A 118091-nucleotide genomic window follows, 5' to 3' on the forward strand; every position below is an offset into this window, starting at 1 on the left:
ATGGGCAGTTCAACTTTTGACCTTGTTTAAAGCCAATGCTTATTTTTAATGAGTGAAGTCAAGAGAGAGTCTCATGATAGCAATTACCAATCTATCCATCCATCCGATGATGAACCCTATGGTTATTTCCATGTCTTGGGAGGGTAAATGGGGCCACAGTGGACACTGGGGCGCATGTGTAGTTTTGATCTATGGTTTCTCTCTACAGCCAGACTCAGGAGTGAGATGGGTGGATTGTGTGATACTATGCTTTTAGTGTAGTAAGGAACCTCCATACTGGCTGTTACCAGCTTACATTCCCAGAAACAGAAAAGGAGGGTCCCCTTCTCTCCAAACCCTCTCCCATATTTACAGCTTGTAGGGTTTCTGAGGATGCCCCTTATGAATGGCCTAGGGATACCTCATTGTAGTTTTAATTTGAGATTCTTGAATAAATACAAATGAGGAGCATCTTTTCAAATGCCTTCCAAAAAAAAGAGATTGAGAGGGAAACAGAGACTAAGAGCCCACCTGTTGAGACTGTACTCTTGAAGATTCACCCAGGTTAAATTGCTTTTTGATTACCCAACCTAAGAGATTGCTTGAGGGCAGGCGTCTCTAGAAGCCCGGTTCCCTGTGAATTTGAAGTGCCCTTCTGCAGGTTTTCAAGGTGTTGTTACAGAAAATGTCCACAAGGCGGCAGCACTACTTTATGTCCCACTCATGTTCCTCAGGTAACCGGAGCCCCAGAGTAAGTCCTGCTCCTGACTCTAGCATAAAGTGTAATGTGCCAGCGCTGCTATCTAGTTGCTTCTTCCCCCTTACTCTGCACCCCAAAGACAAATCCAAAGCCCTGGTCAAACTGGGGTGCTGACGGTACTGTAGTGCTTAGCTGGGCGACAAGGAGGAAGGAGCCTATGGGTAGGAGCCTTGGCGCTGGGGGAGTGGACCGCCAGGCGACTTTTCAGAGCTTTTATCCCAGAGGCTCCACCTTCTTTTGAATACCCGAGGATCAGTTGTCATCTATGAAGCACCACCTGCGCCTAGAGATCGGGGCCCATCCACAGTGGCCTGGGTCCTCCGGGTCCAGGGACCCGTCCTTTGCTGCACACCCTCACCAGCTCCCAGCTCCACACACTCCAGCCTTGGGACCCACGGCTTCACGTGCCCAGCAATGTGATGGCAGCCCAGGTCACCTGCGCGTTTGGGGAACGCCATTGGAATTTCTTTCCTTTTCCTTTCTTTTTAAATTTAATTTTTATTATATACTGGAATAGCATTGATTTTCACTATCCTCTTTGTTCTGGGTCTATAGCTACCTGATTCAGTTATACATATACATTTATCAGTTCTTTTTTATGATTCTTTTTCCAGATGGCTTATTACAGATTGTTGAGTAGGTTTCTCTGTGCTGTACATTCTGTCCTCTTTGATTACATATTGTGTGTATATACTGTGTATATGTTAATCCGAACCTTCTAAACGATTCCTCCCACCATCCCACATTGTCCTTTCGCTAAGAAGAAGAAAAAAAAAAGCTTTGTTTTCTCAGTCTATGAGTCTGTTTTTCTTTTGTCGGTGAGTTCATTTATACCGATTTGATTTCTAGATTCTACCCATATGGCACCATGAGTCTAATGTCTTGGCCTGTCTGACTCCATGCGCTTACTGTGGTCCCCACCAGGTGCATCCGTCCTGCTGGAAAAGGCATTATTCATCACTTTCGGGGGCTGAGTCATACTGCGTTGTGTATGCAGATAATCACCTCTTCTTTATCCGACAATCTGATGGTGCACACTCGGGTGCTTCTGCGTCTTGGCTAGCATAAGCCATGGTGCAGAGAACATTGGGTGCATGTGTCTTTTCAAATTACGGATTCTCTCTGCAGTGAGGTTTATGAGTGAGATGAGATCACGTGGTAGCTCTAGTTTCCGTGTTTGAAGGGGCCACCCATGCTGTGCTCCATCATGGCTGGGAGCAATTTCATTACCCGGGTCTCCCGCACTGTAAGCAGACGCTTTACCACCTGAGCCGCCAGGGAAGTCCTAAGCAGTGCAGAGGGCTCCCTCTTCCCCATGCCCTCTCCTGCACTTAGGCCATATAGGCTTTTGAGGACTTCCCTGGTGGCTCAGACGGTAAAGCGTCTGTCTGCAGTGCGAGAGACCTGGGTTCGATCCCTGGGTCGGGAAGATTCCCTGGAGAAGGAAATGGCAACCCACTCCAGTACTCTTGCTTAGAAAATCCCATGGACGGAGGAGCCTGGTGCAGGCTACTATTCGTGGGGTCGCAAAGAGTGGGACACGACTGAGGACTTCACTTTCACTATTCTGACTGGTGTAAGGTGAATCCTGGTTGTAGTGTTAGTTTGAATTTGCAATTCTTGAATAATTAGTGACGTGGAGTATCTTTTCATGTTCTTTCCAAAAAAAGAATGAGAATAGGAGAGACACTTAGAAACAGTGTGTTTCGAACTACTTTGAGATTGCTTTTTTTTCCAAGATCCACCCTGGTTTAAACTGCTTTTCCAGTGCCTTACCAGGGCTTTCCTGGTGGCTCAGACGGTAAAGCGTCTGCCTACAATGGGGGAGACCTGGGTTCGATCTCTGGGTCGGAAAGATCCCCTGGAGAAGGAAAGGGCAACCCACTCCAGTATTCTTGCCTGGAAAATCCCATGGACCAATCAGCTCGGTAGGCTACAGGCCATGGGGCCGCAGAGAGTCGGACACGACTAAGCGACTTCACTTTCACTTTTCCATTGCCTACTCCAGGATATCGATGGAGGGCAGATGTCCTTTACAACCCCTCAGGTCTTGGCGATTTGAAGTGCCCCTAGGCCGTGGAGGAGATGTAAAAGATGCGGGTTCAGTCCCTGAGTGTGGAAGATCTCCTGGAGAAGGAAATGGCAGCCCACTCCAGTGTTCTTGCCTGGAGAGTCCCAGGGACGGGGGAGCCTGGTGGGCTGCCGTCTATGGGGTCGCACGGAGTCGGACACAACTGGAGCAGCTTGGCAGCAGCGGCAGTAGGCCGTGGATTTCAACTTGTAGTTACAGGGAATCTCCACAAGGCGGCAGCACTGCTTCATGCCCTGCTCTGGTTCCTTTGGCTACCGGAGCCCGAGCTTAAGTCCTGATCCTGGGTTGTAGACTAGATGGAATATGCCAGAAGAGCCTCATTACTTTATACTCATTACACTAAAGTCGGCAGACAGATTCCAAGTCCTAGCCTAACCGGGGTTTTGACGGTGCTCTTGTACTTGGAGTGACAAGGAGGAAGGAGACAGCAGGTGGGAGCCTCAGCCCTGGGAGAGGAGACCAGGCGACTTCTCGGAGCTTTTATCCCAGAGGCTCCACGTTTGCGGTGCCCAAGGAGTGCTTGTCATCTATGAGGTGCCACTTGGATCTAGAGATCGGGGCCCATCCGCAGTTGCCCGGTCCCTCCAGCTCCAGGGGCCTGTCCTTTACTGGCACACCCTCACCAGCTCCCTAGCTCCACACCACTCCAGCCTGGGGACCCCCGCTTCCCATGCACCAGCAATGTGACCGCAGCCCAGGTTATCTACACATGTGGAATCCTGTTGAAATTTCGTTCCTTCCTTTTTAAAATTAAGTTTTGTTAAATTCTGCGATAGCATTGATTTTCACTGCTCTCTTTGTCTGGGGGGATACAGCCACCTGATTCTGTTATACATTTATCTAGCATTCTTTTGATTATTTTTCTGGATTGCTTTTTACAGTCTATTGAGTACAGAGCTCCAAATGCTATGCTGTTGGTCCTCGTTGACTCTGTATTGTGTATATATACTGTTTGTTAATCCAAATTTCATAAACTGTTCCTCCCACTGTCTCACCTTGTCCTTTTGTAAAAGTGAGTTGTTGTTTTTTTTTTTTCTATTTCTGGGGGTCTGTTTCTGTTTTGTAAAGAAATTCATTTATACAAATTTGATTTATAAATTCTACCCGTAAGTGATATCATAGGTTATATGTCTTTGTCTATCTGACCTTATGCTCTTATCCTTGCCAGGTGCATTCATGTTGCTGCAAAAGGCATTATTTCACTCACTTAATGGCTGAGTCATGATCCATTGTGTGCATAGATAGACCACATCTTCTTTATCCATCTGTCTGATGATGTACATTCTGGATGCTTCCGTGTCTTGGCTCATGTAAACTGTGATGCAGTGAACGCTGGGATCCATATGTCTTTCAGACTATGGTTTCTCTCTGCATCCAGGTTTAAGATGAGATGACTGGATCATGTGGTAGCTCCATTTCTGGTTTTTTAAGGAACCTCCTTGCTTTTGCTTATCGTGCATGCTAAGTGTCTTCAGTGGTGTCCGACTCTTTATGACGCCAGGGACTGTAGCCTGCCAGGCTCCTCTTTCCATGGGATTCTTATTGCTGGAGGGCAGGTGTCCTTTACAACCCCTCAGGTCTCAGGTCTTGTGAATTTGAAGTGCCTTTAGGTGGGGACCGCCCTTGCAGCTCGGCTGGTAAAGACTCCCACCTGCAATGCAGGAGACCTGGGTTCTATCCGCCAGTTGGAAAGCTCCCCTGGAGAAGGAAAAGGCTACCCACCCCAGAATTCTGGCCTGGAGAATTCCACGGACTGTATAGTCCATGGGGTCGCAAAGAGTTGGGCACAACTGAGTGACTTTCACTAGGTGGTTTTAAACTTGTAGTTACAGGGAATGTCCACAAGGTGGCGGCACTGCTTTATGCCCCACTCCAGTTCCTTCAGTATCCTGAGCCCTAGAGTCAACTCCTGTTGCTGGGTTGTAGGATAGATGGAATATGCCAGAGCCAGGCTCATTACTTCTTCCCCCTTGCACTGCATCCGGCAGACAAAACCCAAACCCTGGCCAAAGTGGGTTGCGGATGATCCTCTTGTACTTAGGTGGGGAACAACGAGGGGTCCAGTGTGGACCCCACCTCTGGAAGAAGTTGCGGCCTGGTGACGTTTCAGAACATTTTAGCCCAGTGGCTCCATTGTCTCTTGAGTGTCCTAGGATTGGTTGACGTTTATGAGGCACCACCTGGACATGGAGACTGGGCTCCCATCCATAGTGGACCAGGTACTCCAGTTTCAAGGGGGCAGTCGTTTCCTGGCGCACCCTCACGTTTTGCCTAGCTCTGTAGTCCTCCAGCCTTCAGACCCAGGCCAGACAGGCTCCAGGAAGGTGACAGCAGCCAGGTCACCCAGGCCTGAGGGGAAGCCACTGGCAGTTCTGTTCTTTCTTTTCATTCAATTCTTATTTTATAGTGAAATAGCATTGATTTTCACTGTCCTCATTTTTGGGTGTATGGCCACCCGATTCAGTTATTTTGATACACACACACACACACATACATATCCATGTGTTTATATATACATACACACACGCATACTTCTTCCGATTCTTTGCCCTGATAGGTTATTACAGAGCATCGAGACTCCCTGTGCTATTCTGTAGGTCCTCATTAATTATCTCTTGTGTACGTGCTGTGAATATGCTAAGCCAAACCTCCTGAATTATTCCTCTCACCACCCCAGGCTTCCCTGTTGGTTGAAACAAGCTTGTTTGTTTTTTGTAAGTCTGTGCATCTGCTTCTGTTTCGTAAATGAGCTCATTTATACTTACTTGACTCATACATGCTGCCCATACGTAATAGGGTGATGTGTCTTTGTGTGACTCCATGCACTTAGTATGCTCATTGCTGCGTCCTTCCATGTTGCTGGAAATGGCTTTGTTTCATTCTTTTTCGTGACTGAGTCGTACATATATTTCCTTTATCTATCCAGTAACGGACATTTTGCTGCTTCCGTGTCGGGACTGGAGTAAATACTGCTGCAATGAGTGTTGCTGTGCGTGTTTCTGTTTTAATTAGTGTTTCCCTTTTCTTCAGATAAGTGCCCAGAACTGGGATCTTTAGATTGTACGGTGTTTTTGTTTTTAATTTTTTTTGGAACATCATTACTGTTTTCCATATTGGCTGCACTAATTTGAAGTCCCACCAGCCGTGCAAAAATATTGTTTTTTTTTTTTGTTTGTTTCTTTGCTTCCTGGCTCACCCTAGTTATTGCTTGTCTTTTAATAGCCATGATAGTGAGTCTGTGAGGTGTGAGGCCTATCTTATTGCCATTTTGCTTTGCATTTCCCAGTGAGGTTCTGAACACCTTTTAGGCAGAAACCCTGTCTTTGGCATTTTTGTTACACCCATACCACACACAGTGAAGGCTGTTCAGCTCAGTTCAGTTACTCAGTCGTGTCTGACTCTTTGCGACCCCATGGACTGCAGCACGCCAGGCCTCGCTGTCCATCACCAACACCAGAGTCCACTGAAACCCATGTTACCATTGAGTCGTGATGCCATCCAACCATCTCATCCTCTGCCGTCCCCTTCTCCTCCTGCCCTCAATCTTTACCAGCATCAGGGTCTTTTCAGTGAGTCAGTTCTTCGCATCAGGTGGCCAAAGTATTGGAGTTTCAGCTTCAGCATCAGCTTCCAATGAACACCCAGGACTAATCTCCTTTAGGATGGACTGGTTGGATCTCCTTGCAGTCCAAGGGAATCTCAAGAGTCTTCTCCAACACCACAGTTCAAAAGCATCAATTCTTTGGTGCTCAGCTTTCTTTATAGCTCAACTCTCACATCTATACATGACTACAGGAAAAACCGTAGCTTTGAGTAGATGGACCTTTGTTGGCAAAGTAATGTCTCTGCTTTTTAATATGCTGTCTAGGTTGGTCATAGTTTTTCTCCCAAGGAGCAACTGTCTTTTAATTTCATGGCTGCAGCACCATCTGCAGTGATTTTGGAGCCCAAGAAAATAAAGTCTGTCTCTCTTTCCACTGTTTCCCCATCTGTTTGCCATGAAGTGATGGGACCGGATGCCATGATCTTAGTTTTCTGAATGTTGAGTTTTAAGCCAACTATTTCACTCTCCTTTTTCACTTTCATCAAGAGGCTCTTTAGGTCCTCTTCACTTTCTGCCATAAGGGTGGTGTCATCTGCATATCTGAGGTTCTTGATATTTCTCCCAGCAATCGTGATTCCAGCTTGTGCTTTATCCAGTCCAGCGTTTCTCAGGATGTACTCTGCATAGAAGTTAAATAAGCAGAGTGACAATATACAGCCTTGACGTACTCCTTTCCCAATTTGGAACCAGTCTATTGTTCCATGTCCGATTCTAACTATTGTTTCTTGACCTGCATAAAGATTTCTCAGGAGGCAGGCAAGATGGTCTGGTATTCCCATCTCTTGAAGAATTTTCCACAGTTTGTTGTGATCCACACAGTCAAAGGCTTTGGCACAGTCAATAAAGCAGAAGTAGATGTTTTTCTGGAACTCTCTTGCTTTTTTGATGATCCAACAGATGTTGGCAATTTGATCTCTGGTTCCTCTGCCTTTTCTATATCTAGCTTGAGCATCAGGAAGTTCACGGTTCATGTACTGTTGAAGCCTGGCTTGGAGAATTTTGAGCATTACTTTGCTAGTGTGTGAGATGAGCGCAATTGTGTGGTAGTTTGAACATTCTTTGACATTGCCTTTCTTTGGGATTGCACCCTTGCCTGGAAAATCCCATGGACAGAGGAGTGTGGTAGACTGCAGTCCATGGGGTTGCAAGGAGTCAGATACGACTGAGGGACTTCACTTTCACTTTCTTTCCCTTTTCTTTGGGATTAGAATGAAAACTGACCTTTTCCAGTGGTTATAAACTTAGGTTGAAATTAGCAAGTGTTTTGGGCTTCCCTGGCGGCTCAGTTGGTAAAAAATCTGCCTGTGGTGCAGAAGACCCGGGTTCCATCCCTGGGTCAGGAAGATCCCTGGAGAAGGAAATGGCAGCCCACTCCAGTATCCTTGCCTGTAGAATCCTGTGAACAGAGAGGCCTGGTGGCCTACAGTCCATCGGCTCACAAGAGCTGGACATGACATAGTATAGTGACTAAACCATCACCAGTGGTTACCGGTATTGAGCATCTTTACATATACCTGTTGATCAGATGCTTTTCTTCCTTGGAGAAATGTGTATTCAGATCCTCTGCCCATTTTAAAGTCAGACTCTTTTTTTTTTTTTTTTCATTTTGTTAACTGAGTTGCTAAGTTATTTATATATCAGAGATTATCTTCTTATTGGATTTAAACTTAACAGACATCCTCTCCAGTGCAGTAGGTGGACTTTCCATTTGTTGATGGTTTTCTTTGTTGTGCAAATGCTCTGTAGTTTCATGTGGTTTGGGTGTTTATTTTAGCTTTTGTTGTCATTGCCCTTTTTAGAAAAATTTTCTTTATTTTTGACTGGACGGGGGCTTCCTTGCTGCAGGTGGGCTTTCTGTAGTTGAGACAAGTGTGGGCTTCTCCTTGTTGCAGTGTTAGGGGTTCTCACTGAAGTGGCTTCGCTTGTTGCAGAGCGTGGGCTCTAGGCTTGCAGACTTCAGAAGTCTTGGCGCGCAGGCTTAGCTGCTCCACGGCATGTGATATCTTCTTGGATCGGGGATTGAACTCAGGTCCCCTGCATTGGCTGGCAGATTTTTATCCACTGTGCCACCAGCGAAGTCCTGCCATTGCCTTTGGATTCAGATCTAAGACTGGTCAGAGAGCCTTCTGTCCATTTTTTGTTCCAGAAGTTTCACAGTTGCAGGTTTTACACTCACATGTTTAACCCATTTTGCTTTAGTTGTTAGCACAGTGTAAGATAGGGGCTCACTTTCATTCTTATGCACGTGGCTGTTCCATTTTCTCAGTACCACCTGTTGAATAAACTGTCTTTTCCCCACGTATATTCTTGCCTGTCTGCCTTGCTATGAGTAGGCTGATGCCTCTTTTCTCTTCTTCAGTTCAAACAGTTCAGTTCAGTCGCTCAATTGTGTCTGACTCTTTGGAACCCCATGGACTGCAGCATGCCAGGCTTCCCTGTCCATCACCAACTCCCAGAGCTTGCTCAAACTCATGTCCATTGAGTCGGTGATGCCATCCAATCATCTCATCCTCTGTCGTCCCCTTCTCCTCCTGCCTTCAGTCTTTCCCAGCATCAGGGTTTTTTCCAGTGAGTCAGTTTTTCATATCAGGTGGCCAAAGTATTGGAGTTTCAGCTTCAGCATCAGTCCTTCCAATGAATATTCAGGACTGATTTCTTGAAGAGATCTCTAGTCTTTCCCATTCTATTGTTTTCCTCTATTTCTTTGCATTGATCACTGAGGCCGGCTTACTTATCTCTCCTTGCTATTCTTTGGAACTCTGTTCAAATGGGTATATCTTTCCTTTTCTCCTTTGCCTTTATCTTCTCTTTTTTCTCAGCTGTTATTTTTTCTCTTCTTAAGAAATTTCTAAAACGTGTGAAGCTGTTGATAACAGGTCCCAGTTCCCAAGAGACAGTCTGGACATTTATTTAACATTCTGCTTTGGGAGCTGCTGTGAGGAACTTAGAAGTCAAGACCCTAATCAAAGCTGTCGTGGAATATTTTAAAATGCACTCAGTAACCATCCAGGTAATGGCCGTACAGAGAGGTAAAAGCTCTTTGGCATGTTTATATCTGACCTCATCTGTTAACCTTGAGGAACAGTAATAAAACTTATACTCGAGAGATTATATTATCTACTTCAAGAAAAATCTGCTTAATGAATAAGCAGATTTCTTTAAAATAAAATTGCTGGGGACTTTTCTGAAAAAGTTTGAAATCCCAGTTTGGGAATGTGCTTACCATTTAACTATGTACATGATCATTAGATCACGATTTCTGGGCCAGAAAGTTTTGTTATTACTAAGTAATGCACTAGGAAAAAAGCCACTACCAAAAGGTCTGCTGTGACCAACACTGATTTAATGCATATTTCTAGGGTCCTGTTGCAACTAGCTGTATTAAAATACCATGCAACAATATCAAACAGTATAAAGACACTTGGAAGGAGGGTGAAATGGAGATGAAACAGCTGTGATAAAAACTACCTTTCTCTTGAGTGATCTGTAGAATTAAGGAGGGTACAGGAGATGGTTAGCTGGGATGAGGGAGAAGAATTTGTGTTGTTTGCCTAGTTACGAGGCTGTAAGACAAAGGTTAAATGAGGGAGCTTATTAATGCTTTGTTCAACTGTTTTCAGACCCTTCCCCGCTCCTAACCATTATTGTCCAAGGAAATCTGAAACTCCGTCTGGCATCCCAGGTCCGTCACCATCTGGCTTTTGCGTCTGTGTTTTAAACAGATGTCCTTCTACCCCACTCAGAAGGCGGTAAGGCCCAGGGGTGTGGGTCTGGGTTTAACTTCTAATTCTAGAAATTAGAATGTGTCGCCGTGGGGCTTTGAATGAGATTACTCCTTTTCTCTTAGCCTCAGTCTCTGGTAAAGGGGCTCATTCCTCTTGGGCTTAAATGAAGATTAAATGAAATAGTCTATGTCGTGGACTTAACGTCGTGTTTGACATAAGGTAGGCATACCAGAAACGTTAGCTATTAGACAAAGATAAATCTAAATCCTCCCTGGCTGCTGGCGGTGACCTCCCTTTCCGCTCAAAGGCTCTTCTCACCCCGTCTCTCCTTCGAATCCTTCCTTCATTCAGGCGCCTTTGCAGAAAGCTTCCCGACTCCCCTTTAGCGCTCCTGCTCCCTCCTCTGTTCCCTGGGAGGCGCATACTCAGCAGCGGGCCGCAGGCTCCGGAGCTCAGGGGCGGGTCCTGGCCATCTTCATCACAGTGCCAGTGCCCATGCAGGGCCCAGTAGGTGTCGGAGACACCGCTGATGAGCGAGGCAGGGAGAAAGGGAATGGTGACGGGAAGGGAGAAGGGTGGGAGTCAGAGAGAGGAGGCGACCTGAGGACACAGATACAGACGGAAGACGCCCCGCCCCACCCCGAGGGTGCGCTGGGGAGAGGGAAGAGCGGATCAGAGGCAGGTGACCACGGTTTTCCCTCTGTGGTGGCTGCTGCCAGCCAGTAAATGGCTCCTCCAGCTCTTCCATGGGGTCGCGGCTAGCATAAAGCTGCTCTGTGTTAACAGGATCCCTGTGCGGTCATCAGAGAATGTGCAATAGGCGCTCTGTGTGCGGGGACATATAATAGATTCTCTGATGAAGCTGCCGCTTAGACCCCTTGCTCTTTCTGTGCACAGCTCTGATGGAACCTCAGAATGTGTGCAAACCAGGGCCGCTGGAGTTACACAGTTGTTCTGGATGGAGGATGGGGGAGAGAGTTAGTCTTTCCAACGCCTGTGGGCTCTACAGTGATGACTTCTCCATCACCCCTGGGTGCAGCCAGCCTCAGCATCCCTGGTGGTAATTCTCACCATGATGCCTGCTCACAAATCCGGGTCTACCCTCGCCTAGGTGCTGCAGCTGCTCTGCCTGTTGTTGTCTCAACCAGGTAGACTTGGGGGGTTTCTGTCTATTTTAGGCCATCCAGTTAGAATTTAATAATCCTTTTCCTGATGTGTGTCTGCCTGAGATTTCTCCAGGCTTGTGGCCGGAGAGGTCTTGCTAGGGAAGGTGGAGGCCGGGTGTCACTGGGGACAGGAGGGCTGCACTCCAGGGTTCTCCCTGAAGGCCAGCAATATATTCGGAGCTCAGGGCTTCAGAGACGTGTTCATGTCGTCTGGTGTCAAGGGCTTCGAAAGGGGCCTTGCTCCCAAGTTCTCCCACGTCAGCCTCTGTTATTTCAAGGACCGTGAACATAGCATACGAATACCTCGAGATCATAGCAAAGGTTGGATGTCCTACTGTGTGCTCATCCTCACACTGCACTTTACAGGTATTATGTGCTTTAAATTAATCTCTAGATCAGTTGTGTTCATTTGTATATTCATGACATTCACAAAGCACATACGATGTTTCGAAATGCGGAGATAAAACAGTTAACAAAACAGTCTCTGCTCTCCTAGAGCTTACTGAAATAAGCTAATAAATATATATCAGGTGGTTACCTGTGCTCTGACGAAGATGAACAAAGCCCAGACGGGGAGAGGGGAAGTCCGTTGTTTTACGTAAAGGTATCCGGGAAGGCCTGCAGGATGAGGGCATTCTTGAGCAGAGATTGGAAGGAAGGAAGGAGTAAACATGCCGGAAAGAGTGATACAAGCCCAGGGGCTGGAAGTGCACAGCCCCTGAGGCAGAAGCGTGTTGACCGTTACGGGATCAGCCTTGGGGGAGGTGTGCTGAGAGTGGCGTGAGGCGAGGAAGCAGCAGGGGTGCAGCAGGCAGGGGGGGACAGCCCGGCCACGTGTGATGTGTCCCCGTTAGAGGTTTGCGTTTCCCTGGGTGAGGTGAGGGGCACCGAGTGGGAGTGTGCCATGAGGTGAGCTGTGTTTCACGAGACTCAGTCCTCTTGTTGCACCACAAACACAGGAGAGAAAGTGTAGGAGGCAAGGGTCTGAAGAGGTGATGGCTTGGACTGTGGTGGTCAGAGTGGTGAGAAGAGGTTGAGTTCTCAGTATGCTGTCAATGCACAGTATGTGAAACATGTATAACAAGAAAGAAAGAAAAGCCAATAAACTCTCCAGAGCTTTCAACCCGAGTCACTGGGCTGGTGGAGCTGAAATGGGAAAGGCTGAGAGAGGGATAGGTTAGCCTCCTTTTCTGAGGTGGAGGTTGTTGCCCCATTTTACAGATGGAGAAACTGAGGCGTGAAGTTACCCAAGATCATATAACTAGAAAAGTACGGAGTGGATTTGACCCTAACCTTATTTGATTCTCTCAACTTGAATTCCACAAGGCAGATATACATTACAAAATATGTATCTTGTGGTAACATGTATTATATAATAAGTTACATAACCCGGGATTCTCTTAGTTACAAGTGGCAGGAATTCTAGAGAAGCGGAGGCGAAAATACAAAGTAAAGCAGAGGGTAGTCGACTCTGCCGATTGGTGTGGTGGGATGGCTACTGGGTAGGTGACTCGTAGAACCAAAGAATGCGCTGTGGAGCCCAGGGTCTCAGGACCTCAACTGAGGGGTCTGAGTCAGTAGGGTGACTCAGTGCGCCTGGCCTCCCCTTCCTGCCTCCTCCTTTTGGGGGTTGAACCCAGTGTCTCCCATGACTGCGCAACTGAACTGAACCTTTGACGGGCCTCTTCCACAGGGTGTCAGACATGCATGTTAGCAGTTACAGCTGTAGATTACAGGCAGAAAGCAACTTCTTTCCCCCAACATTTATATAGCAATCCAAGGGGTAACAGTTATATTATTAGTCAAAACAATTATTCCCCCACCCCTCTAAGAGGATCGCGCCTCCCTGGGCACTGCCATGTGGCTTGCCAGCCCTCCCCCGGGACAGGCGTGCACCCCACCCCGTCGGCTTTGCTTCTGGTCGTCTGATGTGCTTTGGTCACTGAGATGGAAGTAAACAGTGTGTGTCAGATACCGACATAAGCTTCGTCACTTCAGGAGGCACCAGGGGTTTCTGCCAGCCCTCTTGCTTTTCTCCTCTGTCATTAGACCAGGCGTACCCCCTCAGGGACTCATCCATTGGCCTGGGTCCAAGAATGAAAAGATACGAAGAGCCCCAAACCCAACATTAATCTTCTGAGGTGTAATGTGAACGAAAAGATGTTTGCTGCTCTGAGGCACCAAGCTATTGAGGATGTTTGTTATCAAAGCACAGCTGCAGGGGGTGCCGCGGAGCCTCTCTGGTCACGTTTATGTCACCGGCCCTCCCTTGAACCAATTCACGTGCTAGGGGAGTGGGGCACCGTGTCACTAAAGGTGCCCAGGCTGCACCATGGTGACTCCCCACAGCTTCGTGAGTCTGCAGATCAGACTTCACTTCTATCATACAAATGCCAGTGTGCATCCATAGGGCAGTCCTCCGTCAGATAACTCGGCGGTCCAGACTCCCTTCTTCTTGTAACCCTTAATCTATATATCTGGCCTCCAAGGTCTTGAGCCATGGGAAGAAAGCTGAACGTTTATAAAGAATGTCTTTAAGGGCCGTCATTGGAAATGTCAACACGATTTTCACGCATATCCCACCAAATAGCAGGAGCCCACCTAATTGCAAGTGAAGAGAAGTCGCTCAGTCGTGTCCGACTCTTTGCGACCCTGTGGACTGTAGCCCACCGGGCTCCTCCCTCCATGGGATTCTCCAGGCAAGGATACTGGAGTGGGTTGCTATTTCCTTCTCCAGGGAATCTTCCTGACCCAGGAATCAAACCCCGGTCTCCCGCATTGGAGGCAGACACCAATTGCAAAGTGGGCTGGAAATTACAGTTTTCCCACGTGCCCACAAAGAAGGAAACAGAATTGAATTGCGTTATCTTGTGGCACCATCTCTGTCATAGAACTGTGTTTGCCCATCCTAAGGCTTGCCCCACCTCTGTGGTCTTTATTACCAAAGGAGAACAGGAAAAGTGAGAACTCCTGAACAGTGGTAACCACTGTCCACTCTGTGAGGTAACATTGTGCAGTGACTCAGGAACCAGGGACCCGCTGTGGTGCTGCACCTTTAACTTACAAAGAGTAACAGTGGACCCTCTATCCATGAGTCTACTCTCGTTTTATATATATATATAAGACATCAAAATTAGCTTTAAATATGATTATTTGGGAGCTTCTTCGAAAGTTTGACAAAAGTCAACGACACTGCAATTGCCCAGATGCAAGAAAGATTTAATGGGTTCAACATCCTTCAAAGCTTATATGCTTTAGGCCACAATCCTCGAAAATGATCTATCAGGCCCCTTCCAACTTTGACAGTTTATGATGCAATTGGACAGATCTGAAGGAAAAGACGAAGGAAGAACAGGCGAGCTGCTGGGCAGTGGAGAGGAGACCTCACCTAGGGCGATGTGCTCAGCAGTCCTGCGCGGCGGCCGTCGCTCTCTTCTTTCCATCTGCAATAAAACTTAACCCACAGACAGTTTTATCATGTCCTGCTGGAACGGATCAAAAAAATATATATATCAGATAGATTTACTTTCACACATTTTCAATGAGTTGACAGTCTCTTATCCTGAACTGAAATATGGTTTTGGCGGTATCATCTCATTTGCAACACAGCCCACTTTGTGCATCTGAATGACGAGTGGCTGATCTACAGGTTGGTAAATAAGGAAGCAGCCATCAGCCATGCCCTCTTCACGACTGTGAGCATGAATCAGCTTTACGTGGTGTGCCATATATCTCAGAGCAAAGAGCCTCTCTGGAAGGCAGAGATGCGAGGCCATCTTGAGTACACCACTGATTCTCTGGGTATCTTGGCACTTGTGAGCCACTTGTCTATAAAAAATATGGGTCTCTGTCCCTTTCATTAAAATTGTATTCTTAAGAAATAGACATACCTTGCTGTACCCCCACAGGATTGGAGTGTTGGGGAAAGGGAGACAGCTAGTCTCCTTCTATTCTGTGGCCATAGCTAAGGTCCTTGCCTTAGAATAACCATTTTGTAAATATCTAAGGTGGAGTTTGTGACAGAGACTGGATGGGGCAATTTGAAGATAAACTCCTAGAATTAAAAAAAGAAAACAGAAAACATTTAAAGGGCCATTCCTAAGTGTGACATCTTCACAATTGAGAGTTTGTTCATCCCCTCATTCAGAACACAGGTCCACTGAGCATTGTTCTGCGATGACAAAGATCCTCTCTCCAAGCTCCAGAGTCCTATTCGAGTTGGGGAGGTAAGACACATACCAGAGTCATCTAGTTAACAAGGAGTTTCTAAAGCCCGCACAAGAGGCCCAGTCAGCATTCTGCATGAGGCCCATGGAATGGTGTGGGCCGTGTTGAGGACCAAGGTGTCTTGCTCAATAAGCCCAACAGAGCCAGTGTTTCTAGTAGGTAGGACAGATCATCAGTTCTTTGAATAAAGTGAGGAGTTTGTTTCCCAGAAAGAGGAAAATTGAATCAAATTCAGTGATCCCCAGTGCTGTCTCTGCCTTGGGAACTACTTCTGGTCTAGCCCAGGCCATGAGCCCGCCTCTGCAGTCAAGGTTTCCGATATGAACCTCTTAGTAAACTGGATGGGACTAGTGTTCAAAAATACATACTAGTCAAACTTACAGTTGCCAGAGGGGAAGGATGAAAGGAAAGGATAGTCAGAGAGTTTGGGGTGGACGTGCACACACAGTTATATTTAAAACGGATAAGCAACAAGGACCTCCTGCATAGCGCATGGAGCTCTGCTCAGTATTATGTGGCAGCCTGGATGAATGGGGAGTTTGAGGGAGAATGGATACATGTGTATGTATGACTGAGTCCCTTTGTTCACCTGAAATTGTCACAACATTGTTAATCAGCTATACCCCAAAGTGAAGTAAAAAGTTAAGGAAATACATGTTTGTATTACTGCACACACTAAAAGCAAATCCACAGGGACTGGGACCCAATGTTTATTCTTATCTCCCATCTTGGGTTCCTTCCAGGGCATATTATCATTAAATGGAATGACATGGAAAATAATCTACTGTATATAAATTTAAAACACATCATTTATCACTCTCTTACCATCATTAGCTTAATACCATTTTTTTAGTTAAAGTAGCTTAAAAAATTTTTTTACTTTTTACATGTAAATATATTTCAAGCTAGTGTGTGGAAACAAAGATAAGGACAATCAAATGGTACTGGTCATTTAAGACAAAGGGGTGGTTACTTCCAGGTGACATTATTGAGATTGATGTCATGGAGGAGGTGGAGTTTGAGTTGATTGCTAAGGATGGTGAGATTTAAATATTTAGAGGTTGGCAGTCTGACATTCCAGCTAGAGAATATGATCAGACAAAGGCCTAGAGGTGGTTGTGCTTATGTGTGTATACAGAGGCAGCCATAGGTGGTGACAGAAAATAATTTGGAGCAGAAAACTGCAAGGCTTGAATGCCAAGCTTAGGGTTTTGAGGAGGATGCAGGGAGTCAGGAGGTTTTCCAAGTGAAAATACCACCATTCGGCTAATGGTGGCAGAGCGTTAAAGCCCTGGAAGTGGAAAGTTCGGAGGTTTGAAGGATGCTTAGGAGACAGGTGTCAGTCCAGAGGTGTGAGTCTAAACTAGTCAGATGTAGGAGGAGCGGGTAAAGAGGAGGAAAACATAACCCCTGAGGGCCAGCTCTATGATTTTAGCAGTTACCTTCATAACGGGATGAGGAGAGAATGAAAAATTAGAGATGGCGCTTCCTCTATGTGTGTGTGTGTCTGTCTGTCTATCTCCCCAGCTAGACTGTGAAGTCCTGGAGGAAAAGGATTCACATCAGAATCTCAAGTATCCAGCATAGTCCTTTGTCCGAAGTAGAAGCTCAATAAATGCTTGCTGAATTTCACCCTGCCCCCCACCCAACATTTTTGCTCTCTATTCCCAGAAACTCTGCTCCCTAGAGGGTGGAGAGCCTCTCTGATAAAGCAGACCTAGGACTTTCTGGGTCAGACTGGCATAGATACTCCTCTCAGGCTTAGACAGAGAATGGAGCCAGCCATTGGGAACGGACTGGAAAACTGACTTGCTGTGTGGCTAACAGCTAGAAGGATATCTACCCTTTCTGTGGCTTTGTTGATTATCACTTTGTAGCAATTTGGAATAATAGGAAACTCAGAAACAGTCCATTAGTGCAGTGCTTCTTACGTTATAAAATTCTTCACCGCTCTTGCTAGACCTTCAGACTCCTTGCTTGAAGATTTCCAGTATTAAGAGATCAGTGGACGGAGGAGCCTGGTAGGCTACAGTCCACGGGGTCGCAAAGAGTCGGACACGACTGAGCGACTTCACCTTCACCTTCACCCTGACATTATTGGCTGATTCTGTATTTGTTTCCAGGTTCTAGAGCTTTTAGCTTTCTGTTCTATGGTTTTTATGGCACACTACGGGCTCTTGTGTCCATGTACACAGCAGCCTGCCCACTGCCATTTTTCTTATGGCTCTGAACCCTTCAGGTCTTAAGATTTCCTAAAAATAATGTAGTGGACTATTTAGAGGGATCCTGGAATTCCAATGTAAGAGGAGTCATGCTGCATTCAAATTCAGGTGCAGCTGAGGAGGAAAAACTTTCACAAATATTTTTAAGCTGAAATGCTGTATTTGCAGTAGTTTTCCTCAATTACCACAGCATCCTAGATAGCAAAAAGGATGTGGGCAGAGATTCTCATTAGGGCCCTCATCTCATTGTTGGATTTTCTTCGATTAATAATATCAGATGAACTCAACTCCTTTTGATTTGACAATCCAAATTTTGTTTATTATTGGAGTTGTCAGGGAGAGAAGGAGAGAAATAGTATAGAAAATAGCAGAGATACTCTAAAGCATTTAGTTGAAGCAACCGGAAGGGAAAACACATCACAGAAGCCATTCTGTGAACGTACATCAATTCATGAAAATCCACTTATGGTCCTTTTGCCTTGAGAAACATCACAGGTCTTTGGCAGACGATCGGCTGGAGGGAACATAATTTTTTCCACTATCACATAGCGATAATCTGCACCCACCAGCCCTGTCTTTTTTTCTTCTAGAGAAAGCCAGCTGCTGCTTCCACATTACAGCTGTCACCTCTGCATTAAAACTTTTCTTCATGTAGGTCAGTTGTTCCAAGCAACCAGCTACCTGGGGACCCAACCTCTGCCTTAGAAAGTTCACGTTCTCCAAATTGTCAGGGTTTCCAAACCCTCCCTCCCTGCCTTTCCAAGAGTCCCTTCTGCACACTCTGTGCCTGCCTGCTATGTCACTTCAGTTGTGTCCGACTCTATGTGATCCTGTGAACTTGTAGCCCCCCAGGCTCCTCTGTCCATGAGATTGTCCAGGCAAGAATACTGGAGTGGCTTGCCATGCCCTTCCCCAGGGGATCTTCCTAACCCAGAGATTGAGCCCACGTCTCTTATGTCTCTTGCCCTGACAGGCAGGTTCTTTACAGCTCTACTCTATGGCTTATCATTATTCTAGGAAATATGGCATTGGGGATCAAAACCAGTTGTGTTTATCTGGACCGAGCAGTTTGGAAGATAGTGGGATACTAACCTTGTATGTGTGTTAAATAGCCTACATTTGTTAATGAAACCTACGAACCTGCCAGCTCATGATGAGCACATTGTTAACTGGAGGTCTCTAGTCCAGAGATCTGTCATGCATTTGTGCACCCTGCTTCTTTGAACTGTAGTAAAAAGCTATTTATATGTGAGAGTTGGACTGTGAAGAAAGCTGAGTGCCAAAGAATTGATGCTTTTGAACTGTGGTGTTGGAGAAGACTCTTGAGAGTCCCTTGGAATGCAAGGAGATCCAACCAGTCCATCCTAAAGGAGACCAGTCCTGGGTGTTCCTTGGAAGGACTGATCCTAAAGCTGAAACTCCAATACTTTGGCCACCTCATGCCAAGAGTTGACTCATTGGAAAAGACTCTGATGCTGGGAGGGCTTGGGGGCAGGAGGAGAAGGGGATGACAGACAATGAGATGGCTGGATGGCATCACTGACTCCTCGATGGATGTGAGTCTGAGTGAACTCCAGGAGTTGGTGATGGACAGGGAGGCCTGGTGTGCTGCGATTCATGGGGTCACAAAGAGTCGGACACGACTGAGCAGCTGAACTGATATATATATGTGCATTCCCATCAGATTTATCCGAACGGTTTGGATTCTTGACCTGTGGTTTCTTTTCTTTCCTTTTTCCTTTCACCGTCGTTTGCTTATTTCCGGCTGTGCCGCTTCTTTGTTGCTGCATGGTTTGGCTCTAGCTCTGGTGAGCAGGGGCCGTTCTCTAGCTGTGGTGCACGGCCTTCTCACTGCAGCGGCTTCTCCTGTTGTGAAGCACAGGCTCTGGGGCATGTGAGCTTCAGCAGTGGTGGCATGGTGGGCTCAGTAGTTGCAGTTCTGGGGTACATGTGGCTCACGGGCTTAGGTGCCCTGTGGCGTGTGGGATCTTCCTGGACCAGGGATCAAACCCACGTCTCCTGCACTGGCAGGCAGATTCTTTACTGCTGAGCCACCAGGGAAGCCCTTGATTTGTGGTTTCTTAGCTTCAAAATTCTCTTTTAGATGCTGGCTCCAGGTTTCTTTCTAAGCAGAGAGTAATTCTCTAGTCTACCAAAGGTGACCTTACACACTATAAGAAGTTAGGCACTGTCATTCCTAAACCCCTCGCCATGGAGTGGTCTAGAAAAGGAAACAAGAGTTAAGGTTCAGCACTGAAAAGAATACCTGCAGCAGTCTCTGCCTTCATGGGAAAAATAAATAGAGCTCTGTATGAAGACTTTGAACATTCCCATTCAGACTGTTTTAAAGACATAAATCTAATCTCATCCATAAAACGCTGAATGGTTGGCTTAATATCTGGCACACCAGCTCTCGGGCTCACTCCCCCATGCCTGCATGTGAGCATCACATCGTCTGGAAGGAAATGGTGTTTCCATGAGCTCTTTCAGGGAATTTAGTGCTCCAGAAGGAGCTGTATTTTTCAGGGGCTCCCAAACTCACCCCTGAGGTACCATAAAAGATTAAGCTTGCCTCATTCATGGGAAGTAGATTTTCTAAAATCCTGACTTATTTCAAATTTAGGTAGTAAAGCATTCTGATCGACCCCATGTGGATAAGAGAAACAAAGAGGATAGTAACCATGACACAGAAAACATTTTCTGAAAATTGTTTCCTTTTCCCATCAAGATGCATTTCAACAATATGCAAATTAGGTGGTGCCATTGTGCGATAATTATGTTTTCTTAATGTTTCCACAACAGCCCTGCTTTTGCCAGACTTCAATATTGTGGCAGCGTAATGGTCACTTTGGAAGGGATGAACACCCATTATATCTGGGTAAGGAAGACCTTGGAAAATCAAATTCAGATAATGCGAAGAATATACTTTCCATTGCTAATTTGTTTTACAGTTATCTTAGCAAGGGTGAAAAATAGTGTTCTCTCCAGAAGGAAAAAATGGATAAAATGCAGATGAATTAGAAACACCCTGAAGTGCACACCCCTCAAATTCTAAACATATTCTTTAAAAGCTTCCTGGGACCATCAGACACACAGGCTGGGTTGATCCCAATACAGCTGATTCATCAACGTGCAAGCCACTGGAGGAAAGTTCTGGGCAGTTAATAACCGCTGTCTTTTGTCAAGTCAGTCTGCAAAATGTGCTAGATTAAACAAAGTTATCCAAGTTTTATTCCTATAGAAGCACTCTGATGTGGTAATATTGAAGAGTTATTGTCCAAACCCAGGTAAAAGCATTTTCAATCTATGTGGAAATGGAACCCTGTTTTCACAGAGACTCAAGAGATCAGAGTGCCAGGAAGTACTCTTTGGGGAACTTTGGCTACCCCAGTACCCGTTGTTAAGTGAGAATTGTAGTCCAGTTGACCGAAGGCCAAACTAGAAATAAAATCTCAGATTCCCAGATTCTCAGAACAGCTCTCCACTCCCTCGTATTCGTTCACTGTCTGCTTGTTTGGCAGAAGGTCATCTGATATCGACACATATAAATGCTTACTTTTTATAAGATTCTAGAATTTTTCTATAGGTAGCAGTAGATCAGTAATGTCCTAGTTTATGCTTACTCCTTGGAAGGAAAGTTATGACCAACCTAGACAGCATATTAAAAAGCAGAGACATTACTTTGCCAACAAAGGTCCATCTAGCCAAAGCTATGATTTTTCCAGTAGTCATGTATGGATGTGAGAATTGGACTATAAAGAAAGCTGAGTGCTGAAGAATTGATGCTTTTGAACTGTGGTGTTGGAGAAGACTCTTGAGAGTCCCTTGGACTGCAAGGAGATCCAACCAGTCCATTCTAAAGGAGATCAGCCCTGGGTGTTCACTGGAAGGACAGATGCTAAGGCTGAAACTCCAGTACTTTGGCCACCTGATGTGAAGAGCTGCCTCATTTGAAAAGACTCTGATGCTGAGAGGGATTGGGGGCAGGAGGAGAAGGGGATGACAGAGGATGAGATAGCTGGATGGCATCACCGACTCAATGGATATGAGTTTGGGTAAACTCCAGAAGTTGGTGATGGACAGGGAGGCCTGGCGTGCTGTGGTTCATGGGGTCACAAAGAGCTGGACATGACTGACTGACTGAAATGAACTGATGCTTTTCATATCCTAAATAATTTTATAGTTTAAAACATGCATTTCTGCCCCTAGGTAATTGTTTAAATAGATGCATCCCTTTATAGCAGGGGTCTCAGACCTCACTGCCTCCGAGGCCAGGGCAGGGATGGATACATGGCCAGAGCTCAGCTTAGGTGACTACTGCTTTGTGAAAATCTGAGCACTCTGTTACTAGTTTTGCTTTTTTTTCCTTTTTTTTAAGGAAAAAGCCAAACATGGACCTTTTTAATGTGAAATTCATTAATGTGAAATTAATATAATTGTAGCAAGTGGCTCGAAAAAACGAAAAGAAAATGTTGGCCAACACAATACATCCTCAGGTAGAATTTGGCCTATTTTTAGGCTGCCAGTTTTCCATCTCTGCTTTACATTTTTTCATTAGTCCAGTTGTCTCCCTTGCGGGGAGAGAATTCTCTCCCTGTGGGAGCAGAAGGGAGGGAGAGAGACTCTGGGGGTTGGTGGGGGACACAGGCAGACACTGACCAGGTTGGAGCTGTTACCAGCTCCTGTCCTCCATAATGAGCAAGTGACGCAAAAGCCCCAGAGAGACGGCCAGACGGCCAGAGGAAGAGAGGAGACAGCAGGTTAAATCCTGGGCCACTCTTTTATCTCTTTGTCTTCTTTTAGCTTTTTAAATGTATTTTTGTCGAGTTTATTTTTTAAAGCAGTTTTCGGTTCACAGTGAAATTGAGCGGAAAGCGCAGAGCTCCCCTGCACCCGGTCCCCACACAGCCTTCCGCACCTTCAACACTGCGAATGAAACAGCGCATTTGTTTCAGTCAGTTCACCTACACTGGCTCATCGTTAGTCCATGGTGTACGTTAGTCAGTCTGGGTGTAGGTGTGTTCATTCGATGGGTTTAGACACTTGCATGACATTCTCACTCGGTGCTTTGCCCTTCATCACTCCCTCCCCCCGCCCCTGCAACCACTGATCTTTTTACCTTCTCCAATGGCTGGAATCAGACAGTGTGCTGCCTTCTCAGGTTGGCTTCTCTAGCTTAGTGATAAGGAGTGAACTCTCCTCCGTGTCTCCTCATGCCTTGACTGCTTATTTTTCAGTGCTGAATAACATTCCATGGCCTGGGTAATCCAGGGTAAACTATTTGCCTACCAAAGGACATCTTGGTTCCTTCCAGGTTTGGCAATTATGAAGAAAGATGTTATTATACACATCTGGTACACGTTTTTGTGTGGACATGGATTTTCAGCTGCTTTGACTAAATAAAAGGAATGAGACTGCTGGATTGTAGTTATGTTCAGTTTTGTAAGAAATCACCAAACTGTACCATTTTGCACTTCCACCATCAGTGAATGGAGTTCCTGTTGCTCCGCCGCTCTTGTCTCTCTTTTATTACCTGATATAATGTATTGTTCTCAGCCTACGGATGGATATGCACTCACCGGGTGACTTGGTACATGACGTTGCTGCTTCAGGAGCCAGGCCTCAGAACAGCTGAAGGAGGAGAGCCCTTCTTCTGGGCCTCGTGGGTTTGGCGCATTGTGAAAGGTGGATGCCACCTGGCAAAGCGGCGTGTCGCCAGGGTCCAGCCAAGGCACCAGGCCCTCACAAGCTCTCCCCGCGTTCTCTTGCTTTTTAAATTTTATTTATTTATTTGTGGCTGTGCTGGGTCTTCGTTGCTGCACCCAGACTTTCTCTGCTTGCGGCGGGTAGTGGCCACTCTCTCACTGCGGTGCATCGGCTTCTCTCTGTGGTGGCTTCTCTTGCTGCGGAGTGTGGACTCCACGGCGCGAAGGTTCCAGTAGTTGTGGCATGTGGGCTAGGTTGCTCCTTGGCGTGTGGGATCTTCTCAGACCAGGAACTGAACCCTTGTGCCCCGCATTGGCAGTGGATTCCTAATCTCTGGACCACCAGTGACATCCTCTCCCTACATTTTCATTGGGAGAAATCCATTTCCTCACTACTATTCCCGGAGGAAGTTGGGCAACATAGATTGTTAAAGACTTTTCCCTCAGGCTTTTAAAATAGCCCAGCCTTTAGTCTGAGAGGTAGTAAATTGAGCTGAGTAGAGAGATGGATAAAATTAGGAAGCCCTGAAGCCTGGATGGCAGCACACTTAGCCTTTTACCTTCTGTAATCATTTTTGTCCAGAGCTGGGCTCAATATCATGCAGGCAGAAGACAACTTCATTGTCTCCCCTTATATGTTCAGATTCACCACTTGGATGAAATCTTGGTGGAATCTTAGAACATTCAAGGGTCATGCTCAGCTAATTATAAAATCTCCCAATGACTTTTAATTCTCAAAAACAATCTCAAATCAAGGAATTAAAATCTTCTTTCCAGTGTAAGAATCTAAAAGTCTAAACTGTTATCTAATAGTACATCTTGCTCAGTACTGCCTTGGCCTTTTAGTTTTGCTGAAGCTGGAGGAGATGGTGGGAGCCCACTGCTTTCCTTCTTGGTCTCCTGGTCCTCATCAGCTGGCTTATACTCCAGGCTGAGACCAGGGGTTGGCAAGCAGGTGAAAAGGGCTCAACCTCATGGGGCTGATGCTGCCATGAGTTGGCATCAGGACCCTCTGCACTTGGAGGATGTTTAAATCTCTTTCTCTTTGGCACATTTTTTTCCCTAGTTGGTTTTTTTTGTATGTTTCTCAGTGTTTCTGCTCTAGGACCCTCCAGCTGCCCTGCAGGGATCTTTCTCTTCATCCAGTAAGATTCCCTTCCTTAGGCTCTGGAATCGCTTCACAGGAGTTGACATCACTAATGAATTACCCAGGCCCCCATGTCTCAGTTAATCCACCCTTGAAACAGAACAATAACAGAATCTGCCTCATAGGGCTCTGAAAGTGATTCAATGAAATTATTAATGTAAAGTGTTTAGAGGTTGTCATATGGTAAAATACAATAATAAACATTGTTATTGTTAATGCAATGTACTAATAATTTGAAGGCAATGTCTAGAAGATTATTACCAAAGACACAAATTCAGTGTCAAAGAGACTGGGAACTAGTTATGGAGAATTCTGGCATCGAGAAATAAGAAATATGTTTTCAAGTTACACATGATGATGTGGTAAAGTAGAGAAACACTGGACTCACTTTCAGGAGACCCAGAGTTCAGTCCTAGACCTGTTATCAACTGCTGTGTGTTCTTGAAAATGTAACAGAACCAGTCTGTTGTGCATCTCATGTCCCTCCCTGCATTTTGATTAAGGAACATGGTTTCCTGTTGATCTTTTCTTTTTGCTGGTTTGGGACCAGCCAAATTGTATAGTCTTTAATGTCTTCATCTTGAAACTGGAATCAGAAGCCTAGTGCATCCCAAAGTTTTGGTAAAGATCAAGCGAGATGCTCGGTAAATGAACACACCATAAACACTAAATCCTTCATTCAGTCCCTCAGCAAACATTTATTGACCAACCTCAGTCCCAGATGCTATAAAACTGTAAACTGTTGCCAACATGACCATTAAGGAACAAGGTCAATCAACTCCAGTGTTTCTTCTCGCCCTAAAGTTCTTGGAATCAGATCATATGAAAGAAGGAATCCTCCCCATTTTCCATGAGTGGTCTCCACCTGGTAGCACAGAGTAACTGTCCAGTTGCAGTTACCGTGGTGATGGAAACAAGCTATGTCCGCACTGCCCAGTTTGGGAGCCACTGGCCACATGTGGCTACTGAGCACTTTCAGTACAGTTAGTGCTACTGAGGAGTTGAATGTTTAATTTTATTTAATTTTAAATAACATATTTAAATAGCTATACTTGACTAGTGGCTACTAGTAAAATACAGTTTCCAATACATATTGGAAAGTGAAAAATTCTAGCTCCGTAAGCACAGGGTTCTGCAGGAAGGAAGAAAGAAATGCAGACTAGAGATGCAGTCTGATTTGGGAGATATACTTGCTGCTTGGTGGGAGTATGTGTTTGATTGTAGATAGTTCATTTTAGTTTGTTTTAATATTGAACCCTGGAACTTTAATAACTGTGATGCATCAGGAAGAGAGTCCAGCTTAAATTGTAAATGCCTGATGATTGCTTTGCCCTGAAAATGGAGTAGGGGAAATCCTTAAGCTTTCTGTTCTGACAGAATATAATTATGTGTGTTTCGTGAACTCTGAAGAATCAGGGATTTATTAGAAATTTCCCACTCATTGGTCCTTAAAACAGGCATGAGATTTAAGAGACACTAAATACAAATGTTTTTCCTCCTAAGTGCAACACTGATAGGGATATAATAGTGAATGATTTAGAAAACATATAGTAAGTGCTTCTGATTCTGTAAATCAGTCACCGCTGGATGGTATTTAAGGCAGGTAGTCTTGCAAATTAACACCCTGAGCAGATGTTTGGCATGTCTTTTTGAAAACAGATATTCGGAGATGCCTGGTATGGCTACAGGCAGGCCAGACCGCAAGTTCATTCTCATGCCAGACCTGGCCTTTTCCCTATTTCTGCAAAGGCGGTGGAATTTCCCAAATTTATTAAAATGAGATAGTCAGATAGAAAAACTCTGTTTCTCCTCTACTATTCCCACAGAACACTTCTGTGACCTCCTGTGTCAGCTTTTTCTCACACCAGCCAGTTCTCTGACACCAGCAGGGTGTCCTGCACTTCAGTGCGGTTGTGACACCGAGAGCCTGGCTTTAGGACAGAGCCCCCAGGTTAAACGTGCGGACCTACAAGGCTGCCCCACTTCCGACGCCAACTGCAAGTCTCAGGTTGCCACCTGTGCTCTGACCAACCAGCTGTAAATCCAGGTTCCTGCAACCCTTGGTTTGATAATTTGCGAGAGAATGGCTCAGATAACTCAGAAAAACAGAAGTCACTGCTTTACTCTAGAGGATGTAACAAAGAGTAGAGGGGAACAGCCAGGTGGAAGAATGTTTCCTCACCTTTTCCTCCTCCTACATTCCCCTCGCTTTCCGTGGCCTGTGGCCTTTTCCTCCATTTTTAAAGCACATCGTTTTAACCTCTGCTTCTGTTGTCGTGTCTCTTTTTTTCCTCCCTTTCACCCTCTTGCCTTCCACTTAGAAATATGCTTGTGATTACATAAAGTCCACCCAGATAATCTCGGATAACCTGTCATCTTGAGATCCTTAAACCAATTACATCTGCAAAGTCTCTTTTCGCCGTTTAAGGTAATATATTGATAGGCTATGTGGATCAGCCTGTAGACATGTTTGGGGGCCATTATTCCATCCCAGAGTCCTACGCAGGTAGCAAGCAACCTGAACAGTGAGTGTGCAGCAGCTGTCTGCTCTGCTTGGACCAGTGGTTCCCTGAGTGCTTCCTGGACTTGGAGCATCAGCAGCACCCAGGAACATCATAGAAAAGTACATTCTTAAGCCCACTGCAAACTTGCAGAATCAGAGACGCTGGGGAGGTGGAGCTCAGCAGTCAGTATTTTAACAGGCCCTTAGGATGATACTGAGCACTGCTGGAGTTGGAGAACCACTACCTAGGGAATCGGAGACGGCAGTGGCAGCCCACTCCAGTACTTGTGCCTGGAAAATCCCATGGATGGAGGAGCCTGGAAGGCTGCAGTCCATGGGGTCGCTGAGGGTCAGACACGACTGAGCGACTTCACTTTCACTTCTCACTTTCATGCATTGGAGAAGGAAATGGCAACCCACTCCAGTGTTCTCGCCTGGAGAATCCCAGGGACAGGGGAGCCTGGTGGGCTGCCGTCTATGGGGTCGCACGGAGTGGGACACGACTGGAGCGACTTAGCAGCAGCAGCAGCCTAGGGAATGATGTAGGGAACGGACTCATACTCTGTTCATGCTCTTGGGAGCAACTGTCTTTCCTTCAGTCTGTTTTTTCTTTAATTTCACTATTTTTATTTTCCATTATGCTGGCTCTTTGTTGCTGCATGGGCTTTTCTCTCGTTGTAATGAGCAAGGGCTGCTCTCTAGGTGCGGTGTGCAGGCTTCTCCTTGTGGTGGCTTCTCTTGTTTCAGAGAACGGGCTGTACGGTGCACAGGCTTCAGTAGCTGCAGTTCCCAGGCGCGACTGCACAGGCTCAGTAGTTTGGGCGCACAGGCTTAGTTGCTCTGTGGCATGTGGGATCTTGCCGGATCAGGTATCGAACCCACATCTCCTGCATAGACAGGCGGATTCTTTACCACTGAGCCACCAGGGAAGCCCGTCTTCACTCTTTGTCAAGGAGAGATGCCTTTAAGTTTTTTAAAGATTAAATTTCTATAAGATTTAATGTCATCATGTATTTGTCATAGTTATTCTCTGCACTGCATGGGTTTTAAGATGGCTTATGAAATCCAGTTAAGTCCCCTTTTAAGTAGGTGAGGTTTTAGTCCAGTTTTGTTATCACTGGGATATTTGTGCAAAGGAAACAGGAATTGGAGGAAAGGGCAGTGGAGGGCATTGCTCCTCTCCCCCTTATTCCCTTTCCCTTTTTACCACCCCATCCCCACTCCAGCAGAGCAGTCTTGCAGGTATTAGTTACAAGTCAGCAAACACCTTGTTGGAGGAGGTTGCTAAAGTATCAAGCCACTGATTTACAGAATTAGAAAATGATAGAATCAGAAGAGGTCTGCAGAGCATGTTTCCAAGGCTCTCATTTTACAGGGGACTCTGAGGCTGAAAGAGGTCACATACAAGGTCACATGATTAATGTGTGGAAGTCAGGACTAGCAGCCCAGATCCCTGATTTTATGCTAGTCAGGTAGCATCTCTGAGACACATTAAAAGTATGAGCTGCTCTCACCCAAAACAAAGAAACTTGACTAAAACAAGGTGAATCTGACCAGCTCTCATTTTCATTAGGGCTCCACACTGTGAGGAGAATCAGTTAGCAAAACATGAGAACTGAGTTATTGGCTCTAATGCCGGAGCAGAATGAAATTGAAATTTATCTGAGGTGTGTCCAGAGCAAGAGTAGATATAAGAAATCATTATAGTCCTGTAGAAATAAAAATACTTTGAAGGCAGAGATAAGAATATTAGAAAATCAATGGGGGACCTGAGGTTTATGAAGCCAGTTGCTGGAGGAGGTGGAGGGGACTGAGGAACTGCCAGAACAAAGGGGAGGGGTTATAATGAGAAAAACGTGAAAATCCAGATGCTAAAATATAGAGCCAACCCAGGAGTTCTTGAAATTTACTTTTAAGAATGAAAATATACAAGAGCTTGCTCAAGAATGAAGGGCAATATTCCCTTTCCTTAAACCCAAAGATGAAAATGATGATGATTTAAACAGGAATGTGTATAGAGATGTAGGTGGGGCAGGACAAGGAACAGAATGGAGATCCAGCGAAGAAGCAGGAAAAAATGTAGAAATATGTCACCATGGTCTAACACATTAAAGTGTAGGACTTTAAAAATAACCAAGAGAATGTTTTCTTGGTTTTTATTTTCTCTTTTCTTTTTTTTCCTCCTGTGAGAGGGAATAAGGTTATTCTAGTGGTAAATACATTTTGGAAACTGATGAGTTCAAATTATTAGCATCAGTAAGTAGAGTCAGACCTCCTTCCAAGAGGGGCTACCGACCCACTTATTAATTTTCACAAAGATAGGGGACATTTTTTTACTTTAAAAAATTAGTTGAGCATTTTTAATGCCTTTATTTTCCCATCTGCTTTGGTTTCTTTATTCATTATTAGAAAGAGAGAGGCTGTGTGTGTGTGTGTGTGTGAGAGAGAGAGAGAGAGAGAGAGAGAGAGAGAGAGAGATCCAATTTCCCTCCATGCACTCTCTGTAAATGTCAACTACACCATCTGGTGGTGATTGGATATATGTGCACTTGGCTTTGAAAATCAAATTCGAAAAATACCTGGACTTCCTTGGTGGCTCAGACGGTAAAGAATCCGCCTGCAGTGCAAGAGACCTGGGTTTGATCCCTGGGTTGGGAGGATCCCCTGGAGGAGGGCATGGCAGCCCACTCCAGTATTCTTGCCTGGAGAATCCCCATGGACAGAGGAGCCTGGTGGGCTACCATCCATGGGGTCTCACAGTCAGACACAACTGAGCGACTAAGCATAGCACAGTATCATGATTTCTCATTATCTTCAGTCATTAAATTAAATACCAGTTCTGATGCAATGAACATCAACTAGGATTCAGAGTAAAAATTAACCAGATGCCTGTTGTGGAATATTTGTTATAAAATGAAGGGCAGTTAAAACTTAATAGATACAAAACTCTTACAGATTCTTATTTATAAACAAAGCTTGAGAAATTTTCAAGTCTGTGATGGCAGTTGTAAAGGGTTTCATTTCATACCCACACTCAAGGGGGTTCCCCGAAATCCTTATCCTTCTCTACTTCAGCCCCTTATTATTTTTTTCAAATTTTTAAAATAACCTTTTGTTATTTTATTTGCTTCTTTGCTCCAGCATTGCTTTTAAAATGACGTAACTTTCACAACAGTAGAGATTGCTTTTGTGTTTTTCCCCGTGGTATCCCCCATGTGTATAGTAGACACTCAATATAAATATTTGTCCAATGAATTTAATTGAATTTAAAATACTTTATAATATGTGAAAAAAATTTAAAAGCAGTTATATGAACAATAAAATTAGAGTAATCTCTCTGAGTGGTGTGGACTAACATTTTTTCAAGATATTCAGTCAAACTGGTTTGGATATATCTCTGGTAGTTTGGGAAACTGCAGTTTTTGAGACCATGCTTCTGACAGTATAACCATTAGCATGCATTCATTTTTCAGTGGGGTGACATTAGTTTTCAAAAGCCACCTTATTTAGGCTGGGGTCTTTGGGACTAAACAAGTGCCTTTCAGAATCACTGATCAACTCAAAGAACAACTTAGAAATTCACATTTTGATGTTTGCCAGACTCCTCTGGGTTATGAATTGATGTTTATATTACTGATTTAAGTAGCCCCCCCACACTGGGAAATAGATGGGGAAACAGTGGAAACAGTGTCAGACTTTATTTTGGGGGGCTCCAAAATCACTGCAGATGGTGACTGCAGCCATGAAATTAAAAGACGCTTACTCCTTGGAAGGAAAGTTATGACCAACCTAGATAGCATATTCAAAAGCAGAGACATTACTTTGCCAACAAAGGTCCGTCTAGTCAAGGCTGTGGTTTTTCCAGTGGTAATGTATGGATGTGAGAGTTGGACTGTGAAGAAAGCTGAGCACCGAAGAGTTGATGCTTTTGAACTGCAGTGTTGGAGAAGACTCTTGAGAGTCCCTTGGACTGCAAGGAGATCCAACCAGTCCATCCTAAAGGAGATCAGTCCTGGGTATTCTTTGGAAGCACTGATGCTGAAGCTGAAACTCCAGTACTTTGGCCACCTGATGTGAAGAGTTGACTCATTGGAAAAGACTCTGATGCTGAGAGGGATTGGGGGCAGGAGGAAAAGGGGACGACAGAGGATGAGATGGCTGAATGGCATCACTTGGACATGAGTTTGAGTGAACTCCGGGAGTTGGTGATGGACTTGGAGGCCTGGCGTGCCGCAATTCATGGGGTCGCAGAGTCGGACACTGGACTGACTGACTGGACTGACACCACTGGGAGCTTCGTAAGTCGCCAAGCTTGTCGATGTCAGTACACTGGAAGCAAAGTGCTCACCTCTGCTTTCTTGGACATGAACTTAGTCACATAACAACAAGGATTCCATTTCAATCACAGTGCCACGTTTGTACTTTGACTTCTGACAAATGCCAAGTGTTCCCTGACGCATATTCTAATCATGCAGGACCTACTCAAACAGCAGAAGAAATGGTGGCCAGATAACTGAACTGCACATGGATTTGAGTTGGACACTCTGCAGATTTTATTTGCAATTGAGTTCATTCAATTTAAAGAGCAATCTTGTGGGTTCCCAGAGATTCTTCTAGGGAGATTATTCACTTTACTGAGAGATCAAGAACCTCGCAAAGGAAAATGGGGTGCAGAGGGATTAACCACCGTAGTAGTGAAGTCTTGGTCGTACTTAGGGGAGGGGATGTGCTCTGGTTGGCCCTTTTTGCTCCCATGGTTGGTATGCAATGGACAGCTTGTAGGTGGGAATGATGGGTGGGTGGGTGGGGGGAATGCTGGATGGAATGCTGAAAGATTACGTAGATTCAGGAATTTAAAGACAGGGTGAACAAGAGTAGAAAAGAGATTGGTAAAATTGTCAAGGTCCCCACAGATCCTCTGAATTTATCCTAAATATTCTGATACATCATGTGTTGTATTCGCCCCCTGATTTTATTTGACCTTTATTTAAATATCATCTCTCTTTAGCAACAGGGTAGTTTTGTCACTTGGGATTAAAAATGATATTTTTGTAAAATGGCAAACCATCTTGACATTTCATTACAAACTTTTTAACAAATTTCTCTTCTCGTTCAAAACACTTCTTTCAAGTAGAACAAAGCTTCCCATCAGTGGTTTTATTTTTATTTTAAAATGCTTCTTTGCAATATGAATCCAGAAGGTCCACGTGGAGGGTGCAGAGAGAGTTGGCTGTGAGCCAGGAGGGCTGGAGCCCACAGCAGCCACTCCTCTATAATCCTGTGACCTTGAGCAAGTCACACCCCTGTCTGGACAATGTTTCTTTGTCAGCAAAGTGAGATATTTAGCCGAATGAGCTCCTGTAGGCTGTGTGTTTTTTAGAATCACTTTGAGGCTTTAGATTTACCGCCTCCCCCCCCCCCCCCCCCCCGCAATGCCTCATCCTTGGCAGCAAAAAAAGAAAGAAAAAGACTTTCCTGAAGGCCTCCCTTGAATATATTGAGGGAGGCAGAACAATGCCCCCCACCAAAGATGTTTGTGTTTGATCCCTAACCTGTGAATGTGCTACCTTATGTGGAAAAAAAAAAAAAAAAAGGATTTTGCAAATGTTATTAGATTAAGGACTTTGACGTGGGGAGGTTAGCAGGGATCATGCAGGTGGGCTTGGCCTACTCATTGGTCCTCAGAATCAGGGAACACTTCCTGACTGTGATCAGAGAGAGATGTGATGATGGAAAGAGGGCCAGAGAGGTCATTGGTGGTTTGAAGATGGAGGAAGGAGACCAGGAGCCAGGGAGCATGTGCTGCCTTCACAAGCTGGGAAAGGTGACTGAAGGTCTTCTCTAAAGCGTCCAGGGAGGGCCAATGTTCCTGTGGCCTTGATTTCAGCCCAGTCAGACCGACCAGGACTTACAGAACTGTAAAGTAATACATTTGTACCATTTAAGCTGCTCTATTTATGTATATAAATACACACATATATTCAGCCAGAATAATTTTTCAGCAACTCTAGGAAAACTATTGGACGGGCTAAAAACACACTGCATAGTTCATAACAAATGCCACTCAGGCTCAGCCAGTTGCACGGGCATGCACCCAGCGTCAATAGTAAAAGAACCGTCAGAGGCAAGTAGCATCTGCCGTGTAACTCTGGAGCATAAAGGTAATTGATCTGGTGTGAGAAACCTGGGATCAAAAGCAGCATCCCGATAGGTGTGAAATCAGAGCAGAAGGGGACTGTCCGTCTCTCAGGCTGCCTCCTTCATTCCGCAGGTAACTAAACTGAGACTCAAAGGAACAGGGACTGTCCCCAAACAAAACCTGAAGTCCTTTCTGCTACAGGGGAAAGTTCTCATCATTGAGAAGAAAAAAGAAGTTTCCATCATTGAGAAGAAAGCAGGGTTGAAAAGTAAACTTCCATCATGGTATCTTAGAATCCGCATTGCCTGGGAGGGCTGCGGCCCGGCCAATGTTCCTCTGGCCTCGATTTCAGCCCACTCAGACCGAGGGGGACTTCTGACTTACAGAACTGTAAAGTAACTTGCAAATCAGCGGTGCACCACCTTCTGAGGTCTGGCTTCCCAAACCGGGAAACTGACCCCAATTTGAGGAGGCACCAAGGGAAGGGGAGGTAGCTGGCATATGTGAACTGACACACAAGCAGTCAGCTCAGGCCGACACATCTCCAGATAAAAAGTAGAATCTCTGCTTTAATTTGGTCTACAGTACACTTTGTCCTAAATTATCTGGAAAATGTGGATATCATCACTAGTTTGTTTGATCCCTTAACATGATGGTCACCATTGAGAATGTTAGAGGTAGTTTACCCCTCAGTCAGTTCAGTCGCTCAGTCGTGTCTGACTCTTTGAAACCCCATGAATCGCAGCACGCCAGGCCTCTCTGTCCATCACCAACTCATGTCTATCAAGTTTGAGCTCACTCAAACTCATGTCCATCAAGTCGGTGATGCCATCCAGCCATCTCATCCTCTGCCTCCCTTCTCCTCCTGCCCCCAATCCCTTCCAGAATCAGAGTCTTTTCCAATGAGTCAACTCTTTGCATGAAGTGGCCAAAGTACTGAAGTTTCAGCTTCAGCATCAGTCCTTCCAAAGAACACCCAGGGCTGATCTCCTTCAGAATGGACTGGTTGGATCTCCCTGCAGTCCAAGGCACTCCAAAGAGTCTTCTCCAACACCACAGTTCAAAAGCAGCAATTCTTTGGCACTCAGCTTTCTTCACAGTCCAACTTTCACATCCATACATGACCACAGGAAGAACCACAGCCTTGACTAGACAGATCTTTGTTGGCAAAGTAATGTCTCTGCTTTTGAATATGCTGTCTAGGTTGGTCATAACTTTCCTTCCAAGGAGTAAGCGTCTTTTAATTTCATGGCTGCAGTTACCATCTGCAGTGACTTTGGAGCCCCAAGAAAATAAAGTCTGACACTGTTTCCACTGTGTCCCCATCTATTTCCCATGAAGTGATGGGATCAGATGCCATGATCTTCATTTTCTGCATGTTGAGCTTTAAGCCAACTTTTTCACTCTCCTCTGTCACTTCCATCAAGAGGCTTTTTAGTTCCTCTTCACTTTTTGCCATAAGGATGGTGTCATCTGCATATCTGACGTTATTGATATTTCTCCTGGCAATTGAATTAATATAAGACATTCCACTTCTAGAATGTCCAAGAAGCTGAGGACACAGCTTCTTGAGGGAGATTGGAACAGAAGGCACTCATTATTGGCCTCTCTTGTTCTAAGCAGCAGTGTTTGGGAAAACCACAGACTCCTCATACTCCTCTCATCAACATAGCACCATGTGGACAGGACTGTTATCCAACAGTTACCCAGACACTCAGCTTAATATACTTAGCAGTAGATAAAGACGTCCATCCAGAGCCATTAGGTAACCTGGGATTTGATGTGAAACCTAATCGGAAGACAATATTCTAATACTTCAGACCTCAGGCCTCTGCTCAGATTGCTGAGATCATTATTCCTGATTTCTCTAAATTCATGCTCTAATAAAGAGGCACACAAATTGCTTACCTGTCAAGTGCTACCATTTTAGGAGAATTCGCTGTACTGTTGATGCTTAAGGGACCAGGGGGTTTCAGATTTGGGGTATCTGTTTTCTATTTTGATACTCGATAGGTGTCCCTGTGCTAGTTTGAGATCTCATCCTAGAAATACAATGCATGCGTGAGAAGAGTAATGTTCAGTGAGCCCTGGACCTGGATTCTTCATTTGCAAAGATTGATAACACAGTAAAATACTCTTAACTTGGAAACTGTGAGTAATAAAATGTAATCTTTCTTTGATAGTTCCGAATGCACTTTAAAATTATGCAGTGCCTTGGAGTCACTGCAGAGAATATAACTTTTTATAGATCATGGAACTATAGAAGTTTGGGAGTCAATGGAACTTTATGTCATTCAGTAGAGGGTTAATAACTAAGTTTTGTATAGTTGCCAACTACAGTCGATGGGTATGCCTCTGGTGTGCCATGCTGAGAAGGAGTTTTCCGTTACTCAGACTCAATAGATGAGTGTAATGTGATCGATTAGCAATGTCTGCCATGGGTGGGAAGAAAGAAAAGTCACTGGCAGAACACATATTTCCTGTCCTTAAGAATTCCAGCCTCTTCATTTTTGGCTCAGATGATAAAGAATCTGCCTGCAATGTAGGAGACCTGGGTTCAATCCCTGGGTCAGGAAGATCCCCTGGAGAAGGGAATGGCTACATATTCCAGTATTCTTGCCTGGAGAATCCCCAAGGACAAAGGAGCCTGGCAGGCTGCAGTCCATGGGGTTGCAAAGAGTCGAATATGGCTGAGCTACTAATACTTTCACTTTCAGCCTAAGGACAAGCGGAATTCGTAGGACTGGCCAGAATCAACCACCTGGCCTGTGGTTGAACTGGACGGGCCACTAGTATTTTTATCATAGCATTACCACCTCTGTAATATCAACTCACAACTTCTAGAAAATAGAAAATCAAGTAATAGTTTCTTGGGTATCTAAAAACTTCAGGAATGAAAAAGCACAGCAAAGCAGAAAAGGTATTTGGATGGTGATGTATTAGGAAATTGATGACAATTCATCAAATAGTTCAAAAGAATTTGAAAATAATTTTCCAGTGAGGCATCATGTGGTTTTAACAAATATAATTGTATTTTAAAATTCAGTTTAGACACTCAGGAAATATGTTTGGATGCCTTCCCAATGCAAGGGACTATACTGGAGTAGCGAGAACAGTAATGAGACACTCTAGGCAAAAATCCCTCAGGATCCATTCAGGAGATATTTCCTGAGCACTTGCTTGAGTCAGACAGTGTATTCAGTCCTGGAGATTCAAAAATCAAGTAAAACTCTGCCTTGAAATAGTTTTTCTCATAGTAGGCAATATCTGGCACCATAACCAATGGTTATAACAGCTATGTTTTGCCTTCTAGGTTTTCAGAGGATTCCAAGAAACCCAATCTAGAGATGAGGCTCTAAAGCAAGGTAGAGTGTAGTAAGGGATAAGCTGGTGAGTTTTCAAAGTAAGTATCCAGTATAAATGGGAAACTTCAGGCTGTAAATATTTTAATCTTTTATTGAAGTGGATTGGATTTACTCATGTTCTATGTATTGTAGCTATGGTTTATCATTTGTTACTGTAAGATATCACCCTATATAAGTAGACCTCAGTGTCTCTATTCATTCTATGGTTGGAGGATATTTCTGTTAATTTCAGATGGGAATTATCACCAAAAATATTTCTATGAACATTCCTTTTTTATTGGAGTGTAATTGCTTTGCCGTATTGTTAGGTTTTGCTGTACAATGAAGTGAATCAGCAATATGTATACACATATTCCCTGCCTGTTGGACCTCCTTCATACCCCCCACCATCCCATCCCTCTGGGTCATCAACGTGCATCAAGTTGAGCTCTGTGCAATATGCTATCTAAAACAACTGTTTTACACATGGCAGTGTATTTATGTCAAACCTAATCCCCCAGTTCATCCCACTCTCCCCTTCCCCTGCTATGCCCATGTGTCCGTTCTCTATGTTTGCATCTCTGTTTCTGCCCTGGAATTAGGCTCATTTGTACCATTTTTCTTGATTCTACATACATGCATTAATATGCGATATTTGGTTTCCTCTTTCTGACTTACTTCACTCTGTATGACAGACTCTAGGTCTACCCACATCTCTACAAATAACCCAGTTTCAGTCCTTTTTAGAGCCGAGTTACAGTCCGTTGATCTATGCATTACATCTTCTTTATCCGCTCATCTGTTGATGGGCCCTTAGGTTGCTTCCATGTCCAGGCTATTATAAGTAGTGCTGCAGGGAACATTGGGGTTCGTGTATCTTTTTGAATTATGGTTTTCTTAAAAACCAGAGACATTACTTTGTCAACAAAGGTCCATCTAGTCAAGGCTATGGTTTTTCCAGTGGTCATGCATGGATGTGAGAGTTGAACTATAAAGAAAGCTGAGTGCCAAAGAATTGATGCTTTTGAACTGTGGTGTTGGAGAAGACTCTTGAGAGTCCCTGGGACTGCAAAGAGATCCAATCAGTCCATGCTAAAGGAGATCAGTCCTTGGTGTTCATTGGAAGGACTGATGCTGAAGCTGAAACTCCAATACTTTGGCCACCTGATGCGAAGAGCTGACTCATCGGAAAAGACCCTGATGCTGGGAAAGATTGAGGGTGGGAGGAGAAGGGAACGACAGAGGATGAGATGGTTGGATGGCATCACTGACTCAATGGACATGGGTTTGGGTAGACTCCGGGAGTTGGTGATGGACAGGGAGGCCTGGCGTGCTGCTGTCAGTGGGGTTGCAAAGAATCGGACACAACTGAGCAACTGAACTGAACGAGGGTATATGTCCAGTAGTGGGATTGCTGGGTCATATGTAGTTCTCTGTTTAGATTTTTAAGTAATCTCCATATTGTTTTTCACAGTGGCTGTACCATTTACATTCCCACCAACAGTGCAAGACTGTTCCCTTTTCTCCATACCCTTTCCTGCATTTATGGTTTGTACATTGTTTGATGATGGCTGTTCTGACTGGTGTGAGGTCATACCTCATTGTACTTTTGATTTGCATTTCTCTAATAATTAGTGATGTTGAGCATCTTTTTCATGTGCCTATTGGCCATTTGTATGGCTTCTTTGGAAAAATATCTGGGTCTTCTCCCCATTTTGTGATTGAGTTGTTTGTGTGTGTGTGTGTGTGTGTTTAACTAAGCTTCGTGAGCTGTCTGTGTATTTTGGAGATTAATCCTTTATCCATTGCTTCATTTGCAAATACTTTCTCCTATTCTGAAGGTTATCTTTTCATCTTGTTTATGATTTCCTTTGCTTTTAAGTTTAATTAGGTCCCATTTGTTTTTGTTTTTATTTTCATTACTGTAGGAGATGGATAAAAAAAGTTCTTGCTGTGATTTATGTCAAAGAGTGTTTTCCCTATGTTTTCCTCTAAGAGTTTTGTAGTGTCCAGTCCTACATTTAGGTCTTTAATCTTATGCATGCATCTCTACTGGGGCTATCCCTCTGATATAACAGCTGGGTCACCTGTGTGAGCATTATGGAAGCCCTTCCAACAGTTTACAAAAGTGACTGGAACCAATTTAAATCCCTACTAGTAGTGTTGGAGAGTCCCCATGTTCCATATTGTCATCAAGATTTGCTATTTTCAGTATGAAAGTTAAGTTGCTCAGTTGTGTCCAACTCTTTGTGACCCCGTGGACTGTAGCCCACCAGGCATCTCTGTCCAACTTAATCAGTCTGGGAAGGTATCTTAGAGTTTTAATTTGCATTTTCCTAAATTACTAAGAAAGTTGACATTCTCAAATTTGGTGGGCTTGCTTTGGTGAAGTATGTGTTCAAATGGTTTGCTTATTTTTCTTTTGAACTTTTTTTTTTTTTAATTTTTGCAACTTCCTTGATAAGTTGGATTATATTCAAAGTAACAGTTTCTTACAAAAGACCCCACCAGAGTGCTTCCCTTGGGGTCTGGTCAGGAAACATAGAAAACCCCCAAGTTACCTGGAAGGAGAGAGTTTAACACAAAGAACTATTAGCTAGATAGACAATTGTCGTCTCTGTAACTAAATATCAGTCCGAAAGAAAAGACTAAGGTCACCTGGAGTAGCAGCTGCAGGAAACAGTTACCCTGCCTCCGGGGACTGGAGGGAAGAAGGGAAATGTTGACGCTATTAAACTCAGAAGCCCAGAGAAGGGGCCTTCGCCCAGCCTGCTGAGCAGGAATTTGGGTCTCTGAGGAGGAGACGCAGCCAGCTGGTGTTTGGTCTCTGAGAAGAGGCGATAAGGCTACTCTCATAAGTGCTGGGAAAACTCCATACTGGATCTGATTGCTGGTATGAGAACAAACTCATCCTGTTGCAATGAAGTGCTTGGTGCCTTAGGGACAGGAAGCCGTCCTGAAGGCTTAAAGTCTCCTCTTCCAGCCTCGCAGGATCCCGCTAGCGCCCCCTATTGGCATCTGTCAAGCAGAGTTGGGTTTTCCTGTCTGGCGCCATCATCCCAAATGGGGGAAGAGTGAGGTCAGAGCTAAGAAGGTGAAGGTTGCTCAGTCGTGTATGACTCTTTGCGACCCCATAAACTGCAATCCCCCAGGCTCTTCTGTCCATGAGGATTCTCCAGGCAAGAATACTGGAGTGGGTAGCCGTGCACTTCTTTGGGGAATCTTCCCAACCCAGGATCGAACCCAGGTCTCCCACATTGCAGGCAGATTCTTCACCGTCTGAGTGACCAGGGAAGTCCTAAAGGAGCTTAGTACTTGTCAAGAGAACCTGAAAGCAAAGTGTGTGGAAGGGACAACCAACGAGGGGCTTGGATCTGGGCTTGAGATGTGTCATAGTTCAGAGCAGCTAACCTTTAGGAGTTCAAGTAGCCAACCTAGGAGTGTACTTACCGCATGCCCGCTTGCATAAGGCATCACCTATGCTACATCACAGCTGCTACTCCATGAGACCTTAGTGTTCTCCTTCAGCCTGATATTTAATTACAGAGAGGACAGTTCTGATCCTCACACCTCATCTCAGCCCCTTAGGATGAGAGCTCTCACTGCTCCCACTGAAAAGGTGAGACCATAAAGCCAAGAAAGTTGACATCATCCGCCCAAGGTCATACAGCCAGGAGATGCAAGTAGAATAAATATGTAATTCAGATTCATCTAACTCATTTTTATCTTCATATTCAAGTCCCAAAATAAAGGGGATTTACTGTAAAACTATACAGAATTATGGTAAATGAGACATGAAAATTAATAGCAGGTGTCCTGACTTCAGAGAACTTTTACAGGCATCAATATTTTCTGGTCATATTAGCTCATAAAAATATGGCAGATGGCATCAATATCTTTCCTTCTTTACTTTTTGAAAAAAGTCTTTATCTTTTTTTAGCTGGTATTTTCAGGCATCCTTGCCACTGTGGTGAAAAACCACACATTCTGTTGATGTGTTTGAAATTACTTTCACTGACTGGTGCTTTGGTTTCTGTACTTTCGCAGATGGTAATTGGGTGAGAACAGTCCTTCTTTGTCTTTCCTAGATTTGAAACCTAGACCCAAGCTGCTCCCGAAGCTATAACCAATAGGAAAACTCCCTGGTTTGTTCCTCGGCTGCATGGGATTGTTTGAATGCAGTTGAAGTACCTGTAGCCCAAGCGAAGGCGCTTTCTCTACCTTGAACTCTGCCTCTCCATGCTGATCAGCTCTAGGTTTGGAAAAACTATGAGAACTTGTTTGTTTATTCTGAGACGAAGAGTAAGGTGTGCTAAAAATCTGACTTCTTTTAAAAGATGAACTGTGCGGCAGTCTTGTGGAACTAGGGGGCGTGGCTAGGACTCCCTGGACAGCCTCTGACTCTCAGGTGCTGTGCGGTCACTCCCAGCCACCTCAGCAGTGTCTCCTGGCCCCGCCCCCCCCCCCAGCTGGCCCTCCCCCTGGCAGCCAGATGCTGGGAGCAAGGGCAGACCTGCTGCCAGGACACCTGGCTCTGGGGAAGGAGGGCCGCTCAGCCAGCTCCTCAAGGTGCGCTCTCTGTGCAGCCTGCCCCCAGGTCTCTGACTCGCCAGCAGTCCGCCCTGCATTGCTCTCCTCTCCCCACTGCAGTGAACCGCCACAAACCCGGCGCCTTCAAGGGTACAGATTTATCGCCTTACTCTTCTGAAGGTCAGACATTCAAAATCAGTCCCAGTGAGCTGAAAGCAAGGTGGTGGAAAGGCTGTGTTCCTCTGGAGGCCCTGGGGAGGCTCTGCTTCCTTTCCTTTTGCAGCTTCTAGAAGCCCTGAGTTCATTGGCTGGTGCATCACATCTCCTCTGACTCTGACCCTCCTGCATCCCTCTTATGAGGACCCTTAGTGATCATATTGAGTCCCCCAAAGAGGCTCAGGTGATTCTCCATCTCAAGATTCTTAGTTTAACACATCTGCAAAGTCTCTGTTGCCACATAATGTAACATACTCATAAGTTCCACAGACTGGGTGTGGACATCTTTGGAGGACCGCTGTGGTACCAGCCTATGCCCCAATCCCCACCCCAGTCTCTCTGCTTTCCTCCTATTTCTCAGGACTAAATGCTCGTTGTGTTTGCCAAGGCTTTCACCACACCGGCCTCCTTTCCACTCTGCCTGCTCTCCCACACGGCATGCCTCAGCTTTGGGCAGATAATGACCCGCCCTGCCTTCAGCTGTAGTGACCGAGTTCTTTTTGGAAACAAACTGGCCTGGGTTTGAATTTCCAGCTCTGCTACTTCCATAATGTGTAGGCTTTGTAACCACACTTGAGTTTACCCCTTTCCTTTGTCCTGACTTGGGGTCTGGAGGCCTATACTACTTTTTAAAATATTGAAATATAGTTTTTGTATTAATTTCAGGTGTATAGGAAAGTAATTCAGATGTATATAATGGTGGTTTAGTTGCTGAGTCATATCTGACTCTCTGAAGCCCCATGTACTGTAGCTTGCCAGGCTCCTATGTCCATGGAGTTTTCCAGGCAGGAATACTGGAGTGGGTTGCCATTTCATCCTGTAGGGAATATATATATATATATATATATATATATATACACACACACACACACACACACACATATACACACACACACACATATATACATGCATACACACACACACACACACACACACACACATTTTCCCTGCTGGCTCAGACAGTAAAGAATTTGCCTACACTGCAGGAGACCCAGGTTTGATCCCTGGGTCGGGAAGATCCCCTGGAGAAGGGAATGGCAACCCACTCCAGTATTCTTGCCTGGAAAATTCCATGGACAGAGGAGCCTGGCGGGCTACAGTCTATGGGGTTGCAGAGAGTTGGATACAACTAAACCAGGAACACTTTCATATATATGTGTATATGTGTGTGTGTATATCTATCTATCTATCTATATATAATCTACATCTATATATCTCCAGCTTTTTCAGATTCCTTGCCCTTCTATGTCATTCAGAGTATTGAGTGGAGTCCCTTGTGCTGTACAATAGGTTCTTATTGGTTTTCGGTTTTTATATACTAGTGTATTTATGTTAATCCCGAACTCCTCTGGTTTATCCCTCTCCCCCTTCCTCTTTGATGTAACTATAAGTTTGAGTCTTTTTGTTTTGTAAATAAACTCATTTGATTCTTACCTTTTTAGATTCTACCTATAAGCGATAATCACATGGTATTTCTCTGTCTGGCTTACTGGACTTAGTATAGTAACCTCTGGATCCATCCTTGTTGCTGCAAACGGCATTGGGTTCTCTCTGGAGCCATGCCTCTCGCAGGGTAGACTATGACTAGATAGGCAGGGGCTGGACTTTTCTGTCCGTCACGTTCTTTTTCAAGTTGAATCCAGCCCAGCAGTTGTTGATCAGCCCCATCCCAGCATGGGGCACACAGAGGTGAGTGAGGCTTGGTCCCTGTCCTCAGCAGACATGCCACAGACCAAGGGACACACAAACGCAACATTTCAAAGTAAAGTGGCAAACTCCATGGTTGCTTGGTGAGATCAGGACAGATTTTTGGATTTGGGGACACTTGAGCTGAGTGAGGTAGGAAATACTGTTGCAGGAAAAGGGTTTTGCCTTTTTGTATTCATCGATTACATCACCACCCAAGGCATTGGGCCAAACCATCATCAGCAGAATTTATGCTTGAGTGTTTCAGAATAATAAGAGCTTCACCACTCTGTTCTTCTAAGCCCAAGCCTGGCACAGCGAGAGCTTTTGCTGGGGGCCTGGCTAATCCCAACATGCTCTGCTTTTCCAGAGACAGACCTGACATAAATTTGAAGGAGCTCCGTCACTTTGCTGCCCAAGCATCTTAGCCAACCCAAGGAGACTCCTGCCAGCAGGACAACAGCCCTGTCATAAAGCTCAAACGATGTCAGGCTGGATTGTAGATCAGTGCCTTTCTGACTTTTTAGATCTTGACTCCTTACAGCAGTGTAAAAGTCCTGCCTCTGTCAATCCTGTGTGTTCAGCCTTTCTAGAACAAAAGAACCTCAAGATGGCTAAACCTTAGGGTGAACACAGTAACAATAAGATCTCTGAAAGTGCTTCAGCCAGCCAACATAATGATCAGTAAAAGCAAATCCCAGCATAGTTCCTCAGCTATATTAATTCATGCATCAGTAGGAACAACAGTCTAGGACCAAGACCAGCAAAGACAGCGCAGATGCAGTCATGTAACATGGACTCATCCCAGGAAAGCTCTGGGGACCCTGCATCTCCTGCGCGCACATTCTCAGCAGAGGCTTTGCAATGCTGCCAAGGCACTGGGTGGTTGCCAGACTTCTTGATGGAATATAAAGTTAAAGCCTTGAACAAAGTCTAATAATGGCCTGGTATTTTAGCTTATGTAAATCAAGTTTTAGTTTCCCTTATTTTTAAACTGTGTTTATAAATAGTCCTAGTTGTGTAGCAAAATGAAAATCTATGGGTTTGTGTCTGCTGTCTCCAAAGAAAAGACTTTGACCCTGTGATACATGTATAATCCATCCAGGAAAACCCCTGCCACGTATAGTGGACTCAAGGCCACACCCTAAGAAACACTGCTCCCGAGAAACCAGTATCCATGCCTCGCCTCGCCTCCCCACCCCATAGATGTGCTTCTCCAGGTCCTCTGTCCTGGGCTTCTCTGGTGGCTCAGACAGTAAAGAATCTGCCTGCATGGAAGCTGGGCAGTGTCTAAAGAATCAAGAATAGTGCTCTAAACTGTATGAAAAGGAGGAACCTGGAGGTATATGTAGGCAGTGGAGGGACAGGGTCCCAGAGGATAGGACGAAGGTTAAGGTACATCCTGTGAGCTAAGATCTGAATTCACAGAGTGATAGAAAATGAAAGCTCATTAAGACCCAGGAAATCACTCAGTCTTGACCCTCCGTCTTCACAGAAAGTGACTTGTGATCATAAAAAATAGAGATGATAGTACCTACATCTCAAGATTGCTGTAAATTCCGTGAGAGGATATGTGCAAAGCATGTGTATCAACTGGGCTCAGAGAAAGCATTTAATATGTGCTTTCTGGTCAGTGACAGAATGAGAACTAGGTCCTCTGACTTAGAGGAAGTGCTCTGTCTGGCTGCCGGGAAGCCCAGGCACACAGGAAACTCGTAACAAAGCATCAGCCGTCTCAAGAGTATAGTCCTGGACCCAAGCTCTGGTCCACTCAGAGGGGCTGTATGTGTCTCTGTTTGGGTAGCAGTGATTCTCAAGCCCAGTGTATGACTCCGTCCTCTTCTTGGGTCCTTAGTTTTGATTAAGCTTTCGGATGGCTAATGTTAAGTCCGTAAGTAATTTTCAAAAATGTATCTATTTATTAGTTTTGGCTGTGCTGGGTCTTCATCGCTGTGCTCGGGCTGGCTCAAGCTGCAGTGAGCCGGGCTACTCTTGCAGCGCGCGAGCTTCTCACTGTAGCGGCTTCTCCTGTTCAGAGAGCAGGCTCTAGGGCACATAGGCTTCAGTCATTGTAGACCAAGGCCTCAGTAGTTGAGGATCCTGGGCTTAGTTGCTCCGAGTTATGTGGGATCTTCCCCCAACAGGGACTGAACCCATGTCTCCTGCATTGGCAGGCGGATTCATAGTCACTGTACCCCCAGGGACGCCCCTGTAAGTGATTTCTGTGAAGGGCGGTGAGTGAGTGATACATCGCTTCAGTGCTTGCTGAAATGTGTCCCTTCCTTCCAGCAGCCGTCATTGTTTACATGAAAAAGAATGTGGACCGTGACCGCTGCACTGGACGCTTTGTCACGTTGCTTATGTCCTTGGTTCTCCCACCTCTGCCTTCAAACTAGAGCACAGCCAAGAGCAGATGTTACATTGCAGTGATCATTCTGTCTCTAAGTGGCTCATTATCCTTCTGCTCCTAGCAGGATTAAGCTCCCCGAGGACAGGCACTCCTATGTTTTCTTATACTGGCAGTTTCCCCGGTTCCTGTACCTTGCACACAGCAGACAAGCAGCGAACAAGCTTGTTAATCTGAGTTTGAAGAAAGACAAGTGATTCAGAGTCTGGAGTGTTAGAATGCTTCTAGTCTCTGAACATTTTCAACTTCTGTTCTCAGCTCTGGCCCTGGCTTGCAAATCATCTTAGACTTTTTCTATCTACTTGGCTTTCCAGTTATTAATAGTTTCTCTACCGAATACATTATTAGATTCTTTTCTCCACCATTCTATTTATCTTGAAGTTCACATTCCTTGTGCACCCACTAATAACTTTATATGACATATCTTTCCCAATTAACACCCAGATTTTTCGCTGCTTTTTGATGTGAATGATAAACTGAATTCAGTGGCAGCTAAGAGTTTATATACTAGAATTTGGGGACCTGTATCATCTTCACACTATCGAAATCATATTTATTCAGACCCTCATATGATCGGTTTTTCCTGTCTTTTCACGTCCCTCATGAATTGCTTGACTTTCTCACATAGTACAGATGCTATGAGATACCTTATTGTCATTATATCTGCTTTGGTCATTGTTCTGATCTCTTATTTTTGAGCTGGTAGCTTATGGAGTTACTTGATTCCTGGCCTTGGGTCACATCACGGTGTTTTAGAACTGTCCAGGGATTGTCAAACCACAGTCCCCCTTAAGTGTAGAAGAATGACAAGAGCTAAAAACAAGCCTCAACTGTCCCCCTTTCATTTGTTATATTTATTTATTTATGCATCTGGGCAAAGCATTCTGCAACATATATATGTGTATATTTCTAAATATGTGTATATATGTTTGTGCGTTTGTATACGTACATACACGCATATACGCACACACGGGCTTCCCAGGTGACAAGAGTGGGAAAGAATCCACCTGCCAGTGGAGGAGACACAAGAGACTCAGGTGCGATCCCTGGGTTGGGAAGATCCCCTGGAAAAGGAAATGGCAATCCGCTCCAGTATTCTTGTCTAGAGAATCCTTTGAACAGAAGAGCCTGGTGGGCTACAGTAGTTCATGGGTCGGAGAGAGCAGGACGAGACTCAGCGATGAAGCACATAAACACGTGCATACACACGTCCTCAGACATCCGTGGAAAACTCTGATTTGGTTCCATCGTGTGGCTGATGTTCCTCGCGCAGCCAAAGGACAGAGTGTTTTGAAGTCACCCTTGGATTCACTTTGCCACTGAAATGTGTGTGGCGGGGGCAGATGTTGCTGGCAGGCAGGAGTGTTTGAGAGGCAGTGCTCAATTCATCAAGCTTTTTCTCTGCCACAGCAGTCAATGAGTATCAACCTGTGTAAGATAAAGAGGCACCGCAAGATTGAAGCAGGCTAGACTGGGGACATCTCGGAGAAGCACCAAACCCAGACAGGCCTGATTGGGGCCAGCAGCACACTTGTGTGAAGCCACTGAGATTTTCTTTGAACGGCCAAACTTCACACATCCTGGCTGTTACCCTTACAACAGGCAAGGCCAAGAATAGAAGGCCAAGGAGAAGATGTTGAAATGACCCAGTCTAGGTGGCCGCTGGAAACGAGGCGCTGACCAGAACCCAGGACTCGATGCTCCTTGCTTTACGTTCATCCTCCCCGACGCTCCAGGTGCTTTACCTGCGGAAGGAACAGCACACTGCCGTGGGGGAAAGCTCCTGGGTGAGTCTGAACACTGAACAAGTTTAAAACCATAAATTGCCCCACATTTTACTGTCCTGCAAAATCGCCCCTCCTTTACCTGTCAAGTCAGAGATGGATGGGATGGAAGGAAGTCTTAGTGAATTGCAGCTCTGAGTATCATCACCCATAATCATTTTTGCGAATAATCCAACATGCTTGGGACTTGAATAGGCTCTGGTGTCCCTGGAAATACTACCACAGCAGTGAAAGATGTATGTAAAGGTATTTCTTCGAATCCCAAATTATTCACCATATTACTGAAATATGAAAGTGAGTAGTTAATAAAATTGTCAACATTTTGAAGGAGCCATGAAATATCCTTACTCCATCTGGTTTTATGCCTGCACTCTCCCCTCTAGGTCTGCATAAAGCAGACAGGATCCATCTTTCATTCCCTAGTAACTGTGGGATTTACAGGATAATAGATGCCCAACTGCACATCCTGAGACAATGGGGCTAGACCCAGGGCTCGAAAGAGAAGGAAGGAAGAGCTGCATAGCAGGACTGAGTATTTCTTTCCCCGATACTCAAGAGTCCTCTTCAAGTGAAAAAAAGATCTCTCTGCTTGGACAAGTTTTGCAAACTCTTTGTGGTTAATGGCAATTAGGAACATGAGAATTACCACAGTTTTAATTCCAAAGATTTTTTTTTCTTAAGTTACAGCACAACTAAACTAGTTAAAAAAAAAAAACAAACTCATGAAAACGATGCCCTTGAAGCCTGAATCTCAGAGCTACAGAGGATTCAAGATCCCTAATCTCAACCCTTTCTTGTCAAAGGCAGCTAAACATGAATATGAATCCTCACATGGGTTGTTGAAGACTGTGTAGACCCAGCACGATGCTCCAAGCTCCTCTGGGCCATATGATTCGTTGTACAGACTGGCACACTTTGGGGAGTGGAGTGGGGCGGTGGGTGCCCTGGTTCCCTGGACACACACCACGGCTGTCCTGGGCTGGTTGGGGCATGGCGCCACGCTCCCTGTACACGCTCACACGTCAGGTTGCAAACAGTGTCGATGGGTTCCGGCAGGTACCTTTCTCTGCATTACATCAGCCAGAGTTGTGTCTCTTGGCTCCCACGAGCTGCAGAAGATCACGGGGGAGGGGACTGGGGCACGACAGACTGAGAGCGGACGTGAGCCCACGGGGCTGGGCACACCATCGCCCCAAACCAAAGGAGGGTTCTTAGTCAGGGAGAGGAGAGGAACTGGTGCTGGATCAATCAACAGTGTCTCCCATTAAGGGTGCCATTCATTCATTCACTCCGTACACATTGTTTGAGCACTTACTAGCTCTTGGGACACAGGAGTAAACGAAAGAGGCGCAGATCTCTGACCTCTCCCACTGAGTTTACACTCTTGCAGTGGAGGATTTTAAAAAATAATTTTACGTGTTCATTTATTTTTGGCTGTGCTGGGTCTTCGCTGCTGTGTGAGCTCTCTCTAGTTGTGGCGAGTGGGGGCTACTCTCTGGTTTGAGGGCGCGGGCTTCTCACTGAGGTGACTTCTCTTGTTGCAGAGCACAGGCTCTGGGGCACATGGGCGTCAGTAGTCGCAGCTCCTGGGCTCTAGGGCGCAGGTTTAGTAGCTGTGGTGCCCAGCCCTGGTTGCTCCGAGGCACGTGGGGTCTTCTCAGTTAGCGATGTGATCCACATGGCCTGCGTTGGCAGGTGGAATCTTTACCACTGAGCCACCAGGGAAGCCCAGTGACGAGGATATTTTTTAAAAGTAAGCTTCACAGTATTTTAGAAGTTGATCCATCCTCTGAGGGGGGGAAAAATAGATAAAACAGAGGAGAAGGATAAAGGGTGATGAGACTAGGGGTGGGGTTGCAGTTAGATGTTGGATAATCTGGGAAAGACTCCCTAAAGAGGGACATTTCATCAAAGACCTGGAAGATGTAAGGGAGCAAGTCATGGATCTACATAAGGAAAGAGCATTCCAGGAAAAGGGAAGAGCTAGTGCAAAGGCCCTGTGATGGGAGTGGCCCCCTGCTTGGTTTAACACAGAGGCCAGAGCGGAGGGAGAGCCTGGAGGGTCACGGGAGGTCAGGACATGGAGGCCACTGGGCGGAAGTGGCTTACAGTGAGATGGGGAATGGAGGCGTGGTTCTGAGCAGGGTTCACATGGTCTGACCTGTGCTTTAAGGGGCTCACTCCAGCTGCTTTGCTGAGGATGATCTGTGGAGACCAATAGTGGAGGTCGAAAAACCATTATTCAAGCTACTGTAGTAGCTTGACTGCTTAGACCAAGGCAGTAGCTTTCTTTAACACATTAAAAATATACAGCATATGCAAATGATAAAAAAGCAGAAAGAAACCAAAAAAACCTGTCTTCCAAGTCTGTGTATCCCTTTCTACTAACAGTGTATAGACACCAGAATTAAAAGTACAGTGGGGCCTTTTTGATTTGTATTTTCTCTCATCTAATATCAGCCTCATTTTATCCTATTAAAGGTAATTCTTGAACTATAAGACAAAGCTCTTATAAGTTTGTCTTATAAGACAAAGCTATAAGTTTCCTTTCCCACTGGTTTGCTGAGCTTCTTATCAATGAACACATTTCACAGAAGCAAGAAGAAATGTGAGCTACTCTGTGTGATGGCTCGCTTCAGGATAAAGTTACCCAATTAAAAATAAATGGTGAATGATCATGTTTTCCTTTTTGGTTTTAATAACCAGGGCTTAATCCAAGAAACCTGCTTGCTGAGATGTTTTTGTTCAGTAGCCATTTGTTGTTACCCCTATTGAAAGACATAGCTATGGATGACTGGGTAGACTTGGGGCGGTGGGGGTAGGGAGGGATGAAATGAATGCAGGAGCAGATGGTGACTGTGAATGAAGGCGAGGGAAAGGAGGCAAATGGGGGGTGAAAGGGGCACAGATGGCAGCATCGGTGACCCGGGGGCCGAGCACAAAAGAAGAAAGAGGCGCGAGTGCTTTTCCAGCCACATCTGCTGACCCTGCCAGGCTCACAGCTGTCCTCTCTTCCCCACAGGATTCTTGGTTGACCCAGGGTGCACAGTGCTGGTGCCACCTCTGGGCAGGACCCGGGCAGGTCAGAGCTTCCTTGTTTAGGAGCCAGATGTTTCCTGTGTAAAGAAACTTATATTGGAGGTAAGCACAGTTCTTTGAAATTCTGTAATCACAGAACTATATAATTCTATAGACCGAGACTGATAATGTATATACTGTGTACTTGTAATCCCCTTTGCCCTCCCTCCTTCCCTCTCTCTCTCTCTCTCTCTCTCACACACACACACACACACACACACACCTTTCTCTCATAGCTCTATCATTCTTGCACTTTGCTTTCTCTCATCCTTCACCTGTCTAGAGTGACCATCTTACTTTCAATAGCCCATCGTGATAGTATATCTTATGTAACTGTTATTAATCTATAACCTGTAATGGTTATATATAATCATAAAAGGCAATGCTATCATGAATACTGCAGCCATTATTAGCTAGAACAAACCTGAGACACTGCTTGGCCTACTCTTGTTTGGCAAATGGATAAACTGATCATGTTTTATGGCTAGAAGCCAAAAAGAATTGATCAAGGTCACAGAGTGGTGGTTCGGGGACAGAAGGCAGAATGGCACTGAAAGGATCCATCAGCCTCTCTCCCAAGGAGATTTTCGGCTTTTAACTTTTCAGCGAGCAAACTTTGGGAACAAGCGTATTTTAAACTGTTCGATTCATTATTTTCTCCTGAGCAATGCTGTTTCTTCCTCTCACCCTTCTCCCTACCATGCTTAGGTATTCTATTTCATTCACTGAAAAGAGTGAAAAGACACTAATAAAGCTTTTGTCCCTCATCCAGATAGCCCTCTGTGCACCAGTGCTGACAGAGTTTTGGAGGAACAAGGAAAAGTAGCTTTATTTCGTTGCCAGGCAGAGATGGAACATCAGAGGCGAGTTCCTCTGAAACTGTGCCCGCCTCCCTGGGGAATAGGGGGACGTCTTACAGGCAGGGTTCATGGTCTGGGGTAAGCGAGCAGGATCAAAGCAGTAAAGTTGTTGCCTTCTTTCTTCTGCAGAATTTCCAAATGGCCACAAGTGGCATCAGACAGCTAGGTAACGGTCTGGTGGGCTCTTGGTTTATGACCTTTCTGAAATGAAGAATGCTACAGGGGAGTGTGGGCAAATATAGCTGATTTACTTCCTTGTAGAGCAGAAGCTAACACACATTGTAAAGCAGCTACACTCCAATTAAAAAAAAAAAAGAACGCCGGGTGATTCGGTGGAGTATATGATTCACACAGACTCAGAGAGTGATTGTGGAATTCTTTTGTGAAGGACAAGTCTAGGTACGTGTACTGTGAATAATAAAAGTTAAAGTAGAACTAGGGTTGCTTAACTCTTACAGGCCTGTTTTGCCATTCACTCTTCCCTTTGTTTGTTGTTAGGAAAACCCCCTTTTTTATTTCTCTTGTAACACAATGACTCATTTTAGTTGAATAACGAGTGAGCTATTTTATATTGACAATCTCACTTGCCAATCATAGGCCTTTCTCTGTTCTCTTATCATTTCTAGTATTTGTTTCAGACCAATGCTTATTAATTTTGGAAAAGATATATGAAAACTACTTTTGATTGTTGTAAAGAAACTAAGGTATAACCCAGCCGTCTTTGGAATGACTGATGCATTTTCCCAGTCTTCATGTATACAGTTTTTATTTGAAGAATTGGAGCTAAGGCTGTATAAACGGGTTCCTATTTGCTTCCCGTCTCCCTTGTCAAGAGCAAGGTGGAGACTGAAGAATCTGAGCCTGTTTCCCTATGTGTGTGAAATGTCCTACCAGGGACGGGGACAGGCGAGGGCTCTGTACCAAGCGCAGCGAGCGCGAAGGGCGGCTGACACAGCGCTTAGTCCCGCGGTGCCGGTGCCGGCTCTCCTGCCCGGTGCCGGTCCCTGCAGGCCAGTGCGCTGTCCTCCCCGCGGGCGCCGCAAGGAGGAGCTGTGGCCCGGGGCGCAGCGACAGCGGCACTGCCCCGGCTCTCCCCCGGCGGCCCGGGCGCCGCCCTGTCCCAGGCTCCTTTGCGGGTAAACAGACATGGCCGGCGAGGGAGACCCGGAGGACGCTGCGCACAACATGGGCAATCACCTGCCGCTCCTTCCCGGTAACCGTCTGGGGCCTGTTCCTGGCAGCGAGAGGAGGCGAGGCCAGAGGCGCAAGTGGCGCAGCGGGGCCGGGGAGGCGGGCGGGTGGTGCAGAACCTGCTCGGGGCCGCGGGCCCGGGACCGTGGTGGTTCTTGCTGCATCTCGGCTCCCCCTAGTATGCGGACGAGGGTTTGGGGAGGGAGGAGGCTGTCCCCAAAGGCAGGGACTCGTGCTCTCCATCCTCTGTGTGCCCAGAACTTGGCTCCAAGGAAATGGCGTGAAACTGGGTGGGGAAAGAGGGAGACTGGGGCCGCCCAGCATCCCAGACTTTTCTGGGACTTCATCCCCCCCACCATAAGAGTGACAGCTAATTTATTAAGTGTTCCCGTGTCACTGGCCCTGCCCCAGGCGTTTTGCGTGCATTTTTCCATTTTATCCTCCCCATGTCACTGTGTAGTCCTGACTTGGTGGGTGAGAAATGAATTGGCAGATTAGTGTGGGACTTGTCTAAGGTCACACAGTTGCAGGGCCAGGAGTCCTAGTCAGATCTCTCTGTCTGCATAGCTGGTGTCTCTTAACCACCCAGTGCTGCGCCGGTGTTTGGTCTGTTCTTAGGCTTGTAAGGACGTAGTACAAGTACATGTTAGAATACACCTAATTTTAGATACTTAGAACTGGGATATTAAAATCAGGATTCTCTTTCCTTTATGTTTTGCGAAAATTTAGACCTTGGCCTTATGTTGGAATAGTGGGCAGAAAAAAAGTCCAGAATAATTGTACAGTTTTGTCATGGAATGCTGTAGACAAGAGTTGCCTTGCAAGAGGTGTTATCAGCCAAACTGAGACTATTAGCGGAGTCACTTCACTGTGTGCAGGAAGTGTGTTATGTATCCTGAAGGTAAAAAGAGGTATAATGCACAGTCTGATACTTGAAGAAGTTTATCATGTATATTTGGTTCCTGAAAATATAACTAGCAGAAGGCCATTGATGTAGGCCAGATAAGTAAATTGTCAGAGGGAGGGATTGATTATGGCTGAGAAGGACTGGGGAAAAGCCCTGTGTTGTACTACAGACATCCAAAAGCATTATGACCTAGGATTGGCTTGCAGAAGATAAGGCCTGGAAGGTAGGTTGGGTTGGAGTGTTGGAAAGCTTGCATCTCTCGCCAGTGGGATCGTGAGTTTGTTCCATGGATTGGAGAGAAGCAGTTATGGACTTGAGACCTAAGGGAAGCTGTGCTTGGAAGATGACTTTGCCCACTGGGAGGGGTGTGGGCCAGAGGAGGAGGAGACTGAAGGCATGCCCCCACTGTATGGAAAGGACCTTTTCCATGAAAATAGATTAGAATCAGAGTCAGTGGTCCATCTGGAAGCAACCTAGCTGAATTGAATTTGGTCAAAGAGCTGAGCTGTTTTTTCAGAGACATCAGCCCAACTCTGTCTGTGCCAAATCCAGTGTGTTAGGGAAGATGCTGATGTTCTGTTGGTATCCACATGGTGCTCCTGCATGAGATGAGTCATCACACTTCACCCTGGTAGCTCTGAATGGTGTGTTTTGTCGAAAAAAATGGAGAGCGCAAGGGACTCAGAGAGATTGTCAATATAATAGTCATGCCCCTGCAAATCATATATGACTTATTTTTAGAAACATTCATTTGTCCATACTTCCATGGAGTATGAGTTGTTTGGAAGAGTAATTCCCTTTAAGTGCTTAAGTAGTTGCTTAGTATTTTAAGATTTGAAGAATCTGTCCCTGCCAGAAAAAAAAAAAAAAAACAACATAAAATGAAATAATACATAAATAGCCAAGTAGGGGGAAGTGGGTTTCAGCCATATATGGGAGAAAGGCTAGTTTATATGAAGGAAATCATTTTGAGATGAAGTCAGAATAGTTAAAATGTAAAATTAAAAATTAGTTCTAGCCTTTGAGCTAAAAGTTGACCTTTAAAACTTTGCATTATAGAGTGCATATCGGAGCAGTAAAGTGTCAAAAGTGCGTAATGAAAGCCATGCTGTCAGAATTGTGAATGCAGGGAAGTAGATGCAGCACATTTCTGTCATCGGTTTAGATTTTTCTTTGTTATCTCTTGGTCTCATTGAATTTTTTTGTTCTTAGGAAAATTTCGTATGCAGTGTTAAGTCACTGGACATTTGAATTTAAGTTGAAATAATTAGGTTGTTCTCTTTGGCAAAGCTGTATATCTAAGGACTTTGTAAGAATTAATAGAAAGTCCAAAGCAGTTGCCATATTGAAAAACATTTATATTTTCTTGTCAGGAACCTAACTGGAGGTGGTTAGATTTAAACAATGATATGCACAGCAGCAAGTAACTGTTTTGCAAAGCCATTTTATCTATTTGGAAGTTTATTTAGGAGCTTGCTTGCTTTTTAGCCCTTTCCTCTTTCCTTCCTTTCTGTCTCCTTTAGAAACTCTGAATGCTTGAAAAAACTTTCTAGAGACTGTCTTGTTCATTGTCATTTTTCAAATGAGGAAACTAAGGTTTCGTCATGTGGGGTGAATTGTCTGCTGTGTCAGAACTGGTTCCTAGTGAGGGAGAAGAGACACATCTCCTGTGCAGAAGAACGTCAAATAATTTATGCAGCTAGTTACCCTTCAAGGAAGGGACACAACCCCTACCTGCCCCTTAGATGCGGGTTGTGCCTTGTGGTTTGCTTCCCAAGAGTACAGTGTGGAAAAGAGGGGGAAAGGAGCTTTCCAGCGGAGAAGCCTGACCAGTGATCCAGGTCAGCCTCAGCAGTTCTAAGTCACGTCAGCAGTGTGCCCCCTTGATGAGACGTGATGAAAATGGCTCTTCACCTCCCTGGGCTTCCTCCCCAAGAAAATTCCGACTTGAGGGACATTCTACAAAGCACCTGACCAGTAGTCCTCAAAACTGTCAAGGCCATCAAAAACAAGGAAAGTCTGAGAGACCCTCCCAGCGCAGAGGAGGCTAAGGAGACCTGACAACTAGATGTAACGTGGTGTCGTGGGCAGGGTCCTGGAACAGAAGTAGCATCGTAGATAACAACTCAGGAAACCCAAATGAAATGTGTTTAGTTAATGGTGCTGTGCCAACACTGATTCCTTGGTTATGGCAAGTGTGCCACACTAATTAAGATGTTACCTATTGAGAAACAGGTGTGAGGTATAAGGAACTCTCTACCATCTTTGCAAATTTTCTCTAAGTCTTAAACTATTCTAAACTTAAACATTGATTTAAGAGAGGTAGTTAGAGGCAGACCCAGCCTAGACCCCCCTCTGGCTGCCTCTTCACAGTCCTGTCGAGATTCCCAAGTGTGGATGGTGTTCGTAAGAGCTCCTCTTCCCACGGGCCTGGAATCCCTAAGAAGGAACTATGTATTTGAACAGGAACATAGCTTTTACGTCTCCTTCCCTCTGTTTTTTGTTTTTTTGCTTATAATACTGTACTTTTACAGCAGAGGAAGAGGAAGAAGATGAAATTGAAATGGAAGTTGAAGACCAGGATATCAAAGAACCCAAGAAACCAAACATCATAAATTTTGACACTAGTTTGCCGACATCACATACAGTATGTAACTTTGTATTAGATCCAGTATGAGAGATGCGTACATTTAACTGTAGATAAAAGTTCTTGAAAATGAATGACTGCTTTTAGCATTACCTGAAATTACCTCAAGCTTGAAATCGTGGATGAGGATGTGGGCTTCTTGCCAACTGATAAATAGTGTTAAGCTGTAATTTTTAAGCAGTTTGGTACTTTGTCTATTACAAGTAATTCTTTGCACACTTGGCACCCTCCTTATATCTTGGCCAGTGATAGAGCTATTAAAGTACTGCTTATTCTCCTTACCGCAGGGTTCCAGGATTTAACAAACTAGCATTTTATACTTGTCATTTGTGCTTTTCAGACGTAGAGGTGTCGAGCTTAGTCAAAATCAAATATTTTGAGCTTAAAAAATGCTCTTTAATTTGTATATGAGAGATTCTTCACAAGGAATTGAGAATTCTCCTTCCAGGAGTCAGGTTTTCCTGTGGGACGCTGATACGGCAGGTGTATTATTTGGATAGGTGTGCCGTCCACGTGTGCGTGTCAGTTTGCGCGTTGGTCTGTTGAGCTTGTGTCCCGTGGCCTGTCTGTAACGACTGAGCCTGTGTGTGCCCTCTGCAGTACCTGGGCTCCGACATGGAGGAGTTCCACGGCAGGACTCTGCACGACGACGACAGCTGCCCGGTGATCCCGGTGCTGCCGCAGGTGGTGATGACCCTGATCCCCGGGCAGACCTTGCCTCTCCAGCTCTTCAGTCCTCAAGAAGTCAGTATGGTGCGGAATTTAATTCAGAAGGACAGAACCTTTGCAGTGCTTGCGTACAGGTAAAATCTCAGAGTGAACTGACTCATACTCTGCTGTGCACTCACAGGAGAGGTTGTTTTAAAGGCAAAACTGACTACTGTTTTGCCTGCATAGAAGTTGGGACAAGGCTGTGGAGTGAAACACTTCCATAAAAAGCTTGGAAGTAGAAGTTGGAGTATTTTGCTGTGATCATTACTGTCTAAGTCAAGCTTTAACTTTCACACACAGTTAACTTTCTGGTATGTGAAAGTTTTAAAATCATTAATACATAATGAAGAACAGTTCTAGAACCTTATCTTCAAGAGCTGTCTTCAAGAAAAAGAGGGCTTTTACACTGTTTGTAAAGGATGGTTTTTACAAAGGAGTGTCTAGTTATTTTCTGTCTCTCAAAATTCCCAAGTTGTCCTCTTGTAGACAAGTGGTAAGTTGAAGCTAAATGTCAAGTGTCCCATGAGAACTAGAGGAAATCAGTGGTGGGGGCAGGAAATTGATACAGGAAGTCCCCACTCCCCTCCCCCCTCAACCCAGTACAGAGCTGCTGATAAGCGGCAGAAAGGATGATCTGCTGAATAAAAGAATGTTTAGTTTGGGAAATGACAGTTTAACCCCTGTCAGCTGTGGGTTATTTTCAATGACTAGAAATCTGTTCTTCTGCTAGTGGGCTCTAATTGTACTTCCTGAAGCCCTCTATATATCTCAGTTCCCCATGTGATTCTAAAATAAATAAAATAAAATAGCTTTGCAGTGAGAATGATTGCTATAAATTGTTTTCCCATGTATATTGCTTTTGTCAACTTTGCATATTTGAAAATTAAATGTTTAAAACTGTTTCCTTTTTAAAATTTGCCTTGGAAGTAATGTACAGGAAAGGGAAGCACAATTTGGAACAACAGCAGAGATATATGCCTACCGAGAAGAACAGGATTTTGGAATCGAGGTTGTGAAAGTGAAAGCAATTGGAAGACAGAGATTCAAAGTCCTTGAGATCAGGACACAGTCAGACGGGTAAGAAACATTGTCTGTCTATCTTAAAACTCCTCAAACATCGTAAAATGAAGTACTTTTCCTATATTTTGCCTGTTTTGCTGACGTTCACGTGTGATAGCTTGTGCCTAGTTGTTCTTTTCCCTTTGAAAGTGCAGTCTGGGGTTTCTGACTTTGCTTTGCATCACAGTGACCTGGGCAGTAAAACCACAGACACTTGCCTTCCTGCCCTTCCTCCCATCCCTAGAGAGTGGCCAGTCGGGGAGGAGGCCGCAGCATCTTTTCTGATGATGTCCAGGTGACTCTGATGCCCCTCTAGGTTTCAGAGCAGTGATGTAACCCCAACAGGCAGTGTCATTTGGGACAGGGCTTCTTTGGGATTGAAGACATCTCTCCAAATTGGGAAGGGTGGGAAGTCAGGGCTGGTGAGCTGTGTGCAGCATCGGGTGCCACAAGAGCTGGTCACGCTTGCCACCCGCTCCGTCTGGGTGTGGGAGACCACGTACCCTGCGTACCCATCTCCGCCACAAATGTTCTCTCACCACAAATGTTCTCTCACCACAGTGGACCATACGTTTACTAAGTGGTCAGGAAGTGCTTGTCACCCCTTTGCCTTATACAGTTTAGAAATGCTCTGAGTGTTCTATTTAGCACTTTAAAGGAATACCTCATTCCTTAGTGAGGAACGAATACCTCATTCCTTAAGGAATACCTCATTTTAAAAAATGCAGTTCACTTGCAGACCTCAAAAAAAACCACAGAGCATTTGTCCTCATCACTGTGTGTTTCCTTTATAGGAATGGTTCTTAACTCTGGCACATAAGAATCACCAGTGAATCACTAGTGAAGTCTTAGAAAGATACAAATTCCTGGGTCCTCCCAGCCTTAGGGAATTGGTCTCTTATCTGTAGTCACAGTTGAAAATCTTGTCAGTCCTCTGTGTTGGACAGGTAATGTCTTCTGAAATCAAGGACGTTCAGAGGGTGGTGGTGTGTTTCTTTTTTAAGATTTAAGAATGTGAACTGCATGAGGGCAGGTTCCACATAGTGGGCATTCATAAATATGAGTGTACTCATCCCCCCCCCCCGCCCGGGGCTTGAGCGAGCATAGGAGCAGGGAGGGTGGAGTGCCGGAGCCCATGGGGGTTCGGTGCTCCCCGCCTGGTGCTCCCTAGAGCTCTCACTCCGGGAACTCTCCCCGCGCTGAACACAGGTCGTCAGTGTTGTGTTGTCTGTCTGTCCCTCAAGATGCAGGCTGCTCAGGCCAGTCGATGCGACGCCTGTGTGTTCTGCACTTAGGACCATGAGTGTTCCATGGATGAGTGAGCATCCCTCTGAGGGCCCTGTGCTGAGACAGCAAGCTGTTTGTGCCGTGGATTTTACTGACAGTTCCATTTTAAAAGGACTTCCTACCTGTGTGCTTATAAAATTTTGAATATTTGTGAGTACTGTATTCCAGAAACCAAAGTAGCAAATTGACTTGGGGAAAAGTATATTTCTGAAGGTGTCGACATCAGTGACTTGTGATTGTGGAAAATTAGTTTGAACACAAGATGGCAACAGAGCCTTGACTCTGAAAGCAAGTGAACGGATGTGCATTGGACTCAAGTAGAGATTAGCGTCAAACTGATGAGGGGGGACAGGACTGGGAAAGGGCCTAGTATTCCTTAGACCCACCACCACGGCTTTCACAAAAATGTCTGTCTGAAAAGACCTCCGTGGAGTGAGAATTCTCTGGGTCCCCTGCCCTTCTGGCCCTCGAACTACCTTCAGTGGGAATGGTGAGATGGCAGAGACTACAGAGGATGTGGTGCAGGCCCCTCTTTTTTTAGAAAAGGAACCTGAGTGCGATGGAGAGAAGTTTGCCCAAAGCTGTACAGCTCGTGGGCACCGCTGGTGCGTTCTAGGCCCCCGACTTCCAAACCAGTGCTCTTCCCACCAAACCACAATTCTCCCCTTGCACATCTGCAACTCAGGCCAGTTTCCTTGTCTCTGTAATGTAGGACCAGATGATAGTGATGTGTCTTATTAAGACTCTTCACATATACAAGGCGTACTGCTGCCTTCTGACCTTTCCAAGTCGTGTCTGTATTTCTTTGACATCTTCTGAACAGATGGAATTTTTTTTTAATTAATAAAAAAGTAGAAATGTATGATTGCATCTCTGTAGGACTGTTTTAGAAATTCCTGAGTATTTCTTACATGTAGAGAGGAAGGGGAGATTAATACTCTATTTGTAATTATAAAAGAAGCCCTTGTACTTACCATAATTGAAGTGAGTAATTTTTAGTCAAAAAGGTGATTAAAACTAGAACTCATGAAAACACATACATAGATATCCTAAACATTTTAACTTAAGATATGTAAATGCCCCTTTATTCGTTTCACATTTGCTGGTGAGGCAGGGACTGCCGTTATGTCGGGTCTGCAGGTCGAGCTGACATCTGTCTTTCTTGCATCAGCTGCTTTCATTACATCATCTGTCTGCAGTGCATACCTGTAGTTTTTCTTTAGAGATTCCGAAGATACTCACAAGGGCTTTGAGCACAGAAACCTTCCAGAGTCATGCACTTTTCTCCCTATTAGGGTTGTCTGAACCTGATTTGAAAGCATGTTTTGGACTCAAGCTAGTGTTTCATTAAAGCAGATTTAATTTTGTACTTATTTTCCTGGTTGCCGCAGTATTCACATAAATTGCAGAACAACAGGGCTCTACTGTATAGCCCAGGGAGCTATATTCAATAACCTGTCACAAACCATAATGGAAAAGAATATGAAAAAGAACGTATACACATAGACCGCTGAATCACTTTGCTGTATAACAGAAATGAACACAACACTGTAAATCAACTAGACTTGAATAAAATGTTTTATAAAGCTCCTTCCACTTCGAAAAATATTTGTATAAATTATATAGCTATAATTGCACAACAACTGCCACCAACAGGTTGGGAAGAAACAAAACTAGTTTATGTTAAAAGCAAAACTCTGCTGCTGGGAGAAGAACCAGCCGTGTGTGCAGCAGACGCTGCGGTGTGTCACAGAACAGAGAGCAGTGTCCACCCTTGAGGCGATGGACACAGCCTGTGTACACTAATTATCAAAACGATCTCTAAGCTGATGTTTCTGTAGCATTGATGTTTGTATCATAATAAAATCTTAAGAATTAGGTGAGGAAAACATGATTATTTAGTTATTTTTGTTTTTAATGAACTCTAATAACATAAGAACACTTGAACATAGTCAGATTTATGTTACCATTTTCCAAAGTCATGTAGACTTAAATTTGAGCTTGCAGGAGAGAAATGAGGTGAGTGGAGCGTGTCTAATATCATCATGCAGTAAACCTACATATTTTCAGACACGTTTAGCTATTTTCATTTAATAAATCTGAAGTATTAAAGTGTCATAAGTTTTTGTGGGTTGAGACAGTGGTCACAATGAAAGACCACTTTAGACTTCCTGAACATGAATAATAGTGAAGCAGAGACTTGTAATATATTTGACTTCTTCTGACTGTTTTTCATTCTAGCATTTGGATGTGTTGATACTTTCTGCATTTGAAAAGTTATAATAGGAGATAATTCTTTCAGTGCCTCCTAAGACAATGGCTTGGAGGTACAGCCTTTTTGGCATTAATTCATGAGAAGATACTTACAATTATGATATTCTCAAGTAGCATTGTTGAAGGATGACTTTACTATATGAGTAGAAATAATTTTAAAGATAATATAGATTTTGATTCTTTGCATATTCAGGGTAAATGTTTAAGAATGAGAAAAGGAATGCACATAGAAATAAGGCTACGTATAATTCTGTAGTCTTATCCATGTAAAAGGGTTTTTAAGTTTCTCTTCCTTTACCTACTTACTTAGGATAGGTGATTCATGAGAAGGGATAGATGTAAGAGTCAGGCAACATAACGAAGTGGGATAAGGGGCAGGGTGGGGTGTCCCAGAATGAGAAATTTTTACAGAAGTATCAACACATCAGGGGTTGGTGGTATATTTATTTTTTAACTTTATTTCATTTACAGGCTTTGTCTGAAATGTAAAAATAGCATTTTCCATTCCACAGTGAAATAGAAAAATCTTTGGTTACCTTCGGTTTTAACTTTGGTATGATTTATGAAATACAGTATTTTTTGAAAATTTCTTGTATCTTAATATCAGGATTTGATTAATATGTTTAAAAAAGAAAACCTTGAAAGTCTTAGTACTTGAAGCTATCCATAATGGTTAGAAACGTAGTGATTAGAATTAGTTTATCCTAAAACTGAACACCGTGCCTGGCTCTCTTCTAGAATCCAGCAGGCTAAAGTGCAGATTCTTCCTGAGTGTGTGTTGCCTTCGACCATGTCTGCAGTTCAACTAGAGTCCCTCAATAAGTGCCAGATATTTCCTTCAAAACCTGTCTCATGGGAAGACCAGTGTTCATATAAATGGTGGCAGAAATACCAGAAGGTGAGAAACTGATTTTTTTATGCGTGTTCAGAAAGCAGAGACAGGTTGCTTTTTTCCTGTTTAAAGAAAGAAACACCAACAACTGTCATGAGTCCTTCCCCAGACATCTTCTGAGCAATACTATAGTTGCATTTGTTCATAGCTGGAGTTTCTAAAATTTCATAGGCAGCTGTTGATGTAAGAGCAGTTTGCAAAATCAAGTAAAATGTTAGAATACTGTGAGGTATTCCAGCTACTATTCCTTTAAGTTATGAATTACTTTGCTGTGGTTCTAAGTGCTGCAGGAAACGCTTATTAGACTGGTCACAGGAGGCACTTGGCTCTTGAGTCATAAACACCTAGACTCAGGGGAGAGTGTGGGAGAGGGTGCAGTGGCAGTTGCTTCCTCCTTGTGGGCTTCTGAAAGGAAGCTGTTTTTGTGCAACAGTAAGGACATCACCAAAGCTGGCTTGAGAATAGGCGCTCTTTAAAAGTATTGCCTGTAGGGCATTAATTCCTATGTATATCCTTTTGACTAGATCATTCTCGTAGGACAGATACCAGTGAAACTTGTTTGTACTTATCTGTGAGATGTATCAGTTTTGAGTATAAAATACCTAATATTTATGATTTCTCCCTAAAGGAAAAAAATTTCTAGTTTCTAAATTTAAAATTACTTTTTGAGATATGTCTTTTAAAAATACGGAAAGACAATTTCTGTAGTAACCTGAAGAATCCTGTACTAATCATCGAAGGTTTTAATTTTGATGTAGATTATCCTAGGGCCCTAATCTGATGTAATAGCTCAGCGGTAAAGAATCTGCCTGCCAGTGCAGGAGTTCAGTTAATCGCTCAGTCGTGTCCGACTCTTTGCAGCCACATGGACTGCAGCACATCAGGCTCCCCTGTCCATCACCAGTCTGAGGAGCTTGCTCAGACTCATGTCCATTGAATCGGTGACGCCATCCAACCATCTCATCCTCTGTCGTCTCCTTCCCCTCCTGCCTTCAATCTTTTCCAGCATCAGGGTCTTTTCAGATGAGTCAGTTTTTTGCATCAGGTGGCCAAAGTATTGGAGTTTCAGCTTCAGCATCAGTCCTTCCAGTGAATATTCAGGACTGATTTCTTTTAGGACTGACTGGTTGGATCTCCTTGCAGTCCAAGGGACTCTCAAGAGTCTTCTCCAACACCACAGCTCAAAAGCAATCAATTCTTTGGTGCTCAGCTTTCTTTATGGTCCAACTCTCACATCCATTCATGACTATTGGAAAAACCATAGCCTTGACTAGATGGACCTTTGTTGGCAAAGTAATGTCTCTGCTTTTGAATATGCTATCTAGGTTGGTCATAGCTTTTCTTCCACGGAGTAAGTGTCTTTTAATTTCATGACTGCAGCCACCATCTGCAGTGATTTTGGAGTCCAGTGAAATAAAGTCTGTCACAGTTTCCATTGTTTCCCGATCTATTTGCCATGAAGTGATGGGACTGGATGCCATGATCTCTGTTTTTTAAATGTTGAGTTTCAAGCCAGCTTTTTTGCTCTCCTCTTTGACTTTCATCGAGAAGATCTTCAGTTCCTCTTCACTTTCTGCCATAAGGGTGGTGTCATCTGCATATCTGAGGTGATTGATATTTCTCCTGGCAGTCTTGATTCCAGCTTGCACTTCATCCAGCCCAGCATTTCTCATGATGTACTCTGCATGTAAGTTAAATAAGCAGAGTGCCAATACACAGCCTTGACGTACTCCTTTCCCAATGTGGAACCAGTCTGTTGTTCCATGTCCAGTTTTAACTGTTGCTTCTTGACCTGCCTACAGATTTCTCAGGAGGGGCAAGTAAGGTATCCCATCTCTGAAGAATTTCCCATAGTTTGTTGTGATCCACACTGTCAAAGACTTTGGCGTAGTCAGTAAAGCAGAAGTAGATGCAGGGGATGAGGGTTCAACCCTGGGTTGGAGAGATCCCCTAGAGGGGGGAAATGGCAACCCACTCCAGTGTTCTTGCCTGGAGAATGCCATGGACAGAGGAGCCTGGCGGGCTGTGGTCTGGGAGGGTCACAGAGTCTGACGTGATGTAGCGACTAAACAGCAAAGAGCTGAAGTTCACAGTAACTTGGTATAGCTGCACAGTACTTTTCTTTTCGGACTTGATACAGATACTTTTTTTTTAATCTAATTTTTTATTTCTTTAGCTGTACTGGGTCTTAATCGTGGCATGCAGGATCTTTCATTGCCATGTGCAGGACCTTTAGTTGCAGCGAGAGGGATCTAATTTCCCGACAATGGCTCGAACCCGGGCCCCCTGCATTGGGAGTACAGTTGTACTCTGGACCACCAGGGATGTCCCCAATACAGATGCTTTACATATACTGTAAATCATGTTTATTTGACCAGTAGCACAGTGGGAGATTTTGCTCTGGAGTCATTTAGTCCCAGCAGTGTGTCGGCCCTGGGTGGTGCTGAGATGCTCTGTGGCGAGGTCACTGTGTCAGGATACATAGTCTCTCAGGATTTAGATAGCTGTGGGTTTCACTCATTGGATATTTTTTCCAGGAGGTATTAAGTACTTTATATAGTAGTTCTTCCACACCAAGATTTTTTTGTTAAAAATTCTTAAGCATTTACAAATTCTAAGTTACCTCTTAGCACAGTTCTGAGGATAGAGTGAGAGTCTGTGGAGTTAATTCCTGGCTTAAGCGCTCTGGACAGCTAGTTCTGTGTTTTCTCTGTAGGATCTTGACATCTTAAACCTGAACTTGGATTAGACAAACAGAACTTGTAAAAATCTTTTGTGTGAATTACTGATTAACTCCTTCCTGTTCTATGGCTAAAGCACCTCAGCTTGTTCATGTTGAATTCAGGCGTAGGCCTCTGCAGGCGGGCCGTCAGGCGTTAGGAGCCAGATCCTCTGACCTGCCCCTGTTGTCTTATTTCGCCAGTAATTCTGGATTCTCAAACATTGGCCGTCAGTTTTCTTCATGTTCAGAACTGCCGAGGATTAAACAGAAGGTGCTGAGGAGCGAGCGAGATATAAAAGGTGTTCATAGCTACGGATGCCTTCCTCTGTGTGTGTTTTCTGATCGTTCTGTTGCTTACACTTCGGGTAGAGTTTCTTAGGTTCTGAAATTTGGATCTAGATCACTAGGCCGAGAAAAAACACCAGCCGCTCTATTTTGGACTCCAGGCGTCCTGCAGACTCTGCCTCGCTTTAGAGAGCCCACTGGGAGCCGTTCTGCCGGCATGGGGCGGGGAGTGCAGGGAAGGGCTGGCGGAGGCGCTGGGGGTGGATTCCAGGGGCCTGGACCCGTCTCAGGGGCCGGCCTGCTGCACCTGCAGTGGACGCTGACTTGTCACAGTGCTTGTCTTCAGGCCGACCTGGGGCTCAGGCCAGCCCTCTGCGGAGTTTACTCAATCTGACTGCTGTACCTGCCACGGCCCCAGCAGGGCCTCGTGCGTCTTTGTGTCTGAGAAGCGGCTCACGAGGCCAGAACTGGGAGAAGCTTAGTTGATTCTTAAATAACTCACTCTAATCGGGTTGCCACCCACTTTTCCACCAGAAAATGATACTTAAAGGATCTGGGAGTGGAGTGGAGTCTTCCAGAAGTATATTCAGTTGACCTTGAAACTGTACATAACCTCTCAACATTTGCCATTGAAAACAAAACAGTTGAAATGACAAAAGTATTTACGCTTCGGTTATCTTCCATTCTGACAAGGGAACACTGTCCCTCAGGATTGAGAAGTTAGGTCAGTATAATCAGGCAGTGCTCTTCCAAACCCACTTCTATCTGGAAACCTTTCTCATTCAGTGATTCGATCTTTAAAACTCTAGTTCTTTATTCCTTCTCACGGTGTCTTTTTCTCTTCACTGTTTACTATAGCGAAATTCTCTCAAAATGAGGAAAATGTTGTTTAAACCTACTTAGAACACAGTGTATATGTTTCTAAGGATACTCCCTTCTTGCCCACACTGTTTGCTCATTTATAAAGCCCTTCCATGTTAATGAGAAAAGAGTATGAAGTGCAAAAAAGTAATGTGGAAACGAGATAAGAAAGTGCCTGAAGCTCATCTTTCTGGTCTCTGCTAAATTTATAAGCTCCTGCTTCTCATACGGAGCAGGGAAGAACTGAGCGTAACTCAAGGGCAGGACCCACAAACAATAGGAGCTCACAGGTTAGCTCCTCAGCCTTCTTTCAGAGTTTCTTTATGAAAACACAGATAGATATTCTCACTTCTTTCCTTTTTCTTACGGAGGAGGATCCATGCTGTCCTGCACCTTGTTTTAAGAGTGCAGGAGATTCTCCGCTCTCTGGTTTTCAGAGCGTTCTTATTTTGAAAGCCGCACAGTATTCTCTGTATTAATGACGGACCTAGACTCAGTTATGTACACAGATGACCTTTCACATAGGTCAGTATTTGAGAAGTGAGATTACTGGATGTCAGGGCAACTGCATTTGTAATGTTGACATGTATTTTCAAAGTTTCTTACTTGAGATTGTTCATCTCTGTACTCAGTGTTTCAGTAAGGCTGCACAGTATCCAGCTTAATTTTTGCTGATCTGGTTAAGTGAAATACAGGAGCTTGTTGAGGGTTTACCTTGAATTTCTCTGAATGTGAATGACGTGTGACATTTAGTGTATAAGAGCATGTCTTATTTCCTTTAATTGGAATTGTCTTCCCCCTACTATTTATTGCTAGTTCTTTACACACTTATCTGTGTGTAAAGGAAGCTTATCCCTTTACCTGCAGTTAGTTTCAAACATTCTTTCATTTGTCATATTTGTCTTTTAACTGTATTTTGGTGGTCATATAGTTGAATTCTTTTTAATACTTCTGTATTCTGAATCATAGCTAGCAATACCTCCCTGTGTGAAGGAATCTCCATTCATCAAAGAAACGTGCCGTTTTTTCCTTTTGACTTCACTTCTTCTTAATGACATCAGAATGTGAGCTTTGAGCCGTGTGTAGTTCTCTTGGTGTGACTCCAGCACCTGTCCAGGTAGCTGTGTTCACTCAGCACACCTGTGCTGCCTTATAGACCAGATTCCTGTTTTTTACTTTATTTTTCTTCTGTTCTGTAATCAGTCTGTCTGTTTATGCCCCACCAGGATACATAACGTAACTGTTGACTGTTTGTAATTTTGTAAGTAAAAATATGGCCCCTAACCCCATCAGTACTTTCCTCTTTTCAAGATTTGTGTGGTTACTATTGCTTATTACCTTATCCACAGGAACATTAGAGTCTGCTTTTGTCTTGTTCCAGAGTAGTAGTAAGAGCAGCGGTCAGAGCAGTGGTATTTACGGATGAGAGACGTCTTGCAGTGGTAGGCTGTGTGTCCTGTAGGCAGAGGCTTCTCCAGTGGAGGAACGGTTTCCCAGCACACACTGTAAGCTTGTGGTTGTGTATCTTGCATTATGAGCTTGCAAGCCTCAGGATCTAGAGAAAGCTCACGATTCCATTCCAGTTCTTACAAGCAAGTAGGATTTGATAAATGAAGGAAACAAAAACTGTAGTATTTCGATCACTTGGATGTTATTTTCATAGTTCACGTTGCTGACTGCGTGAGGACCTGACACAGCAAGTGACTCCCGCGGTCACTCTAACCCGCCGTCTGGTCTTGCAGGCACAGTGCCCTTCCCCGCCCAGTGTCACGTGTCACCCTGTCAGTGAATGGCTTCTGTACAAAATTAACAGGTCGTAGATGTGCAGGCTTTGTTTTGTATGTGGAGAAGATGTGCTCATTCTTTATATTGTGCTTTTTTGGGTCAGGTATAGCACCCTCTCTGCTTTAAGCATATCATACCGAACTGCTGTTGATAGCTGGCTAGGCTGTTTCCAACCTGTTGCTCTAACAGCACCGCTGCAGTGCGTCCTGGCAGCGTCCATGTTCTGTGTAACACTTCTCTTTCCAGATTTTCTTGGTTGCTTTCACACATCTGTTCAGATGAACTTTAAATTGCTTCTGAATTCCAATTCATTGGTGTCACATTGAATATATACTCTGAGGACTAATATCTTACTTATTGAGTCTTTCCATCAGTTACTGAAATTTTATAGGAATTAAGTAAAAACATCTTTGTCAAATATAGTCATCTCTTATGGGATTCTCTGCAGACTTTTTCATCTTTTTTGAAATTAGAAGGTCTTTGTGGGCCAAGATCAGTTTTTAAATGTGGTTCCTTGTACCCTACCATCTTGATTCTATGGTGTTTAAGTGACTTCTGTTTTCTTTTCAGAGAAAGTTTCATTGTGCAAATTTGACTTCATGGCCTCGCTGGCTGTATTCCTTATATGATGCTGTAAGTAACTTACATTGAAAGTTTTGCTTCTCGGAGAAGCCATGTCGTAAGGGTCATTAGATGAAACAAGTGCCATGTTATTTTTGGAACTAGTGCCGTTCATCTAAGGGGAAAAGGCAGGAATCATCCTGCCAGACAGGCCTGACTTCGAACGTATAGACCTTTAGTTTTCTGTCAGTGGATAGTGGCTTGTAACTTCAGGACAAGATGCTGTGGCATCTTTGGGTGTGTTAAGCATTTAAACTTCTGTTGTCAGGTTAGAGTTACATTTAGAAAAATACAGAACCCTAACAGGGTTTTAGTTCTCTTGTAAACAAGTATGTCCACTTTTATTTCCTGCTTTTAGTGTACTAATTGATGTATACAACAGTGCTTTTCCAGTTCAAATTTTTTATATTAGGCATCATGACAGCTTGAAAAATTCAGTAAGAGACTGTTGGGATAGTTCACAGAATGTAGGTCACAGACACAGGCTGTGTTCAAAGCCTGATTTCTGTTAACTTTCCTGTGGTTTGGGGCAGAACTTGAGTATAACATGGGGGTAGAGGTGCTGTTACTGTCCTGGGAGGCAGCAGAGGGTCTTAGGCTTCCCTTGGGAATCAGCCTGCCCGCAGAGCTGGAGCTCTGGGCTTACTGAACTGGTAGGTTGTGGGCACTTAGCACATGGGCAGCACCGAAGGAAATGATGGTTCACTCTTCTCTTCAGCAGCTTAAGAGGCATTACAAGTACGTAATAGACCAGAGTATTTTTTATATCCACTGCAGAAAGATAGTGAGCACTCTGATGTGGTAAACAGGCACCAGGTAAGGTGTGTAGGTAGCGGCTGCTAGTGCAGCTTTTTCCTAGAGAGGGGACGAAGAGAGGCCAGAAAGCCAGCCTCATGCTGGGCTAAGCAGGGGCTGCAAGCATTTCTGTGTAAGAAAACAGACACGTATATACTGGATCTTTACTAGGTAGTAACTACTTACATTGCTACTAATATGTTAGATTTACTGAGTTGAAAAGCTGACAGTGAAGTGTAAAGTGTGTGAACCTTACTATGGCTCGTTTCAAACAAGGAAACCTTAATGGATAGAATCAAGAAACAGCTACGCGAATGGGATGAAAATCTCAAAGAAGATTCTCTTCCTTCAAATCCAATAGGTATGAAAAATCAGCTTTCTTCCTGTGATGTTTTACTAAAATTGTTTTCTGTTTAATGAAACCGAAAATTTTTTATTATTATTCTGAAAAAGCATTTGTTTTCATGAATTACAGAAAAAAAAATTTTCTTTAGTTAACTGTAACAAGGGTCTTAAATTCTGAGCATTCCTATTTTAGACATAAAAGGCTCGGGTTGCAGTAAACGGCTGGCATCCAGAAACACTGTCTGGGTTGTAAAGACTCCTTTCCTTGGTCTTCAGGGTGCCTTTAAAGGTCACCTTAGTTCCAAGACTTAATTAGGTACAATTTAACTATTTTTCTAGTGTCTTAGTAAATAAGTGACTTCTGATAACATGGGTTTGATTTCATGTTTAAGACATTTACAAAAACAAGTATGGGAAAATAAGTTACGTCCTTAAGATACATATATATACACTTGAGAGCTGATGCATTTTAGTCTTGTTTATAACTGTTTAGTGTGGCCTCTGGGAAGGGTTTATTCGAAAAGGATGTTATTGCATTCATAAGTCATATGTATCTGCTTCATAAGTTTAAAAGTTTGAAAAACCTATCCTGTCTCTCAGATTTTTCTTACAGAGTAGCTGCTTGTCTTCCTATCGATGATGTATTACGAATTCAGCTCCTTAAAATTGGTAGTGCGATCCAGCGACTTCGCTGTGAACTAGACATTATGAATAAAGTGAGTAACGAATGTCTGGATGCTCACGTTCTGTCCGTCTGGGGTGGGGGGCGTTGCACTGTTGGGACCACCAAGGCTGTCTGTAGGGTGTCTAGTCATGTAGTCATGGAAAGAGAACTAATTTTAATTGCATTAAAAATATTTGAAAAGGTTATTTAAACACTTCATTTGAGACTGTGAGACAGAGAAGTTGTTTTGCATTCCTCTTTGTGTCCTAGAGGGTCATTAATTTAGTGAATATATCAGCTTGTGTCTTTCTTGTTGAGTCTTTAAAACTACAGTTAGAGGAATCAACACTTTGGAGCATTTCCCCCACTAATTTTCTCTTAAATATTTTAGTGTACGTCACTTTGCTGTAAACAATGTCAAGAAACAGAAATAACCACCAAAAATGAAATATTCAGGTGAGCTCTTTATTACATTTTTAGTACACGTCTGAGTACATTTTCCCAACTGCCCTAACAGAACAACAGGCAAGACTGTATTTCTGTTCTCCGTGTATTTCCCTCCATTAAATTACAAATGCTCAGCAAATGAGATCCGGGAAGTCACCTCAGTGGTAGGTAAGACACGCCTCCTGACTGGGTACCAGAACAGCAGTGGGTGTGGACAGGATTATTCACAGCAATGAGCGAGCCTGGTGAAGGAAAATCTCCCCACCACCCCAATCTTGTTAAAAACCTATCAACTGTATCTTTCTCAGTACTTACGGACCTAGCAGGAATGCCTCGGCTTTATGCACTACTTCACTCAAATCTCAGCTTCACCACATAGGGCCAGAGTTTTGCAGGACGTGCTTCTGGACATGTGCTGATGCTGTGTGATACATAGTACTGCTTTTTGCACAGTACTCAGCTGCCCAAGAATGACCACATGGAACCTTTTATGGGACTTGCCCTTTTTGGGCAAGTTGAGCGCCCTGTGTATTACAATGTGTATCTTGAAGATTTTAACACCTACTTTCCTTTTTGTCATCATGAAAACCAGTGAAAGTCACTGAGACATATCCGACTCTCTGCGACCCCATGGACTATACAGTCCATGGGATTCTCCGTGCCAGAATACTGGAGTGGGTAGCCTTTCCCTTCTCCAGGGGATCTTCCCAACCCAGGGATAGAGCCCAGGTCTCCCGCACTGCAGGTGGGTTCTTTACCAGCTGAGCCACAGGGGAAGCCACACGGGAGAACATAAACCAAATAAAACTGGGCTGACTGCCAGCCTCTTGTTAGTTTTAACTGCACTGTAGTTCTTTAACCTCGTTTCTTGGTGAACTTTGTTGGATCTTTTCCCCCCATACTGACTCTTCTGATTCTGTTTTAGTTTATCTTTATGTGGGCCAATGGCAGCTTATGTGAACCCTCACGGGTACGTGCATGAGACGCTTACCGTGTATAAGGCTTGCAACTTGAACCTGATTGGCCGGCCTTCTACAGACCACAGCTGGTTTCCTGGGTAATGTAGTGGCGTCCCCTTTTGGGTTTGTGTGCGTGCGTTAATTGAGCAGTAAAGCTCAAAAGAGTATTAGGGAGAGTTGCTAGAATTTATCATCAGAGATAGGCAATGAAATAAATAGCTATTTAAACGTTCATTTCATGACTGGCTAGAAAAAGTTACTCTTACACAGTCTCACTGAATGTATGGTCAGGTGAGCTGCAGTCCTTAACTCAGCTATACGGCTGATCCACACCCCTTCAGAATGAGCTGACAGGAAAATGAAACATCAGCTGTTCCATAATCCAGTGAAACTAGAGTTGACCCTTGAACAGCATGCTGTTGAACTGCTGGCCTCCACTTTCCACTTAGGTGCAGGTGTGCTTCAGTAGTAAAATGCTATCATACTGGTGCTTCTCTATTGGCTGAATTGTTAGATGCAGAGTGAACTGCAGATACAAGGACCAACTATAATCATAGGTGGATTCAAGGGTCCACTGTATTTTATAATTTGTAAAATTAGCGACTGTTACCCAAGCAGTGATACACACAAAACATGCAGAATCCAGCTTTTCTTCTAGTTTGCAGGCTTTGCTTTTTTTGGCTTAACCTACTGACCTTCAAATTATGACTGTGGGACCTACGACACTACCTGAGAACTTGTGGGATCCCTTCAGCCAATAATGCTGGCTCAGCCTTTTTATTTTGAAAGAGGCAAGCTGAGCAGAGCTTAGTGACTAGATTTGTTATTCTGGACCTAGAACCATACCACTTGGACTGGCCAATCTTATGTGATAGCATTCTGAAGGACTAAAAGTAGAATTAACTGGTTACTAAAAATACTAAATATGGATCTCTGGAGAAAAAGTTTCATTACATGGTTTGGGTGAATCCTGACTTGTTTGGGATTTTTTTCCTTTAATGCCAGGGCTTATATTTTTGGATAAATTATGTCACAAAACCATTCTTCTTTTAGAAAAGGAGTCCTTAAATCTTATTGCTATTTCCTAACTTGACTGCAATGTAAAACAACTAAGAAAATGCTGCTACAACTTACAATGTGTTCCTGGCAGCCAGCAATTTGTATAAAGAAATCTGTATTAATTAGATATTCTTTTTCCTTCTTCCTTGGCATTGGAGAAAAAATTTAAGCATGGCTTAAGAGCACAATCAAGTAACTTTATAAAGACTGATGCATTACCATGATGACTTGATACAAATTAGAAAATCTTTTTTGTGAGGTCTGTTTCAGGGAACTGTATAAATCAAAGCTTTGAGTTTTCTCTTCCCCATCCTTAGAACTTGGCTACTAAAAGATCTAACAGGTTTCTGATAGGGTGGGATACAGAGATGCATTTCCTGAGCTGATTTACCTTTCTTTAATCTCGTAGGTATGCCTGGACTATTGCCCAGTGCAGGATCTGTGCCAGCCATATTGGATGGAAATTTACAGCCACCAAAAAAGACATGTCACCTCAAAAATTCTGGGGTTTGACTCGATCTGCTCTGTTGCCCACCATCCCAGATACAGAAGATGACATAAGCCCTGACAAAGTAATACTCTGCTTATAAACAAATACAGTAGGGATAAGGTTACTTAACACATTGGTATTCTAACACAAGACCTGCTTTGGAAATTACTGCTTTTGATGCATACCTAAGTAAAAGCAACATTACATGGAAGGTTGCAGTTTCTTAGTCGAACAACAGGATTTCAAGATTTAAACTAAGATGTTCTATTGAAGAGGATGAGAAGCAGTCTAGAATACTTGGTTTGCAGGAACACCTACTTTAGGAGCTTGGTGCTGTTATCCTGTGGACTCTTGCTATGCCTGGTAGTGTTATCACTGAGAGGACATGAAGACATCTGTGAAACTGGTGAGCATGTTTTCTGCACAAAACAAATCTGAAATTCCTATCAGTCGCTGTAATTAACGCAGTTCATCATTTATTTGATCCTGATACACAGAACAGAATGGCGTGTTTGCATCAGTGCTCCAAAGGGCAGACGTTCCAGAAGGTAGGGTGCCAAGCTCTAGTACTGTTCCTTTTTGAAAGAGGCAAGGAAATGTGTACATGGTAAAAGGGCTTTGTTCCTTTTCTTTAGTTTCTGAGATACTGATTTGTAAATTTTGAAAATAAAGAGTTATAATATGCAGTTTGAGCCCCAAAATAAAAGTCTTCTTAACATGTTTGTTAGTGAATAGCAATATCTCCTGTATTTGCTCAGTGTTTGGTTATTTTGTTTCAAAGTTGAATCTGAACTCAGACTACTGTGGAGCACAGATGCTAAAACACGTTCTCCTTCCTACAGGCTAGAGGCAATGATGTATTTCATAGGCTATTTTGTTCAATGTAAAGTGAGAAACTCTGTAAGTAAACTATAAAAGCAAAGCTAAACATGTTTGTTTAAATGATGTAAAATATCTACTCGGATGCGGATACTTTAGGTGTAAGAAATAATTTTTAAGGTAAAGTTCTAGACAGACAGACTTGCCACCTACCTCTTTGCTTACACATTCAAGGGGTTTATTGGATCCTTTCACATTGGTGTCATTTTGATACTCCTCCACTGCTTTACATAATTCACTGGGAAAAGTTCAGCTAATTAGGTACAATGTATGTGACCAAAAATGGACTGTTAAAGTTTCTTACATTTTAATTTACCAGTATTTTATTTTTCCAAAAATACAATGCTTTTGACTGCCTAGACTAGAAACCTAAATTGAGTATCATGTTGCATATTTATGTAAAGAGAGTAAACGAAAACCAACTTAAGAATGCTGTTGATTCTTTAAAATATGCCTAACTTTTCTTTACCTTTTTACAACTAACAACCTTGGGTTTTTATGACTTTACTATTTGTTCATGAAGTCTTACACTGAACCAAAACCTCCTCTAAAGGGATCCACAGAGTGTTTTTTTTCGGTAGCACGGCACATCTCTACATCCAACCCAGCTGTAGTAAGGAAACACTGCTTTTACAGTTGCCCCTGGAAGAGTGTAAGCTCAGAATGTTCTGTACTGTTTACTGACTCTTGCAAATAAAATATTCTGGTATATAAAATATGCATATAATACTAATCGGAGGTCTTCTAACCTGACAAAACCAGACCTCTAATAGCTCAATCTGCGTTCGTCCCATATAGAATAGTAGGAATTGTAAAATGTTGCGACCAATACATATCTTAACTAGTACTTAAATATCTTAAGCGTTACTTATAAGCATTCAATTACTGACCTGTGTGCAGGTGTTTCTGAGGCTCCCTTTCTTGCAGCATAAGCCCCCGTTACACTGAGTGTTTGTCACACTTCCTCTTATCTGGGTTTTAACAGAAATGCGCTTTTTTGTGTTATCAAGTCCAAAAGTGCTATTTGCCTGAAGCGCACAAAGATGCTCTGACTGGCTACACAGAAAGGAAAGTTAGTTATAAAATGTCAGTACAGCAGCTGAAATAAACAATACTTTGTGCTGTTCACCTCTTAACCTACTGAAAGCACAGAGGCTCAAATATTTAAAGAGCAAATATGTGGGCCATAACCTTTCTTTACTTTAAAGCGACAGGAGTGCCGTCACTAAGTATACATGGCACCTGATATATAACATCAGTGCCACATTAATCTTCCAATATCAAAGGAAATGTTTATCAAGATAGTGGGCGCAAGAATGGTAAGCTAAGCTTTCTCAGCTTTCCAGGAAGTTAGGGAAATTTCATTTTGACAGAGAAAACTATCAGCTATATCCTAAACTACAGCTCCCTGCAAACGTGTCCTGGGTATAGCAACGGCAGCCACGTGGGACACATCTAGTCTTCACGCTGTATATGTTATATTTTATGCAAGTTTGTCAGCTGTATTCAAACACAAGTTTATTCTAGAATTCAGAAAAAAACTGACACCATAGACCATCGTTGTACTAAATTAACCCAGTTATTTCAATTGCAAATACAAAGAAACTTGTTTTTCAAGACACTTAGCACTTCTTAGGAACAATCTCAGCTCTGTCATATGCAATAAAACCAACCAAAAATCCACTTTAAAAAAGCCTAGACAGATTAAGAGGCACCAACTACTTTTCTCAGTGGGAACTATTCCAAGAGAATTACAAGCTTCAGTGATAACAAATCAGATTAAGAGGAAGTAGACTTGACTTTAGTGCCTGAAATATAGTCTTCATAAAATAAGACCTTCATTCTTCTGAAGAGACCCCCTAAGCTGGCTTTCCTTCTGCTATATATTCGAGTCTCTTAGATCTCACTCAGAGGGAGGGGAAAGGAAACGAGTCTCACCAAAACCTTCTGCTTTTCGTAGTCCACTCCCATCAACTGTAGGTCTTCTTTATGTAACTCAGTAGTTCATCTTTTTCCAGCTGGTAACCACTTTTCTTCCACTGTTCTCGCAACTGCTGTAAGAGCACCCCAATTTCTTTTCCGGAAGAAACGCCCACTTTCCTGATGTCATGGCCACTTACAGGAAACGGGGGAATGGACCACTGCTGCAGCTGCTTCAGAAGACCGTGCTCGCCTTGGTACTTGAGAAGCTCACACACACGCGCCGTCGCATCCGCCTCTCTAGACTGAGGGCCAAAACCAAACATCACCACACTTGCAGTGAGCTTATGCTGACATTTAAATAAATGCAATGTGCAAATTTTCATTTAAAATAAAAGAAATTCACATAATACACTGTGGGTCCTAGTATTAATGCATTGGTTGCAGTTAGGGGAGATATCTATACTCTGACCAAGCTGTGAAAATACTTACATCTATGATGAAGTCTTGATAGGGTTTCAGTGGTTCTGAACTATCTACTGCCTTAATTAAATCTTTCCTATTTTTAACAATAAATAAACCAAGATTCTTCTCTTCTTTCGAAATCTTCAACCTCAGATCCAATTTCGTGACATCATCCTGTACTTTGAACAGCGAAGTCAAGAGAGTCATTGGCTTTGGTGAAAAACCTTCCACATTTTTACTGACTTTGTTAAATTCTTCTAAACTTGTGTTAGCAGGCAATCCTGTAGGGACAGAAGCATTTTCAAAGCTCCTATCTTAAGCACACCGTGTTCTCATACACAGAAATGTCCTGGTACTAGGATCCACTGCTGGTCCCGTCTGCTGTCCGTCTTACAGGTGAACCACTGCCCACTGTTGCTCTCCCCTCCCACATCTCAAACCACCACTGTCGCTCTGAACAGTAAGTCTAACCCTACTGAACTGTCTGTGTAAGGCCCACCTTCTCCATGCTCTACATGTGTTAACTCCCTGAAGCGCTCAGCTCTTCCATTAGACAGCTGCTTTTATTTTCATATCCCTTTTTAGATTTGCAGTCAGGAAATAACCCAAGTTACAAAGCTGATAACGTGGTGAAGCTGCTCAAAGCCCGAAGGACCGACTCTGGAGGCCCCTTGTCCACCCTCACATGCTGCCCTTGCGCTGTCCCCTGCCTGGGAAAACTCCTGGCCACTCCTGGCTCAGAGGCTACCATATTTTAAAGAAGTCCATTTTTCCTTTTGGAATTAACTTTTTTTCCTTATGAAATTTTAAATGAGATATGTTTCATTGCCAAAAATGCAAACATTTTACAAGTTGGACTCACCTATGTAAGGAGCCACATCGAGTTCATAGATGAGATGAATCAGATGGTTCACGTGGTTACCGGTAAGTATCTTTTTCAGTTCCACCCAGATCCTCTCTCCTGATATTCCTGCCAAGCCTTTTGCATTTTCTGCAATTGCTTCCAAAGTCTCAGGATCGTGGTCACCAGGCATGTCAACAATTTTCCCGTAAAACCTACAAAGCAAACGTGTCCAAAAGCACTGCCTTTGTGCTGGCCTTTCACCAGAAAGCTGCGCTCTTCATCTTCCTGATGCTGCTGGTGAGGTCTAGGAAGGACCTTAGAGATCATCTGCCCATCTACTGTGTCTTTTTTCTCAGCTCAGAAAACCTGAGCTCCAAAAAGTGTGAATTTGAGTGGCCTTCAATAAAGCTCTATTGACTGGTACTGACAGTGGACGCATAAACCAGAGCAGTCTTAGGCAGGCACTAAATCAGGTCCAAGATACCGTCACAGAGTAGTCTTGCTTCCTCAAAGGCTGCCTGTCTGTACACATTAATGCTTTCAATTAAGACTGTCAAGTGAAACACATCTCACTGCAGATATGGGAGTGTATTTCATGGACTCTATTGGAAGCATTAGAGTATACCTGCTTTTACCGCTTATTTCTTCACAATGCATTTCTATAGTGATCTAATTAAACGACTGTCTGTACCTTAGTCTGTGTCCTGTTATTTGTAGAGAGACTGTTTGCAACCACTGAAGTCTAAAGGAATAGCAGTTATTGACAAAATGTAAAATCTGTCAAAGAATATTCTAAGCATGATCCCAAGCTGTAAAAAATTAACTATTAATAGATACAAATTAGCCAGTTACAATAGTTTCAGTGTTATGGTTCAGCATTGAAGACTGCTACCCACAAAACCATCCGGGTGCATTACATACCTTCCAGATTCATCTAACACATTTCCCATGAACACCTAGCACTGTAAGCCACATTAAGGCACACTGCCACTCGTTACTCCAGGTTCAAAGCACCCAGGACAGTGATAAGCACTCAAATACCCGTGTGATGAACAACTGATGCAGAAAATAAAAGACTTACAACTGCATCATATAAAAGATCACCACAGAAAGGACGAACCAATGATTTGGAGAATGCAAAGATGAGGTGTCTCAAAGCCACTGTCCTGTCTCTTGGAGACAGATGTGAGACGGCAGCCCTGTGCACTAAGCTGCTGTGCGTTTCACGTGACGAGAAAGAACTGCACTTTGGTCATAATAATAATTCAAAACTGGATTATTGTAATTTATAAAAAGCCTTACCTGAAATACCTTAAAATTCGAAGGTAATCTTCTTGTATCCTCTGTTTTGCTTGTCCAACAAATCTAACTTTCTTATTTTTTAAATCTTCATAACCATTAAAGTAGTCAAATAAAGTACCATCAAAACCTAGTCATTAAAAGAGGGAAGAAAAATCACTATTAGCAAATAAGAACTGGAAAACACTGGTGCATACATAATAATCATTCAGCCATAAAAAAAAAGAATGAAATCTTGCCATTTGCAACAACATGGATGGATCTTGAGGACATTATGCTAAGTAAAAGAAGCCAGACAGAGGAAGATAAATACAATACGATCTCATTCTTATACAGAATCTTAAAAAAAAAAAAGCTGATAGAGAACAGATTGGTGGTTGTCAGAGGCCGGGGTGGGTACAATGAGTGGACACAGTCAAAGGTGCAAACTCCTGGCTACGGAACAAGTCCCGAGGAGGCGACATATACTACGGCAACTAGTGCACAACCTGTGTGTGCTGTCATGTCCGACTCTACAGCCCCGAGACTGGCCCACGATAGTTACCAACACTGTAGAACACACTCGGAAGTTGTAAGACAGTAGATCTTAAAAGTTCTCATCACAAGGGGAATAAAATTCTGTAAGTACATACGGTACCAGACATTAACTAGACTTACTGTGGTGATCATTTCTTGATATATACAAATATCAAACACTGTATACTGAATAATGTAAGGCTGTATTTCATTACCTCAATTAAAGGAATTAAACAGAAAAAACTGGAAAACTTAATCTACTAAAAACTATCACAGACACTAAAAAATTAGGGAAAGAGCTACACAGTGAAGTACTGATATGAGTAATGTTCATCTGTATCCAGTAGCAAATGGAACATATAGTGGAATAAAAGGCTGTATTTACAATAGCAATAAAAAGACAACACAGTAAATAAGATGTATGCCAGTATGAAATGAGCAGAAACAATAAAGCTGATTTTCAAGTTAATAATGGAAAATCAATAAGAACAGCCAAAATAACCTGGAAAGAAGAAATGATAATCAAAACTATCTGGAAAAATGTAGTAAAAGCTGTAATAAACCATAGGGAAAAAATTTATAACCCTAACATAGGGAAGACCTTTCAAAATACGGTTACCAAAAGAAACCAAAACACACTACCAGAGACTTCAAAGAGACTATTAGTGAATCCAACTACATGAAACATTAGGTATTCATTCTTGGGTAGCAAGAAAATGCCACGATACGAAATTACATAAGGTAATATACTGGGGAAAACATTTAGAGTTGGTATCACAGAGACAAATGGCTTTCTATAATCTACAAAATCCTAGACACTTTTATAGAAAAGTTGAGTTAGGGGAAATGTTAAACTGGTGCAGCCACTGTGGAGAACAGTATGGAGGGTCCTTAAAAACTGAATACAGAACTCCCCAGCTGTGACCAGCACTCCCACTCCTGGGCATATACCTGGGAAAAGCCGCAATGCGAAAGGACACATGCACCCATGTTCTGGCGCCGTTCCTAACAGGCAGGACACGGAAGCCACCTAAATGCCCACCGACAGAGGAACAGACACAGATGACGTGGGACACGCATACGATGGAACGTTACTCAGCCACGACAATAAGACTGGGCCATTGACAGAGATGCGGACGGACCTGGAGACCGTCATACAGAGTGAAGTAAGAAAAACAGCCTGGATATTAACACGTATGTGGAATCTAGAAAAATGATAGAGATGATCTTATCTGCAAGGCAGAGAGAGACCCAGAGGTAGAGAACAAAACACATGGACACCAAGGCGGGGAGGAGGGGGTGGGATGCACCAGGTGACTGAGATTCAAATATATACACTATTGGATACTGTGTGAAAAATAGGTAACTAATGACATACTGTACACAGCTCGGGGAACGGCACTCAGTGCTCTGTGGTGACCTAAATGGGAATGAAATTCAAAAAAGGTACAGCTGATTCACTCTGCTGTACAGTAGAAACAACACTGTAAGTCAACTATAATAAAAATTTTTTAAAGAGGGAAAAAAACGACCTGAAAAATATATATGAAATATAAAAAGGTTTAAAAATGAAGATTTTCAACTTTAGTTGTAAGAAGTGCACATTTATGAGATAATCATTTTTCAGACCTACATCAGCTCAGCAAGGACCTAAGTCCAATTACATGTTGGCCAGGAGACAGTAAAATCTGCCCGGGGACACTTCCCTGCGCAGCCTTCTGAACTTGTGAATTCTGAACCGTGTGAACTTAACATCTGTTCAATGTTATAAACATATTTCTAGCACAATATCCTCTTATGTTGAACAAAACAAAACAAAAAACTTAACAATTTTAATATAAGGCACATAAAACCTCGGGTATGTGCGAAGTGACCAAGTTCTCCCAGCTATCCCAGGACTTCCCTGATTTAAAAACTGAAAATCTCCTGTCTCGGGGATACCTTAGTCCAGGCAAACTGAGACAGGTGGTCACTCTGGAAACTAAGATGGAGCAAAGACGCAGGCGCCATTCAACCACCCAAATGGGGAGCTCCGTGAGCCTGAGAGACCTCAGCATGTGGCATCACAGGAAGGCGGGAAAGCAAGAAAGTAACCACTCGTCATGATTACGGCAAATGCAGCCACACTCTAAGCTCAGGCTTAACTTCTGCCAAACTCTTCTTGGCATTTTGACACTTAGAGCCAATTTATAAGGCTCCAGATTCAGAAAGATACAACAGGAAATGACAACAAACCAAAATAATTAGACAATACGATCACAACATACATGCAGGATACCGTCTCCTGTTACTTCTCTTACTGAATAGATGCAACTCCCTGGGGACTGCGGAAACCAGATCTTTTTTAGTAAAGGGAAGATAAAAATTTGATCTTTTCAAAAGGAAAAACACACAGTGTTACAAAAGGGGAAACAAGAGTTTGAGAAACAGCGTGACCATCACCCCCAGAACTAGGAACGCTTTTCTGATAAGGCTTGAAAAAAGTCTGGATGGGAAAATGGGCTGAAGGTAAAGAGTGCTCTGTATCATCTGTATTTTGTTTTGCTCTGAATATGCTTTTAAAAAATGATGAGTAGAAGTTAGAAATAAAGTTGAGGTGCTGAGTATAATGCAGTGGTTAAGGACCTAACCTCTGGAGCCAGGCTGCTTAACACATTATTGACCAGGAAACTTGCAGAAGCTAGCTATATATATTGAATATAAACACTCTAGTCAATAACATTCAGGTAATGAAAGATGTATTAATATGTCTCTGGTCAATAAACTGTTAAGTTGGAATCCAAATTCAGCAGTTTACTGCCTGCAGGACTCTGAGGAAATTTTCCTTATTTACACACCAATATCTGCCTCACAGGGTTGGTGGGAAGATTAAATTTCTGTGACAGACGGTCACATTTTATAAGGGCTCAGCAAATGTCAGCAAACAGTAGCACCGGTAAGAATAGCTTTTATTTTTATAAAACAGTATCTTGAAAAAGAATATTAGTTTCTTTTTTAGTTATGTCTGGTTATGAGACATTAGTTAAGTTTTCACACACTGAACTAGTTGGAGCAGTTTAACGCTAAGTAAAAATGATTTAAGAAGAAATTAACACCTGGAGTTCAACCCCATAATGGAGAGAAAACATGCCTCCAACTAGGCTCCCTGTGGCCATAAATCACCCAGGCTCTGGAAGCCTTGGTGCCAATCAAAGCTCTCCATGACTTGGGCTCAAGTACTTAACGTCTCTGAGTCTGTTTCCACATCTGTTGAATGAGTTTAATACCTACTTTATGGAGTTTTCCTGAGCATTCAATGAGCTGAAGTACATCAAGTGAGCATGGATGCACCTCAAGCCAGGGAGCACCCTAGATGTTACTGGGCATTACTCTAATTAGCAAAGTGAGCCCACTTGGGTCTATAGCCCCTTCTCCATCCCACAAAGTGGGTACCACTGTTTCTTCCTTTCCAGTGGATGCCCATCTCTTTCCTAATCCAAAGACTTAACCCCGAAGAACTTGCCTAAAATTTAAGGGACAAAAACAATGCTTCAGTTGCACACCAAAACGCTAACCTAATTCACACTGACTCCCATTATGATCCTCACTGCTTTCTTTCACGAGCAAAACGTTACGCTGAGATGATCAACAGGTTTCCTCTCACATGCCAGGGCTGAGACGAGACGGTCCGTAAGCCGCAGTGCCACGGAGGACTGTGAGGCAGAGCTGGGCACGTGGAGCAGCAGAGGAGGTGGCATCACTGACCGTGTCCGCCACAGGCGCCAGCAGAGGGAAGGTGGGCGTGTGTGCGTGCAAGACAGGAGAAAGGCGCAGCACGCGCGCGTGTGCACGGTCCTCGCCAGGAGCCTACCATCTTTCGATGCGACTCATAAGGACCCACTGACTGAACGTGCACACACACCAGGGACTCGCCACGACCGACTCCGCTAATCCTCAGGGCAGCCCTGCAAACGAGGCTGCTCTCAGCCACCTCGCGTTACAGCAAGAGCGACCGAGGCAGCGGAACCTAGAGATCTCGGCTCCACAGTCAGCTTTAACCAACAGCCTGTCTCTGCACAGAGACTAACACAAGCCCTCCAGCGGGAGAACACTGCCAGAAGACACGCGCCACGTGAGAAGAAAGCATTTGGACGGGATGAAGTAGAACACGACCCCCAGGCATCACCTAAAAACATGGAATTTATGGTGAGATCTCTGCGCTCAGCATCCTTCTGCCAGTCAGTTGTGAATTCCACCTCAGCGTGTCTTCCGTCAGTGGCTACATCAATCCTCAGTGTAGTAATTTCAAAATTTTCTTCATGAAGCTGGAAGTAAATGTTTTTCAAAAATTAGTTTTCAGTATCACTGGATGGATTGAAAAAGAAAATATAAGTCCTGACAAGTATATCTTTCCTTCTGAAGTCAACTAGTACACATATGCCTTGAAATACCATGACACCCACAGTATTCAAAGATACATCCAAACAACATTTTTAAGAAATAATAAACCTATCTTAATTTAAAAAGATAAGTTTGCATAGAAAAAATGGCAAGCGTGACAAATTATGTGATAGAAAGTAAGATCCTTTAAAATATTCTGGTTCTTCAATACAAAACCAGGCTACTCTTTGAAATATTTTTTTAATAGCTCCAGTTTTCAAAGAGCTGAATACCAATTTATAGAATATAAGCCACTGAGCAAAGGACTGACAGAGGAAGAAATACAGGCAACACACCCGGCGGCTCCTCTGCTGGTTCATCTTCAGTTATGTTAAAATAAAGTAGCCTGTACATCCTGGGAAGAGAGGTTACCCCTGCTGGGAGAAGCAGAGCAGCTCTGTTACAGTGACATGGGAGCTTAACCTGAAAGAGTAAGTGAGATCTGGACATGCAGATGAGGGAAGAACAACAGTTCAAGATGAGCAAAGGCACAGTGGAGAGGCAGAGGGGTACACGTAAGAGCAAGTCCACAGCAGAAACAGGGCATCCACATTTAGGGGCAGAGAGCAAAAGGTTTCACACGCCAAGCAGGAGTTTAGGATCTTCTCTTTAGGAATGGAAAGCCATTAATGATCAGTAAAGTCGGTTCTGGCTTCCCTGCTGGCTCAGCGGGTAAAGAATCTGCCTACAATGTGGAGACACAGGAGGCGTGGGTTCAATCCCTGGGTCGGGAAGATCCCCTGGAGGAGGAACTGGCACCCCACTCCGGTAATCTTGCCTGGGAAATCCCATGAACAGAGGAGCCTGGAAGGCTACAGTCCAAGGGTTGCAAAGGGTCGGACACGACTGAGCGACTTATACGCAGAGGCTGTTCCGGAATTCCTCTCAATCTCATGTATTGTTTTCTACAAACCGGTTCTCACTGGGAAATTCCAGAATTAGGAATTTGAGGCACAAGTTAACTCAAGGAAAATGGTGTAAATATTAAGAGTTGAAATCTACAGAAAACAATGAGACCCCCAGAGTGCCTCCCTCGCCCAAGCAGAGAACCAGAGATTAACTAGAAAGGATGACCCCAAATAATCACAACTTGAGGCATCATATACAAAATCATGGGAAAAGAAAATAAGGTTGTGAAGAAAATTCAACATGACCTCTATCCCTTTCTGCAGTCAGTTTTCAAAATGTTAATCAGCAGCCTTATTCCAACCTGGGTAATGCGAGAGGATTTCTCTGGTGTCCCCGAATGAAAAGCCCTCCTGATACTGACAGCTGGGTCCCATCACTAACAAGGCTGATGCCTGCCACACAAGCTACAGTAAGTTGCCCAGGGCATTCTGCATGCACTCCATTACTCCAACAGAGACACTGAAAAGTTTCTACACCGAAGGAATGCCAACAGCAAAGACAGAATAAGTTCAAAGGGAATAAAGACATCATCAAAGCACCTAGCCCCTTCATGGATCACAGCCTTGTTGTGGCGAAGGGGCTTGGATAACTCAATGAACCTATGAACCATACTGTGCAGAGCTACCCAAGACAGATGGGTCACAGTGGAGAGTTCTGACAAAACGTGATCCACCGGAGGAGGGAACGGCAAACCATTCCAGCATACTTGCCGTGAGGACCCCATGAACTGGATGAAAGGTAACGAGAGATGAATCCCCCAGGTCAGAAGGTTTCCAACATGCCACTGGGGAAGAGCAGAGGACAACTATTAACAGCTCCAGAAAGAATGAAGCGGCTGGGCCAAAGCGGGAAGAACGCTCAGCTGTGGCTGTGTCTGGTGATGAAAGTAAAATCCCATGCTATAAAGAACAGTACTGCATAGGAACCTGGAATGTCAGGTCCATGAATCAAGGTAAATTGGATGTGGTCAAGCAGGAGATGGCAAGAGTGAACATCGACATTTTAGAAATCAGTGAACTAAAATGGACTGGACTGGAATGCGTGAATTTAATTCAGATGACCATTATATCTACTACTGTGGGCAAGAATGCAACAGAAAAAATCGAGTGGCCCTCATAGTCAACAAGAGTCTGAAATGCAGTACTTGGGTGCAACCTCAAAAAGGACAGAATGATCTCGGTTGGTTTCCAAGGCAAACCATTCAACATCATAGTATTCCAAGTCTATGTCCCAACCAGTAATGCTGAGGAAGTTCTGAAGCTGATCAACTCTATTAAGACCTACAAGACCTCCTAGAACTAACACCAGAAAAAGATGTCCTAGTCATCACTGGGGATTGGAATGCAAAAGTAGGAAGTAAAGAGAAACCTGGAGTAACAGGCAAGCCTGGCCTTGGAGTACAAAATGAAGCAGGGCAAAAGCTAACTGAATTCTGCCAAGAGAATGCACTGGTCATAGTAAACACCCTTTTTCAACAACACAAGAGACAACTTTACACATGGACATTACCACATGGTCAATACCAAAATCAGATTGATTACATTCTTTGTAGGTGAAGATGGAGACACTACATACAGTCAGCAAAAACAAGACCTGGAGTGGACTCTGGCTCAGATCATCAGCTTCTCATAGCAAAATTCAGGCTTAAAGTAAAGAAAGCAGGGAAAACCACGAGGCCAGCCAGGTACAACTTAAATCAAATCCCCTACGAATATGCACTTGAGGTGACGAATAGTTTGAAGGGATTAGATCTAGTAAACAGAATGCTTGAAGGACTATGGACAGAGGCCCATAATACGGTACTGGAGGCAGAAAACAAAACCTTCCCAGAGTAAAAGAAAAGCAAGAAGGCAGAGTGGGCATCTGAGGAGGCTCTACAAACAGCTCGGGAGAGAAGAGGAGTGAAAAGCAAGGGAGAAAGGGCAAGGTGCAGCCAATGAAACGCAGAGCTCCAGAGAACAGCACAGAGACGAGGGCTTCTCCCATGAGCAGTGAAGGGAAGCACAGGAGAGCAACAGAAAGGGTGAGACTAGGGACCTCGTCAGGAAAACTGGAAATGTCAAAGGTACACTTCCTCCAAAGGTGGCTCTTAAAAAGGACAGAAGCTAACCGAAGAAGAGATCACGAAGAGATGGAAAGAACACACAGAACTGTACAAAAAAGATCTTGATGAACTGGATTACTGTGATGGTGTGGTCAGTCACCCAGAGCCAGACATTCTGGAGTGTGAAATCAAGTGGGCCTTAGGAAGCACTACTGTCAATAAAGTAGTGGAAGCGATGGAATTCCAACAGAGCTATTTAAAATCCTAAAAGATGATGCTATCAAAGTGCTTTACTCTATATGTTAGCAAATTTGGAAAACCAAGCAGTGGTCACAGAACTGGAAAAGGTCAATCCTCATCCCAATTCCCTGGAGAAGGAGATGGCACCCCACTCCAGTACTCTTGCCTGGAAACTCCCATGGATGGAGGAGCCTGGAAGGCTGCAGTCCATGGGGTCGCCAAGAGTCGGACATGACTGAGAGACTTCACTTTCACGCATTGGAGAAGGCAATGGCACCCCACTCAAGTGTTCTTGCCTGGAGAATCCCAGGGACGGGGGAGCCTGGTGGGCTGCCGTCTATGGGGTCGCAGACACAACTGAAGCGACTTAGCAGCAGCAGCAGCATCCCAATTCCCAAGGACAGTACTAAAGAGTGTTCAAACCATTGGACAATTGCACTCGTCTCCCATGCTAGTGATGTTATGCTCAAAATCCTCCAAGTTAGGCTACAACCGTACATGAACCAAGAACTTCGAGATGTTCAAGCTGGGTTTAGAAAAGGCAGAGGAACCAGAGATCAAACTGTCAACATTTGTTGGATCATAAAGCAAGCAAGGGAATTTCAGAAAAACATCTACCTCTGTTTCATTGACTATGCTAAAGCCTCTGACTGTGTGGACTGTAACAAACTGCAGAAAACTCTTAAAGAGATAGGATTACCAGACCGCCTTACCTGCCTCCTCAGAAATCTGTATGCAGGTCAAGAAGTAACAGAACCTTGTATGCAACAACCAACTGGTTCAGGATTGAGAAAGGAATATGACAAGGCTGTTTACTGTACCCTTGTTGATTTAACTTATACACAGAGCACATCATGAGAAATGCTGGGCTGGATGAAGTACAATCTGGAATCAAGACTGTCAGGAGCAATATCAACAACCTCAGATATGCGAATTATACCACTCTAATGGCAAAAGCAAAGATGAACTAAACAACCTCTTCATAAGAGTGAAGAAGGAGAGTGAAAAAGCCTGTTAAAACCAAATATTTAAAAAACTAAAATCATAGCATCTGGCCCCATTACTTTACGGCAAACAGAGGGGAAAAGGTTGAAGAGTGACAGATTTCTTCTTGGGCTCTAAGATCACTGATGGTGACTGCAGCCGTGAAATCAGAAGACGACTGTTTCTTGGCAAGAAAGCTGTGACAGAACCTAGACAGTGTGCTAAAAAGCAAACACATTCCTTTGGTGACAAAGGTCCGTATAGTCATGGTCCATATAGCTATGGTCTTTCCAGTAGTCATGTGCAGTTGTGAAAGCTAGACCATGAAGAAGGCAAAGTGCTGAAGAATTGATGTCTTTGAACTGTAGTGCTGGAGAAGACTATTGAGAGTTCCTTGGACTGCAAGGAAATCAAACCAGTCAACCCTAAAGGAAATCAACCCTGAATACTCATCAGAAGGACTGATGCTGAAGCTGTAATACTTTGGCCACCTGATGCAAACACCTGACTCACTAACAAGACTCTGAAGCTGGGAAAGATAGAAGGCAGAAGGAAAAGAGGGCAACAGAAAATGAGATGGCTGCATGGCATCACTGATGCAATGGACCTGAACTTGGGCAAACTCCAGGAGATGGTGAAGGACAGGGAGGTCTGGTGTGCTACAGTTCATGGAGTCGCAGAGTCCCACACAACACAGCGACTGAAACAACAGAGTACCGAGAACTGATCTCTCAGGGAAATGTCAGGTGACACTGCATCTGAAACAAGAACAGGAAGCTTTCAAAAACAGTCTAAAGAAGACCTAGGAAAATATAAAAAAGACAGCAAAAGTTGCCAACAGAAAAACTGGATGATCAAGTTAAGGCAGTTTCACAGAAATTAAATGGAAATATAAGAGGTAAAAGATAAAACTAGAGGATCAGTCCCTGTGGCCCAACATCCAGCATTCAGAGGCTTCCACAGGAGAAGACATTTGCCAAAGGGGATGGAGTCAGGAGAGGAATGAACACAAGAAAGCCCGCTCAGTGCGCTACGCCAAGGCAGTGCCCAATCCAAGCCAAGGCACGTCCTCTTCAAATTAAAAACACCAGATACAAAGCGATCAGAAAGGCTTCCAAAACGGGGAGGGGGGAATCAGTTCTCGAACACGGGAGAAATCTGAACGAGCTCAGGCTTCTCAGTGGCAACTCTGGGAGGTAGAGAACAAAGCCTTTACATTTCTGCCTGAGAGCAATTCCCAGCCTTGAATTTCACAGCCAACCAAACTATCCGATCAGCATGAATGGAGGCAAAATGACAGTGTTCTCACTCACGCCAAGCTCTCTCAGGCTACTAATATGACGGCATAAACCAAGACAGAACAGCCCCTGGGATCAGGAACCAGCAGGTCTAATAAGGAAAGGGGCAAGGACACTCCTGGGTCTGACGCACGGGCCCCCCAGGGTGAGCGTGGGTGGGAGGAGGCAGACAGCAGCAGGTGAGCTGGCTCCAGAAGGGACTGAACCCCGCCGTGGTGAGGCCCCCAGAGGACGCGCACAGGCAGGCACAGAGGGAGCGAGTGGCGGCCCAGAGCCGTGTCGGAGACACACCACCAACTGCAGGGAAACCCCAAGCATGATGCACAAGGAATGGAGCCAAAGCGCCCCACGCCGCCGCCTAGCTGCAAAAAGGGGCGCATCCGGCCAGAAATCACGGCAGAAAGGCACTGAGGAGGCTAAGCCATCTGCCTTGCAGGAAGTCAATAAACAACATCTGAAGACTGGAAACTTAAAACAGAAAAGAAACACTGAAGCATTAGAAAGGTCTGTTTTAGAAACGTGGAGGGAAAAGGTACCGGCTATAAAAATTAGCTAAAAGGGGCTGCAACAAAGGAGGGTGCAGGATATCACAGAAGGCAGAGGAGACTTTTTTTTTTTTAATGAGGCTTCTTTGCTATTAGGTTTTTAAACACTAGAAATCATCTATAAAATTTTTTTAAGTTTTCAAAAAAGACAAGGCCGCTCCTGTCAGACTCCTCACTCACCCTGGCGGTGATGGTCCCGTGCTTCTCTCCTTTGTTGTTGATCATGCGGATGCCGACCGACTGGAACAGCTCCTTCATCTGAGCAGGGGTGGCCGTGGTGGCAAAGTCCACATCCTGTGGCTTCACCCCACTCAGCAGGTCCCTCACGGCGCCTCCCGCGATTCGCAACTCATGATTTTCCTTGGCAAATAATTCTGAGACAAAAAGGGATGTTTTTTTAATTTCAGTGGGTTTCTTTCAAGAATCACAGAAGCACAAGTTCTTCCATCTGTTTGGCACAGCAGAGAGAATTGAACTCAGTCTTTTTATATAAAACTGGGAGAGCAGGGGTGGGTTGGGGTGGGAAGTAGGAGCTGCGGCAGACTCTTGGCTGATTCACATTGTGGTATGGCAGAAATCAATACAACATTGTAAAGCAATTATCCGCCAATTAAAAATTAGTAAAAAACAAAAAACAAAAAACAAAAAAAAAACTGTGAGAAGAAAGCCCACAGCAACAAAGGGACCTGCCTACAGCAGAATGCCTTCAACAATCATGAGAAGCAGGGAACTGGCAGAATTTTCCTTAGGTTAATTCAGAATATCTAAATACCTCAAGGTCATCAATGTAAATCTGAATCACCACCCAAAAGTACAGGGAATACTCTAAAGGTGAAGTGTTCCTGCACAACCTCAGTGTGTTTTCTGTTGAAGCAACAGCATGCTGATGCAGGAAGCCATCAAATGTTATCTATCACACCACGTATTGTCAACATTGCAAAGAATCCTTCCAGAAATAAGCCACATATAAAACCAGCTCATAGCTCTGCTCCAGAGAAGCCACACACGCCAACCACCTTGAGGACTGAGTCCAGGAGACCAAGAGCTGACTCCTCTGCAGGCGGAGGACAAGGCTGAGTCCACCATAACCACCCACGTGACTGAGGGACCCACATGGGATCCAGTGAGGATGAACCAGGGCCCAGCCTGACTCCCCACCAAAGCCGAGCTGCTGCTACGTGCTGGACTGGCATGCGGGGCCTGGGTATTCCCCTGTGAACATTACCACGTCAGAGAACGTCCACACGAGACAAGGCCTGAGACCAGCGTGCACGTGCGAATAAAGATGAGACATGCGCACTGTCTGGACAGCACCCTCTCACAGTTAATACACACAACTGTGCCTTAGGTGCCAGTTTTATCCTCAAGCTTCCAGGTAAGGATTCTTAAGACCATCAGACTAACCCCTGCTTCCTGACACCCTAATCCATAGCAAAGCCCCCAAATCACGTGATACAAGCCCAAATCCTACAAAAAGTCATTTCTACAATGGTTTTTCTCAGAGGCCTCGAGGTTCTCCTCGGTCAGCAAGCCCCACTCTGCCTGGACTCGCCGAGGGGTGTTCCTACTGGTCCTTGGCAGGAGGGTGCATCAGAGCTCTAGCACCGCCACACAACTCAAGAAGTCACCCTCCAGCCCCATGCCAACCTCTGTGCTCCGCCACCTTCCTCCCAGCTCCACATCTCTGCAGACTCCCCAGAATGATCTGCTGAAAAACAACCAAGGTTGCTCCCTCTACCTCCCCGCTTGACTAAAAGCTCTTCACATGGAAACCACTCCTGGGAGCCCCTCCCAGAGGGAGCACTCATACTCCTCCAGCCCCACGTTTCCAGTCAAGTCCCGGTGATTCCTTAATATGGGGTCCACAGTTCCTTAAAACACTAAAATCATCTGTTAGTGCAGTTTTCATGAGACTCAGACAGGGAGGGTAAACAAGAGTTTCATGAAACAGCAGCACTCACCCTTACTATATTACCATGCAATCTAACCTGTTCTATTGCTTATCTCATTTCCTCTATTTTTTAACATTGGTCATGACCACTAAATTGATTTTATGACCCATGAACAGGTCACACGAACTCTGATGCTGGAGAAAACTCCTGAGAGCTGCTTGGATAGCAAGGAGACATTCATTGGAAGGACAGATGCTGAAGCTGAAGCTCCAATACTTTGGCCACCTGATGCAAAGATCCAACGCACTGAAGACCCTGAACCTGGGAAAGACTGAGGGCAGAAGGAGAAAGAGGCAACAGAGGATGAAATGGTTGGATGGCATCACTGACTCGATGAACATTAACTAGAGCAAACTCCGGGAGATGGTGAAGGACAGGGAAGCATGGTGTGCTGCAGTCCACGGGGTCGCAAAGAATCAGACAGGACTGAGCGACTATACAACCACCACCATTTAACTTACACAAAAATTATTACATTTGGAACTTTAGCCTCATGTATAGAATGAAGGAGGGGCTTCCTAGGGGGCTCAGTGGTAAAGAATTGGCCTGCCAAAGCAGGAGACCTGCGTTCGATCCCGGGGTCAGGAAGATCCCTGGGAGGAGGAAATGGCAACCCACTTTAGCATTTTTGGCTGGAAAATCCCATGGACAGAGAAGCCTGATGGGCTATACAGTCCATGGGGTCACAAAGAGTCAGACATGACCTAGCAACTAAACAAAACAGTATTATTTGGCTATCCTTAAGCAAAAGGAAAACAAATTACATGAAATAAACTGACATAAAATTCTATATAAGCATCATACACTATCCTAAACCTCCCAAATTCTTGCACACTGGAAACTAATTTTACATTTGGCAAAACAGCCATCATGATTTAACTGGTACAGTATTGAGCTGCGCAGCAGCACCGTACAACAGCCGCCTTTTTTTTCCTTTGTTGCTTTTGTGCATGGTTCTCACACAGAACACTGTATTTTAGCAAGACATTCAAGTCTGTAGAAACTAGCAGAGATCATATAGAAGTAACTATTTGACATTCTAACTGTTGGGCGTTGCATTAAAAGATTACATCCTTGCCACTTCCACTATAACCGAGAAAACCTGGGTTGGTGTTTCAAGGCCAAGGCCATGGGCCAAATCCTGCCTCTCTCTACCGCACTCTTCCGTTTCTCACTTCCTGGGACATCACCTCAAGGTAAAGCACATTCGGCTCCTGAAGTCAGGGTTAGGAAGCCAAATGCAACTGGTAAAAAACTGTTCAACGACCTACAGTAATCAATATCCTCGGTCTTGTTTCCAAAAGAAAAACACAGAAGGGGCTTCCTTGATAGCTCAGTAGTAAAGATTCCACCTGCCAATGCAGGAGGCGTGGGTGCCGTCCCTGGTCCGGGAAGATCCTACATGCTATGGAGCGACTACGGCCATGTGCCACAACTAGAGAGCCTGTGCTCCAGAGCCCAGGAGCCATTAGCTGCTGAGCTCACACACCACAAGGACTGAAGGCTTCGTGCCACACAGCCCATGCCCTGCAACAAGAGAAGCACCTGCAGTGAGAAGCCCCTACTTGCCGCAACTAGGCGGAAAAAAAAAAAAAAGGCACAGCAGTGAAGACCCAGCACAGCCAAAATAAATAAATTTGCTACATCCAGTCATTTGGCTATCTTCCAAGAAACCTCTTACAGTGAAGATGGTAAGAGTGGGAGCTGGGAGAGACATATAAAGAAGAACAAACTCACATTCAGTTTAAGTCGGAACCTACAGATATGAGCTGTACACACAGTAGCCACATGTGGTTCCTGAGCACTTGAAATGTGGTGAGTCTGAATTAAGATGGTCTATACTAAACACCAGATATCAAAGATTATAAGCAAGAGTGGGACATATGTCACTCATAATTTATACACAAATAGGACTTTAAAATGACAGTATCTTAGATGTGCTGAATTAAATGAGATGTACTAAAAAGTTATTAAAATTAATTTCACCATTTCTCTTTTTCACTCTAATTCAGAGTGAAGTATCTACTTTAGGCCCCCCACTTCAAGACCATATGAAACTATGGTCTATAAAAAACTCAAGTAGTTCTGGACCATTTATTTCTAACAAATACCTAAAAATCACCTTATTTCAAGAACAGGAAAGTAGCTTTGTCAATCAGGTAATACAGGGACATCCCCTGTGGTCAAGTGATTAAGAATCCACCCTGCAATGCAGCAGACAAGGGTACAGTCCCCAGGTGAAAAACTAAGATCCCACATGTCAGAGCAACTAAGCCCGTGTCCCAGAACTACTGAGCCCGTGCGCCGAAACTCGGGAGTCTGTGTGCTGCAATGAAGATCCCACACGCCACAGCCGAGACTGGTGCAGCCAGACAGGTATTAAAAGTCAGCTACTAAAAGGACAGTCACTTTAAAGCAACGGTCCCTTCACCTTCTGGGCATCAGAATTAAGGGAGTAGTTTTCACAGAAATTTATAAATGCCCATACTCCCCAGAGATTCCAGTCAGTAGGGCAAGAGTCGGACCCTAGCATTTGTAAGCTATAAAAGCTCCCCAGGTGAATCTGAAGGACAGACCAACATGTAAGGTCATGTTTCTACATATATACACCTCAATATACTTCCCAAATTACTGAGGACGATGACTCTAGCCATGAAATTAAGATGCCTGCTCCCTGGAAGAAAAGCTATGACAAACCTAAACAGTGTATTAAAAAGCAGAGACATCACTTTGATGACAGAGGTCCATCTAGTTAAAGCTTTGGTTTTCCCAGTAGTCATGTATGGATGTGAGAGTTGGACCATAAAGAAGGCAGAGTACCTAAGAATTGATGCCTCTGAACTGTGGTGCTGGAGAAGACTCTTGAGAGTCCCTGGGACAACAAGGAGATGAAACCAGTCAACGCTAACGGAAATCAACCCTGAATATTCACTGGAAGGACTGATGCTGAAACCGAAGCTCCAATAGTCTGGCCACCTGATGTGAAGAGTCGACTCACTGGAAAAGACCCTGATGCTTGGAAAGACTGTGGGCAGGAGAAGGGGATGACAGAGGGTGAGATGGTTGGATGGCATCATTGACTCAACGGACATGAGTTTGGGCAGACTCCAGGAGATAGTGAAGGACAGGGAAGTCTGGCATACTGCAGTTCAGAGGGTCCCAGAGAGCTGGACGCGACTGAGCCACTGAACAATAACATTGCATTTATAAAGACATGACTAAGAGATCATGAAGTCTGCAATGTAGCTGCGTGCACTGTAACAGCGACAGCTGATACCAAGTTGAGAACTTCGGCAAACAACATGAAGCTCCTGTGACCAGGCACTTAGCTAAAGCCATTTCCTGTGTCCCTTCCAGATAAGGTTTATATATGCACAAATGGAGATGACTCCCACTTACTTCTGCCTCTGGTTCTCTTGGAAAGCACTAATACCTGGGCCAGAAATATAGCTTAGTGGTGACAAGCTGCGTTCTCAAATCAGACTGCAAAAGTTCAAATCCAAGCTCTTCAGTTATTAGTTATAAAAATGGTGCCAAGGAATTTCACATTCCTAAGCCTCTGCTTCCTCAACAATACAACAAGAGGAAAAGTATCTAATCCTTAAGTCAGTAAGCCCAATTCTGTGATGCATATAAAGGATATGTGGGTAACACAAAAAAGCCATGCTTTTTACTGCAATCATTATTTGCCTCTTCTCATGACTTGGCTATAGTTTTAGATTATTCATAATAAACCCTGCTTTCATTAGCTCTACATTCACAAAAAAACTGAATGTTGGCTTGAAACATTACCTCTCTGCCTCTCTATTTATACAAGCTTCCAAAGCAAGAAGAGGCACCCGACTTCTCACCTGTCAGACTCTTCAATCCTTCTGTGAAAAGTGACTGGAATTCTGGAGACTGCAACTTCATTGTAAACACAGAGTGCTTCAGAAGGCACAGCCTACTCCAGCTGCAGCTCAGTAACTGCCTGCGCCAGGGATCCAGGCACCTCAGCATCTGGGGAGAAAGTCACCACCTCGCATCTACAAGACAAGCATGCACACCACGATGAAATTTACAAGCGCAGGACAATGAGGGGATGCGCAGTGATTTTATCAACAGAGACACAGTCGTTTCCTGATCCCGTGAAAAACGGAAAACACTGACAACGTGAGGGAGAATTACATCTGGGTCTACCCCTGCAGTTAACCCGGTTTTGCCCTCCTGAGGCACTTGCTACTGTTAACACCGCATTCTACTGTCGGATGCTCTCCTGGGAGACCGGTCTCAGTTGAAGCCTGAGGGGTACAAGGCTGCCACGAACAGTGGTTTCAGAAAATGTAACTCAAACACTTGCAGGGACACTTGCTCTTCTCCAGAACAATTCAGTCATGTGTACATCAGCATACTTGCTCACACACACCTGAGACTCATGACCCCGGGATATGTCCTATGCACTGTAAAACAAGATGTTTTCCTATCATCTGTTCTTGCTGCCCGCTTCTTCCTCATTCACCATCCGCCTATCCCATCAAGTCTCCTGAATCCCACCCATTCACACCCTGCCATCTGTCGTCCATCATCATCACGCTCAGTTTTCCATGTAGGGTGGGCCTCTGGGAGGCAGCAACAGATCGCAAAGAGAAACCAACAGAAACCCCAGAGAAGAACCATTTCTTTACTTGGAAAAGCAGGTTTCACAGAGCGGCGTTTCCCACCAGGGGGCGAGTTGTCGTTATCCAAAGGACTGGGGAGGAAAACCACCACACTTCCTTCCACGCTTCTACCCAGAAAACCAGGCGGGAACCCAGGCCCTGAAACGGCGTGTCCTGTCCCTTCCCAACAGGTGCTGGACCTACAAGGGAGGCCAGAGGCCCGGCCGCAAGGAAGGGAAAGCGCCCAGGGGAAGCCCGATGAATCAGCCCGCAGTCAGTCAGATGTAGCAGAAACGCGGTCCCACGACCTAGACAGTGGGCTCTATTCCCGAGGGCGGAAGAGGCCTCTCACCGCCCCCGCACCCGCCTTCCCCAAGACCAAGCCCGTGGGACAGCCCCAGAGTCCTGCCATCGCGGCTCCTCGACCCCCAGCAGCGCGCACCCGCACGTCCCCGCACGCCTTCTCACCGTCCCCACGGCTCCGTCGCCCTCGCGTACACTTCCGGGCGGCAGGCGCCGTGACGTCACCAATGCGCGCCATTTGACCGCAAATGGGAAGTCGCAGAAGGGAGTGGGAGGTACTTTACCAGGCTCTCCGTGTCTCTCCTACTTCGCTGCCGGCAGCGACCCTACCTTCAGCAAGGTTCCTCAGTTTTCCCAGTCCTGCACAGCCAGGCTTTGCTCCTGGGGGGACCCGAGGGACCAGGGGCTGTACATTTATTTTAATTATACCTCACCGCACCTTTCTCTGGCCCTGGGGTTGTTAGACATCCATCTGTACTGCATACCTGTGTGACTCTGGACAAGTGACACCGACTTCTTTTGTAAAATGAGACTATCAACAGAACCTATCTCAGGGAATTGCCAGGCTTAAATGTCATGTTACCCTCTAGTAAAGGGGAAGGGCTCAGTAACTGTTTGTTATTCTTGCCTGCTCTCTGGTTGGCACTTGACTCACGTTACTATTCTATACCCTAATTGGTGTGGCAAACAATTTGATATTGTAGCTGAAATAGACAAATCCTTTGAAAAAATACAACGTACTAAAATTGACCTTGGATGACACTTTAACATCTGAATCAGTTCAGTTCAGTTGCTCAGTCATGTCCAACTCCTTGCGACACTATGAATTTCAGCACGCCAGGCCTCCCTGTCCACCATCTCCCGGAGTTCACTCAAACTCACGTCCATCTAGTTGGTGATGCCATCCAGCCATCTCATCCTCTGTCGTCCCCTTTTCCTCCTGCCCCCAATCCCTCCCAGCATCAGAGTCTTTTCCAGTGAGTCAACTCTTCACATGAAGGTGGCCAAAGTACTGGAGTTTCAGCTTTAGCATCATTCCTTCCAAAGAACACCCAGGGCTGATCTCCTTCAGAATGGACTGGTTGGATCTCCTTGCAGTCCAAAGGACTCTCAAGAGTCTTCTCCAACACCACATTTCAAAAGCATCAATTCTTCAGCGCTTGGCTTTCTTCACAGTCCAACTCTCCCATCCATACATTTGCTATTAAAGAAACGGAGTTTAGTTCAACAAACTTCTAACAAAGATAATTCCAGACACAGATGGTTTCAGCGGTCAAATTTATCAACCACTTAAGGAAGAAAGGACACCAAATTTGCACAGTTTTTGCTCAGCAAATAGAGGGAATGGTCTTCCTTTCATTTGAGGCCAGCATACACTGATAACAAACTTCAAATAGATACTACCCCCCAAAAAGTTACAGATTGATATCCATATGAACATGAAAACAAACATCTCTAATGTAGTATTAGCAAATTGAATCCATCAAGTTGGATAATGTTGGGTTTATTCAAGAATGCAAGGTGGATTCAATATTTCAAAAACAATTACTGTTACTTACCATATTATAGGCTGATAAAGAAAAACTGTATCATCTCTCTAGTTGCAGAATAAGTGAAACAGCTGGACCCTGAGGGGCTCCTGGGCACAGAAACCTTTCAAACATTGTCAGTCAGGTAAGGGAGGGGATGCAGAGGCAAGTGAGGAGCAGGCAAGACACAGTAATGTAGCCTTCAGACAGGGTCCTGGTTCCAACTCAAGGGATACAAATAACAGTATCTTTGAGCTCTTTTACAGAAATAAAACCCCCAACAAATTAAATATGTTAACATTCTTTATTGTAGACTAAAAGACCATAGAAGCTCTTCAGGAGAACATGTGAATCTTAAATAGCCAGTGCAATCTTGAGAAAGAAAAACAGAGCTGGAGGAATCAGGCTCCCAACTTCCAAGTATACTACAAAGCCACAATAATCAAGAAAGTATGGTGCTACCATAAAACAAGAAATATAGACCAACGGTATAGGATAGAAAGCCCACAGATAAACCCACCAATCTGTGGGCAATTCACATATGACAAAGGAGGCAAGGATATGCAATAGAGACAAGAAAGACTTCAATAAGAGGTGCTGGAAAAGCTGGACAGTGCCATATAAAAGAACGAAATAAGAACAGTATCTAACACTACGCTGTTGTTCAGTTGCTTAGTTGTATCCAACTCTTCATGACCCCATAAACTGCAGCACACCAGGTTTCCCTGTCCTTCACTATCTCCCAGAGTTTGCTCAAACTCGTGTCCATTGAGTTGCTGATACAATCGAACCATCTAATTCTGTTGCTCCCTTCTTCTCCTGCCTTCAATCTTTTCCAGTATTAGGGCCTTTTCTAATGAGTTGGCTCTTCACAACAAGTGGCCAAAATATTGGGGCTTCAACTTCAATACCAGTCCTTCCAATGCATATTCAGGGTTGATTTCCTTTAGGATTGACTGGTTTGATATCCCTGATATTCAAGGGATTCTCAAGAGTCTTCCCCTGCACACAATTCAAAATCATCAATTCTTTGACCCTCAGCCTTCTTTATGGTCCAACTCTCACATTTGTACATGACTACTGGAAAAACCATAGCTTTGACTATAGGGACCTTTGTTGGCAAAGTGATGTCTCTGCTTTTTAATAGTTAGTGTTAGTTCTCTAAGGTCTTGTAGGTCTTCATAGAAGCATTTAACTTCAGCTTCTTCAGCATTAGTGGTTGGGTCATAGCCTTGGATTACTGTGATACTGGATGGTTTGCCTTGGAAACGAACAGAGATCAGTCTGTCATTTTTGAGATTGTACCCAAGTACTGCATTTTTAACTCTTCTGTTGACTATGAGGGCTACTCCATTTCTTCTAAGGGATTCTTGCCCACAGTAGTATATAGTGATCATCTGAATTAAATTCGCCAGTTCCGGTGCATTATAGTTCACTGACTCCTACAATGTTGACATTCACTCTTGCCATCTCCTGTTTGACAACATCCAATTTACCTTGATTCATGGACCTAACATTTCAGGTTCCTATGCAATATTGTTCTTTACAGCATTGGACTTTACTTCTGATGTATAATCATAAGGGATTTGATGTAGATCAGACCTGAATGCTCTAGTGGTTTTCCCAACTTTCTTCAATTTAAGCCTGAATCTTTTAGTAAAGAGATCATGATCTGAGCCACAGTCACCTCCAGGTCTTGTTTTTGCTGACTGTATAGAGCTTCTCCAACTTTGCCTGCAAAGAATGTAATCAATCTGATTTTGGTATTGACTATCTGATGATGTCCGTGTGCAGAGTTGTCTCTTGTGTTGTTGGAAGAGGGTGTTTGCTATGACCATGTGTTCTGGTGGCAAAACTCACAAAAATAAATTCAAAATGGATTAAAGACATAAATATAAAACACTATAAAACTTGGAGAAAACACACTTTGATCTAAATCACAGCATTTTTTTTGATCCACCAAGTAGAGCACTGAAAATAAAAATGGGACCTAATTAAACCTAAAAGTTGAAGCAAAGGAAATCATAAATAAGACGACAACCCTCAGAATGGGAAAAAATATTTGCAAACAAAGCAACAGTCAATGGAATACTATCCAAAGTATATGAACAGCTCATGCAGCTCAGTATTAAAAAACAAACCACCCAATCAAAAAATGGTTGGGACACTTAAGTAGACACCTCTCCAAAGAAGATGTACAGATGGCCAAAAGGCACATGAAAAGATGCTCAACGTCATTCACTTCAGTTCAGTTCAGTCGCTCAGTCATGTCTGACTCTTTGCGAACCCTTGAATTACAGCATGCCAGGCCTCCCTGTCCATCACCAACTCCTGGAGTTCACTCAGACACACATCCATCGAGTCAGTCATGCCATCCAGCCATCTCATCCTCGGTCGTCCCCTTCTCCTCCTGCCCCCAATCCCTCCCAGCATCAGAGTCTTTTCCAATGAGTCAACTCTTCGCATGAGATGGCCAAAGTACTGGAGTTTCAGCTTTAGCATCATTCCTTCCAAAGAAATCCCAGGGCTGATCTCCTTCAGAATGGACTGGTTGGATCTCCTTGCAGTCCAAGGGACTCTCAAGAGTCTTCTCCAACACCACAGTTCAAAAGCATCAATTCTTCGGCGCTCAGCCTTCTTCACAGTCCAACTCTCACATCCATACATGACCACTGGAAAACCATAGCCTTGACTAGACGGACCTTTGTTGGCAAAGTAATGTCTCTGCTTTTGAATATACTATCTAGGTTGGTCATAACTTTTCTTCCAAGGAGTAAGCGTCTTTTAATTTCATGGCTCCAGTCACCATCTGCAGTGATTTTGGAGCCCCCAAAAATAAAGTCTGACACTGTTTCCACTGTTTCCCCATCTATTTCCCATGAAGTGATGGGACCGGATGCCATGATCTTCATTTTCTGAATGTTGAGCTTTAAGCCAACTATTTCACTCTCTTCTTTCACTTTCATCAAGAGGCTTTTTAGTTCCTCTTCACTTTGTGCCATAAGGGTGGTGTCATCTGCCTTACTGAGGTTATTGATATTTCTCCTGGCAATCTTGATTCCAGCTTGTGTTTCTTCCAGTCCAGCATTTCTCATGATATACTCTGCATAGAAGTTAAATAAGCAGGGTGACAATATACAGCCTTGACGTACTCCTTTTCCTATTTGGAACCAGTCTGTTGTCCCATGTCCAGTTCTAACTGTTGCTTCCTGACCTGCATACAGGTTTCTCAAGAGGCAGGTCAGGTGGTCTGGTATTCCCATCTCTTTCAGAATTTTCCACAGCTTATTGTGAGCCACACAGTCAAAGGCTTTGGCATAGTCAATAAAGCAGAAATAGGTTTTTCTGGAACTCTCTTGCTTTTTCCATGATCCAGCGGATGTTGGCAATTTGATCTCTGGTTCCTCTGCCTTTTCTAAAACCAGCTTGAACATCAGGAAGTTCATGGTTCATGTATTGCTGAAGACTGGCTTGGAGAATTTTGAGCATTACTTTACGAGCATGTGAGATGAGTGCAATTGTGTTGTAGTTTGAGCATTCTTTGGTCTTGCCTTTCTTTGGGATTGGAATGAAAACTGACCTTTTCCAGTCCTGTGGCCACTGCTGAATTTTCCAAATTTGCTGGCATATCAAGTGCAGCACTTTCCCAGCATCATCTTTCAGGATTTGAAACAGCTCAACTAGAATTCCATCACCTCCACTAGCTTTGTTCGTAGTGATGCTTTCTAAGGCCCACTTGACTTCACATTCCAGGATGTCTGGCTCTAGATGAGTGATCACACCATCGTGATTATCTGGGTCATGAAGATCTTTTTTGTACAGTTCTTCTGTGTATTCTTGCCACCTCTTCTTAATATCTTCTGCTTCCGTTAGGTCCAGACCATTTCTGTCCTTTATCGAGCCCATCTTTGCATGAAATGTTCCCTTGGTATCTCTAATTTTCTTGAAGAGATCTCTAGTCTTTCCCATTCTGTTGTTTTCCTGGATTTCTTTGCATTGATCACTGAAGAAGGCTTTCTTATCTCTTCTTGCTATTCTTTGGAACTCTGCATTCAGATGCTTATATCTTTCCTTTTCTCCTTTGCTTTTCGCCTCTCTCCTTTTCACAGGTATTTGTAAGTCCTCCCCAGACAGCCATTTTGCTTTTTTGCATTTCTTTTCCATGGGGATGGTCTTCATCCCTGTCTCCTATACAATGTCACGAACCTCATTCCATAGTTCATCAGGCACTCTATCTATCAGATCTAGGCCCTTAAATCTATTTCTTACTTCCACTGTATAATCATAAGGGATTTGATTTAGGTCATACCTGAATGGTCTAGCGGTTTTCCCTACTTTCTTCAATTTGAGTCTGAATTTGGTAGTAAGGAGTTAATGATCAGAGCCACAGTCAGCTCCTGGTCTTGTTTTTGTTGACTGTATAGAGCTTCTCCATCTTTGGCTGCAAAGAATATAATCAATCTGATTTTGGTGTTGACCATCTGGTGATGTCCATGTGTAGAGTCTTCTCTTGTGTTGTTGGAAAAGGGTGTTTGCTCTGACCAGTGCATTTTCTTGGCAAAACTCTATTAGTCTTTGCCCTGCTTCATTCCGTATTCCAAGGCCAAATTTGCCTTTTACTCCAGGTGTTTCTTGACTTCCTACTTTTGCATTCCAGTCCCCTATAATGAAAAGGACATCTTTTTGGGTGATAGTTCTAAAAGGTCTTGTAGGTCTTCATAGAACCGTTCAACTTCAGCTTCTTCAGCGTTACTGGTTGGGGCATAGACTTGGATTACCATGATATTGAATGGTTTGCCTTGGAGACGAACAGAGATCATTCTGTCGTTTTGAGATTGCATCCAAGTACTGCATTTCGAACTCTTTTGTTAACCATGATGGCTACTCCATTTCTTCTGAGGGATTCCTGCCTGCAGTAGTAGATATAATGGTCATCTGAGTTAAATTCACCCATTCCAGTCCATTTTAGTTCACTGATTCCTACAATGTCGACATTCGCTCTTGCCATCTCTTGTTTGACCACTTCCAATTTGCCTTGATTCATGGACCTGACATTCCAGGTTCCTATGCAATATTGCTCTTTACAGCATCAGAACTTGCTTTTATCACCAGTCACATCCACAGCTGGGTATTTTTTTTTTTGCTTTGGTTCCATCCCTTGATTCTTTCTGGAGTTATTTCTCCACTGATCTCCAGTAGCATATTGGGCACCTACTGACCTGGGGAGTTCCTCTTTCAGTATCCTATCATTTTGCCTTTCCTACTGTTCATGGGGTTCTCAAGGCAAGAATACTGAAGTGGTTTGCCACTCCCTTCTCCAGTGGACCACATTCTGTCAGACCTCTCCACCATAACCCGCCCGTCTTGGGTTGCCCCGCAGGCATGGCTTAGTTTCATTGAGTTAGACAAGGCTGTAGTCCTAGTGTGATTAGATTGACTAGTTTTCTGTGAGTATGGTTTCAGTGTGTCTGCCCTCTGATGCCCTCTTGCAACACCTACCATCTTTCTTGGGTTTCTCTTACCTTGGGGGTGGGTTATCTCTTCACGGCTGCTCCAGCAAAGCGCAGCCACTGCTCCTTACCTTGGATGAGGGGTATCTCCTCACCACCACCCTTCCTGACCTTCAACGTGGGATGGCTCCTCTAGGCCCTCCTGTGCCTGCACAGCCACCACTCCTTGGACGTGGTGTGGCTCATCCTGGCTGCCGCCCCTGGCCTCGGGCACGGGGTTGCTCCTCCCGGCCACTGCCCCTGGCCTTATACACTACATGTGTAAACTAGCTAGCTAGTGGGAAGCTGTAGAGACTTCAGTTTCACGCTCTGTGAAGACCTCGAGGTGGGATGGTAGTGGGTGGGAGCTCCAGGAGAGAGGGGATGCTGTGCTGTGTTTAGTCACTCAGTTGTATCCGACTCTTTGCATCCCCATGTACTAAAGCCCGCCAGGCTCCTCTGTCCATGGGGATTCTCTAAGAAAGAATACTGGAGTGGGTTGTCATGCCCTCCTCTAGGGGAACTTCCCAACCCAGGGATGAAACCCGGGTCCTCCCACATTGCAGGTGGATTCTTTACCATCTGAGCCACCAGGGAAGTCCAAGAATTCTGGAGTAGGTAGCCTATCCCTTCTCCAGGGGATCTTCCCAACCCAAGAATCGAACTGGGGTCTCCTGCATTGTAGGTGGATTCTTTATCAGCTGAGCTACCAAGGAAGCCTGACAAAGGGCATATATATGCATATGACTGATTCACTTCATTGAAGAGCAGAAACTAACACAATACTGAAAGCAATTATATTAAAAAAAAATCACCTGAGGCCCAGATTGAAGGAGTACAAGTCCTGCACACACCCTGATCCTATCAGCATCTTCACCTTTGCTACATAAAGCTCCTCACAAAATCCTTCCGGGTAGAGACACTGGGTTTTGAAGGCATGAAACTGCTGTGTGCCCCTTTGCCTGGCAAAGCAATTAAGCTATTCTTTTCTACTTTACCCAAAACTCTTGTCTTCAACATCCAATTCAGCACTGGAGCACAGAGGCTGGATTTTCACCATCAAAAGCACTAGAAATTCAACATATATTCATGATTAAAAACTCTGAAAATTAGTAGGACAACTTCTACAATCTTGGCAAAGAGCATCTATGAAAAACATACAGGTAATATCACATTTAATGATAAAATACTGGCTACTTTGCTGCTAACATCAGCAAAAAGAATACCTATTCCCAGTGTTTCTTTTCAAAATTTTACCACAGTTCAAATTGTTAACATAAGGCAAGGTAAAGAAGTAAAAGATATGATAGAAAGCCCAGAGATACACCCACGCACATATAGTCACCTAATCTATGACAAAGGAGGCAAGAATATACAATGGAGAAAAGACAGTCTCTTTAATAAGTGGTACTGGGAAAAATGGACAGCTATGGTAAACAAATGAAATTAGAATACTCCCTCACACTGTACACAAAAGTAAACTCAAAGTGGATTAAAGACTTGAATGCTGCAAGGCCAGACATCATGAAACTCTTAAGAGGAAATCATAAACTCTTAAGAAGAAATCATAGACGCAACATTCTCTAAATCACAGCAAGATTCTTTTTTGAGCCACCTTCTACAGTAATGAAAATGAAAACAAAAATAAGCAGATAGGACCTAATGAAACTTAAAAGCTTTTGCACGGCAAAGGAAATCATAAAAAAGATGAAACAGCAACCCTCAGAAAGAGAGAAATATGTGCAAGTGAGGCGACTGACAAAGGATTAATCTCTAAAATATACAAACAGCAAATACAGCTCTATGTAGACAACTCAATCAAAAACTAGGTGGAAGACATAAATAGACATTTCTCCAATGAAGACATGCAGATGGCCAAAAAACATAAGAAAAGATGTTCTACATCACTAATTACTAGAGAAATGCAAATCTAAACTGCAGTGAGGTACCACCTTACACAAATCAGAATTGTCATTATTTAGAAATCTACAAACAATAAATACTGGAGAAGGTGTGAAGGAAAAGGGAACCCTCTTGCACTGACAGTGGAAGTGCAAATTGCTACAACGACTATGGGAAACAGAGAAGACTCTTGAGAGTCCCTTGGACCGCAAGGAAATCCAACCAGTCCATCCTAACGGAAATCAGTCCTGAATATTCACTGGAAGGACGGATGCTGAAGCTGAAACTCCAATGTTTTGGCTACCTGATGCGAAGAACTGACTCATTGGAAAAGACCCTGATGCTGGGAAAGATTGAAGGCAGGAGGAGAAGGGGTAACAGAGGATGAGATGGTTGGAAGGCATCACCAACTCAATGGACATGAGTCTGAGTAAACTCCGGGAGTTGGTGATGGACAGGGAGGCCTGGCATGCTGCAGTCCATGGGGTTGCAGAGTCAGACATGACTGAGCGCCTGAACTGAACTGACGGAGAACAGTATAGAAGTCTCTTGAAATACTAAAAATAGAAGTATGATATGACCTAGTAATTTCACTACTGGACATACTCTGAGAGAAAACCATAATTCCAAAAGACACATGAAACCCAATGTGCATGGAGCACTATTAACAACAGCCAGGACATGGAAGCAACCTCAATGTCCCATGAATAGCCAGAGGAATAAATAAAGATGCAGTGGTTGCTGGTGCTCAGTCACTAAGTCGTCTGACTCTTGCTGTCGACAGTTCCTGCAGCGCCATGAACTGCAGCACACCAGGCTTCCCAATCCCTCACTGTCTCCTAGAGTTTGCTCAAAAAGATGCGGTTCATATGTCCAATGGAATATTGCTGTTGTTCCGTCGCTAAGTTGTGTCTGATTCTTTTCAGATCCCATGGAGTGTAGCCCACCAGGCTCCTCTGTCCATGGGATTTCCCAGGCAAGAATACTGGAGTGGGTTGACATCTCCTTCTTCAGAGGATCTTCCTGAGCCAGGGATCAAACCTGTGCCTCCTGCACTGGCAGGCAGATTCTTTACCACTGAACCACCAGCAAAGACCACTATGGAATATTCCTCAGCCATAAAAAGGAATAAAACTGGGTCATTTGTAGAGACGTGATTGAACCAGGAGACTGTCATACAGAGTGAGATAAGTCAGAAAGAAGATGACAAATATCATATAGTAAGTAATGCAAATGAGTGGAATCTAGGATAACAGCATAGATAATCTTACTTGCAAAGCAGAGGGAGAGAGACAAGGACATCGAGAACAAATGTATGGACACCAAGGCAGGAGGGTACTGGGAATAACGGGAAGACTGGGATTGACAAATACACAGTACTGATACTATGTATAAAACAGGTAACTAATAAGAACCTTCTGTTTAGCTCAGGGAGCTTTACTCAATGCTCGGTGGTGACTTAAATGGAGCGGAAATTTTAAAAAAGAGGGGATATCTGTATACATACAACTGATTCACTTTGTTATATAGCAGAAACTAACACAACATTATAAAGCAACTATACTCCAATACAAATTTATTTAAAACATTAAAAAGTTGTATTTGAGAAGGAAGCAAAACTGTTTTCAGGTCACATAGTAGTTCACACAGATATCTTAGGAACTGACAAAACTATTAGAACCAGTAAGTGAATCTGACAAGGTCTTAGGAGTCTAGGTTAATATATTACAATTATTTGCATTTTTATACAGAAGCACATAGTTATAGATTTGAATTTATATAATAATAAACAATAAATTCAAATATAATAGTAGCTAAAGTATATGCAAACAGACAATACAATGCAGAAATAAATGCAGTGATGGAAGCTACATGGCTGGTAACCAAGCATATGCAAATGAATTGAACATCAGCAGACATTAGGAAAACGCAAAGCAAAACCACAATGAGATGTCATTACATACTCAGGGAACATTTTAATTAAAAAAGAAAAAACAGTAATATCAAGTGCAGGTGAGGATGCAGACCAGCTGGAACTCTCATACACTGCTGGTGAAAATACAAACTGATGCTGCCACTCTGGAAAACAACTTGATGGTTTCTGAGTTCTGTATATACCCACCATACAAGGAAATCCCATTCCTAGATATTTACTTGAGAGAAGTAAAAACTTACGTTCATACTTTAAAAAAAAAATGTATTGAATTGTTATAGTAGCTTTACTGATAATCCTTCAGGTCTGGAAATAAGTCAACTTTACTTCAAAAGTAAATGGATTCGTAAATGGTGGTCTGTCCATACAAAGAAATATTACTCAGCAATATAAAAGAATTAACTGCTGACCCAAACAATACATCCAAAACCCCAGTCAAGAAAGCCAGACTCAGGAGGCCATGTGCAGACTGATTCTACTTACGGGACTCCCTGGAGGGAGCAGTATAGTGACAGACACAGAAGACTCCAAATAGCCAAGACCATGTTGAAAAATAAAAACGGAACTGGAGCAATCAGGCTGCATGACTTCAGACTATACTACAGAACAGTATGGTACTGGCACAAAAGCAGAAATACAGATCAATGGACAAGGGATATAAAATCAAGAGATGAATCCACATATGTATGGTGACCTAATCTAAGACAAAGAAGGGAAGGATATGCAATGGAGAAAAGATGATCTATTTAATAACTGGTGCTGGGAACACTGAACAGCTACATGTAAATTAATGAGATTAGAACACTCCCTAATACCACTACTCAAAACTGAACTCTAAATAGATTAAAGACCTAAACATAAGACCAGATACTATAAAACTTAGAGGAAAACAGGAAAAATACTCCTTGACATAAACAGCAGCAATATCTTTTTTGATCCACCTCCTAGAGTAATGAAAATAAAAACAAAAGTAAACAAATGAGACCTAATTAAACTTAAAAGCTTTTGCACAGCAAAGTAAACCATCAGGGGGAAAAAAAAACCCCACATAAAACAAAAAGAAAACCCACAGAATGAGAGAAAATATTTGCAAATGAAACAGACAAGGGACTAGTCTCCAAGATACACAAACAATTCACACAGCTCAAGATCAAAGAACACCACCACCAACAAAATACAATCAAGCGGGTGGAAGATCTTAATAGATCTTTCTCCAAAAAAGACATACAGACAGCCAAGAGGCACAAGAAAGGGAGCTCAGTATCACTACCTACTAGAGAAATGCAAATGAGAAGTACTATGAGATGCCACCTCACACTGGTTAGAACGGCCACCATCAAAAACACCTGCAAACAATAAATGCTGGAGGGGATGCAGAGAACAGGGAGCCCTCCTACACTGTCGGCGGGAATGTATGAATAAGTTGGTACAGCCACTATGGTGAATAGTATAGAGGTTCCTTAAAACACAAAAAACAGAATTACTGTTTGATCCAGCAATCCCACTCCTGGGTATAAATCCAGAGAAAACCACAGTTCAGAAGGATACGTGCACCCCAATATTCACTGCAGCACTATTTACAACAGCCAAGACATGGAAGCAACCTAAACGTCCACGGATGGAGGGATGGATAATGAAGATGTGGTACGTATAGACAATGGAATACCACTCATCCATAAAAAGGAGTGAAATAATGCCAGATGCAGCACACAGATGGGCCTAGAGATTGTCATACTGAGTAAAGTAAGTCAGACACAGAGAGACAAATATCATACGATATCACTTACATGAGAAATGTAAAAAAAACAATGGTACAAATGAACCTATTTACACAGCAGAAATTGAGTCACTGATGTAGATAACAAACTTAAGGTTACCAAGGGAAAAGGGGGCTGGGATAAACTGGGAAACTGGGATGAACATATATACACTATTGTATTTAGAATAGATAACTAATAGGAACCTACTTTATAGCATAGGGAACTCTACTCAATACTCTTTAATAATCTATTATGAGCAGAATCTTTAAAAGAGTGGATATATATATATATATATACAACTATATATATATATACAACTGATTCACTTCACTGTACAGTAAAAATGAAAAGAACACTGTAACTCAACTATACTTCAATTTTAAAAAATAAACAGAAAAACTAAAACAGGAGAGAAAACTATTGAGATAAAAAACAGGTCAGCTGTTGACTGGGGGGTGGAGGGAGGGGTTTACTACAAAGGAGCATGAGAGAATTTGGGAGGCAGGTTACGGGACGGTTCTGTTTCTTGATGACGATGGCAATCGCATGCCCGTGTCTCCCTCAAAAGTCAGCACAGCACACTCAGAAGGGTAAACTTTGCTGCATGTACGTTATACCTTAATAAACTCAACCAAAATATTCTCTTCCTACGAATTAGCAAAAAAACAGCTAGACGGTGAAGTTTTTTAAGTATATATTTTAAAAGACTCTCAAGGAATGCTTATTCAATTATTAAAGCATTTACATGTAAAGGTAGAAGAAAGAACTTTGAGGCTATTAAACTAGAAGGGGAAGAACTTTATACATAAAACGGCCCTCCTCGGTATAGTGAAGATGACCACCGCCTTACAGAATTCCCTCCTCTTCCACACAGTATGTTTACTATTATCTCTTAATATAGCTGGTCCTAAGGGACGTCGAAGTCCACCTGCCGAGGAACTGGCATTTACCACAGTGCAATCCTGTGGGAAATTTTCTCTTTGTATAGTATATCGCGCAGCGTGTGTGCTCAGTCATGTCCTACTCTTTGCGACCCTATGGACTGCAGCCTGCCAGGCTCCTCTCTGCATGAGATTTCACAGCCAGAATACTGGAGTGGGTTGCCATTTCCTTCTCCAAGAGATCCTCCCGACCCAGGGATCAAACTCACATCTCCCATATTGCCTGCACTGCAGCCAGATTCTTTACCACTGAGCCACCAGAGAGGCCACAATATAACCGAAATCAAATATTATGAACAGAGACTATTGTTAGAGGAGAGCAGGTTTCTATCATATTTCTAAAAGCATCACATTCATGAGTAGGCAACATATTAAAAAGAAATGTTAAGAATATGAGATAAGAATCAATAAGTATCAGTACTTATCATATGTACCAACATTAGGTCTTAACAGTTATCAATTCTCATCTGAAAACTCACTAATGCTGGTTAGAATATAAGTTTTACTGCTGCTTACAGATTCCCTCAAAAGTAGACAGCTTCTATCTTTCTTCACAAGAAATCACATCTTTGATCCAGTTTATATATTTCAGTGCCAAAATCTGGCTCCCAAGGGTGTAGCTGTCTCTTCACTCATCTAAGTTATGATTGTGTTCTCTTCTGAAACTAGAGATTCATTTCTGCAAACTAGAGAAAGAAGCAATCACATATGTATAGCAGGTGATGGAATTCCAACTGAGTTGTTTCAAATCCTGAAAGATGATGTTGTTAAAGTGCTGCACTCAATATGCCAGCAAATTTGGAGAACTCAGCAGTGGCCATAGGACTGGAAAAGGTCAGTATTCATTCCAATCCCAAAGAAAGGCAATGCCAAAGAATGCTCAAACTACCGCATAATTGCACACACTAGTTTGCATTCCGCTAGTAAATCTCACACGCTAGTAAAGTAATGCTCAAAAGTCTCCAAGCCAGGCTTCCCCAATACATGAACCGTGAATTTCCAGATGTTCAAGATGGTTTTAGAAAAGTCAGAGGAACTAGAGATCAAACTGCCAACATCCACTGGATCACAGAAAAAGCAAGAGAATTTGTTGGGAAAGGAGTATGTCAAGGCTGTATATTGTCACCCTGCTATTTAACTTCTATGCAGAGTACATCATGAGAAATGCTGGGCTGGATGAAGCTCAAGCTGCAATCAAGATTGCAGGGAGAAATATCAATAACCTCAGATATGCAGATGACACCACCCTTATGGCAGAAAGTGAAGAGGAACTAAAGAGTCTCTTGATGAAGGTAAAAGAGGAGAGTGAAAAAGCTGGCTTAAAACTCAACAGTCAAAAAACAAAGATCATGGCATCTGGTACCATCACTTCATGGCAAATAGATGGGGAAACAATGGCAACAGTGCCAGACTTTATTTTCTTGGGCTCCAAAATCACCGCAGATGGTGACTGCAGCAATGAAATTAAAAGACACCTGGCTCCTTGGAAGAAAAGCTATGATGAACCTAGACAGTGTATTAAAAAGCAGAGACATTACTTTGCTGACAAAGGCCCATATAGTCAAAGCTATGGTTTTTCCAGTAGTCATGTATGGATGTGAGAGTTGGACTATAAAGAAAGCTGAGCACCGAAGAATTGATGCTTTTGAACTGCAGTGTTGGAGAAGACTCTTGAGAGTCCCTTGGACAGCAAGGAGATCCAACCAATCCACCTTAAAGGATACCAGTCCTGAATAGTCATTGGAAGGACTGATACTTAAGTTGAAGCTCCAATAGTTTGGCCACCTGATGCCCAAAGCTGACTCACTGGAGAAGATCCTGATGCTGGGAAAGGCTGAGGCAGGAAGAGAAGAGGATGACAGAGGAACAGATGGTTGGATGGCATCACCAACTCAATGGGCATGAGTTTGAGCAAGCTCTGGAGATGGTGACGGACAGGGAAGCCTGACATGCTGCAGTCCATGGGGTGGCAGAGTTGGACACAACTGAGCAACTGAACAACAACAAACAGCAGTTGTGAATGTAATACTATTTTCTTTCCTTCATTCGTCCATCCATCCAACCCAATGTTTGTTTAGTGTCTTCTATGAGCCAATGACATTTGTGAATACTCACAATAATAAGTTCATCTAACGATTTATATTGTGCTTAGACAGTGTCAGGCATTGTATTAATAAATCGACCTTTACAAACAGCCAGTGAGGACACTGAAGCACAGAGAGGTTAATTTGGCCAAGGTCACACAGGTGGTAAGTGGCACAAGCGGAAGGCAAACCCAGACATCTGACTTGGAAACTGCCCTTGTCTTCCGATAACCCTGGAGAAACAGACAGGGACCAGGTCCAGCACAAGGCTGGGCACTTCACAGGACGTTTGGGTTTCTTTTTAAAGGTAATAAAAGAAATTAAGGGTTTTCTCCATTGGGCTTTTTATAGCCCCATTTGTGTTTCTACGTGGTGGGTCTTGCAGCAACATGGAGAATGGCAGGAAGGGCCTGATGCATAAATTTATTATCTCATGGTTCTAGAGGTCGGAAGTATAAAATGGCTGCACAGGGCTAAATTCCTTCTGGAGACACCTGGAATAATAATAATTCCAACTGCTAGCGGTGCCCTCCCTCCATCTTTACAGCATACCAGCATAATATAGTCTTTCCTCTCTCAGCCTCCTGCCACCGTACAAAAGCCCTGTGATGACACTGGGCCCCCTGGATATCCCAGGATCATTTTCCTATCAAAATACCCTCACCCTATTCTTATCTGCCATGTAAGGTGGTGCACTGATGGGCTCTGGGAGGTAGGCTTGGGACATCTTCAGGGGACCATGTATCAGCCTACTGCAAGCCCACTTGGGAAGACACAGGAAACCCAAGGATTATTATGTTAGGAAACAACTGACTGGTCAACATGTGACATTCGTTGCACGGACCTCAATGTTGAATATATTCCCCGCCCCCCCCTTTTTTTTTCCTTTTCTGGATTTTAGGCAGGTGGTTTGATTTCAAGTAAAAACACAAGGTTGAATGGAGACAGAACTATTAAATGGCACCATGAGGCCCTTCAGATCACAGTTCTGTTATTTCCCCTGCCAGGACCTTTTAGCAAAAGCCTTCCTAAACAGATCACAGCTCCCAGGAGCATTTGCATTTTATATTAGAACAGAGAAGGGAGACTAAGAATTCACATAAAAATATGAATTTATAATGATAGCAGACTAGACCTCCTTGGGGAGATATCTGAAGCAATATTTAGACAAAGTCAGATAATGATGACAAAGTTTTAATATTCTGCTACTTTGGGGTGGTAGTGATTATCTTACCCAAACCTCTCCCTCATATTTTTACTTTTTTGTTTTTGAGTAATTTGTTTAAAAGAACACTTTCTGTTTCAAGTATGCGTTCTTTCTTTGAAACAACAAAAAGTACCTGTTTGAAGAAAAAGTCATTCACTCATTTTGTTCTCATAAAAGTTTAATAGAAGCCAGCTAAAGTTTAAGATCTCCCAGAGGACAAATAAAGATATTTCTCAGCAAATGTAGAATTGCGATTTTCATTGGTGCTGGGGGATTTTACACACAAACACAATTTTATTTTACATTTAAAAGAGGTGAGTAAATAGACAAATCAATTTTAGCTGTTCTGAAATTTCATACTGGGTCATTCATTTTAAAAGATGGGACTTTGGTAATAGTTAAAAGAACAGAGGCCCAAGGGTAAAGACTGAGAATGTGAAGTGAAAGTCAGTCGTGTCTGACTCTTTGCCACCCCATGGACTATACAGTCCATGGAATTCTCTAGGCCAGAATACTGGAGTGGGTAGCCTTTCCCTTCTCCAGGGGATGTTCCCAACCCAGGGATCAAACCCAGGTCTTCCGCATTGCAGGTGGATTCTTTACCAACTGAGCTATCAGTTCAGTTCAGTTCAGTTGCTCAGTCGTGTCCAGCTCTTTGCAACCCCATAAATTGCAGCACGCCAGGCCTCCCTGTCCGTTACCAACTCCCGGAGTTCACTCAAACTCATGTCCATCGAGTTGGTGATGCCATCCAGCCATCTCATCCTCTGTCGTCCCCTTCTCCTCCTGCCCCCAATCCCTCCCAGCATCAGAGTCTTTTCCAATGAGTCAACTCTTCGCATGAGGTGGCCAAAGTACTGGAGTTTCAGCTTTAGCGTCATTCCTTCCAAAGAACTAAGCTATCAGGGAAGCCCTAAAGACTGAGAATAATCACCTTCAAAATTCCGACTTATCAGTAGCCTCGGATGAGAACCAAGAGGGATCTAAACCAGGTTCCTTCTGATATTCTACACTGTATTTCTTATCTTCATAGGAATTCATCTGGAATTCCCTGCTGTAATAACACCAACCACCTCTTCTTCTTCCCTTAACACTGCTTACCCTAATGGATTCTGATAAAACCAAGCCAGATAAAATAAAGACCTGTCCTCGCATCTAGTTGTAGAAACACAGATGTAATACTCTACAAAAATAAAATTGGCACGTAAATGCAGCACTTAAACACACACTTAGAAGAGAGGAGAGTCAGAGACAGGTTTTCCCATAGGAGTTCAGACAACCTCAAATAATTAAAAGTTTCTCAAGGGGAATCTTCCCTTCGGACCTTCCCCGCCTGCCAACATTCAATAAAATATTTACCCCCAGTTAAGTATGTATTTTACTGTTTCTTTTAAGATAACTATCAATTATAAATTTCTGCCATCCTGGGAAAAATGGCTTTGGAAAACATTATAAAGAAGCTCTGCTAAGTAAGGTCTTTAAGCCTCAGTTTACTCACATATAAAATAAGTTTATGGGTTATTGTATGACAGTGTATATAAAGCAATTGACAGTCTTAAGCACAAAGGAGGTTCCGTCTAGGCTAAAATGGAACGCTGATTTACATTAACGAAGTAAGTTTAACTTTTAGTTAGTTTTTTTGCACTCTAGTTAATTTCCTGTATCTGGCTTTGAGAGCAAAGAACTGGTCCCTGCAAAATCTTTTTGCACTATATACTTACACTTAATGATTGCGTTGTTTACTTTCAACTTATACTGTTATATGTCAATTATATCTCAGTAAAACTGGAAACAATAAATTAGTAAAATAAAACTGATCACTGAGTAAAGAAATGAAAAAGCGTAAGTTATTCAGACTCCTTGCTGAATAAACACATGCTTTTAATTTTAGCTATAGACAGTAAGGGGCTTCCCTGCTGGCTCAGCTGGTAAAGAATTTGCCTGCAATACGGGAAACCTGGGTTCAAACCCTGGGTTGGGAAGATCCTAAGTGGCAACCCACTCTAGTATTTTTGCCTGGAGAATCCTCACAGACAGAGGTGCCTGGCAGAGGTGCAGTTCGTGGGATCGTGAAGAGTCGGACACAACTGAGCAACTAAGCACAGCGGCATAGACTGTAAACTGACTGATCTTATACTGGGATTGTTCAATTAATACCTGGGATACTATTTAAATTCTGTTGGTTCATTTATTTTTTTTTAAATAGCAGCTTTACTGAGACATAATTCACATGTCATAAAATATACCTACTGCTTTTAGTATAGTCACTGAATTGGCAATCATCAATATAATCAATATTGGAACATTTCATCACGTTCATTACCTCAAAAGAACCCTCAAACAGCAGTAGAGAACAGTTACAGGGGAAAGTGGAAGCAGGTGGGAGGAACTGAGAGAGTGGGATTGACATTTATACACTGCTGAAACTATGGAGAAAATAGACAATTAATGAGAACATAGTGTATAGCTCAGGGAACCCTACGAAATTATCTATGGTGACATGCATGAATGGGAAGGCGATCCAAAAGGAGAGGATATGTATATACATATGACTGATTCATCTCGCTGCACGGTAGAAACTAACACAATAGTGTAATGCAACTATACTCCAATCAAAAATAATGTCAAATAAAACAGAAAACTCAAACCCATTAGCAATCGCTTACCATTTTGCCCAAATTCTCACCATCCAGCCCTAGGAAGCCACTAACCCACTTTCTATTCCCATAGATTTGCCTATTCTAAATGTTTAATATAAGTGGAACTATACAAAGTCAGTTTTGCAGACTGGTTTTTTTCACTTAGCTTTATGTTGTCACGACTCATCCATGTTGTACCATGGCTAAGAACGTTATTCCTTTTTAAGGTTTCATAACATTCCATTCGGAGAAGGCAATGGCACCCCACTCCAGTGTTCTTGCTTGGAGAATCCCAGGGATGGGGGAGCCTGGTGGGCTGCTGTCTATGGGGTCGCACAAAGTCGGACATGACTGAAGCGACGCAGCAGCAGCAGCAGCAGCAGCAACATTCCATTCCAGAGATTCTCAGTCCATTCATCCGCTGATGGATATCTTCTGTTGTTTCACTTTTTGGCTGTGATGAATAATACTGCTATGAACAGTCATGTAGACACTTCTGTGCGTCTGTTTTCAGTTCTCTTGGGTATTTGCCAAAGACTGGAATTGCTGGGTCATACAGGAACTCTGTGTTTAACATTTTTGAGAAACCACTAGACTCTTTTTCAAAGTGATTGCACCATTTTACATTCCCACCGACAGTCTCTGAGGGTTCCAACTTCTCCACATCCTCACCAATACTACTGCCTTTCTTTTTCATTTTAGCCATCCCAGTGGGTGTGAAGAGGTATTTCACTGTGGTTTTCATTTGCGATAATGATGTCAGGCAGTCGTTCACGTGCATATTGGCTTTTGGTATCTGCTTTGATTTGGGTATGTGTACGTACATATATGTGTGTGTGTGTAGGTAAATATATATATTACATATATATATATGTGTGTGTGTATGTTAGTTTCTGCTATACAGCAAAGTAAGCATATATATTACTTCTCAGATTCTTTTCCATTATAGGTTATTACAAGATACTGAATATAGTTCCCTGTGCTACATAGTAGGACCTTCCTATTTATCTCTTTATCCTAAACTCTTAATTTATCCCTCCTTCCCTTCCTCTTTGGTAGCCATAAGTTTGTTTTCTATGTCTTTAAGTTTCTTTCTGTTTTGTAATTACGATCATTTGTATTTTTTTTTAGATTCCATACACAAGTGATATCATATGACATTGTCTTTCTCTGTCTGACATAGTACGTCATAGTATGTCATTAATTTAGTGCAATAATCTCTACATCCATCCATGTGGAGTTAATTTTTGTATGTGCTGTGAGGTATAAGGGTTGAATACAATTCTTTTGCATATGTTTCTGCATTATTTATTGAACAGTGAATTTTTTTTTTTCCTCCACTGAATTATCTTGCCTCCTGTGTCAAAAAATCAGTTGACCATAAATGTGAGGGCTTATTTCTGGACTCTCAATTCTATTCCATTGATCTCTATTTCTCTAAAAAAAAAAAAAAAAAAAAAACTATTCCATTTGTGTAATCTGTGTAAACATTTGCATAAATAGAAACATAAGAAGAAATTAAAGGACCTCCTTGGTGGTCCAGTGGCTAAGACTCCAAGCTCCCAATGCAGGAGGCCTGTGTTCGATCCCTGGTCAAGGAACTAGATCCTACATGTCAAAACTAAGAACTTGTATACCCCAAGTAAAGATCCCACTGGCTTCAACTAAAAGATTCTGCATGCCACAACTAAAGACTGAAGATTCCAAGTTGCACAGCAAAGATCCAGCACAGCCAAATAAATTAAACCGACAACAAATATTTTAGAAAAAGAAATGCAAAGGAAAGATCAGTCCCACTTCAGTAGAACAAGCTACTGGTTCCAATTCTCACTCCTCTCTTGTGGTTATAAACGTGCACACCCTGGTCTTATCAAGGTGGGGGAGTGTTCTCTGGGTGTGGGCCGTTTGACTCAGGGCCTGGCCACGCAATTTGGCCTGACTCTTGGGATGTCAGTGAACGTGACACAGGCGGACACTTTAGATGCTCGTGTCCAGTTCGTCTTACTTTCTTGCACTTTTGGGATCACATGAGAAGAATACACCTTGTGTATCCACTGGTTTCAAGTGAACAACAGATGCTTGGAATAAACCTGAACCCACTCCGTGATCTGGAATCCAGCCAAGTTTAGCCAGCCCCTGGACAAAGCTCCGAAGCTTGGGCAAGAAATACATGCTCAT

At 43.7% G+C, this 118091-nt stretch overlaps 2 protein-coding genes across 8 annotated transcripts; one reads left to right on the forward strand and one right to left on the reverse strand.

Annotated features, from left to right (window-relative positions):
• The first annotated feature begins 52306 nt into the window (after positions 1 to 52306).
• On the forward strand, positions 52307 to 76386 carry CRBN (cereblon). 2 transcript variants are annotated; one of them, XM_004018315.4, is made up of 11 exons: positions 52307 to 52387; positions 55807 to 55919; positions 56520 to 56722; positions 57558 to 57707; positions 61989 to 62148; positions 68366 to 68428; positions 69488 to 69572; positions 70157 to 70272; positions 70612 to 70676; positions 71593 to 71724; positions 73095 to 76386. In XM_004018315.4, exons 1-11 carry the CDS (start codon positions 52321 to 52323, stop codon positions 73273 to 73275), a joined length of 1335 nt encoding a protein of 444 aa, XP_004018364.1. In that variant the 5' UTR covers positions 52307 to 52320; the 3' UTR covers positions 73276 to 76386. The 2 variants fall into 2 exon arrangements, with proteins under 2 accessions (XP_004018364.1, XP_042091864.1); XM_042235930.1 differs by having other exon boundaries at positions 55810 to 55919.
• Positions 70665 to 96630, reverse strand: TRNT1 (tRNA nucleotidyl transferase 1). Of its 6 annotated transcripts, none has more exons than XM_012099613.5 (8): positions 96595 to 96630; positions 95341 to 95488; positions 89718 to 89911; positions 83264 to 83402; positions 78586 to 78712; positions 77302 to 77495; positions 76467 to 76720; positions 70665 to 76279 (listed from the first exon to the last, which is right to left on the reverse strand). In XM_012099613.5, the coding sequence occupies exons 2-8, from the start codon at positions 95486 to 95488 to the stop codon at positions 76025 to 76027; spliced, it is 1311 nt and encodes a 436-aa protein (XP_011955003.1). In that variant the 5' UTR covers positions 96595 to 96630; the 3' UTR covers positions 70665 to 76024. The 6 variants fall into 6 exon arrangements, with proteins under 6 accessions (XP_011955003.1, XP_004018365.1, XP_011955000.1 ...); XM_004018316.6 differs by having other exon boundaries at positions 95341 to 95514; XM_012099610.5 differs by having other exon boundaries at positions 96569 to 96630.
• Positions 96631 to 118091: the final 21461 nt, after the last annotated feature.

The sequence above is a fragment of the Ovis aries genome, chromosome 19 (genome assembly GCF_016772045.2).
Source record: "Ovis aries strain OAR_USU_Benz2616 breed Rambouillet chromosome 19, ARS-UI_Ramb_v3.0, whole genome shotgun sequence".
In the NCBI taxonomy this organism is placed as follows: domain Eukaryota; kingdom Metazoa; phylum Chordata; class Mammalia; order Artiodactyla; family Bovidae; genus Ovis; species Ovis aries.

Bases quoted from the DNA above. Each gene is read 5' to 3' on its own strand.
- CRBN (XM_004018315.4), top strand. From the start codon at position 52,321: ATGGCCGGCGAGGGAGACCCGGAGGACGCTGCGCACAACATGGGCAAT. The intron at 69,573-70,156 runs GTATGAAAAATC...CCTGTCTCTCAG, and splicing joins TCTTCCTTCAAATCCAATAG to ATTTTTCTTACAGAGTAGCT. The intron at 70,273-70,611 runs GTGAGTAACGAA...TAAATATTTTAG, and splicing joins AACTAGACATTATGAATAAA to TGTACGTCACTTTGCTGTAA.
- TRNT1 (XM_012099613.5), bottom strand. From the start codon at position 95,488: ATGCTGAGGTGCCTGGATCCCTGGCGCAGGCAGTTACTGAGCTGCAGC. The intron at 77,496-78,585 runs GTAAGGCTTTTT...TTTGCTTTGTAG, and splicing joins CGAATTTTAAGGTATTTCAG to GTTTTACGGGAAAATTGTTG. The intron at 76,280-76,466 runs GTAAGTATTTTC...TTTGGCCCTCAG, and splicing joins ATCAAGACTTCATCATAGAT to TCTAGAGAGGCGGATGCGAC.